The sequence below is a fragment of the Megascapheus bottae genome, chromosome 20 (assembly GCF_031878675.1).
Source record: "Megascapheus bottae isolate mThoBot1 chromosome 20, mThoBot2.hap1, whole genome shotgun sequence".
Taxonomy (NCBI): Eukaryota; Metazoa; Chordata; class Mammalia; order Rodentia; family Geomyidae; genus Megascapheus; species Megascapheus bottae.
This window is the reverse complement of record NC_143528.1, coordinates 38,154,925-38,299,103: the sequence shown is the minus strand read 5'-3', so window position 1 is coordinate 38,299,103 and position 144,179 is coordinate 38,154,925. Positions and strand designations below refer to the sequence as shown.

Sequence of the window (144,179 nt, the reverse complement as noted above, 5' to 3'; positions counted from 1 at the left end):
GCTTTTATACAAATGATCTGACATTCCCAGCAAGTGGGCCGAAGATCTGGGTTAAAGGGTTTTCTGGCCTGACCTGAGAAGATTGCTTCATGGTGACTGACTTTTGGTCCAGTGACTCTACTGAGTCTCCCTTTTGTGGCACCAGGCTGTGTAGAAGTAGAACATTATTTTGACATAGTTCGGCTCTTTATGGCCCTATTTTAAAGGGATAGCACCTTGGATAAAGGGACATGTATCTGGGGAGTAGATTGAAATCAACTCAATGTTTGCACTGAAATGCCTGAAGAGGCTGAGGTTCAAGGCTCACTCTTGCCACTTAACAGTGACAAGGTCATGGACCTGATGACCTCTCATGGCTCCCATGTTTCTTCTGGCACTGGAAGCTGAAATGAGATAAACACGTACAAAGCACTAAACACAACACGGCGGTGCTCAATACTTGCCTGCCTTGGACATTCAGAAGCTTGGGGAGGAAAAGCAGTTACTCTACCCTGGTGTCAGCCAGGACAAAACAAGCCTGTCTCTAGTTGGCATCTTTTTCTTTTAGAAGCCTAGCGTCTGAAGAGGAGGGTGTCCCTACCAAAGCTAAGGGACACCAGTAATGCAGGAATTCTCCCCAAGAATGAAAAAGCAGCATCACTGAAGTTGGAATCCTGCCTTTATTATTAATCACAGCAAAGAAAGTTATTGGGGCCACATGCCACAAATAAAAGAGAAATCTAGGACTTAGAAAACAGGAAACAAGCAGGGTCCTGCTCTTTAAATTGTTGCTTGCTGAATGCATCAATTTGCCGGAAGGGGTTGAATCTGATTTCTAATCACACTACCCAGAGTGGTTTGGAAGTTCTACAGGAATCCTTTTACTCTGTGTTCCTCTATTTTGTGGCTTCAGGGAATCTGGGACCAGTGGTCGGGACTGAATATTTTATCTAGAATGAAAGCTGCGGAGCTATGCAGTCCTAATTGGAATTCTGAGCTTGTTGCACTGCAGCGAGCAACAAGTTTAGGCTTAGGAAAAGAAACGCACAAACACAAACGGCCTGCCTCCCTTCTGAGCTGATGAGCTGGACAGGGCAGCCAGCGCCGCCAGCTCAGCTTCGGTGGCCAGCAGCACCAGGATCTGGCCTCTGTCCCTTCCGCTGCAGTGGATTTATGAGACTGGAAAACAGATGAAGTGGTGTCTGCATTGCATAAGGACAAAGACTGCTGCAATCCATCTCCCACAGACCTTCAGCAACTTCTAGAGAAGGAAAAGATTTTTTTAAAAAATAATATTAACCTGGGGCCGGGAGTTTGGCGTAGTGGTACAGTGCTTGCCTGGTATGCACCAAGACCCGGGTTCAATTCCTCGGTACCACATGCATAGAAAAAAGGCCAGAAGTGGTGCTGAGGCTCAAGTGGTAGAGCTCTAGCCTTGAGAAAGTCTAAGGACAGTGCTCAGGCCCTGAGCTCAAGCCCAGGACTGGAATAATAATAATAATAATAATAATAATAATAATAATAATAACAATAATAACCTGCTCAGAACTTTGTTGCTTGCATGTCTAAGGCTGGTGGAAGCTTCTGGTTCCCCAAACTATGGGCCTATTTTCATGCATGCAAGGAAGGGGCACATACCATCAGTGAATGCAGATAAAGGAGGAGGCCAAATGGAGGTAGTGCTGGGATCTCAGAGCCCAGCGTCTCCAGGGCCAAGCAGATAACCAGAATTCAGGCTGCAATTCCCATAGATTGTTTCTCCTGATGTTTCCAGTATTATTCTTTGACAAAAATCACATTCTGGAGGCACATAAGTGCCTGAGCTACTCTTTGCTTCCATCGATCTTTGTATGGCCTCTCATGCTGCCTGAAACTCTAGGGCTTCCCAGGCGCTTCTGATTTTGTTCAGTTGTGAGAGAGATACTATGCTTAAGTCGGCTTTCAAGTGTCTGAGACAATCATCTTACAAACAGGAAAGGTCTATAGATTTGTGGAGTTTCCACCCCATGGCCATTTGGTCTCATTGCTTCTGGGCCTTCTCTGCCCTGAATGGGAAAGTGTCCCCATCCCTAAATCTGTATGAAAGCCATGTGATTTGGAGTTGGAGGCAGGGCTCCACTAGTAGAGTGCTAGCCAGTGACAGAAAGTGTCAGGACTGAGTCCTGGTCTCAGACCTAAAGAGAAAGGAAAGTCATGAGAACATTTAGTTCCTGAGAGTGGAGCCTCCTGTCATTGTGCTCACAAGGGCACAGAGCGTGCCCTTCTGCCATGAGGATGCAGCCAACAGGAGGCCATTTGCAAACCCAGAAGAACGTCTTCACCAGGACTGAGCCAGGCTGTGCCGTGATTTGGACTCTTGCCTGAGGGCAACAGCGATGAGAAAGTGCAGTCATCTGATGGTGTTTTGTCTTGGCACATTGACTTGACTAGGACACTGAATGTATGTGACTCGGCCCTTTCTCCTAACTGCTCTGGAGGATGCAGCAATCCATAGACCTGACGGTGGTACATGGCTCACCTGGGTCTGTGCCCAGAGGAAACTCAGGACTGAAGCCCCCACCCCATCCCCAGAGAAGCTCCGGGTTCCTGAAGAGGAGACAGCACACACGCAGGCAGGGGGATAGTCATTGTCTGGGGGTGGGGGTCAGATGAGAAGCAGAGGCTGGGGTGGTGGGAAAGGCTGCCAGCGAGTCTGAGCATGTCTTGAGCAGCTCTGGGTTTCTCACAACAGAAACTCCCTACCTGTGAAGGGTCAGCTACTGGACTTAAATGTCAGCACACGTTTGCTCAGCACACACTTCCAGGAACCCCTACCTGACTGCCTGAGGACCTAGACAGTGCCCAGGGGTGACAGGAGAGTTCTGACTCCAGGCTGAGTGAAGACTGACATGTCTAACAACTTCCTTGCACACTCAGCATCCACAAACCTTAAACATGACAAGGCTTTAACAATGATCTTTGTCCTTTTTTTTTTAACAAGCAAAGGTATTTTTACATCAATCGTTCTTAATCACTGGTTGCCAACATAACAAAGTGTTTCAGGTTTGACGACTGGGGCCAAAGCTGAGTGAATCCATGTCAAGATTACTGTTTGTATCACCAGGGTTCCCTCATGTGTGGATAAAGATTACCATGCTTTAAAAATACTTTGCTCAAATTCTGCTTCTCTACAGGGTGTGATTACATGAATAATCTTGTCAGAACAAAGTGGGTGTTTTCTCCTCCACCCGCTTGTCCACCCCCTCTCTTCCTCCTCACAACTCTCCTTCCTCCCTTTCTGAACTTCATCCCAAAGATTCTCCTCTGCTTTCCAATATGGGGCCCGAAAGAGGTCTCGGGACCCCAGTGCAGGAGGTTTTGCAAGAGCAGGTTTGTAAGCCAGCAGGGCCAGTGCTGCTGGGAGAGGCGGTGAAGATGATGAGGGGAGGGTTTGGTTTCTGAGAATCCTTACTTAAGAGAAAAGACCAGGAATAGGAGGGGAATGCCAGACTTCTCTTCCCTCCTCCCCCTGCCCAATCTCTGCCTCCTCCACCCTCCCCCAAGACCCAACAATGTCAACTATTTGAGTTTAAGCCAGCCATCACCTACCTTATGCCTTACAATGTTTGTTTTCAGCAATTTCCAGAATGTTTCTAATTTACTTTGAATGATGTGAGGCTAAGTCAAAGTCATTAATAAACCATCTCCCAAGCCACCCTCACTGCTACGATGGAGTTGGCCTTTCCTAACCACCTCAGCTGCCTGTCTGCCATAATAACTTACCCTGAGGTAGAACCCAAGGGCAAGGTCAGGTCTGTAGAGTCTGAGACTTTCAGCTACAATCACTGGCATCTCTTGTGCCTGGGCTCAGGGCCTTCACGATCTGATCTATGAGCATCCAGCCCTCATAAATCATCGCATAACCCCTTGGACTTGCATTTATCTAGAAAGAGTGGCTGCTGTGCACAGTATCTCCTAAGAGTCCTCTGGGATTGTACATTTGTCTGATGGTGCTGCCCCAGGCTTGTGACCCAGAGGAGATTGTGATTCAGACAAGAGTGATACGAGCACCGAAGTTCACAGAACCGGGCCAGAGATGGCAGATAGACCAGGGGACCCCCCCCACCCCAGCACCCTCGTGAGAGCTGTGTCTCTGTGATGCACATGGGCCCTCACTGGGGCAGATCCTCACTGGAGCTGTCCATCTACAAAGCTGGTCACGGCACTCTCGGCCCATCTCCAGAGCCCAGGGCAGGAGCCTGTGGGGTCTGTTCGTATGTTACTATTCCGCTTGAGCTAGCTATGGTGAGGTCTACTCCTGTGTCTTGGAACCAACCCTGTGGGTGCCATGATCGACTCTCAAAGTGTCCGTGGCCAGCACTCAGGGAAGAGGTGGGCCACGACTCCTGAGTGGCCCTGCTGCTTCCAAGCTGAAAAAGCATCAAGACAGAAAACAACTTCCAAGTCTGCATCAGCCAAACCCTGGTCAAGAAGCCAGGGATTTTAAAAATAGTTATTTCTATGCCTGTGCTAGAAAAAAAATGCTCATTTTTATGATAAACATAGGGTTGAGGTCACAAAAAATCAAAATCAGGGTACAGGCCTGAGAGTGGCCAACATTCAGTCCACTGAAGTCAGAGCAGTGCCTGGTTTTGTCTGCAATGAGTCAGGCACAAGAGGCGCTCTTGGGCACAGGCGTGAAGACAAAACAGGAAGAGGTGGGGGAGGTGCATGCAAACCCCTATTGGCCTGAGAATCCTCCCTCCCTATCTGATGATTGCCCCTTCTTGTTTACAGGCCACTGAAAATCTTCATTCAAAACAATTAAGTCTTTACAGCCCACCTCTCCTATCTTTAGAATACACTTAGACCCAGAGCCCACTTCGTGTGCAAATCACATCATACCTAGGAAGAGATTGATGTATACAACAATTTGCCAAAAACTCTTACTTATATTAGCAGACATTTTTTTAAATTAATGTATTTCCCATACACTTATTTTCACATTTCAATAAAGAAATTGTAGGGCTGAGAGTATGGCCTAGTGGTAGAGTGATTGCCTGGCAAGAACAAAGCCCTGGGTTCAGTTCCTCAGTACCACATACACAGAGGGCTTGTCTAGCTGAGGAAGGCCTTGAGTATGATCCCAGTACCACCAAAAAAAATTAAAAAGCAATACTCTTCTTTTAATTTCTAGAAGACTAAGAATATATCACCAGCACATCTATGTTACAAATAGGGTTGAAAATAATACCAGGGCTAGAAGTATGGTTCAAGCAGTAGAATATCTACTTGCCAAGTACAAGGCCCTGAGTTCAAACACTAATTAAAGGAAATAAAAACAAATGCAGAAAAAGTCTACAAGTCATAAGGTCTTTCATATGTGATACTTTTTCTTTCTTCTTCTTTTTCTTGTTTTTCTTCTTCTTCTTCTGTTTCTTCTTCTTCTTCTTCTTCTTCTTCTTCTTCTTCTTCTTCCTATTCCTCCTCCTCCTCTTTCTCTTCTTCTTCTTCTTCTTCTTCTTCTTCTTCTTCTTCTTCTTCTTCTTCTTCTTCTTCTTCTTCTTCTTCTTCTTCTTCCTATTCCTCCTCCTCCTCTTTCTCTTCTTCTTCTTCTTCTTCTTCTTCTTCTTCTTCTTCTTCTTCTTCTTTCTTCTTTCATTCCTTCCTTCCTTTCTCTTTCTTTATTTCTATCTTCTCCTTCTCTTCCTTCTTTCTCTTCCTTTTCTCCTGTTTTGTAGAGTAACACAATATAGATCAGTGATGTTCGAAGGTTTCACAGTAATTTCGCTGCAAAGAGAATAACAGTTGAATTATACAGAATTATACCATGCTGCTTAGTGAGTCAAGGACAGGATTCTTTCCAAAGACACTAGATTTCTCCAAAGCTGCAATTATTTCAATTATAGTAGATTATTTTGTCCTCAGACCACTGAGTGTATTTTTGGCTAGGTCAATGCCTTCAAGAACAGTTCTGATGAGTAAGAAAAGAATTATAGACTAATGATTCATTTTGATGCCATCGAGATACAGGGGGAAATGTTTCAAAGGGCTTTAAGTATTTCCTGGTATTCACTGGTTCCTGTTCAATCAGTAGGTTGGAAAAGCACCTCTCCGTATTTGAAAGTTTTCAAGGATGTTTTCTGCACTTTCCATCTGCATTAACAGCATTGTCACGAACATCTACAATTTTTTTCAATTGTTTCCATCACCCTGATTTCAGAACCCTGAAAGGACTTTGTATTACTGTGGTTAAGTATATCTACCAGATCAGTTCCTACAGGGGGAAAGCCTTCCTGCAAAGTGTTGCAAGAGTATTTCCTTTTTTCTTTTCTTCTACTTTGTGTTCAGTCTAGTATGTGAAAATCTGTCCTCTTGTGGGCCAGTAAATGTTGTCACTCAAATCATGACTTTTCCCTTTGCATGTCCCCTGACTGGTTTCAACCACAGACACACCATGAGAGCCACTGGCCAACACCCAAGAGACTCCATGTCTGCTGGTGATCCAAATGTGGAGAGGATTTACTTTCTTGCTAGAGACCACTCCATTGATCTTGACCTTGTGACTTTCTCCTATTTTTATCATTAGTTGTTGAAAAATGTATTACTATATGCAGAAGAACACAGACCAAACAAGTTTAACTATCCCATGGAAATTGCTGACATGAAGTCCTTAAAATAATCTATGATTGCTGACTACTGGGTACACAGCACATCTCATACAGTATGATATCTGAGAAGCGAAGATGACTTTCCCATCTGCATTCTCTTTATAGGCCTTGTGTGGACGCTCCAGTGATTGCAAAATAATGGTGTTCATGTACAGTATCTGATACAAATGATGATTATTATGTGAAACTTCCATACATTAAGAGTATATATGTTCCAGAAAGGACATATAGCAAAACTATAAAAGGAAAAACAAAACAAGTAGAAAAATTCCCAAGCAATTCCCTATGAGATAATAGCAGAATTTCAGGAATGAAACAGAATCTGACATACTATGTAACCTGCATGTCTACTGAATTAATTGTAAAAGTTGCTGCCTCTTTCTTAGTTTTATTATATTAGTTTTCTTAATACCCTATAGCTACTTCATTAGCATAAAAATTGCCACTGTGCTCACTTAACAAGGGGGGATATGTCCTGAAAAGCACACTGTTGGGCAATTTCATTGGCATGGAAATAGTACAAAATCTCACATACACATCGATAGTGGACCAACCATTTGATGTGGACATCAGAACCACAGAGACAAAATGTATGAAGCTGCTGCTTAGCACAACTGCAGTACACCATTTGCAGTCAACTTTTTCTTGACAAGTCAGAGTCTATTTTAACATAAACAGTACAGTACAAATCGAGTACCAGTCGTTCATGCCTGTGTCCCAGGTAGGTGGGAAAGTCCGAGTTCAAGGTCCACCCTGATGGAGCCGTCCACAAGAAGATATTCCCATGGGGAGAAGCCGGGCATAGAAGCGTGAATTTGCTATTCACCACAATGATAGGAAGTCTAAAATACATACCCTGCAGTCCAGGAACAAGAAATGAGGTCTGTTTCTCAAAAAACAGCCCATATGAAATAGGACTGGAGGTATGGCTCAGTAAAAGAGCTCCTGCCTCTCCAGAGCAAGGCCATGAGTTCAAACCCTAGGACTTCCAAAAGCAGCACACACCAGGAAGAGGTCCATTTACCAACACCATCGCTATGATTCTGTCCTTACCAGCATCCCGCAAACACATGAGTAATGTATTATACCACCAAGGTAGTGCAGACAGTTTTTCAGCTCGATTATTATCTGTGCAGATTAAATCAACAAAGAGAAAACTTGAAGTTAAGAATTTCAATCGAATCAATAATCTTTCAGATTTATGTCTTACTGTTTACTTTTACAGACCCAATTTAAGTTGAAACATCAATGAAATAGAAGTAGAGAGGCTTCTAGAAACATTTTGCCCAGGGATGGTTGATATGAAACAGTAGCAGAAAGCAGGCAAAAACTTTCAGCCACTGAAGCATCAATTCAGCAAACTGCTAAACCAGTTTATATCTATCCGTGCTCAAAAATGCTTCCAAACAAGATATTTAGGATGGAGAGGCATAGAATGAGTCCATGTCAACTCTGAAAGGTGGGGCCTACCTAACCCTTGAATTTACCAGTAGACAAAAATTGCTTCTTGATACATTTTGAACAGGCATGGGTAACGTTGTGTATAATAAGGAGTGGAGCTGGTTTGTGAAAAAGACTGGAGGAAAGACTAGAAACATTTTTCCTGTCTAATGACATGTTCTGGAATAGTTGACATTGTATTTAGCACTTTGAAGTGAGTCATCAAACAGTTGACAGCCTTCTCATTTTCTTCTCTGTACGTAACTAGTTAGAAGTACAAACATCTTTCCATGTAATCATCTCCTTTTTTATATTCACTATTTACATGCTAATGCCATCAGAGAAGGCGACTTTTTTATGAAATCCTTTTGAAGTGACAGTCTGTCAATCTTTTCGAAATGGTAAAAAAAAAATGCTATTTTGCCAAACTGCATCCACGGGAGGTAAAAGCTGTGGAGCTGTGCAGAGGGTCTCTGTGAGGCCTGAAGAGCACCTGGATTTGCTACTTAGAAGACGAAAGGGATGTTGCACATATCTTTGCCAAGACTCTCCCAAGGTGTCCTAAGGAATTTTGGTTGGCAGCAGTAAAGTCATGGGTGTCCCAAACCTGACCAAGTTTCCTTGACCACAAACAACTAAAAGTAAACCAGAAACTTCGGTGAAAAGTCAATGTGTGTGAAAATACTTATGGTAGAAGTTTGGAGACCAAAGGCTAACAGGGATTGAAAACATAATGAAACAGGCTAGAAAGTTCCAACCTTTTCTAAAAGGCATTTTGTTAGGAGTTAAGCACTATCAAATAATGTTATATTATTATTCAATATGTATGTAAATACATTTGTGTTAAATATATATCTGCTACAGCCCAGGACTTTAGCCCCCTTGATTGACAGCTGTCCATTCTTAATTTCTTCCCAGCTACAGTGGACAACTGTCAGGCAAGGAGTCTTCTATGGAATGGGCCAGACCTATCTCCTGCTTGGAACACTCCAGCAGCTGGAGATACACTGTTTGCTTCAGAAGGCCTTGCACCCGTCAAGATGGCTTCAGACAACCTGAGAGTCCTTGGAAGTCACAATTCAAGATTAAAAGCCTCGAGGAATGGTAGAGGACACTGCTGCTATTCTCATCCCAGCCTGACAAAGGAGCATCTTGTCAGCAAGAAGCCAATCATGGGTGCAATGTACGTCTGATGACTGGCCTGTAGGCAAGGCTTCTGGTTAGTGAAATCAGGAGCTGTGATTGGTGCAAATTAAGTCTAATTGCAGGCCACACCCACAGCATGATGAAGCTGTGAAGCTTGAGGGTTTCCTTTTGGTTTTTGTTTTTTTTGGGGGGGGGTGGTACTGGGGATCGAACCCAGGATGTTGCACTTGCTAGGCAAGTACTTTGCCACTGAGCTACATCCCAGCCCCAAAGCTTGTGTTTTGAGTCTTAGACACATGCTCCAGTGCCGCCTCCAATGCGGCAACATGAAGCCCAAAGTCTTCCCCAGAGGGCCTTTCCTTGCTTAGTTGTGATTTTTACAGTGGGTGGAACCGATGGCACTGGATACAGGAATTGGAGACCTCAGCAAAAGCAGTGGTCAGCAGCAGTGGTAGTGAAGAGAAGGCTGCAGGTTTCCAGAATGCCACTCAGGACAGGGACAGCAGGGAGCAGAAGGGGCACAGACCAGAGGGAACTGTAGGGAAGAGTGAGAGCTGAGCACAGTGACCACAGGACCCAGACACTGAAAGAGTTCCAGGAAGCTGCAAACCCTAAGGGACTGAAGGTTCCCATACACAAGGCCCGGGAGCCTAGTTAGCTACCCCTAAGTCCATCTGTCCATCAGTCTAAAGTCCTCATCTCTTAGATAATGACTGGTCCTCTCTACTTCCTTGTTCTGCTGAGTTGTCTTCATCTCTAGGATTCTAGGTAGTCTTCCTCCTACAAACTTGTTTTTGTTTTTTTCCTTTTCTTAAGGTCCATGCAGATATGCGATATGAGGAAGACTGCATGCTTCACTGCAGAGTGGCCTGGTATGTGTTTTTACTGTGGTGTCTTCAATGTCACACTGCTCCAGTTTTACTTTGTTTAGCTTTTAGTTTGGTGACACCTGATCAGATTTCCCAGAGCAACAGCTTCCAAAATCAAAGGATCTTGATCTTCTGAGAATCAATGTAGGAAACTTAGAGGTCTCCACTTACCCAGATAACACCCCAGGCCAGATGTTGCGTTCTTTCTCCCTGGTGCTTATTGTCTCCACCCCCCAGAGAATAGATTTGAAAATTTCTTCAAGACAAATGGCCCCCAAAAAGACTTTTAAACATTCCACCTCTGTGAGAGTTCTACTCACTCTTCCCAGGACTTGGTGCCTAGAGATCTGGGGATCCAGCAGTGAACATTCCATTGCTTCCCCCACTTCCTCTCCTGACAACTTAGTATTTAGCACTGTCAGGTCTCATTAGTCAGTCATCATTTCTTCTGCTAGTCTCCAGTATGTTATTGCTAATGGTCTCCTCATTTACCCTCATTCATTGTGTAGATTTACATGTTTTCATCACAAATAAAATATTCCTTCTATCAGTTGTTATTTGGGGAAAGAACAGAAACAAAGACTGAAATTCAATTTGTATCTTTGACAAGTTATCCCTGTCAGCTTCTAAAGATATGTTGTTTTTATTTTTTTTCCTCTTTCCTTGCTTTATTCCCTTCAACAAAATTAAAACTTGAGCTTCACAAGGCTGCAGGAAAAATAGGAATTTTTGTTTGAAATTTCTTCCCAATTAACTAATAACTTTTTTTTTACTCTTCAGAATTTTTTGTTGGATCTTGTCAGCTATCTCTACAATGTTAAATCCCTTCAACCTAAATTCAAGAATGCATGCTCAAAACTTGGACAAATCAGAAGTTCCTTGAGATTTCAATGTCTTAGGCAATTAAAAACTTATAATACATTTTCTTATTTGGGAGGACTTAGCATGCCCACAACAAGAGCACCACAATACAAGCAGTCCTGAAAAGTGACCATGATATTAAAAATAAATTAACTGGTGATTGTCTCCGTTAATGGGACAATTTTCTACTCTAATTAACTGAAGAACATGGAAAGTTGTACATTTGCATTTCTTCTCTGATAACTTTATGCATTTTCCACAGTACCATTGGTATCCAATATTTAAAAGACTACAGCATGTACCACATTTGTTCTGGAACCACTAAGTCAGTACAGCTCATTATTTTAGAACTACTCACATTTTTATGGAATATCAATTACCACATAAAAATTGTATGATGGACAAATATTTCCCAAGAATCTCAATATTAATAAATTTCAAAGCGCATTTTTCTATTCTTGAAAGCCCTTTGATTCATTAGGCAGATACTTGGTCGTAGGGCTGAAAGGGCAGAACCATTCTATGATGACAGGGAAAATCTTTCAAGCTACTTTAACTATTGGAACAAGTTTCAATGTGCTAATTGAAGTATGGAACTCAGCTTTAGTTGAATTATTTGCATTCAGATTAATGGAAGTCTCACATCTCATAGCATTCACAAAGTCAAAATCTTTTATTGGAGGTACTTTTCTGGGAAAGCACTGGAAGCTCACGTTATGAGTTACCCATTCTTTTGTGAGAATAGGATATTGAAAGATACTGTTAGGAAGTAGAAAAATCGTTTTTAAAAACTGACCCAAGCACAAAATTTAATAGCTGAGAGCTCCAAAGTGAATCAGACACTCAGAGGACTCATCAGAGATGACTCAATGCACATTAGAGCCCATGAATCACGGAGAAGCCAGAACTGGCCTGGGACACCTCTCATCGAGTCAAGGTTAATGACAAACTGCTCTAGGGGCTGGAGTTCAGAACCAGCTCCTGGGGTTCCTTTATGGCATCCTGAGCTCATGAAAGGTGGGCACATAGTGGATGCCACACTGACAGGGCTCGGAGTATGACTACAGGGACGTGACATAAATGCAACTCCCAGCAAGAAATGGCAAACCTGAAAGTCAAGAAACGCTGCGCTCCCAATATTACTGTGAAGAGGGCTTTCAAACCACCTTTCACTTTAGGACTGGATTACTGAGGGACTGGAGAAAAGCCCACATGTGGAAAAGGTGATGGAGAACCAAGCAGAGAGAAGGAAAGGGAAGTAAAAAGGAGAAAGAGATAAATGGCTAAACTTTATGCAAAGTAGGTTTGCAAATTAAAAGTAATAAAGAAATGTAACAATAAGAAAAAAATGGCCAATCAAGTCAAAAAGTAAACTCTTTAAATTGTAATAATGTAGCAAACTGAAGTATGTTTTGAAATAAGGTAATGTAATTTGTTACAAAAATAGGCAAGATTAACAGCAGCATAAAAGAAAGAATGATATTAAAAAGAAGCATAAATAAAATAGAAATTAGCAAATATAAGACAGCTTGGTGCTAAACTTGTCTTTGAAGTAACACATGATGGAGCACAATGGAATACTCATATTTTTGAAGTGTTATAAGTAAATGTGAAGCTAGAAATAATTATTTGGCCAATCTTTTGTAATTTTGTTTTCCATAGGTCTCAAGGTAAGAGCATGATGTCAAGGTATGGGCATGTGATTAGAATAAAAAAAAAAATCCTAAGTGAAAGAATGACCCATTCTTAGGAACTTAGTATGTGCAAGAGGTAGAATTATAATAAGCGAGGAAAGCCCAGATTTTAATTAAAATTTGATCTTGGAATTGCCTCTTCCCATGTAGAAAGAGGTGGTACATTTCAGTTAATGACCAACAGTAAGCCCAAGCGATTTAAAGACCTACAATTTTAAAATAAAACTTTAAATTTGTTAGAAGAAAATGTCTACTATGTTTTACGATGTCAGATATAGAAAGATTGCTTCAACCACACAGCATAAAAAGCAAATTAAAATTGTAAGGATTAATAGATTTGATTACATTAAAATTAAAACATTCTGTCCAAAAACACCAGGAGCGTAATGAATAAGATTTAGCTTCCAATATTTTTCCATTACACAGCTAGAATGAATATCCATATGCATATATTTTTGTGCAAGTGTTTTATAAAACAAATTTCTTGAGTGGAATTCGCTGTATTAAAGAGTAGATTTTCCTCAGTATTTGATAGTCCTTTCCTCTTAACTGCCTTATCAATTTATTTTCACATTGACATTAATGAAAAGTGTGCCTCCATCATACTCTTTTGGGTAGTGGTTATTGTTAACTCTTCAGTTTTTGTAGCCACACATTTGTTTTATTTCTAATCTTTGCTATCTCAGGAGTTGCTTCATTAAATGTCATTGCACCCATGCCTTTGAAGTTGTAAATATTCTGTATTTATGACTATGTAAGGCTTCGTATCAAGATGAAGATTGTGGAACCAATGTGGCCTAGCTATCGTCGTATTTATGTGAAAAGAAACCGTTCCTAACTCCTGCCAATCTAACAAGCACAGAAGTCACAGTAACTTTAATGTCCTTCTTTCGTTAGGAGTGAGGTTGAACCACGTCACGTTGTCTCAGGCTTCTTGGGTTTTCTGTGTTGTGAATGTGTAGCCAAACTCTAACGGAGACCCAGGAGAAGCCATGGTGATACCAGGCAGCAGGGTCCTGGATTCAAGGGATTTATGGCTTGGCGGAGGGAAGTCTGGTGCTAAACATGGAGGGACGGGTGATGCTAAACAAAGGAGCAGCCAACGGTGAGGCAGTGAAATCAAGAAAAGGTGTTGTTATGGTTACGGGGGAGGGGGAAGAGGAAGGGATTGCTGTGGTGGGGAGGAAAGCAACGCCGGCATCCTTGTTCAAACTGTCTTCTGGTCTCCTGTTTCCCTTTCTCTTCCTTGGGATACAACTCTTTCTTTGCACAGCATGGATAACGCTGCTTGGTAATCATAACGATACCACCATTTAGCTCGAATTCTAAATCTAGGGCATTAAACTTCCATGAACGTCTTCTTTACCGCAGCCTTGATATCTCTGACTTCTTAATTCCCACTCCTTTATTGATTTGCTAGGGGGTTGTGGTGGTGGTGGTGGTTTTTGCCTTCCTGTGATTTTTTCTTGTTGTTGGTTAAGACTTAGACGTCTTTTTACTTGTGTATTGAATTCTTGCATGGCCTGTTTCCTGTGGAAGGGCTGCTTAGCTCAGTGTGAAGTGCCAGGGTGGCCTTCCGTCTTCCTGCCAACCTTGCGGCCTTTCAGGGACTTCTGCCGACTGCTGTCTTCTGTCGCTGGCTGTGAAGGCTCCCCAGCTCTGCCCAAGCATGACTGAACCCATCCATCTAGATTTTCCTAAGACCGGAGTACCATGCTCAATGGCCGGAAATACAACCAGGACACAGATCAGGAAAATGCCATTCTTCACTGCTGAAATTTTAGGAAACACTAGTCTATGCAACGTGAACTGTTGGGGATACCGGGGTTTACCCTTGGGACTTGCTAGCGTCAGGCACTCACTCTGGCATTCAAGCCATGCCCCAGCCCAGTCCTGCTTTGGAGATTTCAGAAGAGGTCTTGTGGTTTCCCCTTTGATTTGGGTCCTGCCCATGCCCAATCAGGTTGCCTTCATTCTTCCTCTCAAAGTGCACCTTTCTTTCTTTTTTTTAAAAATCAGTCCTGGGACTTGAACTCAGGGCCTGAACACTTTCTCAAGGCTAAAGCTCTACCACTTGAGTCACAGCACCACTTCCCGCTTTTTTCTACGTGTGTGGTACTGAGGAATCGAATCCTGGTCTTCATGCATGTTAGGCAAGCACTCTACCACTAGGCCAAACTCCTGGCCCTGCACCTTTCTTATATTCTGAATTTTCTTATATTTTGAAGCCAAATTTATCTTCTGCTTTGTATTCATTATTTGACTTTTAATTTTAATTCATGATGTAGTTTGTATTTATAAGACCCATCAGTCAGTCAGCCTGTCACTTTCTCTCCTCATTTCTCATCTAAATGTAGACTGCTGAAGAGAAGAGGGGTTTGCACGTTTCTGCAATGCCCATTTTCCTTCTTAAATTGTGCTGTATTTACTCTTAAACTGATATCGTGCTTATCAACCTCCATAACTGCGTGAGCACAGGGTAAATCCTTCTAATGAAGCCCATGCATGTATAAACACACACACACACACACACACACACACACACACACACACACACATTTGCATGGGGTTTCCCCATTAGGCAAGAGCAACAAAGCAAGTATATCTAATGTTTAAGGAACCACTGATGTCCAAGGACATCATTTTCAAAGTCATATTCTCCCATTACTTGACAATAGGGATGTATTCTGAGAGATAGATTGTCACCAACTTGGTTCTGGAGCAAACGTGACGGCAAGTTGTTACACAAACCAATGGGAAAGCCTGGGATATCTGTTGTTAACATTCCTATGCAAGTGTGTGACTACTGGTTGAGTTTCTCATCCCCAAACTTATCAGAGAGTAGTAGTTGAAAAGAAAACAATAATTAAAGGTCTTAAACCATGTTCTCACAGTAATAAATGTAATTAGCTGGAATACCCTTTTTGGCCACTGGTCCTTTTTGTTTTTGTTGTTCACATGTGAGAAAAATAAATCTGATTTTTTTTTTAATTTTATGGTCAGGGTAATGTAAATCTGATTTTTTAAAGGATCTCTAGGTAAACAGTAAATAATTGCACAAGCAAAACAAAGATACATTGCAATTAGCTATTTGATAAAGAAAGCCCAGTGTTTGCTGGAGCAGTTGCCCACCCTGAATAATGACACTGGGTATCCAAAACCAGACCCCTTTAGAGGCGGTAATTACAGCAATGCTACACTGCACACCATTAGTTGCTAAGATTAGCTGAAAACTGAAACAAAGCTGGTTCACAACTTAACCAGTTTATTCTACAAACTTACCCCAATTAGTAATAAAAGTTTTCAAAATACATTTAAAAACAATGAAATTGCTTTATTCTTTTCATTCTTTTCAATTCTGCTGCTCACTGTGATATTAAGGTAGAAAAAAACGGAGACTTGTTCTTTTTCTTCTCTCCTGGACTTTTATTACCAATCAAGGAAGCAGGTTGGGTTTCCTTTTGGTTCCTTTTAGCATTCCTCTGGTTATAATTAAGGAAAGATAAGCCTCAGGTTGGCTTCTTTGGTATATTTCATTCCCTTCATAAAAAATACTTGGGGTTCTGAGAGTCAGAGTGTACCTTGTCCTAAACAGCCTTTCTTTTAATTTTTCAAGTAGCCATGTAAACATTTACATTGTCAGGTTTATTAACCCTTACCACATCAAGACTTTTCACAACGTGACTTTGGATGGATGAAAATCGAGCCAAGTACTCTACATCATAAACAATGCTGGATTCCAGAATCTCGATGCAAATTCTACCAGTTGTTTTCTTTTTACGCAGCTATAAAGTTGTGACTTACCAAGTATAATTACACTAGGGACCCTGCTGGATTTTGTTTCATATGAAATGAACAGGGACACCCAACCACTGGGAATACATAGACACAAGCCTTTTCTTTTGCTGTGGTTTGGGTCCCAAGGAAATTATATGACAAAAAAACTCAAGATTCATCCTCTTGCCTTCCACATCTGCTTCTCTTTGTCAAGTTCACTTTCTCAGGGAATGGCTCCTCTATCACCCCCCCCCACCCACTGTTGTCCTCCCCCCCGCCCCACCTTGGTACACTAAAGACATATTTAGCAGTCAGCCAAGGCAAGTCACCCCACATTCCAGGAATACACCCTCTAAAACGAGTTAGAACTCACCCACGATTAGAACTTATAGTTCACTTGCATTGGCAGCACTGCCCATGAGTCAGACAAGGCCTGATTTCTTGACCTGTCCCAAAGAAGAATAAAACAAAGTCACTAATTTATTTGTTTCAGTGTCTGGGTGGCCACGCCCACTGGTGGTGTGGGAAAGAGGAAAGGTTGTGAGTTAGCCAGTGTCTTTTACTCCAGGGTAAGCTACTTCTGTGTCTATCTCCTTCTCCACAGAATAGGAGTGTTGATTCATACCTCACATTATCGAGATTTAAAAGAAATATGCTATGAGAGTGCACGTCTATAAAGCCAACTGTAGCAGGAAGAATGATAGGAGCTCATAAACATTGCCCATACGAGCACAAAGCAAGACTCTGTCTCAGAAAAAAATAAATAAACAGAGTAACAAGGGGTAGATACATGTCTCAAAGGCTACATGTTGAGTGGCTGAGCCATGGGAGAGCCAGGCAGACCATGGCAGCTTCCCTGGCATTTGGACAAAACACCTCCCATTGGTTTCTGGCTCACCAAATCCATGAACCCGGAGCCAGTTAGACTCCATGAGGGAGACTGAGTTAAAGTCCTGCCACAATGCACTATTTTGGAAGGTATTTGTATCATCACCTGAAACTGGATTTTGTGTTATGTACTTAAGTGCTATGCTGAAATTTATGTCTGTGCATTCCAAACTCTTATTATTCAATCCGGAAAATCAGCATTAGAAATCCCAAATCAAGACCCATAACAAGAATACCAGGTAGGTAGGAAAAGTGAAAGAGTTAAAGCAGTAGTTCTTTCACACTGTAAGTACAAAACACATAAAGTTGAGAAAAGCAGGTAATGGTTTTCGACTTCAGTCAAAGGGTATTCAAAAGATGGGGTGCAACGTATGTCAAAGCATATTCTATGGACTGAATCTTTCACTCAACAAAATGAGGAGGCAGAGAATAGTGTTTTCTCCTACACACTTCTTTCAGCAAATGCCAGCTCCTTCCCCTTGGGTGGGAAATGGCAGTTGGAATAGAATTGGTGGCTTTTCAGTCTTCTTAGTGAAATGGTGGGGTGCAGATCTCTGAGAAGCAGATGATGGTGAACAGTTTCCAAGGAATTGCTCTTCTTGCATCTCTCAGTGTGTGCTTCCAACATACCAGTTAGAAGTCTCAGCACAGGGGACTGGAGAAAATGGAAAACAATGAATTTCACCTCTCTTCGAACTGCTCCTATGTATGCAATGTTCCACTATATCCTATGATTTAAGGCATTTCCTTTGTTACAGTGTTGCAGATTTGAACTTTTCATTGACCCACCCTACAGTAGCAAGTTCATATACACTTCAACATAGACCAAAAAAAAGCTATTTATCCATGTGCAAGGAACCAACCTCTCTACTATAAATGACCTTAGCCGTTAGGGGGAATTGTACCGTGGTGATTTTTCAAGGTTATTATTATTTTTCTGTGAAGTATGATACCTTCTGTCTCTAATATGCTCTCTCTGTGCTTCCTGCCAACTTTTGGACAGGCATGACGTGATTTCAAGACTCCTAGCTACTAAAATGCACAAACTGAGTTCTCTCTAAAGCACTAAAGGCAAATCGGGTAAATGAACTGTCTTCATCTGGGAAGCCAGAGTGTCAGTGAATTTTCCAGTTCCACATTTTGGGCTCATTCATTCTAATCAGATTAGGGACACATGGCAGTTAGACTGCCAGGAAGGAAGGAATCAGCTTTGTGCCTGAGCATGGTACTTCTATACGGCTGGCATTCACAGGACCAAAGCTTTCATGGCTGCACTGAGACTCGGAGCTAGGTGATCGGCCCTGCTCCATTTTAGTAGTGTGAATCATAAAGTCTGTGGATGAGGCAGGAGGGAGAGAGAGAACGTTGGAGGGTGAATTATAAGGAAGCGTATGGTGGCTACATATGAAAGCTGTTGAATAAAAGATCAGGGGGACAGGGAAAGAGACAACAAGAGTGAATTCATCTAGTAAAGTGTAATGTGTGCACATGGGAAATGCCATGGTGAAAGCCATGTGTAAAATTACTGTACATGAACAAAAATGAATGACAGGAATATGTAATAGTCTCTGCTGGAAAATGAGGACCCCTGGGAGTGAGGAGGGAAATGAGCTTGGAGAAGGGTGAATATGGTCGAGGTGACTCATATCCATGCATGAGGACAGAACACTGAAATATGGCAACAGGAGATTTCTCGTTGATAGAATCCTGAACAACAAAATAGACAGAATGAATTATATCTGAGCATATAACATGTAATATGCTTATTAAATATATATCCATTACATACACATGGCTATTTATCATAGAACATTACTGTATTAGGCAGTTTACATACTGTTAGATATATGTTTATATATGTACATATATCCATGTATCAAATACTTCACCATAGAAAAAATTAGAAAAACATTTTATAAACTATAAAGTTACCCATTAGTTACATATTATGTTAATTAGTTCCAACTAAATGAAAGATGACAATGTCAAACAAAATGCTAGAATAAAATCCATGTCACTGGGCATTGCTGTTTTATGCCAGTAATCCTAACTACTCAGGAGGCTGTATGAAGATTGTGGTTCAAAGCCAGACTGGGCAGGAAAGTCCATGAGACACTTATCTCCAATAAACTACTCAGAAAAGGCAGGTAGTGGCACTGTGGCTCAACTGGTAGAGCACTAGCCTTGAGCCAAAGAAGTTTAAGGACCGTACCCAGGCCCTGAATTCAAGTCCCTTGGCTGACCAAAGAAAAACTCCATGTCATTTCCAGATGGTTATTTTGAAACTTAATTTAACACTTTATGTTCTACCCTCTGGCTCTCAAAATCCATGTCCCTTCTGAGAAGCAAAAACCTTCATCTAGATGTGAGCATATTCCACTCTAAGTCTGAAAATTCATCTAACTCCCATCCAGGCATTCGTGAGACTGCAGGAGAGATTCATCCACAGGCAAAATTCCTCTCCAGCTCTGAGGGACAATGCTGGGACACAAAGGACACTACTTCATGAAGGAGAAATTGAAAAGGCGAAAGATGCCCTGTCTTCCAAACAGCCCAAAAGTTAACAAGGAAGTGAGGGGAGGGGAGAGTCCATTCTTACTTAAGACTCAAGAACAATCCTGTTTGTTCCAGTAAGTCTAGCCACTTAAGAGGCTGACATCTTGAGGCCAGCACTGGCAGAAAGTTCCCTGGACTCTCACACAATAGCTGCACCCGTGGTACATGCCTGTCACGCTAGCTGTGTGGGATGCTGAAGTTGAGAGAATTCCAACTCCAGGCCAGCTCAGAAGGAAAAGCCTGTAAGACTCCATCTCAATGGTAGAAGCTGAGCATGGTGGTATGTACCTGTCATCCCAGCTAAGGTAAAAGAGCAAAGGAACAGGAGCAATGTGATCCTGGACAGGAAGGTGGATTCTGTCTCCAAAATAACCAATGCAATGAGGCGTAGCTCAACACTAGAAAGCCTGCCTTGCCATTCTCGAGCTGCCCTGAGTTCAATTTGCAGCACTGCTATTAATAAAGAAGAATCCTATTTGGTCAGCTGTTCTAACCTCCAGCCCATGAAGCAGGAGGGGGCAGCCTGGCATCAGAACCCATCCAGTCAGCTGCCCTGCCTCCAAGCTCTCGTCTGTGAATCTGGAGGAGCAAAATTCTACTCATCACTGGAGGTGGTCCTGGTGCTGTGGCACATTCTGCCCCAGTAATTTTCCTTACCCAGTAGAGTAGAATCAAACAGGACCATATTTCCCTGAAGTTGCAAGACAAATCTACCTGGGAGAAAGAGAAACGTGCTATAATAGAAGGTAAATCTGAGTTCAAACTTTGTTCTTATGGGAACTAAGTATGCATCATAATCACTTATTATTCCCAGTTGACTTCATTCCCCTCAATTAAAGATTGGAAAAGGCAAGAATGTGTGTGTGTGTGTGTGTGTGTGTGTGTGTGTGTGTGTGTGTAGGATCACAATTCATATGAGAAGCCAAAGAAGTGAATCTGTGGCTCAAGTAGAGACTTGAGCATAAAAAAGCTTAGAGACAGTGCCCAGACCCTGAGTTCAAAGCCCCAGGACCTGCACACACACACACACACACACACACACACACACACACACACACACACACACACAGAGGTGTCAAATGGGAACCAAAAGACTCAAGCACCGCAATTCCTTTCTAGGATCTTCCACTCACCAGATCTGAGGACTTCCTGCTAGGTCTCGCCTCTTAAAGGCTCCACTGTAAACATGACCACACTAAGGACCACTCTGCTAACTGTGACCCTTCAAGAAGAATCATGCCTGAACCACGCCAGACCCCTTTCAGCTTTCAAGTTATAGGATATGTAGTGGGGAGGATTCATCTCACATAAAAGAACATAGTCGTAGTACACAATTCAAAGGTTTGTTCAGAAGCTTAAAGATGCCATTGAGCTCCATTCATAACGCTGTATTTTTCAGGATTATGATGGCTGCAGTAATCTCATACAAGATGGTTCACAAGATGGAGGGTCGCAAAGGGACAGAGACTTCTCCATTGTTGATGAAGCAAAATTCTTACATGTCACTAAGATGAAACAATCTAATAGAAAGATGAGCCCCACCCCCAAAATAGTTCCAGGAGAAAAAAGTTAAACAGTCACATTACATATAAAAATATGCTTATCTCACCAGGACAAAGGTAAATAATAATATCCAGTGTCTTCCAGACTGTGAAAGTATAAATCAATAAAGAATAAAGAATAAAGGTTGTTTTAGCATTACCAAAACATTTTAATATAGTTTAAAACATGCAAAAATCTAGCTCAGCATTTCACCCCAGGAACCTGTCCTATAGAAATACTTGTATATGTTCTTTCAGATTTATGTGTAAGAATATCAATTGGAACAATGCTTGTACAAGGGTAAAGGTAGAAACAACCCAAGTATCAATAAATAGAGGAGTGGGTAATGAACTGTAGCATAAGAAATGCAGGTTATACAATGATTCCGTGCAGCAAGCAAAGTTCTGGAGATTCTATCTGTGAATCATATCCTGATTCAATATACTGAATCAATCATACCCTAATTCAACAAGATCAATGTGCATCACCAATAAAGCAAAGCACACAGTAGCACTTGCAGTATGCTCCCACTGATATCTCTTAAAATATAATCAGCATATACATGCATATGCATATTTGGATACATTTAGATGCACAACTGTTATTCTATACAGAAACAAACTGAACTTGGCAGAGGAATGAGCTTGTTGAAGGGAAACTCATCTCTTCTACATGTTCTACATTGTGATGAGAATGCTTCAACACTACTTTTTTAATTTTTGAAATTATTATGAGTGGGCAAGTATAACTGCATGTGTTTATGAGTTACAGGGCAATATTATTTTATGAGTGATGCCATTATTTATGAATATAGTACAGAATACTTAAAAAGCTAATGAATATATCTATCACTTCAAAAAAATGTTGTGGTGAGAATGAGAATTTACCCTCTTGCAGATTTAGTCCTTGCTTTCAATTATTGTAGTATATACCTGGATAGTATAGTTCCATTGTCAATTTCTTGATGAACTGCCAGATCATTTTTGATGGCACCTGCGCTATTTTACATTCAAATCAGCAATACATGAGAAGTCTAATTTTTTCCAGTTTCTATTGTACACAGTTGTGCTGATGTGTGTGCAGTAACACCTCAGTGGGGCTTTCTTGCACATTCCCCCAAGGAATCAGGATGCTGAGCACTTTTTGTGTGTTTGTTAGCAATTTATGTTTCTAATTCAGAGAAATGTCTATTCAACAACTTGGTCCATTTTTTAAATTAAATTGGTTTTTGTTATTGAGTACATTACTTTTTCAAATAATGCATTTCATATACTCTTATGGTAATAACCCAGAATTTGAAATCCAAGTAATTGTTCAACACCTAAAACAAGAAACTCTGGGACAAAGTGAAAATCTTGTATCATAGGAAAGGAATGAAATGTATTTTGACATTGGGGAATAAGTAGGAAAATAAGTTCAAATGAGAAGTGTTTAGGGTTATAATTAGCAAAATACAAATGAGTTTCTGTACCATGAGAAAAATACAATATAAATATATTTATATAAATGGCGGGAGCAATAGCAAATAATTTGGGACTCTCTTCCTCTACGATCACCCAACTATTTTGATCTGATTTTCAGCCACTGACACCGAATGTATTGTTTGTTTATTTTTTGTTTTCTCACACCAACAAGCACTTACAGACATCACCTCTCTAGACACTGACTGAATACCCAGTCACTCGAATCCGCCCTGACCCTAGCTGGAGCTGGCACAGGTGAAAAGCTCAGTCTCCTCCTGCCCCAGTTTTAGACGCCAATCCCCCAGAGGATGGCATTTCTGAACCCCTCCTTCTCATTTATTTGCTGAAAGGGTTCATGGGACTCAGAAGGGTCCTTTGCTTACGACGCTAATAGACTACACAAGACACAGACAGACGAGAAGCACACAGAAGCAGCACACAGAAGAGGAGCATGGGACATGGTGTGAGCTTGAGGATGCACTGGACCTCCACGACTGATCTCACGCCAAGCCTGAATCTCAGAACCCCACTGGCTGAGAGGTTTGTATGTGGCCCGCACTAAGGAGGAGGCGTCACTGGTTACATTATTGGCCATTGATCAAGGGTGGGTCCAAAAATAAACATTTTTCCATTGTTACAGGTGTTTTTTTTTTTAATTTTGCTCTACCAAAAGACCCGACTATGGGTAAGACATAAAGAAAAGATGCTAACTTGACTCTCAACTCTGGTAGCTAAAGGTCCATGGAATAAGATTCTGATACCCTGATGAAGCTTCACAGCATGGAGAGGAATCAAAAGGGGAGTCTACTAAGAGGAGAAAAAAGAAAAATAAAAAGACAAGCAAAGAAACCCTAAAGCTCATGGCCTTGAACACAACCTTCAATATCTGGCTCTCATGGTATGCTTATCAGTAAAATGAGATAGTAACATCTCTAAGGCTGGCTCTTTTTTTAATCTCTAAAATTGTTTCCTTTGAAAGGGAACACTGGCCTCTTTGCTGACAATTCCAATATCTATACCCCAAGGAGGATAGATGGTAAATGATTCTAAAATATGATAGTGCGGTAATATTTAGGGCCTATTTATCTGTCTGTGGAGATCACTAACATGATTTTTATGAAATAGTAAAGGAGAAGTGGCCGTTTTTCAATATTCTTAATTGTGCAATAAATCAATGGAACTTGAAAGTGAATTTCAAGACACGCTTAATACAATAAAATGCCGACTCCTGGGTTTTGTGCCAAGGATCTGAAGTTTGGATGCCTATTTAAAGTTATGGCAAGCACAGTACCTCCTTTGTCATTGTGGAGGACAGTCTGTGTCACCAGCCCTTTGCTGCAAATCTGGGGAAAATTCTATTTCCAAAGATGCTTGGTTCACCCTTTAACAACTAACTGCCTACTCACTGTGCAAGTTCTTGGGTTAAAATCTCACATCTTCCATCTATACGGTCCAGGAAGGAAAAGTTTCAGTGCAGAATTTAAAGAGAGAATCAGAAAATGCAAAGGAGTTAAAATAAGAGCTGATTCATGCCATTAGAACCTGTGACTCAGCAGGGGGCCAAAGTAAATCATGGGAACCCAGAGGCTAGCAACACTTCAGAATGCTGTCATCTCATGACATGGCAAGTCCTGCCAGCAGATTAGTTGGCAGCATCAGTATTTTTAAAAGCTTCAAGAAAGCCCCTTCAGCGTCTTCAACAATCCATATCCCATGAAAGGTTAGCTTCGTCTTCATTTCAAATATTCCACCACACAAGCTAATATGTATAATGGGTGAAGCTGAAACGAGGGAAGAAAATCTGTGAGTGGTGGGTTGTAAGTACTCTTTAGGTAGGTGACTGAGATTAGTAGATATTAGAGGGGAAAAAAAGAAATTGTAAAGTCAGCCAATCCAATACTTGCACTTAGAAGAAGCTCAAGGTCGGAAATGTCAAGTTCCTGACCTGAGTTACATAGAATCCCTGCAGCCTCTTCTCCTCCACATTCAGCCTTCTCTACATTAAACTGATGAAATGATGAAAGATCTTTGACTTGAGTTTTAGGGGAAAGAGTTTTCTTTGTGCTTTTTGTTTGCTGTGTTTGTTTTCCTTGTTCCCCTGCTTTCCACTAGGAAGGCATAAAAGTATTGGAGTTCTTCATCTTGATGAAAGCAGGAAAAGGGAAAGATGGTGATTTCAACTGATGAATAGTTAACCTAAGACAAATCACTTACTTTTCCATAGGAATCTGTGTAGTTCACACACACACACACACACACACACACACACACACACACACACAACTTGACTATAGGAATTTGTTCTAAGGAATTGTGCTACTTGTGCCAAATCACAGGATATAGTTACACCAACTAAGATGGCTCCAACACCATGAGACAATAGGCTCTCACAGGGCCACTGTCCTATCTGCAGATGCATGCCATCTGTCATGAACCAATGCAAGCTCAAGTGGCATATGTCTATTCATATATATATATATATATATATATATAACCATCATTTGATTTTTTGGCATGTTTTATTTAGAAAAAAAAAGATTGGCTGGTTTCCAAGCCTGGGGAAAATATAATATGTCAAAAAAAATCCCAAATATACAATGCAGGCATGGGGGGAGGGAAGAGCTGCAGGCTGAATACACAAAGTGGGCTCTGAACTTGGCTTCAGTAGTTGCACAAAGGAGTTTCAGTTCAACATGGTGGTTTTTAAGTGTCTTGATGAGAGCCACCCCTTCCGTCATTCTCCCCATCATAGTCATACAATATTCTCTGAACATCTAAGATGAGCAGGGAGTAGAATGGTGACATCCAGGACCCAAGAGTTTGGCTTTCCTTAGAGACAGGAGATATGAGCAGCTGCAAAGCCACAAGCTCCTCAAGCTCCAGCAGAGCTTGGATCCCTATAATTGCAGGAATGCAGTTTTCCATGAGTTCCCATGGTTATGGCAACCCTAGGCAATGAAGGAAGAAAGGACATGGCATGGAGAGAATGTGAGGTGGAGGGGCACAGAGAGGGACATGAAGCATGTAGAACCAGGAAAGGGAAAAACCTAGCAGTAAGAACTGAAATACCCAAGGCCCCGGGGAATAATCTGAATGTGACAGGACCAGAGTTCCCAGTGGGGGCGGCCTGCAGGAAGTGTTGCTACCAGGAAAGGAGACAGAGATGGAGGGCTCACTACCCACCAGATATAGCAATGAAGGGAGAGAGGAAATCAATGTCCTGCTGAAACAAAAGAGAACTAAAACACATGTGAATCTTTTCCTTTTCTTCTCAATTACATTCATGGAGGGACGGAATCTCCCCGGCTATCAGCACCCCAGAACAGAAGAGCTCGCAGTAACTAGATGTGAAGTTGCTGACAGAATGAAAATGCTGTCCAATGTTAATCAAGAAGCAGAGGAAAGTGCTTACACCAAACGCCAAAGTGAATTAAATGTCCTCAAACAAGCATCTGAGAGAGAGCTCTTAACTCCTTAGAACTAAAAGTTCAAAAACTAAGAGCATGCAAAACACAGAAAGAAAAGGAACAAGAGGAGATGAAGATCAGGAGAGATATGACAGGAAAGGCAGAAAACAAATCAACTCAGAAATGAAGACTAGATTACAAAGTCCTCAACTGAAAAGAGTCAAATAGAAATGTTAAAGAAATAATAAAAAAAGAAGTTTAAAAATTGAGATAAAGGAAAATAGAAAGCGATTGAAAACAAGCGTATGTAATTAGAATCCCTGAGAAGGGAAACAAAGCAATAAATAGAACAAATCCCTGGTCAGAAATAAAAGGACACAAGTCTACACATGGAAAGGCACACCACATAACTCAGAAAATTTGTTCTGAATGAATAGTTTTGGTGCATATTTCAAAAAAAAAAAAACACAAGTAGACCTCAAGTAGACCTTAAAGGCCATGAAAAAAAAAGCTTCATCTCTCCAGACTAAAAGAACAAGTAATAAGAAAAAAATTCCAGCTGGTATGAAACTTTAAAAAAGAAGCATAAGCATAGCAACAGTGGGGATGCAATTTCAAGAGCACCCCCACCATAGGAGAGAACTTGAAGATTTATATCCAGCTGCGCTATCAGCCTTCAGCTTGAAGAGTGTGTTGAAAACTTAATCCCTGATGTGATAGTGTTGGAAGCAAAAGCTCATGGGAGAAAATTTAACACCTGAGTGGCTTAATATCATTATTCTAGTGTGGATTCATTATTATGGGAGTGGGTGTCCTTATAAAAGGACAATCTCCCCTTCCTTTGTCTCTCTCAAATTCTCTCCACCTTGCACTTTCTACCACTGGATGATGCAGCAAGAAGACCCTTGTCAGCTCCTAGAACTTGGATTCCAGCCTCTGAACCATGAGCCAACACATTGGTTCAACATAAATTGCCCTGAGTCAGGTCTTCTGTTACACTAGCATAAGACACTGTTGTAGCTTGGATCTTAGATGCCTTTTAAAGCTCATGGGCTCAAGGCATGGTCCTCAGCTGAAGACACTTGGGGAGGTGTTGGAGCCTTTGGGAGGTGGGGCCAAGTGGGAAGAAGTTAGCTCATTGTGGGGGTGACCTTGAAGGGACACTGGCCCCTAGAGCCTTCTTCTCTTTCTCCTTTCACTTCCTGGCCACCAGGAAGTAAGAAGCTCTTCCATCTCACACTTCCCATCAAGCTTCTTCTTTCCAAAACAGCGGACAACTGACCATGACTGAAATTTTCACAAGCAGGAGTGGAAACTTGCTTTCTTGTAAAGCCGTTTAACTCAAGTACTTGTTACAGGGGTAGACACCGACCAACAATGGACTAAGACAGTCTTAGACTGAGGGTTGTGGTGGCTTCTGAGACAGTGCCTGACTGCTGCGTCTCCAGAAGAGACACTGAGTCCTTTCGTAGCCCAGGAGGGAAGAAAGTAGTAGGCTGCTTCCTTCACCGTTTTTTTAAAATTGTTTTGTTATTGTTGTTGTTTGTGCTAGTAACAGGTCTTGAACTAATCACCCTCTCACTTGACTTCTTTGCTTGCTTTCTTGCTGGCTTATCTGGTGCTCTACCACTTGCGCTAACCCTCCAGTCCCCTCAGCGTCTTTCATAAAAGCACTCATCTGACCATGCAGGTCCAAACCTTCATCTCTTAATCCATAAGGAGTTTAAATTCCAATGTAAGAGTTTTGAAGGCACAAGTATTCAAACCATAGCACTCACCAGCCGTCACTGTCCTCAAAAGGATCTTCAAACCTATTTTTGGCTAGAGCTATCATAATCAGAACAAGAACTTGGTAACATTGATGGGTCAACAATTTACTTAAAAATCTCAAATTTCTGGTGAAAGAAAGCATTTGGCTGGAATGTTTAAGGGGGTGAAGACGAACTGTGTCTGGAAAAGGGGTCCTCTCCCAGTCAGCAGTGCCAAGGTCCTGGTGCCACTTCCTAAAGGGTGGATTAAGGAGCAGCTGCAAGGCAGATACCAAAGCAAAGAATCATCCCACACCCTGAATGCCAGGGGTGAGAGAACAATACATGTAGGAACTGGCATTGGCTGAGCCTCTTCTAGGATTAGCCAGACACGGCTAGTTGGCAAGGCTGGGCTTGCAGGCATTATAAAACCGATAATTTGGAGACCAACCAACTCAAGAACGATTTCTAAATGAAGGAAAAGAATGCACAAAGATGGAGTGTGCCTTGTGACTTCACCAGGGGCCTCTTGATATACCATTTCTGTTTTGTCCCTTCCCGGCTGAGCTGGGTCTGGCTAAAGTACTACCAAAAGCTGCAGACTCAGAGGAAGAACTTAAACACTTAGACCTTTTCTCTTAAGTGCTTCCCAAAGTAAGAAATTTGTGTCCCAACATGCTAAGCCCTGGACCATCTCCTCCCACCCCTGAAATTCTATTTTTGGTTACCACCATTCTTCTCTGCTCACCCCACTACCCTGGAATTCAAGAAGGTGCAGAAAGGAGAAAGCTTGCCAAAGTCAAACTTGAAAGCTTCATAATTTAGCCCTTGGCTAGGCCCATGTTTTCATGGGAGAGCCAAGAATAAACCTGAATCAGAGATACACCACTACTGAGGCCAAGAAACTTCAGAATCACAACCAACTACTAGCTTTCTCTTGCTCCCACTTTTCTGTTGATGTTTTGCACTCCGTATCAACCTCGTGCATGAGTGTCTAGTACAAGGAGTCTATGTATTTAAGAGTGAGGTGGAGTATTCTAGTCCATGTCCTGTGATGCCTATCTGCCTCATTCTACCATGTTCTCTCCTCAACCATCTTGGAACAGTTCTGATTTCTTCTCTACACTTTCCCTTCTTATTCTTCATCATCAAAGAAGCCTATGGGATCTCTGTGAAATGAGCAGATTGTACTCTTCCTAAAAAGGAAAGCAATGTTTGTACTGTTTTTGCAATCCAGTATTTCATTGAACTCTAAAACTCACCAATACATGTTTGATAAGTGAAGACAGTTTCAGAAAAACTAGTTTGTCCCTCTTTCCACAGCTCAGCCACAGAAATGACATTTGGGTACACGGGTGTGGCTTCAGTTCCCATGTTCTTTCCACCGCTTCTAAAGTTAGTGCTAAAGTGTGGAATTGTTTTTGAGATGACAGAGGAACAACGTGTGCCTTACAAATAAGTCAGGAAAGACAACAGAATCAAACACAGCCTAAAAAGAATCAGAACAATTAACTTTCTCCACCATCAATTTGTTCATGCATTCTAAGTGAAAGAACAAATGGAGAATAAATAGATTTATCTTCATCTACTTTTAGAACCTGGAAAGGGGTAGAGAATTACATTATTATGTTAAATGCATATCATTCAAATATGTAATCCTTTAGATATTAACGAATTGGATCTATTTCTTTAAAATTTTTAAATACCCTTGGAATTTATCTTAGATAACGATTTTCAAACCCTTGGAACTCCTAAGATTCTCTAGCATCTGGAAAAGGCTCAGCAAGAAGGTGTTTAGAGGAGAGCATTGAAACTGAGAAGACTCCCAAAGAAAATGGGGATTACTTAGCTTTAAACAATGCAGACAGTGACTGCCAGATGTGTAGCCCGCCATTGGTCTCTTTTGTCCTCATCAGTAACAGATACCAATCTTGCTTAAGATAACCATGGACACAGCTCAGGAAGCTGGGCTTCCCAGCTTCCCTCACAGAGACTGATTTCCTGCCAGTGTGATGGGAGATTACGGGGGACTTCCCAGATGACTTCTTAAAAGGCAAAGCCACCTTCTCCCCAACACGCTGTGTCTCCATCTCTGTCTCTGCCTCTCCCCGCCTCTCCTTCAAACTTCCACTGCACCATGACATGGAATGTTCAGGAGGCCACAGAGCCAGTGCTCTACGTCAACCACGGGCAACCTGGAAGACAAATGCCACAGTGAGCACAAAGCAGCGCGAAGGAAAGGACATGACTCCATGGTGACTATGGAGCCAACGCGCCATATCACTTCTAGACCACCTGTCTCCAAACAAAGGGTGAAAATAAAATTCTCTCCTAATCCAGTGTACATTCCTGTCAGTTAAAACCAAATGTAATTCCTACCAAGAAGCCACACTTACCTCAAAGAATCAGAAGTCTTAAAAATAGCCTTTCAGGAAAGATGCCTCCAAGAGAGCAAAACATTTCCCCACTGTTCTTTCTAGAACCTCAGTTTGAGTAATTTACCAGCCGTCATGACGAATCTGGCTTATATACTAAAACACAAGCTCATTTGTCTAGTGACTTACTGTAAAGCAAAAGAGCTTTTATTTCCTTCTGTGAGATTAAGTCATGCTGTATAAACTTATTCTCAGGAGTAAGTGTAACTAATAAGATAGAGAAAACACATAAATGAAAATAATTTAAAGTTGATAGTAAAAATGACCAATGCTTTAGATCAATATATTTTTACTCTTGGCCAAAAACATTGAGCAGAATGGATGTACATAAAGTGCCCAATAAAATTAGCCATAAAGTTAAAACTCAGGAGAAAAATACAGAACGTTATACAGTTAACAGGGTAACTGCCCAAATAATGCAGTGATGTGGAAATGGACTTTTACTATGGATATTTAAAGAGGTTTTGAATTTGGCTTTGAGGTAGAAATTACAAAAGAGAGAGAGCCTAACAAGAAAGTGTACTTGACCTCATCGCATAGTGAATGCACACCAGAAAATGTTGATAACACCTCTCATTTGTGAAAATACATGAGAATTATGGGTAAAATATATGTGAGAAATAAAATCAAAGGCCTTCTCCCCCCCAAAAAAATCAATCAACCCAGCCTTAATTTGTGTGGCACTTGGTCTGAGAAAAGGTTTCAAGGAATATTTGTGTCTCTAGACCAGGGTGTCTCAAGATAGGCCCTGATGGAACATGGACTGGAAAGGGGGTGAGTCCTGTGCCTGTCTAGCAGATGAGCGGGTTCCCCTGGGAGAAGAAATATTGCCATGAACTGAACTTAAGTGAACTGTTCACTGACGATAGGGGAGCTAGTTAGAACTGAATCCAGAAAAGTTGAGAAAAGTTATCCATCCTACCCAATAAATGTGTAGACTCGGAGTTAGACTTCTGTATCCACAAGTTTCTCCTATGTAAAGTAATAAGTTAACTTAAAAAATATCCCCTCCCCCAGTGTCACATCTCTCTGATATCATTTATCTTATTTCCCTGGTTCCCAACTTCTTAGACATTTTAGTTCTTTGCTATCTCAGGTTTCCTCTTCTCAGCCACTCACACCTCAACCCACTCCCACACAGCTTCTGCTCTTGTTAGCTCATGACAGGCATCTCCTAAAAGCCAAGGGGCTTTGATACTTCTAAATGCAGGGGACACCTGGAGCATTTTCAAGTGTTTTTCTTATTTGACCTTTCAGGAGTCTTTGGCACTGTTCTGTCACCGTTTTTGAAACACTGGCTTTCTTTGTGCTGTGGTTTGATTGCGTCCTCCGGAGTTCACATGCTGGGAACTTGATCCTCAAAGCAGCAGCATTAAGAGATGGACCTTTCAGAAGTGATGGCACTGTATTCTCAGGAGTAGATTAAAGCCATTACATGAGGGAAGACTAACAGAAGTTTCAAATCAGAAGCCGAGCGTAGCCCATAGCCACCCCTGCCCCATGCACCTGCTCTTTGCCTATCTACCTTTTTGTCCTGGGATTGCACAATGTGGTCCTCACGCAGTCAGCTGCTCAGTATTGCACCTCTCAGCCTCAGGAACTGTTAGCTGAATAAACCTCTGTTATTTATAAATGACCTCATCCCCAGCACTGTGTTATAGTGGTCGCAAATAGACAAAGAGAACTTATATTCATCAAACTCTCCTAGACGTCCCTGAAGGCTTACCCTTCTTAGTCAGGAAGGTTCTCCTCTGTAGGTTCCCCTCTACTTGGCCATCAAATGCTAGTATTTTTCAGCTTTCTACTGTAGAAACTTTCCTCTGCCCACTCTACCCTTCCTCCTGTTTGCGCTCCTTCATCACATTCATGCAGCCATGCCAGTGGATTCATCGCATCTATGTAGCCATGCCCCTGAGTCACAGATTCACACCAGTTTAGACTCTAGACTCTCAGGTGCAAATACTGCTTTGACAGCTCCCTCTGAACTGCCAAGGACAAAGTCTTGGCCTTCCATCTGTCCAAACCTGCTCACCCAGGGCCCTGTGTTGTCGAAATGCACCTGCCTCTCCATCTCGCCCCTGCCACCCGGCACTTCTCCCTCTGCCTCTGGTTCTCCCTGGCCTGCACTTTGCTCTTCAGATGGACCTGCTCTTCCCTCTGCTGGGGTTGCTCCCTTCGCTGCCTTTCCCTGGTGAACTTGCACTCACCCTCTGATCTCTTCGTAAGTATTACTCTGCAGTGTTTCCTAGCGCCCGGTTAAGTGAGTCTCGTGTCCCGTCTGCTCTGACACCCACTCACACCCTCACCTCAGGTACTTGCGAGTTAGTCAATGTTGACGTCTCTGGATTATAAGATCCATGAAGGCAGAGCATTATTTCTTTGTGCTTTCAGTTTTGGAATGAATAAATGAATGAATCAGGAGAGAGAGGGGGGAAGAGAGAGAGAGAGAAGAGAAAGAGAGAGAGTTGCTTTTCTGTGCTGAGTTGGTTGTCTTTCGTTTTTATTTATAGTATTTTCCCATATTGACATTTTTATTGCTATGAAATCTAATGTATCCATCTTTCCTATTTCAGGGCCAGTTTTAGAACAGCCTTTGTCACCCTAAGATTGCATAAATATCCACCAAAATTCCCCTCCAGTACTTTTATGGTTTCATTTGTGGGATTTAATTCTTAAATCCATCTGGAACTTATTTCTGAAAGAAGTGAAATAATGCCAGCTATTTTGTCTTGGAGCCAAAGTCTCCTAAGTTGAAAACTTCAGCTCTATCCAGTAGGGTGATGTCATTAAAGATAATAAGATTTGGGATCAGATTCTGAACTTTGCTTCACTCACTGTGAAAATTTTAGCAAGTCATTTCACCTTTCTGAGAATTCTCAGCAAACCTTATGGGAAGAACTCAAAAAAGAAACAGATGGCTCAGAAATCCTCATGAACAAAATGCCCATTGAAGAGGAAAGACAGCGGAAGGTGGCCCAATGGTTAAGTATGAGTTGGGATCAGACATTATAGCAATCACCATTTCTTCTTTATTTTCTTCTCAGTAAAAATAGATCATGAATTTGGAGCCATGGCTCAGTTAGTAGCCAATGAACAAAAGCAGCAAGTACTGAGTTCAAGTCTTATCTTGGATATAACAAATATAGATAAAAGTATTATCCTTATTTGTATGGTTTATTTGTGATGGTTGGATTAATAAATGCAAAGAGCTTAGACAAGTGTCTGAACCATGGTACAAGAGGAGGATGTCCTCAAAATGGGGAGGTGTCCTTAAAATATGCCCCGAAATGACTTCATAGTACCATACCAGTAAAGAACTAGAAACACCACTTGACTGACTAAACAACCAAAGTGGCTCTCTCCCCAGATACAATTTTTGTTGAGTTCTTTGAAGTGTATTATCTGTCTTCTGTTTTAAACCCAAGAGGAGTAACTGAAACTATTTTCCAGTTGTTGTTTTGTTGTGTTTTCTATTTATAGTTCTGGGGATTGAACTCAGGGCCTCTGGCTTGCTAGGCAAGTACTCTACATTTGAACCACATCTCTAACTTTTGCTGGTTATTGGAGATAAGAGTGTCACAGATTTTTCTATCTCCGATGGCTTCGAATCAGGCTCCTCAGATTTCAGTCCCCTAAGTAGCAAGGATTTTAAGTATGAACCTCCAGTGCCTAGCTGTTTTGAATTTATATAACTAGATTTGAACATCTGCAGAGAGGGATTGATTAATATGTTAGAGTGTATAAGAAAATGGAATGGGAGAGAATGATTACCTCAGACACCCAATCATAATAAATCCTTGCATTATTTTGACTTTCTAAAACACTGGGAACTGGAAGGGGGTTAACTCTGAAGTCTCACAGAATAACAAAAATTAAATCTCATTTTCTTTTCCCTTCTTTTCCTGGCATTTCCATAATTGTGCATCATAAAAGGGCCTCATTTCTGTTTAAGCAGGGCCAGCTTGTGGTGCCAGAACTGTAGTTCCCTTTCAAATGCAGGGCTATTATGTGTACCAAATTTGACACTCACTTGTCTAGAATTGCTTATCATTTTACAGCTTGTCACAGAGCAGAGTAGCATCAGGTTCCCAACCGAAGGCTGAAATAAGTTTCATTCATTGTTTTGTTTTGTTGGGATACTGACATACTCACTTTGACATCAGAAAACACAGTTTAGTCCTTTTAAGTTTATTAAGCCATAAGATAAAGTTATCATTTTTCCCATTCGGTGTAATGAATCAGAGAAATGATGGTTACTGGAAGCTTGGAGACGAATGGGCTGCTTTTCCATCTGTACTTGGGGTAGGGAAACTTGGATAGCCCCATTCCTGTCCTCCACCCAGGGGGCAGTGAGGGGTTATAGCCTCACAGAATTACAATGTGGTATAGGTGTATATAGCTAGTCCTACAGATAAATCTAGGATAGAAATTATTTGAGGAGATATGAGGATCAAGGTTCAAAGCCAGCCCAGGCACAAAAGGGCCTGAGACTCTCATCTCCAGTTAACCTCTAGAAAATTGGAAGTGGGGCTTGGCTCAAGGGTGGGGTGGTAGCCTTGAGCTGAAGAGCTCAGGAACAATGCCCAGGCCCAGTGGTAGGGTGGTAGCCTTGAGCTGAAGAGCTCAGGGACAGCACCCAGCCAAGTTCAAGCCCCAAGACCCACCAAAAAAGAAAGAAAGAAATTATTGGGGGAAAATGTTATTGTATTGAACACATGCAGATTTTCTTTCTGGTCATCATCCCCTAAACAGTACAGTAGAATGGCTATTTACACAGAATCTGCACTGGCTTAGGTAGTCTAAGAGTAAGTTTAAATGAATGGGAGGATTGTATAGGTTGTCGGCAAACACTAAGTCAATTCATATAAAGAACCTGAGCATTTGATGACTTTCTGCTGTTCACCACAGAGTTATTGTTCATAGATATCAAAAGCTGAGGCTGGGCACAGTAGCTTACACCTGGAATCCTAGCTACTCAAGAGGCTGGGATCTGAGGATCAAGGTTCAAAGCCAGCCCGGACACAAAAGGACCTGAGACTCTGATCTCCAATTAACCTCTAGAAAACAGGAAGTGGGGCTTGGCTCAAGGGTAGAATGGTAGCCTTGAGCTGAAGAGCTCAGGGACACTGCCTAGGCTGAGTTCAAGCCCCCATGATACACACACACACACACACACACACACACACACACACACACACACACACAAAATATCAAGAGTGGACTGTATCTTTTACTACCACTAAAAAAAAAAGCCAGCTGGTTTACTGTGTCTGGGTGTAGGTACTCTGTGACCAGCCCTCTGGATCAGAGTATCAGACCTGTATACGATGTGCAAACCAGACCATCCCATTTCTTACAGCTCTGACTTCTCAGCCGGGTCTTGGATCCTTCTCTTCCTGCCTGTGTGTGGATAATTCCAGTCTGCAGTCTGCTCTGCAGGGGGACTGGTTATCTCATATTCAGAGGCAGTTAGTGAAATAATGCCGTATTTGTGCTCTTGTTCAAGCCCTGTTCTCCAATCAAGGGATGACAAGAGCACACGTGGTAACTTGACCGCCATTTGACCGCCCTTGTTGTTTCTTCTGCACATGCTGGAAGGCAAACTGAAGTGGGACCCAGCTCTCGTGGTGTATGATCGGTTTGGTCTGGGCACCATGTCATGGAGCAGTGTCCTTGTGACTAAGGTCCACACTGGCGGTGACATCCCAGTTTCCAGTTCTCACATGGGAAGAGAATGACTCTAATCTCATTAAGTTTCAGTGTCATTCGTCATTGATAACCTGAAACAGAAAAAAAAAAGTTTTCTGCTTAATCCTGTGACGGGATTTGACTTTTATGCAAGGGACAGTTAGCCAGAACAAGTAGAACAAAGGCAAAAAATTACTTGCTGATTTACTTCACCTAGAAAACAAACCCAAATCAACAAAATACATTCTTGCCTTTCATGTCTGCATACTATTGAACTTCCCTTTTCCATTTCCTGAAAGACACACTTTTCAGATGGGATAGTTCTGTGCTTACTGTCAGATAAGGAAACAAGTCACCTTTTATTTCCATTTTTTGGAAAACAGCTGTACCATCCACCATGCCCCTGCAGGATTTCAGGTCACTCTGGGGACATCCCCCAGTTGCTTGAGGGGTGCTGCTGGCTCCTGAGAATTGCTACATCGGTGTCAGGGGTATGCCCCACTAATCTAGGTAAGCACAGGGAAAGATTTATTATTTGTATTATCGTTTCAACTTTCTTGAGGATACTCTTCGTTTTATTGGGAGAGGGAATTATTTACATTTTGACAGTTATATTAGTTTTTTTTTGACTGCCATAACAAATTGCTGCAAACTTGGTGGCTTAAACTGATTGAAATCTTTTTTTTTTCTCTCACAGTTCCAGAAACCACAAGTCCAAAGCCAATGTGTCAATAGAGTCCCAAGACTCCTGGGAAGATATCTTCTTAGCCTCTTCCAATCTCTCATGGCTTCAGGCGTTTCTTTGGTTTATGACTACATAACTCTAATCTCTGCCTCCCTTTTCACATGACCCCTTCTCTGTGTTCTCTCCTCTTGTTTTATAAGGGCACTTGTCACTGAACTCAGAGGTGAGTTCATCTCCAGGTCCTTTAGTCAGGCTGTAAAGACCATTTGTCCAAGTAAGTTCATGTCTTCAGGTCCTTCCAGATGTCATAATATACCTACTCCACTGGGTATGTAAAGACAGAATGTAGAGGTCTGAGCCACCTTTGCCTGTATTCCTCATGTATTTTGTCTCTTGAGAGACCACCGTTTGAACCTTCCAAGTTGGCTCTACCCTAAAGTTAACTCATGGCTGCAGAGAGGAGAGCAGAAGCTGGGCACTGGGAAAAGAGTTTCTGTAAATAGTGTGTCAGTCAGCTATCCACTGCTGTAGCAAAATGTCCAGTAGGCTACTTACCAAGCACAATGTTTATTCTGGTTCATGATTATGAAGGTTTGAATCAGGGCTCAGGTGGTTTCAGCATATCTTGGCTGGAGCACATACCAGAGTGAGTCATTTTTACACTTAGGGAAAACAATTTCTTAAGAAAATATTGGAAAACTAAAAATGATAGATAGATAGATAGATAGATAGATAGATAGATAGATAGATAGCTATCTGATTTAACAATGCCACTTAAATGTTATTCTGTTAAAATCTACATATTGTCTAAAATCTACCATTGGTATTATAAATAATTTCAAAAATTGGCAAGGTATTTGTTTCTCTGTTAAGGTGACTAAAGCTGGCTTTTGTGCAAATTAGATGGTTCCATAACATCTTTGGAGCAAGAGCATCTGAATATGCCTCCAAGAATGTGCATTTTTGGAGACCTCATTGCACGGTTGCACATGGAATTTCCTATCCATTATTTTGTCTGATAGTCACACTATCCTGGTGGAGTATTGGTATGCATCCAGTTGTCACATCTACCCTGAACAAATCTGGTAGAGATGATAGGACCTAGCCAATCTTCCTGCTAATATTTACCTTAAATCCCTAGCTGCTGCCCCAGTGGTCTCATGTTTGGTTTTCTATTAGACTCACCAGAGGGTCTAGAAAAGCTTCAGTGTCAAGACTATGCCACCACAGAAACATCTGAGGTGAGCCCAAAACATCAACAGCAAAACAAGCCAGGCACAGGATGAAGAACACTAGATAATCTAAGCAAAGTTTTTGTCATAGAAACAACGCAAAATGGTGACTACTAGAGGATAGGGTGGGGATGACGGGAAAGAGAAGAGTTTGATCAAAGATGACCAAGGGCCCATTAGACTGCACGGTGCCTGCCGTTAATCATGAGATGTTAAAGCTGCCGAAAGAAAGGATTTTTTTTAACATTCTCAGTTCAAAAGTAAGTAGATGAAGTGGTGAGTATGTGAATGAGCCTGACTGAATCATTTAACAATGTATAGAGGAAACATCACTTTGTGCCCCCAGGGAAGGAAGGAGGAGAGAAAAGGAGGTGAGAGGAGGTACAGGGAGAGGAGCTGAGGAGAGAAGGGGGAAGGGGAGAGGAGAGGAGATGAGAGGATAAAAGAGGAGGAAGGAGAGTGAGAGGAGGGGAGGGGAGGACAGATGAGAGGCAAGGATTGGAGAGAGGAGGGGTGAGGAGGAGAGAAGGAGAGGGAGAAGGAGGAAAGGATGGGAAAGAGAACAATCCCCAGGTTATTTTAGTGTGCATTTAGAACTAGTAAATTACTTCATCCTTTTGTGGAACACTGCTGTCTTCCTTGATAAAGAGGGATCGTTACAGCAAATTACAGAGCAAGATAGACTTTGGGGATCAAGTTTCTTATAATCAGAGACAGCAGCCTTTTATAAAGGGGAATGCAAGAATAGAGGAGCAGCAATACTCCGTTTAGATGTAGAATGTTCTGGCTTCTGATGGACTTTTCCACCCGTGTATCTCGTAGAAAGTAAACGATGTCAAGAAGGGGCCGGCCGAAGTGGTTAGCCCTGTTTTCCCAGGTGGAAGTAGGAGGCTCGCAGTCCAAGATCGACCCAGACAAAAGTCAAGACTGTCCCCGAACAATAAACTGAAGCAAAAGGGGCTGACAAAATTACTTACGCGGTAGAGCACCTACATTTTTAGGCAAGTTCACAAAACCTTGAGTTCACAATTCAGTGCTAGACAAAAAAAAGTCAGAGAAGTACATAGAGTGATTCCTGGGCAATATCAAAAGGATAGAATTCTTTTATGGGTTCCTGCATGTCACATGGATATTCATACTCAAGCTCCCCTTGAAAGATCATATGGCTATCATTTGTTTCTCAGTTACAAATATGATTCTGGAAATATGGCTTATTGGGGGGGTGATTTCTTTTTTTATAGCTGAAGGCAACACTGGAAAGGTTTGAGGAGCAACCACGCTCTCTCAACACTTGTGCCGGAAATGTACCTGCTGTGTATAAGATCTGAGGGCTACAGGTTGTAGAATAGTTGTACATTTCTCTGTGGGGCTCAGAGAATAGGAGGGAAAGTGGAAATTCTTCTGTGTGATGGTGAAATGGCTCTGCTTTCAAGTCCACACTGGGAAGAAGAAGTGTGGTAAAATGTTCACTAGAAGCACATTCAAGTATTTCAGTTATTGAGGGCATTTTTCCTGCACAATTAGATGATAACTAAAAAATAAGTATGTGAAATAGTCCTTGAATAAATCCCAAGACTGGTTAAAATACTAGTAAAAGAAGAGAATTAAAAATGAATTTAAAATCATACTTCTTGTAGCCATGCTTAAGAATACCAAGTCGGCGGTGGATTCATGCCTGTAAGCCTAACTCTACAGGAAGCTGGGATCTGAGGAGTGTGGTTCAAAGTTAGCCCAGACAGGAAAATCATCTCCAATTAACCAGTAAAAGGTGGATGTGTGGCTCAAGTGGTAGAGCACCACCCTTAAGGAAAAAAATAAACTAAACAAGAGCTCATCCCTGAGCTCATCAGCAGATGCGTGCCTGGCTCAAATGTGGCTTCTCTGTGTTACTGCTTAGAATCTCAGTTCTTCACTCTACTCACCCTATCTGGCCATGTGGCTCACCTTGCTTCCCAGCATCCTCTCTGCTTTCATCAGGCCTGCCCGTCACTCCTCCCTTTCCTTCAGACCAAGGCCCAGAGCTGGATCTTTGTTCTTGTTTCTCTCTCACTTGGATCACCTTCTCTTTCCTGTCCTCAGAAGAAGACACTCTTGCACAAGACTCCCTTCTGTTCACATCACCTCCATGGCACCTCCTCCAGCTTCTCCAGGCCATGTTAGTCTTGTATTCTCTTAGACTCATTCCATTCATCACACTTCAACAGCCACGAGTACAAAAGCCTCTGCTCCATGCAGGACTCTTGCTGTGAGGGGGTCAAAAGGAGTGGATACAGGTGCCCAGAGTCAAAGCACCAAATCTACAGAATATCAAGTGAAGCAAGGTCCTTCAGGCACTAGAGGCTGAATTGTGGTGGTTAATTTTGTGGGTTCCCTTATCTGAGACATGGAGTACCCAGACATGTACTCAAATGGTCTGCATGTACCTGTGAGGGTGCTTCTGGATGGCACAAACACTCGAATCAGTGCTTGTGGGAAATGGATTGACTTCCTCCACGTGAATGGGCCTGCTTCATTCTCACATTTCTTTCCATGTGCCGTAGTATTCACATACAGAACTACTGATGTAGCGGATCTTCCACTCATGGCTTGCTATAGTGGTATATGCTCATAATCCCAGATGCTCAAGAGGCAGAACTCTAAAGGATCGTGGTTCACAGCCCAGCTGGGCAAAAATTCACAAGATCCCATCTCAAAAACCAAACCAGATGTGGTGGCCTATGTCTGTCGTTGGAGCCGGGGGTCGGGGGACTAAAAAATGCCAAAGGATTGAGATGATGACTCAAGATATGGGGCTCTGTGAGGTAACTGGCTATGATCCTGCTAGCTAGGCCCCCAGGGATCTACTGGTGACATAAACTCACACCCACATAGTAACCAGTCCAGCTGGGGCAGAGGCCAGCCTGTTGTGCCATAAGCACCCTGTTCTTGGTTAGCTGTCCCTGCTCAGAAGGTCCCACTCATCCAGTCTGATCACCTACATTCTTGGAAGCATTTTACATTTGTCAGCCACCCATTTGCTCTGCAATTGCTCTATTGCTTTGTTCCATAGACTCGTTTATGTCAGGGGATGTCCTCGCTCTGAGGAAGCTTCTTTAACTGTGTAAGTAGAAGGGACAATAAAAAAATAGTCTGGCCTGTCCAACTGTGTTAGGTACTAGGAAGAAAACCACAGGACAAAATGTATATGTGGGGGGCGGGGAGGTGTCTGTCCTGGACAGGCGCAGGGAGGAAAGGTAGACATTTGTACTGCCTTCACATGAGATTACTGAGACTCAAAATGCAACAAAGAGTTACCCTGTTGTAGAATATACCACTAGTGACTCCTCAAAGTTCAGGTATGTGGAGAAGCCCTAACTGAAAATGCCCTAATTAACACATTTTCCTATGTTAATAGGATGTGTCTTTATGAAAAGATAGTCCCCTCACTTATCTCTCCTTTCTGCCACATGATGATACACAGCAAGGAAGCGATGTCTACAAGCCAAGAAAAAAGCCACAATCTTTACCAGGCCTGAGAAAGTCCAGCCTCCAGAACTTGGAAAGGAAGGGCCAGGACGCACTGCCTGGCAGCTAATGTGACCCTCCCACCGCCAGCCTCTTGTTAACTCAGGAGTCACATGGCTGTGTGTGTGTGTGTGTGTGTGTGTGTGTGTGTGTGTGAGGGAGAGAGGGGGAGAGAGAGAAAAACACTAAGGAATAAAAGAGGTCACTAAGGAATAAAACTGAAAAAGGAGCTGTAAATAATGCCTTTCCTGTGGCAAGCCATCTTTCGTGGGCTAACATTCTCAGACATCGTCTTCACAGGTGACTAGCTCAGCTAATTCAGTGGCTTAGTCTTGACTTTCATACCAGCCATCAGGACCGCGTCCCTGTGAACATTTCGGAAGAGATTTAAACCCTGCTGTCTTGTTGCCCTGTTCTTTGGGCTGAGCATGAAGGTGGGGGTGGGGCAGCCAGGCAGAAGCCCGGCTGTTATTCTCATTTTCAGTCTATCTTCTTCCCTGGGTAATTCACACAGCATGAATGCAACGAAGCATGCATTTCACTTGTGATGCCTCAGACCCAGGCATATTAGCCCAATTATTTTATCACATGAATTGCAGAAAATTTCCCTTAGTCTTCCCTTTGTATTCTTGAAACTTCACAAAGAAAACCAGTAACTGTTTTTATTTTGTAAGAATCTTTGCTATGAAAAATATTAATATTGGTGGGGGAGAAGTGACTGCATTAGAATTCAAACCATCCATGTTGGTAGGATGTCAATGACAAGCAGACCCCCGGTGACGAGCTGGAAAACCTGAGGTTCCAGCAAGTTCTCTGCTATCTACTGAGGGACACATTGGAGATTCACAAAAGCAGGGTGAAGCCCAGAGGGGTGTGATGGTATGTACACACACTAAATTGCTTCTGCCAATTCCTACTGAAATGCCTAGAAAGACTAGGACCAGCAGAAGATGTCAATATCCAAGCTGAAACTCAAGAAAATACCATACATATATATACATATACATATGTCTGTCGTACATATATACATATATAGATGTCCATACGTGCACTCCCACAGGAATATGCATATATATTGCTGAATGTATGTTTGTACATATATGCTCTTTAGCCTACAAAAAGATTAATTCCCAGTGAATTCCCTGTTAAGTTGAAAATACTATAAAGTTGGAAATGTACCATTCGCCTAACTTATTGATCACCATAACCGAGTCTACCCTTGAACATGCTCAAATCTGGAAGTAAAAATAGCTTAAAATCTGCAAGGTTAAAACTAAAGATAACATTGCAACTTAAAAACAAAACGCTTAAGAGTCAATGAATGGCTGGGCAGGAGTCAAAGCTCAAGCAGTAGAAATGGAAGGGCCCTAAGTTAAAAACAAATATGAGTAATCACAAAAAATGTAGATGACTAAACTTTCTACTACCAAGTGACATTGAATATTAAATATTTATAAGTATCAAAGCCAATTCTAGGCTATTTAATAAAAACAGATACAAAAAAGGGAAGTTAAGGCTAGGACTGTGGCCTAGTGATAGAGTGTTTGCCTAGCACGCATGAAGCCTTCGATTTAATTCCTCGGTACCACATACACAAGAAAAAGCTGAGGTGCTCAAGTGGCGGAGAGCTAGCCTTGAGAAAGCCCAAGGACAGTGCCTAGGCCTTGAGTTCATGCCCCAGGACTGGCAAAAATAAAAGATACAAACACAAAGGAAAAGCACAAATCGTGGGAATGTCAACAAAACAGGCCAAAAACTCAAGTCAAGATATCTCATACAAGAAAAATCATTTTATATTGATATGTAATCTAAAATTAAAATGTGACAACCAAAAACTTGGCCCCTGCCACATGACATTGTATTAGAATGCATAGAGAAAATGCTGCTAGAAATACAAATAGGAATCAACAGAAATGAAAAAGTAACAGAATGTGTCAAACATATGCCCCCGATCTATGACAGATGAATATGCAAAATATCGATGGTCTGAAACAGTATCTGTAATAATACTCATGAGATAGATATTACTGTTTAGATATAAAAATTTCTTCCATTTCAAGCATGTAAAAATTATTAGCCTAATTTCTGAAACCTTTTCATTAGCCCATAACAAAAACAAAAATATTGTGCAGCAGAAACTGGACAGACCACAATCTCCTGACCACAACACAATAAAATTAAATTTAATAGCAAAAATAAAAACAGAACACAAACAAATATTCTCATATTTCTGGAAAATGTTCTAGGCAATAATTCTGGGATCAAAGAAGAGATCAATATCACCATTACAGACCTGTTAAATTACAACAATGACAAACACTGCATGTATCAACATTTAGGCTATGCTCTTAAAGTTATACTCAAATACATTTTTTCTAAAATTTCAAAGAACAAATTATTCCTCTGTGGTAAACTGCTCAGCAGGAAAGCCCTCTTTTCCACAAAAGATTTAGAAGACGATCATACCAGAAATAAAATCTTACTGTTTTCATTTTGAAAAGTATCTAAATATTATTGATAGGGATGAGACAGAAAATAACAGGAGCTTCTAGAAGCCCAGCCCTGCCATTCTGCCAGTGGCAGCAGCGGGCAGGTTGAATTGCTGAAATAACAAGCCACGTTGGAGCCTTCAGCCCTCTGCAATCTGCTTTATTCCATCACCTCCAGCCCCATTTGTAAGTAAGTCAGTGCCCTCTAGACAGTCTGCACTTGTCAGGGATAAATATTAGTGATTCTACATCCAGTTCCCTGGGCTGAGTCAGGCCAGAGGTGGTCCACACTGTTAGTAAGGCATGGAATACATCTGCACAGCATAGAAGACTGCCAGTGGCAAGGAGCCAGCCCAGGGTGAAGAAGCAGAGCGAGCCGTGAGGTGAAAGGAAAAAAGAAGGCCAAGCAACCAAAAAATGGCTTCCATACGACCTGGCGAATGAACTATAACCCCTCTATACATTACCCTGACAATACAAAAATGGATTCTCGAATCTACACAACGTATGTGCTGTTCTGTAAAGGCTGCACGATGGAAGCAGTGACCAAAGTGTGGTTGGGGGTACTGGGGGCAGGGAGGGGTGTACGTGAGGGCATACTCCATCTACACAAGCCTGACCAGCCTCAGGGGTGACCTGTGAACTCTGACTTGAGGTGATAACACTGTGTGTGCCTCAGTTCCCCCGTTAGGACAACTCAAGGCAAGCTGTTACTAATAGGGTAGGAATAAGGCGACCCTGTACCTCCTGTTCCATTTCTATAAACCAAAAGCTGCTCCAAGATGAAGAGCAAAAGAAAGCATTCGCTAAGTGTCTTGTTGCTCTTCCTGGGTCTCCACCGGTATGCCATTCGACATGCTTCTAACTCTTTATGGCTGTAGGGTTTCAATTTTGATTTGGGTTGTTTTAATATACATTTTAAATGAATTGGTGGGCATAATAATGGATTTTATCAGAGGAATAAGGTAAAAGATGTTTAAGACCATATATATAGATATATATGTATATATATACCCATATATATTATATATACACACACATACAAATACATATATATGTGTATATATACACATAAATATTATATATTTACACAACAAGAACTATCAGCTAGCTAGAATCTAAATTTTGTTTGGGGTGACCTCAGAGAAAAAAGAACCCTCACCTTATTGTAAAGATGCTATACAGAGAGGTTACAGCTACACCAGTATGATAATGAGTACATCTCTTTTGAACAGCGTTACCCCCTCCTTCATTTCCGCCCATTTTCCTCCACCACAGCTATACGTATTAATATAGCCCTTGGTTAGGAACACATAAATCCCAGTCCATTAAGTGTAATGAGTGTACCATTGAGAAGTTCTCAGATAGGGAGACTAAGGAGAAGTAAGTGTAGGATACATGGCAATCCTTCATTCTAACTTGGAAAGTATGCTGCACACATAAAACTCTTTTTTAAAAAAGCTTAATAGAAAATATTCTTCCTCTTTCTTTTCTTTCTCCCTCTTTTTATTTTCTGTGGGTTCTTGGGATTGAACCCAGAACTTTACATATTCTAAGCACAGACTCTCACCTTAGCCATACCCCCAATCCTAGATTTTTCTTCTTGATTATAACAACCTTAAGGAACTTTCTCAAGGTATTTGGTTCTTCATTTTCATCGGTAGATGAAGACTGTGTAAGGATAAATGAGTTGTTTGTGATTGATTCTCAACAGAGAGCCCAGCACACAGCAAGTGCTAAATAAATGGTGATAGCTGCTTTTATGTGAGCTTCCTCCTTATGTACCCCAGTACCTGAGGGTGCACAGCCAGAGTGCACCATCTCTCCTCCCCCCTGCCTGGGGTCTGCCTTTCCCTCTGCCTTGTTCTTCTGCACCGATGCTTCACTGAGTATCCCATCTGGCCCTTGCTTTAAAAGCTTTCGGTCACCTGCAGCCATGGCCAATGGCTTATGTCCCACTATCCATATTTTCAAGCCTGCTCCTAACCTGCCACCTCCCAAGGAGGGGTCCAAGAAAATGATTTTGGGCCAATTACATTTCTTTCATAGGTAGAAATTAGAAATACTAAAATATCCAGCCATTGTGGAATGCACCAACAGCTCACAGAGCATTTATTTGTGAGGTAATTGTGCAACCTATATATTTAGAGAAAGCTGCATAAAATAGAGGGAATGCCTTGTTTTAGTTAAGGAGTCCCTGACCTACAGTCTTTCGGGCCTCACCACCTGTTCACATTGTGACACATGGCAGGTTGATCAACCTCTCTGGGCCTCAGTTTCCACATCTGTTAAAAGAAGATGACAATGTTTACCCTATGTTAGGGCTACTCTGATGATTAAATATTAGATATTAGATGTGAAAACTTTGGCAACTAAGAATTCCAACAGGAAGGAATCCAGCCTTCCAGTGGCTTGGACAGACAAGGTAGATTTCATGCTCATTGTGAAGGCCCACTGGGGTTAGCTGAAGGCTGTGCCATCCTCACTCTGGGGTCCCAGATGACAATGTCTGCAGCCTGGAACCTCACCAGCCGCCAAAGCGAAGGAGGAAGAACTCCCATCTTGAGGTCTCCTCTGAAACGTCTCATGGCTATGTCTAACTTCAAGGGACAAAGAAGTGCAACCAGACTGCATATACATGAAAGAAAGAAAAGAAATCAGAAATATAGGTAAGAGGCGCGAAATCACAAACATTGATCACCATACCCAGCTCCTAGACGTCCCATGAATAAACCTGTGACATTTTCATATGTGCACATCAAACATGCATAGAAATGAGAAGAGGGACTGGGAGTTTGGCTTAGTGGTAGAGTGCTTGCCTAGCATGCACGAAGACCCGGGTTCGATTCCTCAGTACCACATACATAGAAAAAAGCCCGAAGTGGTGCTGAGGCTCAAGTGGTAGAGCTCTAGCCTTGAGAAAGTCCAAGGACAGTGCTCAGGCCCTGAGCTCAAGCCCAGGACTGGCAAAAAAAAAGAAATGAGAAGAAAAATGTCATCATTTTGATAGTAATGACTTTAGGAAGTAAGATCATTCTTTTGGGCTATTGTGTTTTCTTTATAGAGTGCATATATTGCTTTTTTTTTTTTTGCCAGTCCTGGGCCTTGAATTTAGGGCCTGAGCACAGAAGTTGGGCTTTCTTAAGGTTAGAGCTCTACCATTTGAGCCACAGCACCATTTCTGGCTTTTTCTATGTATATGCAGTACTGAGGAATCGAACCCGGGTCTTCGTGCATGCTAGGCAAGCACTCTACCATGAAGCCAAACTTCCCAGCCCAATTGTTTTTAATGAAGGTAAATAAAATATTGATTACTACATGCATTGCTATTTTCAAAAAGTTGTTTAACATATAATTGAATTCAATACCACTTTCCTCTCTTTGTTAACCACAACGCTAGATGCTCAGCTCTTAAAATAAAAAAGTACAAGATACCACATATTCAGCCCACAGAGACAAAGGTTGCATGTCTTCCCTGCATGTAGAAGTTAGATTTCATTAAAAAACCTATATGTTGGATGGTTTGCAACTATACATAAAGGTATTAGCTGAAATATGGTAGATTCAGGGAGAATGCAAATAGTATAATTCTTAGAAAGGCAAAGTCAAAGCTCAGCAAAATATAATACTAGGAAGGGATGGGATAGGGTCAAGGTGGGAGGGTTAGACTAATGAAGAGGACAAGATGGGGAGAACGAAGTCAAGAATCCAGTGTATATACCACAAAATTAAGAAGTGCAAGGAAAGGAGAGAAGAGGGGAGGGATGGGTGAGAATATTGAAAGGGATGACATTGACAAAGATATACTGTGTTCAGAAACTGCTTTGTTAAATGACAACTCCTTGGTACAACTAAAGATAACTTTCAAAGAAGCTTTAAAAACAAGATAAGAGATTCCCAGATCAAACACTAAAGCAGCCGATGCAGATAACATTAAAGATGCAGGCGCTAAAAGGCAGCAAAGGCTGGGGGCGAGCTCCACGGAGTCCTGCAAATGGCACTGTCAATGCTGTAATGAAAATCCTCGAGAATAGCCAGCCCTGTTCCAAACTGTTTGATCAAAGTCTAGATAAGTTGTCTTCAAAATGTCACCTTACATGAGTTCAATAAAAAATCATAATCTTTGGCAAAAATATCCTCAAGTAGTGTATTAAAAATTATAGTTTTTGTAATGGAAAAAAAAGTAGCTGGCTGTTTTTTAAGAATTCCCCTAGGGCCAAAGAAAGGCTAAGCTTATATTTAATAAAACAGAAACTTCTTTAAATGGTATTGCAGATTTAATGTCCTCTATTAAATTTCTCCCCATTTCAGCAAGGAAAACATTTTCTGTCTGTCTCCATGTGTAGTTATCAACTATGACCCAACATCCTACTCTGCTCTCTCTCGGGACAAACTGTGACCCCAGAGTCTGGGGACAGGAGCTTGTTGCTTTGAGTCACAGTTGTCTGAGCCAAAGATGTCAGTTTTGTTCTGTTTTGTTTCTTATTGAGAACAATGTTACTGAGAAAAGGACTTGGAATTAAATGGTGCTTATAAACCAATCCAGGACTGCATAATATTGAGCCTCTATTAAAGAAGTGTAGGTGCAGGCTAATAGCTTGTCATCACAGTGCTATATTCTTTGGTAACTTAATGTCACAACTTAAGACTGAGGAGACTGGTTTTTAATAAAGGATAATTTCAAATCATACAATCAAATGAAAGACATGACCCTTAGTTGATCCAAACAAACCAACAACAAAAATATTAGTACACAATTAGGGAAATTTGTCAGTAAGAGCAAACATCAAGTTATATATAATCTTCAAAAATGAAGTAAAAAGCAGGTAAAACAAGTGTTAAAAAAATATTACTATGCTGGGAGTTCAGCCTAGTGGTAGAGTGCTTGCCTAGCATGCACAAAGACCTGGGTTCAATTCCTTGGTACCACATATATAGAAAAAAGCCAGATGTGGAGCTGAGGCTCAAGTGGTAGAGCTCTGACCTTGAGAAAGTCCAAGGACAGTGCTCAGGCCCTGAGCTCAAGCCCAGGATTGGCAAAAAAAAAAGTATTACTGATTATTGAGTGTAGAAGATGAGTATTCATATTACTATCATGGAATTAAAACATTTGGTCTAATTTTTTCTGTGTTGCTTCTCAGAAGTAGCACCTGTCCTGCCTCATTCCAGCACTTGCTCCAGCCCAGGCCTTCGCTGACCCCAGAACACTGTCCAGCTGCACTCAGAGGACAGCCCCAGGCAATTCTAGGTCCAGAGGACATGTGTGGGCAAACCCGACAAAGAACGGCTTACAGAGGAAGATGAAAGAGTGGCAGAAGACAGCTTCCAATGTGCAGAGTCCAGCCAGCATAGCATATATCCACCGCAACAAGGCTGAAGCACTGGCATCTATTTTCTCCATTTCTCTTTTATAGTTTTTTTCCTATTGGTAATTACTATTAAAGAAGTAGGCTGATAGCTTATTTGTCATCACAATGGTATATTCTTCAATAAGTTAATGTTACAACTAAAAACTAAGACTGGTTTTTCAAAGCATACAATCAAATGAAAAGTATGACCCTTAGTTGTTCCAAACAAACCAACAAAAGAATATTAGGACATGCTTGGTGATACAGATGATGTTGCCAAAGTTATTACTCCATGTAAATATTTGGTTTTGAATGGTTAAGTGGGTTATTGCTGAGTTCTATTCCCAGGCCAGTGCTGAGAAATAGAATACTACCCAGTCTGCCAGAAAATTGGGGTTAACTCAACTAAGAGAGAATAACTCAATTTAGCTGACAACAACTTCAACCCAGTGACTTGATTTCAGATAAGCAAATCTCAATGCAGAAAACACAAAACACTAAAGACATCATAACACTTCAGAAAGTCAACAACCACACAATAAAGTGTCTGAATGACTGCAAAATACTCAAATTCTCCAATATTGAACTTAATAATAATAATAATAATAATAATAATAATAATAATATATGGCTGGCACCAGTGGTTGACACCCGAAATCCTAGCTTTCCAGGAGGCTGAGATCTGAGGATCTGGATTTGAGGCCATCTCAGGTTATGTCTGAAAGCCTCTGACTCCAATTAACTAGTAAAAAGCTGAATTGGAGGCATGGTTCAAATAGAGTGCCAGCCATGAGAAAGTGCCAGCCTTGAGTTCAAGCCTGGTACCACCACATATAAGCATGCAAGTGCACACACACACACACACACACACACACACACACACACACACACACACACACAAAATGATGAGAATAATCAACAAATGAAGAAAGGACATGTGCAAATACCTGAATAAGTCCATAGAAAATAAAAATAAATTCCTAGATGAACTCACAGAGGGTATACATAAATAACTAAATGAAAGAAAGAAAATGATGCAAGACTGAGCAAGAGAATTCAACAAAGATGTAGAAATCCTGATGAATCAAGTGAAATTTTTGGAAATAAGTTTTATAAGTAAAATAAAAGGCTTCGTTGAACATCTTTAAAGGAAGTTGGATCAAATAGAAGATATATCAGGGCTTGAAGATGAAATAGGAAAATGAAATAGATGAACTAGAGAAATCTGATGAAGATAAAGAAAAAAGTATGGAGCAGTAAGAACTGTATGATGCAAGGAAAAGGACCAAACTTAAGAATCATGAGCATAAGAGAAGGGTAGAATTAAAAATAATCGCAATAAAACATAACAATTTCTGAGCAATAAATTCCAGCTCATATACAGATCTTTAGAATTCTTAATAGAAAAGACCAGACTTGAACCTCCATATGTCATATTACAGTTAAAACATCAAACATAGAGAGCAAGAAACGAATGTTCGTAACGATAAGGGAGCCAAGTTATCTATAATAGCAAACCCATTAAAATAACAAGAGATTGTCCTCAACAGATGCCTTAAAAGCAGCAAGGAGGTGAAGCATGACCATTGGCTCATGCCTACAATCCTAGCTACTCAGGAGGCTGAGATCTATGGGTTGTGGTTTGAAGTTAACCCATATGAGAAAGGCCATGAAATTCTTATCTCAACAAGAAAAGAAAAAAAAGCACCTACCAAAAAGCTGGAACTAGAGTTCTGGCTCATGTAGTAGAGTGCTAGCTGTGAGCAAAAGAAGCTCAGGAACAGGGCCCACGCTCAGAACCCACACGAATAAAAATAAAACTTAAAAAGTGAAGGGAGAACAGAATGTGTGTTCAAGCTCTGAAAGCAAACAACTGCCAACCTAGATTATTCCACCCAATAAAGATAGCATCTGTGCTGGGTGCTGGTAGCTCAGGCCTACAATCCTAGCTACTCAGGAGGCTGAGATCTGAGGCTCCCAGTTCAAAGCCAGCCCAGGCACTAAAGTCCTTGAAACTCTTATCTCCAATTAACCACCAGCAAACCAGAAGTGGTGCTGTGGCTCAATGAGTAGAGCACTAGTCTTGAGCTGAAGAGTTCAGAGACAGAGCCCAGACCCAGAGTTCAAGCCCACGACTGACAAAAAAACAGATATACCATTTGTTATTGAACAAGAAAGACAACCCATCCGTGATGAACAAAACATAAAGGAACTCACAACTATCTGGCCACTGAAGAAGATATTTAAAGGAATTCTATCCATGGAAGAGGGAGATAATACATGATTATGCTGTAGCCTTGAACAACATCACGACTGTTGTCCTTGCCCGCGTTTTACAATGATAGGAGCTTCCATAAAACCATCCCTGCATCCAGTCCCACTTCAGGTGTGTTCCCATAAGCAGTTGGGAAATGAGAACACTCCTCTTCCCCCCAATCTCCTTTCATCTGAGTTTCACTCAGATAAAAAGAGTTAATTCTCATTTCTCTAATAAATAATATCCTGCTTTTTAATACACATCTTTGAAATGTGTTAACAATGACCACGAAAAAGAAATTACATGGCTGAAATAAGTGTTGTTTCCTCAGCAGGAAGGCCCTCCACGGACTTAGATGAGCGACAGAATTGCAAAGAAGCCTAAAGAACTGAAATTGGTCACATGGGTTAAATGAATGAAGAGAATGTAAAGTTGAAAATTCAATTCTTGCATCTCATTTTAGATTTAATGTATTTAAATCTAAATTGACCATCCTCCTTTTCTTTTTCATGGTTAATATAAACTCAGAGAAATTTTCATTTCACTTACTTATGTATTATACATATATATATATATATGTTAGGTGTAGAATAACAGGTTTTGATACTCATTCATGAAGTGAAATGATTACCACAATTAATCAAATTAACCTATTCATCATTTTACATGGTTACTTCTTTTGGTGTATGGTTACTGAAAATTTCTGGTATGCAATGCAATATTATGAATTATGGTCCTCCTATTGTCCTTAAAGATATGTATCCTTCTGTCTCCCCATTACAGTGGTATAGAGGTTAGTTTAACTGAGGACAATTAACAATTGGAAGAATATACAAAACATTGTGCTGAGAAGCATTTGTAAATCATGGCTTGGTTAGGAATGTTGGACCACGAAATGTTCATTATCCCATCTTGTCTTTGGAGGGAAAAAGAGCTAGTTTTAGTTTCTGCTGGAGAGGTAAGGGGGGAATTTCCGCTATTTTCTGGTTATATTTCATGCCTGTCCCCAGGCCAGGGCCAGCCCACAGGAAATGAGGTAACAATCCAGTCTGTTCAAGCCAGTCTACGCCTGGGGGCGGTGCACAGAAGGAAGGCCTGGTTTCAACACTGTGCACCATCTAAGCTGCACAGGCCTAAAAGGAGAATGACTATTTCCATCTGACCTTGGCCTGGCATCAACACTTCCTTCATCTCTGCTCTGGATACCACTGCTCCCACTGCCAGTTTCTCATAACTCATCTGGAAGCCTGGGACAGCTCAGATGCCCTAATAGCCAGAGTAACCCCAGAGCGTGAGAGAGAAATCCTAGGGGCACTGCTGGCAGCAGTCGGGAACTTGAGACCCATCCAGATTCTTCTTGGAATCTGAGTACAAGGGGAAATAAACCACAAGGGGCAGGGATGCGATTGGTGGGGAAAGATGACTGTGTCCCCGTGTAAAGTAAAACCTGTGACATCTGAAAGTAGGTGAACAAAAGTGGCAAAAGGTCATATTTGAATCTGATTCAGAACAAAGAGGGGAGCCTTCCCCCGCCACATACACACACACACACACACACACACACACACACACACACACACACGAGGAACTGTAATGTGGACATGTGTGTCTCAGCCAGTGCCCCGGGATAGTTCCCCTGCCCAGCCCATCTGCATTCCTCCATGTACCTATCTTGATTGCTGTGTCTGACTATCCCTAAGCTCCTTGGAAATCCTGGAGCAGACATAGCCAAGAGATCTAATGGCTGGCGGTGTGTGTCTGAGCTGCCTTTACTCAGTAGTAAAGTTCAACAGTGACTTCAACACTCAGTTAGAGGCCAAAGTGAACTTTAGTGTTGACACCACTTGACATATTACTTGAAAACTTTTTCACAAACGGAAGAGGAGGCGCCTGCCTAGTGATAGCTGGTCCCTAGTAAGTGTAGAATTTCCTGTCCTCCCACTGATCTGTCTTTAATAAAGACTTCCAAATCTCCCCTTCTAAATAAAAACCTCTAACTCTCATTTTAGCAAACTAAAAGAGCTATCGATTTTGTCAGGATCCAGCCATACTTGATGCCAGAAAAATGCACTCATAACTTTGCACTCATTATCTTTAGTACTTACTATAATGCATCCACTTTGTCATTTAACTACCTTTGAAGTCTTTTTGCATCTTACTCATCTTCATACATACAGGATTTGGGGCAACATTTTTCAGTAGATTTTTAACAAAAGTCTGGTGAAAGGCTGTCCTTCACACTTCTTGTCCTGTGTGAAACCTTTAAGTGATAGAAACAATCCGATCAGGAAAAGATGTCTTCCCATTTGACATTCTTGTGCACAAAGATGAGAAAATGGTCATGGGAGAGAGGAGGTTGTTTTGTGCTCATGGTTAGAAAACACCCATTATAGTCCTCTGATTCCAGGCCTCTCCTCCTGACACCACTTTGTGGAACTGCACTGGAGAAGCCTGAAATAGAGAGGGTCTCTACCATTGCCTTGTGCACACAAGACCAAAGATGCCTGACACAGACGCATGCTCAGCCTCGGAACAGGAATCCAGAGAAAGCCAGGCCTGTAATGAGCGATTCCTGAAAACTCTGTGGACCTGTTCCATGAGGTACCCACTTTCAAAGGTGCACAGGAAACAGCTCAGACAGCCAACTATTACCATGACCACCTTCACCCAGGAAGCCCAGCAACACAGGAGCCCCACCTGTGTTTGGTACCCACAATGCCATAAACCAGGGCTTGAAAAACTAGTTGGTAAAGAACTCCATTGTAATTAGCTCCGACTTTTCCAGTCACCTGAGTCTCCACTGCATATTTATTTGTGTTAAACATATTTTTAAAACATTTTAGTTGGAGAGCTCTACCAAAAGAAAAATTAGACCATGGGACCATATTTGGCCCATAGACAGTTTACAGATTCTTGAAAAATATCATACTGGCTGGTAGACAACAACAGTTCTATTTCTACTTTATGATACTTATAACTCAACAAGAATTTCACTTTATTTTGGACATCTTCTTGGTCAAAGACTTAATTATTTAGGTTCAGAAAACACAGATATTCAAGCTTGAAATTGTTGTGATTTGGTTCCACTCATGTAATATCTTTAGTCTTTAGTTACCTTCTTTTCAAAATGTAGGGTATATTATCTTATAGAGTTGTTCAAAGAATCCAGTGAGTTTATATTGTGAAAGTTATTAATAAACTATTTTAAAGTTTGCTACTATCACTGTCAATGTTATTGAACTCTAAGGAACATAATTACTCTAGTGCACCGTGGGTTAGTTTGTATGTATACTGTTCCAGTGATAGTGTGGGAAAAATCCCAAAGACATATAGGTTTGAATCGTAAATTGTTAGAAAGCTTGACACTTTCCTTGGAAGTTATTTTGTTTGTGTGGGAAAACTACTTGTAAGGAAAAGACCTATGGTTCTTCTAGCTTTCCACTTAAAAAAAATTATAACCACAGGAAAAGGAAAAGCATATTTTTGTATATAAAAAAAGATTTAGGGGTCTCTTTAAAATGCCAAAGATCTTTTGACTTTCTTCCATTAAAATGAGTGAAGATCTGTTTCTTTGGGGAAAAATATTAATTTTCTTGAAAATGAATCCAATAACAATTTGGTAAGGAGAAAAGGATGGGCTGTGCTGCCTTGTGTCCTTATCTGGCATGTTTAGGCATAACACAACTATTAGATGTCACCAAGTTTTGTTGATAGCTTTCCTATGTGATTCTAAAAGTATTTCTCAAAAACTTAAGAATTACAGTACACTGTGGTGTTAGTAACAAAGTGAGCATGGAGTGTGCATTTCAAGCTGTCTCTAATTCACTGGTCTTTCCTTTTTGATTTTCAGCATTCAACATGAGATGATAGCTTTATATTTTAAAACTTTTTACTTCCAGATCCTTGTATCTGTTCTCTAGATTCTTCTACTCAGAAAGAATGAAGATCTCCAAACATCTTGTGATTGTCCCCAAAACTTTCCCCTGGGTTCCTTCTCAGACAATTAACGAATCCATTCTTATAAACAATTGTCTCATGAGCCTCTTCTCACTCAATTGTAGATCCCAGAAGATCAAGAACTAAACTTCAGTGTCTGTACCATGGATCCTTGAACACAGAGTAACCTTGAACACAGAGTATCTCTGGATACCTTTTATTCTTTGTGGAACTCCGTCCTGCAACAGTTACCTCAACAGAGGTAAACCCTTTGGCTTGTTACACTTAGCCAACTCACAGATTACCTCCTGGTTCTCCAAATTAATGGCAGTCCCTTAGGAAGGTCTGCTTTTCTCTCACAAAATATCAATTTTATGACTGAGCTATCATTATTTCCAATCTATCTCCCTGTGTGTGTGTGTGTCTCTCTGTCTCTGCCTGTATGTCTCTCTTCCTCTCCCTCCTCCCACCTCTCCGAAAGTTTGAAATATGCTGACCTAGTAAAAGTCACTATCTGAAGGAATCTGATTCTGGAGATGATAAGCAGAGCAGAACACCTATGGCCTAATCAACTCGCCAAGGTCTCAGTGCCTGCCTTGGAGAGGTGGCTTCAACGTAAGCGAAAACCCAGCTCATAGTACACATGTAGAATTGAATTGCTGTGCAGCTGGAGGATGCCATAATTGGTCATAAATTCATATGAAGATGAGTTCACCAAATATCTAAGTGGAAAATTAAGACATATAACTACAGATATGGTTTGGTTACCATGTTGCATGTAATGTATTATATACATATAGGTGTATGTATTGTATTTTACTAATATGTCAGCATCCATTATACGTACACACATAATAAATGCATACATGCATGTCAGATTTGTTTTTCTATGCATATAATTATTCAACAATTGACAATGAGAACAAATGTAAGAACAAATATTTAACAGTAGCTATTGCTACAATGGTAGGATTACAGATAATTTTTATTTTTAGCCATTGTGAGCTTTTAAGAATGTGCTAAATTGAGCATGTACTTCATAATCAAACGCAGGTTGATGGACATATTACTTATGGCTTGACAGCCCCTCAAGAGGAGAAGGGAGGCTGAATATCCCCACTTGGTACAGATGTTGATTTAAGTCTTTTGCTTCTTTTGTCAGATAACATTTGACAAAGGGATTGGGAGAATTTAATTAACATGACCCCTCTCCCATTTGTTATGCAAATGTGAACAGTTACTTCACTCCATATTCCTGTGCTGACATCCTTATCATTCAGTAATAAGGTGATGTAATTCATAAGACTTGGGACAAATTGTGTTTTCAGGAGTTTAAATTGCGTTTTCAAGAGTTTAAGCAAATAATGCAAAAGGATGCACCCCTTGCCTAGGCTTTCTTCCAGTCATGTCTGTGCACTGTCCACTTTGCCCAGTTCAATAAAGGATTAGTAAGTACACAGTGCTCATTCCGAGAGTTGTGATTTGATACTGTATCAATATCCCTTCTAAGCAATGGTTTTCATTTTCCTTCCACTGTAACTGTTTAAGCCTTATGAGAATTAGTTGAAAAGCCCAGTCTTTCAGGTAGACTCACATTAAGCCCTTGGAACCATAAATCCCAGAGAACAGCCCTGATTCCACCACAAATTGTTTTCTGAGAGAATGACTGGCAGATATAAAACAAAACTCCAGAAATAATGCACCTACTAACTGGCAAATATAACTAACCCCTCTATATATTACAATAAAAAATAACAAAAAAATCTCCAAATCTCCCATAATTATCTTTCTCACTGATCACTAACAGAACCCAGCCAATGGAAGGCATCAGATAATGTATGGATTATACACACCTTCTATGGACAGAGAGAAACCCACACACACCCCCTTTCATGATGCAGGTGCTCCAGTTTTTGTCTCCTACCCCAACTTTCACTTATCAAGCATTATACCTTGTACCTTCTCAGGCCCCTCCCTTAATTAAATTTCTCAGCCTCTATCCTAGGTGAGGTCTTCACAATAACACCCTCTGGCTCAGACTAAAGGGATCCCTCCCTGGGCATCAGTCTCTGCACAGCCCAACTTTGACTCCTTTCTCAAGTCAAAGAGTCTGTGGGGAGTGCAGTGGTATGACTAGCAGATGCACTCGTGTTCTGCTTCCCAGGACTCCCTCCCCTTAAATGACCAGGGGGTCCTGGCCTTCCGACTTGCTCCATCTTTTTCTGGACAGACAATAACATGGGCACAACCAAGGCCTGAGAGCACAAGGCAGCTGTGTGGCTGTGTGAGCTCAAGCCCTCCCCACATTCGAGGGGCCTCTCTTCTTGAGGTGCAGGGCTGGTGGGGAGTATGAAGAATCAGCCACCAGTTCCGGGGACAACTTTCCCCACTCTGCCACGGCCAGTCAGTCTGGTTTCATGGCTGGATTCAAGTGCTATGCTGAGTTCATCCAATCCATTCTCCAGGTGAGTTTACCAGGGTCTACACCCTCCAGGAATCACCACTGTGCTCCTGGTTAAAATAACGCACAAAATGAGCAGAAAGAAGGGCTCCTGAGATTTATTATGAAAGCATCAATCTACCTTGCCAACCGCATTCTAGAAGGAGGTAATGTCACTCAAACTCCCCTTAACAGCTGGGGTGGGGTAGGGGGAGCCCAACCCTGTAGGGACCCCAGGGGTTGCTCTCCTGGATGAGTCTCTCCCTCCTGGTCCCTCCATGGGTGCACAGACAGTTGATGGTTAGCGGGTGAAAATCGAGTTGTGACAAATGGTTTTTGAAGGTTAGAGCTCCCCAGCAAAGGAGCAAACCTCAAGCAGCTTCCTGTATCCAAGCGACATCACTAGGAATTGGAATAGAGACTTTTCTTGAGGCTGGAGGATTGGAGATTCCAAAGACCTTTGTGAATTTTGACCGCCCAGTGGTGAGGGATTTTCTCATTGGTTTTCTTACAGATAATATGATTTCCCAATCTACCAGGGAGAAGATATTAATTTTTTAAAAAGTTTCATAGCACAAAGTGAGTGTCTGGATCTAAACAGCGCGCCTCCCTCTGGGCTGGGGGGGGGGGGATGAGAGTTGTGAAGACCTATTTCATGACAGGAGGAAAACGTGGCCAGTGACTCTCACGGTTGGTCACCTAGGGGACTGAATCCCAGAAGGCATGGGTCAGGAGTCCACAAGCCGGCCAAGACCAGAGGAGCGGAGCTTTCTGTCCACTCTTCCACTTTGCTCCTTCCAGAGACGAGAATTCAGTTTGTGGGAGAGTGAAACTATGATCATTTAAAACTATCATGAGTCCCACGACCGACCAAAAAAAAAGCCTAAAAAATAGAAAAATAGTACTGGCAGTGAAAATATGATGGGTAAAATTATTATTCATGCATCATCTGTCTGGACAGACGGAGAGACCCGTGTTGGCTGCATCTCAACGTTCCTTCATCTAAAGTCTTCCAAGCCTTTCACCTGGAAAATGTAACCATATGGATGACACGACGTGCAAGGGAGAGAGTGTAAGGGCGTACCACACTCAGTGTTATCTACCAAGTTTGGGGGAGCCTAATAAACACCTCAAGAAACGATGGTCTGGATCAGTGAGGAGGAGAGCAGATAACTTTAGGTTAAGATCTGAGGATCAGGAGTCAAAGCCAGGCTGGGCTTTGACCACACACAGGGGTGGGCATTCACACAGGCGCGCACACACACACACGCAGGCACACACACGCAGGCACACACACACAGGCACACAAAGGCGCATACACACAGGTGCTCGCGCACACACAGACACAGGCACACAGGCACACATAGGCGTGTGCACACACACACAGGTGTGTGCATTCACACAGGCGCACACACACGCACAGGCGCACGCACACACACACACAGGCGCACACACACACAGGCGCACACACACGCACAGGCACGCACACACACAGGCGCACGCACACATACACAAGCACACACACATAGGCACGCACACACACACACAGGCGTGTGCATTCACACAGGTGCGCACACACACACACACACACACACACACACACACACACACACACACCGCACTTCCCGCCCGGGCGCAGGCTGGCGGCCCGGCCCGAGGCCCCGGAGAAATACGGTAGCTGCGGGCGGGCGGCGGGCGGCCGGCCCCGTGACGTCAGCGGGCCGCTAAGTTGGCTCGGGCCGCTCGGCGGGCGCGGAGGCGCGGCGTGGACGTGGCGGTGCCTCTGTCTCCTCTCCTGTTCTCCCAGTGTGGACGCTCCAGGCAGAGCCGGCGAGCCGGGAGCTGGCGGCCCCCGGCGGTGGAGGAGCAGGCGGGCCACCCCTCCGCCAGACCCGGCCGGGCGCCGCGCGCCGCGCCACCTCCCTCCGGGCGCCGCAGGTGAGTGCGCGGGGCCAGCGCCCCGCGGGCCTGCGGGTGAGGGGCCCCCGGCTTCCCCGAGCGCCTTTCACCGGGCTCTGAACCCGCGCCCGGCGCCCCGCCAAGTCCCCTCCGGGTAACAAGTGTCCTGCCCGCCTCCACCGCCCCGCCGCGGGGACCCCAGGGGCCTCGAAGCCGGGTTCCCGCCTCGGGGCCTCGACACCGCGCGGCCCCCGGCCCCGCATTCCATCCAATCCGCGGCCGGGGACGGCCGGGACCCCGCGCCCCGCGCCTCCGCCCACGGCACCGCAGCGGCTGCGGCTCCCGAGGCGGCCCCGCCCCCGACTCCCGCAACCTCCCGGCGGTTCCAACCCGTAGACCGTGGGCCGGGCCGCGGCCAGCCCCGGGGACCCCTGGGCTCCGCCGGGGACCCGGACCCCAGGCCGGCTGGGCTGGTGGACGGACGCGCGCGGCGGGCCCCGCGGTCGGGTCCCCGCGGCCCTGCCCGCCGCCGCCCCGGGGGCTGCGCGCGCCACCTGCTCCCCCGCCACGCCGGGACCCCCGGGCTCTGCGCGCGGGCCGGGACGCGCCTGCGCCGCGGGAGCTGCTGACCGACCGCCGCGCCTCGGTCTTGGTGTTGCCGGTTCTTTTGTTTTTTATTATTATTATTACTATTATTATTATTATTTTGCTTTGGCTCCTGGACTTGGCCAGAGGCGGCAAAGCCAAGCACGCGAGGGCAGATCCCGGCCGGGACGGGGCGCGCGCCCCTCCGGCACCCGGTGTCGCCTCCGACGGGGCCCGAGCAGTGCCCCGGCGCGCCGCGGAAGGGCGGCGCAGCTCCCCGCCGCCGTCCCGCCGCCGTCCCGGCGCCCGGGCTCACCTCCGCCTCTTCTCTGCGCTCTTCCCTCAGGACTGTGGCCACCGCAGCTCGCGCGCCCCGGGTCGCGGCACCGCTTTCCCCCGCGTCACCGCAGCCCGGCCCTCCGCAGCCGCCGCGCCACCAGCACCAACCACCGCGCAGATGCCCAGCGACCCGGCCCGGGCGCCGCCGCCGCTCCGCTCCTCCCCGCGCGGCGGGGACGCACGGGCACTCCGACTCTGAATTCCGGACCGAACCCAGCATGCGCGGCCCCCAGTCCTCGAGGGCCGATCCGACGGTGCCGGGAGGCGGACTCCGGTGATCCAGGACTGCACGGGCGCCCCCGCCCCGCCCAGGGGAGGGAGGGCGTCGGGGTCCCCGGGGCCTGTGGAGAGGTCCGGGAGCCCCGCGCGGCCCCGGCCATGTCGCCTTCACCCCCGCGCTCTCCGCCCCGGCTGTCCGCGCGCTCCCTGGGCCGGCCCGGGCCGCTCCCCACCCGCCCCCTGTCTCTCGCCCCGGGCGCAACCCAGCCGGCCGGCCTCTGCCCCGCGCAGACTTTCTGAGTCGCCCTGGGCCTCGCTCCGCCTCCGTCCCCGCCCGACGGTGGCCCTCGGGAGCCGGGCGTCGCCGGGGCCCCGGCCGGGACCATGGTGTTTCTCTCCGGAAATGCTTCGGAAGGCTCCAACTGCACCCAGCCCGCCGCGCCGGTGAACGTCTCCAAGGCCGTTCTGCTGGGGGTGATCCTGGGGGGTCTGATCGTGTTCGGGGTGCTGGGCAATATTCTGGTGATCCTGTCGGTGGCCTGTCACCGCCACCTGCACTCCGTCACGCACTACTACATCGTCAACCTGGCGGTGGCCGACCTGCTGCTCACCTCCACCGTGCTGCCCTTCTCCGCCATCTTCGAGATCCTGGGCTACTGGGCCTTCGGCAGGGTCTTCTGCAACGTCTGGGCGGCGGTGGACGTGCTGTGCTGCACCGCGTCCATCCTGGGCCTGTGTATCATCTCCATCGACCGCTACATCGGGGTCAGCTACCCACTGCGCTACCCCGCCATCGTGACGCCGCGGCGGGGCGTGCGCGCGCTGCTGGGCGTCTGGGCGCTGTCCCTGGTCATCTCCGTCGGGCCCCTGTTCGGCTGGAGGCAGCCGGCCCCCGAGGACGAGACCATCTGCCAGATCAACGAGGAGCCGGGCTACGTGCTCTTCTCCGCCCTGGGCTCCTTCTACGTGCCACTGGCCATCATCCTGGTCATGTACTGCCGCGTCTACGTGGTGGCCAAGCGCGAGAGCCGGGGTCTCCAGGCCGGCCTCAAGACCGACAAGTCGGACTCGGAGCAGGTGACGCTGCGCATCCACCGCAAGCACGCGCCGGGCGAGCGCGCCCCGGGCGGCCCGGCGGGCGGCGGTGGAGGCGGCGCGGGGGCCCCGGGGAGCAGTGCCAAGAGCAAGACGCACTTCTCCGTCAGGCTGCTCAAGTTCTCCCGGGAGAAGAAGGCCGCCAAGACGCTGGGCATCGTGGTGGGCTGCTTCGTGCTCTGCTGGCTGCCCTTCTTCTTGGTGATGCCCATCGGTGAGTGTTGGGGGGGGGGTGGCGGGCAGGGCCCCCCTGCGCTCGCAGTCGATGTGGAAGGAGGGGAGGGGGCGCCTCGGAGAGGCTCCCCGGGGCAGAGGGGGTTTCCCTGCTTATTCAGTGACTGGGGGGTTCTAGGGCAGTGGTGGTTGTTTTGTTATGGTTTCAATTCCTGCCGATTAATTGGCCTCTTTAATGAGAATGTCAACTTTTCTGAATGCCTGCGAGCAGGCTTTCAGTTTAACTACATCTTGCCCTTTGTGAGCCCTCGTTTTTTGCACTTCAGTACTCAAGCAGACTGTGGAAGGCCACTTTCCTTGGCCACCAATGGGGAATATAAATTCCCATGAGCACCCTGCTTGTTCTGGGCAAATGTGTGGGTTCTCTTACTGCCTGGAGTTGTTCATTAGGGTGATTTATGAGGCTCCGTGTTCTCTATCGGTATGAATTTTATTTTCAGCATTCACTGTGGAAGGGAAAAAAATCACAAGTCATTAATAACAACAACAACAACAAAAAAAATATTTCATGTCCAAACCAATTTAAACCTTAAAAAATTCATCATATTTACAATAAGTTAACTATGTAGTTTTAATAGTAAATGTTAAAAACAGACACAAGTGGTATCCAAACTCACATCAGAGGTTGCAGACGACACTGTTTGAAAATAACACAGTAAGGCTACAAATCTGATTCCTGCAGATGCTAAGTGAGCTGTTATCAGAGCTAATTAGCTCCTGATGAGTGTCAGCAAGCCGGTCCTGATAGACTCCGCATTTGTCTCTGGTAGACTTGGCATTTGTCTCTGGTAGACTCGGCATTTGTCTCTGGTAGGCCTTCAGTGAGATCTCAAAATGGTTGGTAACTATTTTTAGTTTGTGAGCGCAAAGACAGACTCACACATTGGCTATCCAGTAACTCTTCCCATACAAAGTCAAGATAAAAATTCAGAAAAATCCATGTCATAATTATACCTCCTATTTCTTTGGAGTGCCAACTGTGTTTTAGACATTTTACCAGTCTTCCTCTATCTTGTTGGGCCTTTGACATCTCATGTAGGGGCCAAAGGGATTCTTCCACTTCTAATACAGAAGCTTCCAGCCTTTTCAAATGTGAATTTTGAAATGTAGCTATTTATGTGTGAATTGAATCAATACCAAAATTCAGTTACTCCATTCTGTTCCCTTAGCCACTAGCCCACACGTGACCATTGGCTACTGCATTGGACAGTAAAGATTGTTATTCCTCCTCCTCCTCCTCCTCCTCCTCCTCCTCTTCTTCCTCATCCTTCATCTTCTGCTAGGTAACAGTGGTTTCCGTGGAGTGATGAAAGAGAATACTAGGTGACGTGGGAGCAGAGAAAAAGACAACTCTAGAAAAGTTCTGTGAGAGTGGAGAGCTGGGAAGGGGGTTGATATTGCTGGGGACAGAGCATTGTCAAAGGTGGGGCAGAAGCCAGCGTCCTTGTTTTCTGCTAGAACAGTAGAATAGAGAGGATGCTGGTGGCATGGACAAGAGAAGAGGTTCTGTGTCCAAGAGGAAGAGAGGACAGGGACGTAGTGACAGGGTATAAGCAAGAAGCTGTTCATCTCTCCAGCAATGCAGAAGGCACGAGAAGTGGGGACATGGCAGTTCAAGGAGCAGAGAAGAGGTGAAATGTTCACCTTTGAGAGTGAAATAAGAAGCATATTATAGAAATGTAGCGCTCGCCACGAAGTCCTGGGGGCCTTACAGGTCTATGGTTCCTGCGTTTAAGGTCCTACAGTCCACACATCTGTATGATTCTCTCCTACAGATAAGCAGCTGAGAGAGGGCCCTGGCCAAAGATGGACGTGTGTTCTAGGAAATAAGGGGAAGCCACCTGCGTCCTCTAAATCCTAAGGAAAGGGGTGGCTAAGGGAAGTTGAAAACTCACAGCTAACAATCTGACCATGCTGTTCAGGAAGGCAAAGGACCCCAAAACCTCCCAATCCTCAGACCACTTCCCAACAGCAAATGCATGCGAGACCATTTCTTCCAAAATATTCCAACAGTATATAAACTCCAGGTAGTAAGTTAGACAGAGGGAACCTTCCAGGGCTTCACCATCTAGGCAAGCAAACACACTGTGAATGATTAACACCTATGTGTGAAGGCTAGTCTCCAGTGGTGTTGCTGTCAGGTTCCGAGGAAAACAACAGTTTAAAAACAAAAAGAAAACCTGGAACTCACCACAGAAGCTTCTAGAAGTAGCAAGACCCGAACAAGGTCTTGAAAAAATGACAGCACTACTGCTGGGCCATCAGCAATAGTTTATTTGTTTTTCATAACAACCATCAGTCCATTTCCCTGGTCCATATGACCAGGGAAATAACGATGCTATCGTAAATAAAGCATTATCATACCCACGAGACCGAGGCTTTTAAGTCTGGCAAGTGCTCTCTTGGGAGGAAGAGGTTATCAGCCTGAGCTAGGCTACTGAGAGAACAGAGGGATTTGAAGTGCCAGCAGGGCAGGGACGAATGTGGAGTACAACAACACTCTGAGGTGAAGCTCTCACCGCGAGAGGAACCGGCCACCTTGGTCAGGTTGAGTGGATCCTGGGTTCTTGTTCTAGACTCTGAGAGGATGTCCTCTGCCTGTCACCATCACTCATCCCTTTTCCTCGAACTTCTCTCATCCTTCTGCCACGGTGGGGCTGCTCTGTGGATGGACAGGTGGGAATCTGACTTGCAAGTCTCCTGAATTCAAGTCTTCCTCATTGGGTTTTGCTTTGGCATCTTATATGCGTGGTTGGAACTCAGAGCCCCCTGGGCAGAAAGAGGCAGTGTGGTGGAAGCTCACCCGGTCACTGTGACTGGATCTCGGGATGCGTGTAGAGGCTAGGCAGGCGTTATCCTCCAATAATGGAAGAGAAGGAAGGACAAGGATGGTGGCCTGCAGGGCCTCTCTATCCATCACGTCTCCTTATCGAGGGCTGCCTGCTTCCAGTGGGCTCCTTCCAAGCAAGTGAGCCTGACACTGAAGCCCAGGTTGTTCTTTTCATGAACCAGGCCTGCTGCCTCATAGCATGTCTCACACAGTGGCAAGGGTGATAAGGCCTAATCTTGGCAGGATTCGTGTGCCTCCTGGACCATTACCCACAGTCCACATACGGATGCTGCCACAGAGGACGTAGGTGTCCCTGTCCTCAGAGCTGTGAGGTGACAGCCTCAGAGTGAAAGGGGTGACTCGGCACAGGGTTCATCCCAGATACTTAGGAGGAACTAGGAGGGCCTCGGGTGGATGCACAGGAGTTATCAATACTCTAGCTCAAAGAACAATCTGGATGCCTGGAATCCCAGTTCTGTAGAAGGCAAGGATGGGAGGATGGCTGCAAGGAGAGGGGACAGGAGGGGAGTGGAAGGGAGAAGGAAGGCAGAAGAGGAGAAAAGAAGGGAGGGGAAGGGAGAAAGGGAATCTAATGAGGCAATACTGGTTGCCATACAACATGTAGCGACAGCCAGTGTTTGAGAAGGATGTGTATAGAAGACCTGACACAGCAGCCTGGAGGGAGGGAGCCAGGGAGGGAGGGAGGGAGGGCAGAAGCAAGGGAGCAAGGGCATCTTCTAAGAGGGCCTGCTTGGGGAAAGTAGGGCTGCTGCAGTGTGCATTAGGAGGAAGTAATACAGCAGAGATGGAAGAACTATTCACTCAGTAAATTTCCCCAGCACCTTACCACATGCCTGTCAGCTAGAGAATCACTGGAGATGAGACAGTGGCACCAGTCCCTACCCTGACAGAGCAAAAACCTAAATGTTTAGCAATATTGACACAGGAAGCTTGACAAAGAAAGCACTTGCGCACAGGGTGGTGAGGTGCTAAAACGTGAGGTGATGTGGAAATTTCACATATTGAGTGTGGTTCCTTCGTGAGTACCTGAGACAGCTGCACTGCAGGGACAGCGAGGTCAGGCCCTGGTTCTCCCCTGTCTCCCTCCCTTCCTCTCTCCCTCCTCTCCCTCTCTTTCTTACTTTTTTTTCTTTCTTGTGTTACAGGAGTTTGCTAGGCAGGTACTCTACCACTTGAGTCATTCCCCCAGCCCTCTTTGCTTTAACTATTTCTAAAGTAAGATCTCATGTTCTCATTCAAGACTGGCCTTGATCAAGATGCTCCTATCTAGGGTCTCCTGTGTAGCTGAGATGACAGATATACACCACCAGTACTGGACTGATTAAGATGGGTGGGGCCAAGGCCTGGGGAGGTCGCTAACTTTTTTCCTGAGCTGGCCTTGGACCACAGAATATCCCCAATCTTTGCAGCCTAATTAACTGGAATTACAAGCATGAGTGCAGCATAAGATCCCCGATTCTCACAGAAAAATGCTCACTTTTTAGCATTAACAATGCAAAGATTTTTTAAAGACTTTTAAGATTTAATATGAAACACTTATTTTTTCCCATTACACTTCCATCATGAACTGTCTCAAAATGACAGTCTTGAGTGTGAGAACCAGAAATAAGTCAACACTAGCTTGGCTGTAGCTGGCCGTCATTCCTGACGGGCCTCTCATCCTCCAGTGGCCTCAACCAGATTTCTTATAGCATGAAAGTTCCCTCACAACAGCCATGGCCGAAGAACTAGGCTGGATGAATGCCCAGTCTAGGAAAAAAACATCCCTCCCTTTATGCAGAATCACAGGTACATATAGGTGTTGGGAGTGTTTGACAGCCTCTTGCAAAATGTGTCAAATAACCTTTTCCTTTCCCCCCCTGGTTACACTGAGAATGTCCTGTGTGCTGAGTTTATCACAATTGCAGTCGGTAGAAATAGCGAGGGTCTTTGCCTGTATGCTCTTATCTTCTCAGAGAGACAGACAGTAATCAGGTGACCACACAAGAGAGTCCCAAATCTCTGCTTAGTGTTATAACATTACCTTCCCTGTACCAGTGTGGTAGCTGTGGTCCTGAGCAGGGAGGGCTGAAAAATTTGACCCTGCAGTGAAGGACTGTAAACTGGGGAGGTGCTTAATGGTTACAAGAGGAAGGGAGGGCACAGGGAGTGCAGAGACTGACGGACAGGGCCAGCTTGCTGGCCAGGAAGATTTGGTAGAAGGCCACTTTTGTCCAGAAATGAGTGTCAAATGGAACTGGGAAAAAAAAGAGTAGACTAAACCAGATTTCATAACCATTCTTCAAGTTGTCTTGTTCTGAAGATACCCGGGTTACAGAGACAGCATGATCAAGTTGATATTCTAAAATATGAAAAGCTTATGAAAAGAAGATTGTTGGGAGGCCTTCCAACAGAGCAGAGCGGGGTGCTGGCTGCCAGTATGCTCTTAACCTGCTGACTTGAATGCTTATTCCACACAGCCCTGGCATGTCTCCCTTTGTCCTACCCTCAGAGCTTAGATTTATGAGAAAACAATGCTCCTGATCACAAGGACTCCAAGCAGACTGGGCTTTAAATTCATTTTGGCTCACTCCACCAGCGAGCTCTGTTAACAACGTGCAGTGCTGCAGGCTCTGAGGATGGAGTTTTGAATGACAGCTGGCTTTCTCCAGGCGGATGATAGCGAGGCAAGTTCTTACTTGAAAGAAGAGGTAACTCCTTATCACTAGACAAAGTCATGGCTGTGTTCTCTACCTCATAGTGCCATGCGGGGCAGGAAGAGACTCCCTAAAAAGCTTCCTTTGCCTCATAAACTCCTGTATTTTAGCCTCACTGTGGTGTTTGCAGATTTGACACTTGCGTGGAGACTGTTCACTTTTAATATTTCTTTGATAGCTCAACATTTCTCTTCACATTTTATTCATTCTCGCTTCTTTTATGAAATGGTTCAGGGCCACATTTTTTTTTCTTCTTTTTTTTTTTTTTTTTTTTTTTTGGCAGTCTTACAATTTGAACGCAGAGAGCCATGGTCTCTCCAGCTCTTCTGGGCTTTATTGTACGTAAAGGGCCTTGCCTTTGCCTGGGACTAGCCTTGGATCTTAGTCCTCTTACATCTGCCTACCAACAACTGAGATTCCAGGCACAAACTACCACCTCTAACTTGTTTCTTGAAAGAGAGTCTCCTTAATATTTTGCCTCCCCCGCCCTGAACTGCAGTCTTCCCATTTCTGCTACCCAACATCTGGGGCTATAGATATATGTCATCATTCTTGCCATGCACTACCTTCTTTTATCTGCAACCTCATTGTATCTAATGAAGATATTAATTGTTTATTATAAAATCTGAGTTGCCTGTCTTCTCATGCTGCATCTAGAAGTGCTGAGAAAATGTGAGTTCTTTATTTTCCACAAAATTTCCACAGAAATGCCCACAAACACAGACTCACCTTTAGTTCAGTCCAGTCTAGTCTGATAATTTGTGCACCATGTTATATCTCAGTCTCCTTTAGTGATAGACTTGGTATCTCATTCCACTTGGACTGCCGTAAAACAGTACTATTAACTGGATCATTTATGACAATAACTCAACTATATCCATATACATACATACATACACACACAGAGAAATCAGTTTTAAGGAAGTCCAAGGCACCAGCAGATTAGATTTCTCATGAGGGCTTGGCTTTCTGGTTTATAGACCCACTTTGCAACTACGTCTCCACGTGGTAGAAACAACACAGCTCTAATCCCTGCCCTCAGACCAAGGTCTTATATAAACTCAGGGTGGTGAGGAAAATTAAGACCTGTGTTAGGCAGCTTTCCATTGCTAGAACGAAATACCCAAGGCAAATCATTTGTTTCTTTTTGGCTCATGGTCCAAAGTCAGATGAATTCACCCCTTGAGCCTCCAGCAAGCACCTGATGGCAGGACCTTGTGGTGGATGCGAGCACTCATCAGTAGCCAGAAAATAGCAGAAAGGCTGAGGGCAGAGCAGAGAGAACACAGTCCACTTCCAGGGTGTTGCCCTAGTGACCTTCTGGTTGACAGCATCTCCCCAGAGTGCCCTAGGGAGAGCAGGCCGCTCCCATCCATACCCAAACCACCACAGGGCCCCCGGCCTAGGGATGTCTTGTTAACTGCTGGGGCTTTTGTGTCCTGCAGTAGGGACATTGGTGAGACCCAGGGCCTGGTCCTGAGCTGCCAGCTGCAGCCCTCAGCTCTGTCCCTGAGGAATCTGAGGCTGCTGGCCTGGGAGCTTGTCCTGCCTTCCACCCCAGCCCTACTAACGCTTTGCTGTAACTTCTGACCCTCGAGGTTTTCTTGTGGCTCCTGGGGAGGTTGACATTGGCTTTATTGCTGCTATCAAGGGAGTTGCTCTGCCCAGCAGCCCCTAGGAACTTCTTTAGCAACTGCCTGACCCAGATTCCCAGCGATGCTCCCAGTCTCCTCCTGGTCTAGGCAGGGAGAGCTGTGCAGAATCCCTCCACCCCACCAGGGTAGACTGGCCCAGGCTCCATCTCTCCTACCCTGCCCTGCCCTGCCCGCTGTTGCTCATTCCTCTGTCGTCCTTGCAGAGCCTGGCCTCCGCCACAGGGCTCTCCACAGTCACTGAGGCCATTTCTCTCCTCTCCTTTCCTAACCTGCACCTGGCCTCCTCTTCATCTTCTGTGGAAACTTGATGACCTGTGGGACTGCTGGGAAAGAAAGACAGGTTTAAGAGGGGAACACATAATGTCCTATTTGTATGTTGTGGTGTCTATGTTTTTTTTTACAACGAAATGGGTCAAGCAACTTGGTCCGTTTCCTTGTGGACGTTTCTTTGTTGGAGCTCTTGGAAGACTTGTGCAGGGTGGGTCAGGCAGCTGTCTTCTCCTCCCAGGAAGGCTTTGTTTATTCACAGTTGATGGCTAACCGTATTAATTTTGAAATGTTTTTTTGTCAGAGTCTCAAAAGATTTATCAAATAATGGATCATTTCCTGTCTTCTTTGGGAAACCATTGTATTAAAAAGAGCCTCAGACTCCTTTTCTTAGCTTCCATTTTCCTGACTCCTCTCATATGGATGCCACATTGTTTTATTATATGTAGTTTTATAAGATATGTCCATGTTTCCATTCTCTCAGCAATTCCTCACACTCCTTATTTCTCTCGTTTACTGCCCAACCTGCTTTTGAGCCATTGTTTTTACTTTATTTTTAACCAAATAACGAATCTGTCCTGAAAAAAAAAAGTGATTATAGCAATAGCATTAACAGATGCTGCTTTGGTACTGCAATATGGCATATATTGCTGGCTATGGTTTTATGTCAGTGTCCTCACTGAAATCAGTATCTTCTTATAGCTTTCAAAACTCTATAGCACTATATTTTAAGTACATGTTAATTTACTTGCATCTTAGAATGCATTATCTTTAAAATAAAATTTTAATTCATTGATGAGATCAAATAATGCTTTTGGTCCCATCAATATGATCATTTTATTATAATAACTTATTTATGCATTTATTTATTTATTTATTTGAAATACAGTCTTTTTATATAGTTTAGCTGACTTGAAGTCATTAGTAACCCATGCTGGCCTTGAACTTGCAGCCACCTCTGCGTTAGCCTACCAAGTACTGGGATTAAAGGAATTCATAACTATACTCAAATAACACATTTTCTCATTGGCATTGTTTGATGGATTTATTTCCGCTGATGCTCTGTGTGTTCTTGAATAGGGTGCTATTTGAGCAAGTGGCATTATTATTTTTTATGTTGCTGCTCTGTAATAACTTTTTTACTTTCAGTCTGAATTTCTAGGTGTTTGTGAAGTCAGTCTAATGTTTTGTTTTATTGTTCTGTTTTTGTCACATTCTAGTACCAGGTTTATGTGAACTTCATAAAGCAAATTCTGACACTTTTCATTTTTCCCCTGCAATCTGTAGCAGTTTAAATAGTGTAAGAATTATGTGTTCCATGAAGGTTTGAAAAACGCCCATAAAACATTTGGGCTCAGTTCCTTTTATGGATATGATCCCCAGGCTGGCTCTGTTCCTTCCATGGATAGTGACCTATTGCATTTGTCAGATTTGGTAACTTTTATTTCTTCCTTGTCCATTCTCCTTCTCCTGAGCTTTGCCCTGGCAGCTCAGATCTCTGTAATGCTGTGACTTCCCACATTGCGTGTCTGTTCTATTGTTGATGTTCTCTCAGACTTCCTTGATGACTGTATATTTTATTTGGTTTTTCAGTGAACCACCTCTGGACTTATTAATTATTGTAATCCATTTCCCAATGCATTTATTTAATACCTCTGAATTCTCTGTTTAATTTTTCTAGTTATATTTTTGTTTTTCAAGATAAAAACGGCTTGCACAGAATGCTTAGTTTAAGTTGGCAATCTTTTCTTCCAGCTGGGCTAAATTGTTACTTTTAATATTTCCTTTCATTCTGTGTATCTGTGTAGACAAAGGAAGCTGTTGTTTGTAGTGGTTTATTAATTCAAAACTAGTTAGAACTTTTGTTTCCTGCTTTTCTTAAAATTAATTTCTAATTTACAACAATGTGATCACAGAGTAAAGCCTAAACAATTTCTAACTGTGGAAATAACTGAGATTTCCCCTAGGACTTCATATATAATCAATAACTTACATATTTTGTAGGCTTAATGTTTAATAGATATATTAAAAGTTTTTAATAGTGGCATTTTGAGATCTTTATTTTTATTCTTTTTACCTTTATCCATCAACGGCTTTATTTTTCTCATATTGAAAGAGGTCTAAGTAGCTATCCCAGGGCTACAACTTCTTCCAGTGCTTTCTGTATCTGCAGCCTATTTTCCTTTGTGTGTGCTCATGTTGTTTGGTAGATAAAGACTGAATCAATAATAATACCTTTACCCTCCCACCGATGGCTGGGTATGGTGGCACTTGTCTGTGACCCCAACAACCTGAAAGCTCATGGATAGGAAGATCTCAGTCTAGGCTGGGCACAAATGTAAGACTTTACCTGAAAACTATCTAAAGCATTCACAGGGGAGGAGAAAAGTGTCGTGGAAGTGTCGTAACACCTGCCTAGCAAGCACAGGCTTTGATTAAAACCCAAGTATCAGAACCACAACAACAGCTAGGAAGGAATTTGGAAGCTTGATTGACTCGGAAGCCACTGCCTCAGCGCAGACTCCTTTCACACCACCAAGAAGAGTCTGAAGTGATTCAAGGCCAGGATTACTTTTGCCATCCAGCCTTTGCCTCCCAATGCAGGTAGAAGACAATACCATGTGGTAGGATCACAGCCAGTCCAGCTGTGACCATGGTCAATCCTGATCACAGGAGGGCGGGAGACAGCATGTGAGGGTTGAACAAGTCTCTGCCTAGGGGTTAAGTGCCTGAATCCACCTTTCTAGGTGTGATGAGGTAGGAAGCTGTCTTTGTGAACTGATATTGCTGTAGCAGCATGCCATGGGGCAGCTTAAATAACACACATGGATGCCTCACAGTCTGAAAGCCTGAGCTCTGATGCTGGGGTGATGACTTACTGGGTCCACAGACAATAACCTTCTTGCTGCATCCTCACTTGGCAAAGAGAGTGTGCGTGAGCATCTCTGTCTCCTTAGAAGGACACTAATCTTAAGTTGTGGGCTCCACTCTCGGGACCTTGTAGAAGGCAAATTACTTTCCAAGACTCCTCCCCTTCTCCCCCCATCACCGTGGAGATGAGGGCTTCACCCTCCAGGTCTGAGGAGACACAAGCACTCCATCCATCCACATCCCCAGTGCTTGACTTACGCCACTGAAGGTATCATTTCATTCCCAGGACTTGCACTGCTGGTCTGATGAGAGAGGGAGACAGTGATTAAGTGACTTCTCACTGGAGCTGGCCGCCTTCTCAGGAATGAGGAAAGGGGTCTGGATATCGGGCCAAAGCCCTATTTCTGCCCCTCCCTCTGCACTTGCAAACCCTCGCCTATGGGAAGAGAGGCTTATTATGTTCGTTGGGCTGTAGCTTTCTGACCTATTTTGAGAACTCTCTGGGCAAAGGAAATGGCACTCAGAAACCCATATATAACTGTGTAACTGTAGCAGAGCCCTGAGTCCTGAACCCTAGGCCTCCCTTGCTGCTTGCTGGCAGCCCCAGGGAGGGACCCAGAGCACAGCTCGCTCTCTGTGCGATGGTGTCTGACTCCAGGAGTTCTGTGGGAAGTGCGGTTTGCATTTTTGAAGAAGGAGGGAAGTGGACCGGGGACGCAGGGGCTGTCATTATTCTGGAATGCCTACAGAGCAGTAGGCTTTGCCCTTAAAGGGTTTGAGAAGGGAACATTTTGCACACTCAGGTTTTTTTTTTTCCTCCCTCTTTTAATGTGCTATCTGCATTTAGCTCACTGCCAGGGCATTTCAGTAAGAAATGCCTGTAAGAAACATGCTGCGTACAAGGTAATGATATGGTTTGGCCCGTAAGATGAGAAATACATTTTGGTTTTGTTGTTATTGTTTGTTTTGCTTTGTTGAGCCTGTACTGGGGCTTAACTCAGGGCTGGGTGCTGTCTCAGATTTTTCACTCAAGGGTGGCCCTTTACCACTTAAACCACAGCTCCACTTTTTTGTGTGTGTGGGCACAGGAGGTGGTTAATTGGAGATAGGAGTCTCATGGACTTTCCTGCCCAGGCTGGCTTCAAACCATGGTCCTCAGATCTCAGCTTGTTGAATAGCTAGGATTACAGTTATGAGCCCCTGGCACCTGACTGAGAAATGTCTTTGGGGGGGTCGCTGGTAATGTGTGGTGCTGTGGGTCTCTTTTCTTTTCCCCAGCTTCACTGTTACTGAGACATTACAAATGGACAATCTGAGAAATGGGCCTTTTTAAAGAAACTCTAGACGAGGATGGAATTCCAATATAGCAAACCATTCCTGAAATCACAGGAGGAATTCTCAGCCAGACTGGTCTCACCCAGAGGAGGGTTAGGTAACCCTTTCAAGAGGCACTCGATTTATCATCAGGCTAGTACTGGGGCCAGGATTTCCTGCCACACAGTGGGTTAGACCAGCACTCCACAGTGCCCAGGCCAGCTCCACCAAGGGAAAGAACTTGCCCCACAGGGAGACAGCACCACTGATACACTCTCACGTCTGTGGAATTACTTTAGAAATCACCCCCATTGAACACTCATTCGTATTGTCATTTAGAATTTCTTACTGTATTTCCATCATATTGACCTGTGATTAAAACATCCCTCAGTCTCGAGATAACTGCAGCTCCTTAAAGGGACTCCGCTATTTGTTGTTTTTTAATTGTGATAAATGTCTTTATTGTAATGCATTTAAATTGTGTGGTTGGGTAGCATTTAGTACACTGACCATGGTTTTTTGCCAGATGTTGGGATTCTGAGCAAAGGCTTCTAAGCCCAGCTTTGTAATATTTTATCTATATTGTCCTTTGATGTACCATTATCTTTAACTTTTTTTGTCGGTTGTGGGACTTGAACTCTGGGCCTAGGTGCTGTCCCTGAGCTCATAAGCTCAAGGCTATCACCCTACCCCTTGAGCCTCAGCCCCACTTCCAGTTTTCTAGTGGTCAATTGGGGATAAGAGTCTCAAGGACTTTGAGTTTAGTTCCTGGGCTGGCTTTGAACTGTGATCCTCAGATCTCAGCCTCCTGATTAGCTAGTGTTACCATGCCCAGCTTAACTTTTCTTTTTCTTTTCTTTCTTTTTTTCCCTTTGGTCTGAGACAAAAAACTCAAACTTAGTACCCCATGCTTGCATTCACTGACTTAGCAATTTATCAACTGAACCACATCTCCAACCTGTCTTTAACTTTTGAGACTCCATTTATCTACTTTTTCTTCAGTGGCTTGTGGTTTTTGGTGTCATAAGAAGTGGATGTCAAACTCCAGGTGAGAAAGATTTATTCCTGAGCTTTCTTCTATAAGCTTTTTAGTCTTAGCTTTTCTGAATCCATCTTAATCTGTGGCATTTGTTTCTATAGATGGTGTGAGGTAAGTTTCTAACCTCCTTCCTTAGCCTACAAATGAATGGTCTTGGCACCCGTTTCAGAATTCAATTTTCCATATTTATGGCTTCCTTTCTGAACTCTAGGTTCTATTAGATGAGGTCCCACTACCTGTTTCCCTAGATTCTCTTCTACTGCATATTCTTCTTATGCCAGTACTTCCAAGTTTTGTCTATTGTAGGTTAGTGGTAACCTTCAGAATTACTGCTTGCTGAGATTTTTCAGCATTTCTAAAAATGTAAGTGGAAGGTTTGAAATACTACCTCTTCCTGTGGAAAATGATGTAGAATAGTACAGAAACACAACTTATTTGGAATGTCTAATCAACAGCCTCTAGATAAGAGGACTTAATACTAATCATTTGTTATGTACTTATTAAAAATATTAATGGAAAGCATATTTTGAGTTGTACATTGTGTTGTTGCAATGAACTTCATAGATATAACTATTACAATAATAAAAAATAATCATCATAGTTTTAGGGTCAAAATCTGACCTGTTAGTGAACTCAGTCCAAATCCATAAATCCCTCTATAGATTTTAAATCTGTATATCATGCTGTAGAACTATTGGTATTTTTGTTTGTGCGGTCTGCTCCACCGGTGATGTAATAAGAGTCATAGGCTGTAGTGTAACCTTTGTACAATCTGAAAAATCCTGAATTTTAGAACACATTTGACCCCAAAGTCTTTAGAGAAAGAATCAGACATTGTTATTTTCATGACGTGCAAAGATTCTGGTGATTTTATTTTCCATCTTTTATTAACTAAACGCAAAAGGTAAGAAATAGTCACAATTTGTTTTCTGCACCCCATGCCAACAACACAGCTGACCTGTGTTGTGCCTGTCCCCTGCTCTGCCTCAGCAACTGAGAGCCAGAGATCTGGCTATACAGACTGGAATTTGCACCTTTGGGTTAAGCATTGGTCATGTAGATTATCCTCTGAAAATGCCTGTGCCATCTCTGTGGTGTGTGCATCCAATCCAATATCATAATGCAATATTCAAGGGTTATTTTATTCAACTTGCAGTTCCCCTGCACAATTTTATATTTTAGTTGTTCATCGGTTGTGTTAGTGTTTATAGATGGTGTGAGGTAAGAGTCTAGTCCTATGGAAATGAAGTGGCTCAAGCATTATTACTGAAGTACCTTTAATCATTTGATCTATCCCCATGAATAGGTCTCAGGTCAGGTACATAATTTACCTAGTACCATCAAGCTGTTACAAACAGAAGTTCTGTGACTATTGTTCTTTTCTGTCCTGTTAACTTGTTTTGAGAAGGCTTTAGCCCTAGCTTCCATGTCTGTCCAGCAGAAAAACAGAAAACAAGAAGAATTCAGGATGCCAAAAGCCAGGATGAGCAAAAAGTAGGGAAATCTAGGAATAAATGATTAACTATGTGAGTGTAATGTTGGTGTTTTCCAGTGTTTTCATGTCCAGGGCTTACCCTGAACTTGCTGACTCAGCATCTGTTGGGCACACAGCGTAGAGCTGAGTCTTATAGAAGCTACTGGAGGAGAAGACCCAGTGCTTTCAGGTCTAACCTGAGAGGAAAGGTTATATGCACAAAAGGATAGTCAGCAGGACAAAGTTTTGTCTGTTGTAAACACCCAAAGAATTCAGAAATGAGAGATGGGTCAGTCATGCGACTCTGGGACTCTCTATGGAGGGAGAGTGTCTTCAACCAGGTCTAGACCGGTAGAACTAGAAAGACAGCAGAAAGAATAGCATAGCATGTTTATGTGAGATAATCCCTGAGAATACGTGTGTGTGTGTGTGTGTGTAGAGAGAGAGAGAGAAACAGAGAGAGACAGAGACAGAGACAGAGAGACAGAGACAGATACAGAAACAGGCAAAAAGAAACATGGAAGGAAATATTGACCAAATTTGGTGGGACTACATTATCTTCAACAACTTTTTGAAAACCACGAAGGTTCTAGCCTTGAAGTAACAGGAAGTTGGGAGTCTCTGAGGCTAGGAGCAGATAAATGGCAGAGCAAAGCGTTGTCAGGGTGAGCATGCAGACATGAGGGTTCATAGGAAGGCTTTGTTTGGATGAGGTCCTGAATGGGGGTGTGGCTAGGAAGTGCAGAAGGCCAGACACATTTCAAGGCAGACCAGTGGGAGTTGGGGGGACTTATGGGGGGATGAGGATGGAAGTGGCAACACATATTTAAGCATGCATAAAGAGGGTGGGACGGAAGTGGCTGCAGAAGCCTTCAGTTTTGATCGTCTTCATTGTGAGAGTGTAGTGTAGAAGCAAATAATTCTTCAACCATGCTGTCCAGTATTGAGATGAGTTTAATTAAGCTTACCTCAGGTAAGAACTTAGTTCCCCATTCAGGCTAGCCACATGTCAATTACTCCATAGCCACCTATGAGTAGTGACTGCCGTATTGGATGGCCTGGGTGTAATATCTTTCTTCATCTTATCATCTTCTGTTGGACAAGACTGATCTAGAAATCAGTAGCCAATATCAGCACATTGATGAGGGGCAAGTTCAGGAGTCCCTGTTGTCATTTGTCCTACCCACCCACTCCTCCTCTCAGTGCCTGAGTTTGACCTCAGAGTCTCACACTTGCTTGGTCAACTGGAACTCACCACTCACTCAGTGCTTCCAGCCAAGTTTTTTGCCGATTACCTTAGAGATGGAATCTTGAAGACTTTCCTGCTTGAGCTTGCTTTGAACTATGATTCTTCAGCTCAGAGCCTTCTGAGTAGCTAGGATTACAGGCATGAGCCATTGGCATCTGGCCATTTCCAAGTTCTTGATAGAAATAGAAAAATGTTGAAACGAACTCACTGGATCATGAGATTTGGAAAAATACAGAGAATACCCAGAATTCGTCTGAGGTTTAGAAGTAGAAGATTAATGTAAAATCTAGGCAGCAGAAAGAGAAGAACTGAAGAGGGAGCAGTGTTGTTGCAGAAGCAGTCAGAGTAAGAGAGGACTAGAAGAGTCTGATCAGCCACCTCGGGTCATTTGTTGCCAGCCTTTCACCCATGATGCAGAGTGGAGAAGAGAAGACTAGCAGAATGTCCCAAGCTTTCTCAGACTGTGCAGAGTTAAAGACCTGGAAGGAGTTTCATTGAAATATTAAATTTCAGGAACTCCTTAAGGAAGGAAGTCCAGGGAGGGGATGGAGGAGGGGTAACAAAGCCAGCCACTGGAAGAATAGGGAGAGGGAAGGGGACAAGAAAGGAAGACAAGGGAGGAAGACAAGAAAGAATGGGAAAAATAAGTGGAGGAAAGAAAAAGAGAGGGGAAAGAAGCGGAAAGAAGGAAGGGAGGGAGGGAGGGAGGGAGGGAAGGAGGGAAGGAAGGAGGGAAGGAGGGAGGGAAGGAGGGATAGAGATGGTCAAATTTTGATCCCATGGTTCAATCTGGGTATTTTTTAAGATGGATACAGGAGCAGAGCATCTCCTGGCATTGCTAACGATGAGTGTAACACGTGAGCCACCTTTATATCTGGATGGATGGATGGATGGATGGATGGATAAGAAAGGTGCAGGAGGAGGGTGAGGCTTTGGGAGCTGGTGGTCAGTGGAAAGAGCACTTGAAGCCAATCCCAGCTTGATCCATTTGATTCTACTCCCCTGTGCTCTCCATATCTTCCTTGCTCCTTCTGCCTTTTCATTGATGAGTTTATTACAGCAGATATTTAATACTTCATATGTATTATTATTTCACTTAATTCTCTAGAGCAATAGATATCTCGGTTCTCATTTCAAAAAAGAAATTGTGGCAGAGGGTATTGAAGTAACTTGTCCCAGAGGCATGCAATGAAGCACGTGTCTGAGATAGAAATCAGGACCTGGTTCTATCAAATGCCAAATCTCGTGCCCTTTACATCCTCTGTGTCAAACAGTGTCTAAAGTCACCAAGTCTGCCCCGCTGGGCAGAGTCGCTCAGACACAGCTGCCATCATGCCCACATAAGGGTGTGTTTGCTCTCTGCAGCCACAATTTTCCTCTCGTCCTCTCGTTACCCAAAGGTGGAAAAACGGCTATGGTGAAACAGCACAAAATAACACCTCCCAGTGTCAAGCCAGCCTCCATGGGGGCAGAATGCTTAGCAACTCTTTCAAAGTAACCAAGACAAAACTTGACCTTTAAGCCATTCCTTCATTTAGAGTTAAATTTGTCTTCAGCAAAATATGGTTCGAATAAATCAAGATCTCCTGTTTTAGCTATTTCACTGAGAAGGTAAAATTCCCAATCTGATTTAAATTTTTCCTTTTGCCAAATTCCACAGGGTGAAATTAAAAAAAAAAGAATGCTAAAGTTCAGGATAAAAAAGAAACTTCCCCGGGGCTGGGAAGTTGGCCTAATGGTAGCGTGTTTGCCTAGCATGCGTGAAGACCCTGTGCAGGTTCCATTCCTTGGTTCCACATACATAGAAAAAAGCCGAAAGCGGTGCTGAGGCTCAAGTGGTAGAGCTCTGGCCTTGAGAAAGTCCAAGGACAGTGCTCAGGCCCTGAGCTCAAACCAGGACTGGCAAAAACAAAAAGAAGAAGAAGAGGAAGAGGAAGAAGAAGAGGAAGAAGAAGCAGCTTCCCAAGGATATCTTCTTATAGATATTCACTGTGGCCATCCTAAATATCATTCATACTTTCCTAACCAAAGTCAGGCCTTCAATGGCAACTGCTTTTACTGCATCATGCTATTTGTGTTGAAGCCATTGGCAAGACTCTGCTCTGTCACAAAGTTCAGGTGTCCGTATCAAACGGATCTTCTGTGACAAATACCAGAAAGAAAAGTAATGCATGTGAGACTGTGTCACCCATCCACTGCCTTTCCAAACTCCAGCACTTTCCTGTTGGATGTCCCAGAGCTTCCCAGAATCCATCACACTCACTGTCAACATCTCCATACAACTATAGCTCTCTCTGAGCTGCAGGCTTTTGCTTTTACAAATGTTGCATTCCCCGAGGGTTCTTGGGTCACTGTGTTTCATAAGTCGGGATGGAGATCTGACAGCCTGAGCCAAATACAAACTTGAGAAATTGCATATTGCCTTCCTGTGATTCACTCAGAAGGAAAGGATGGCTAAGGTCAGCTTGGAACGATGGTGTTGGGTGCCTAGAACATAATGCTGTGAGGTTGGGCCTTTTCCCTACATGTTGGCCAAGTGAATCTGCCTGCCCAAGTGTGCCTTCCATCATGGGGAAGTCACAGGAACAGTTTGTGCCTTTCCTCCCCAGGCCCTTTCCACCACCCCTGCTCCAACCCTGCTTCTATTTTCTAGCCTCCAGGAAGGCATGACTGGAGAAATGTCCCTGCCACCAAGTCAGCTCCGTTTTGTAGATGACTCCAGTTCTCCTCTTCTGGGAACCCACCTAGAGTAGACTGCGATCTCAAAAGGTCTTCATGGAACCACTGAGAGCCTATTGGGTGCCACACCCCAAGAGCCCTGACTTCCAAGTGTAGACCTTGCTCACGCCTGGGCCAGAGTTGTCATAGTGATAGATCATATAAGGGGTTTTCCATGTTGGGGCTCAGAGTTACAATCTAGTCATTAAAAAGTGACTTAACGAGCTGGGCACTGGTAACGCATCCCTGCAATCCCAGCTTCTCAGGAGGCTGAGATCTGAGGATCACCGTTTGAAGCCAGCCAGGCAGGAAAGTCCTGGGAGATTCATCTCCAGTTACCCACCAGAGAACCAGAAGTGGGGCTGAAGCTCAAGGTGGTAGAGGGCACCCAGGCCATGAGTTCAAACCCCATCCGTGCCTGACCAAAAAAATAAATAAAAAGTGATTTAACCATCACAACAAATCACCTAACGAGCAGGCTTTGTTGACCATTGAGTTCTATTATGTGGGTGATAACAGCTGTTGGGGATGCATAGCTACATTCAAGTCTCAGAGGCTGTCTCCTTTAATAGCAAAGATATTGTGTCTTCACTGCAGCGGGCTCCACCTTGAGTTTGTCCAGAATAGATGGAGCTTAAAACGTAATAAGAATCCTAAGTGGTCTTGCCTCTGCCTCCAGAGCCGAGGAGCCAAATAGAGGCACACAGACTGCTCACGTGAGGAGCTAGCTGCCCTGTGCAGATGGAGGTGCTTTCCTATGTGTGCAGGTGAGGGATGGATTGGTACCCAGGCCTCTCGGTGACAGGAAAGGACGCTTATACTAGTATTTTCATCTGCCATGGATCCAGGATAGCTTCCCTTTGGCCACGACTTCAAATATTTGCATTGAGTGGCACTCCTCGCCCTGTGCCCTTGGAAAGCTTCCACTGTCAGACCATAGTTCTTCATCAGCAGAAGTGCAAGGGAGGCTTAAGTGATCAACAGTTAAGCTCCCGACTCCATTCCTCAGGCCTACCCTGAGCCAGTCTTAATCAGCCTTGAATCCTCAGGGCCTAAGCACAGTAGTAAGTGCTAAATAAATATTTGTTGAATTAACTTAAAGAGAACCAAAGCTTACTTCTCGCCTCAGTGTGCATCATCAGAAAGAGATCCTAGTTGGCTATGCTTTCTTTACTATAAGAAGCGGACCATGGGCTGAGACTTTCTACCTGTCACTAAAACTTGCCAGATAGATTTGGTGCCTTGATTTTTAAGCTGGTCCAAGTTGGTTTTGCCAGATATAGATTCAGATACATCCTGGAGCTGAGCCTCATGTTATTAAATATCTGAATGTACATAGCCAAAATAAGTCAATTATAAAGTACTTAAATAAATATGGCTGTAGAGACTAACGAAAAAGTCCAAAATCTTTTGTGGTGCCTGTGGATGTGGAGAGTGGGGGGAGAAACATGGTGTGAAACATCTGTATGATTAACCATCTGTCCTGGTTTTGTACTCAATTACTTGGCTTACGTTTACACAACTCCAAGAAACAAGAGTCTTGTGATCAGCGTAGACAGCCAACTGAAACAACTCAAGCCAGAAGGAAAATAATTCTGAATTTTCCCAATTATGTGTTGCTCTGCTTGCGATAAGTTAAAGAAAATTCTGTTCCTGTACATTCTGAGGGACTTTAGGAGAGAGTAATGACTGTACGAAAGCAAGAATCAAAGCCACAAAAGGTAGGATCTTCTGAGCTACACACCGTGTCATTCTCTCTTCTCCATATATGTTACCTGCCTGGTGCTTCTGAAAATCCTCTGCAGAATCACCTCTTAACACAGAGCTGATCTTGCCCCACAAATCTGCCTACTCCCGTGGCTCCTAGAAATACGGAGGCAACTTTTCCTGTGTTTCCTTCCATTTGTAATTCTTCATGTAAAGTCTGTACTGCACGTAAAGATGTATAAAATCATATGGGCAAGAATAAATTTGCCATGGTGTGAACGGAGTGGTGTAAAGTGAACCTGTTTCTCACCATTTATATGCCAGCCATTTGTTTTTGTTTGAATCATGAGAATTCTTCCAGGCAGAGTGGAGTGGAAGACCATTCCTCAGTTAAGAAGTGGCTTGGCTTAGATTCAAACCAGGACACTTGGGTCTTGGAGCTGCAGTCTTTCTCAGTGCAGTGCTGCCTTCCTGTGCTGCTCATTTCTTCCCATTGCTTTTGTGGAACTACATTGACTGCACACAGCCCAGGGTGACCTCTGCACACATCTTTACTCACCCAAGCACCACTGAGGGGCCCTCACCCTAGACACCGGGAACAGGGCCTCCCCTGAACAACCCAACTGAGGCTTTGCTTGAAATCTCCAAGATCTGCTTGCAGTTTACGTTGACAAACTTGGCATTTAAGAAGCTGCTGGCTTGCTGGTCTGCTTGGTGACCAGAAGTTTGTTGAAAACAGATATGTAGCCCAATGAGTAGTATATCTGTGCTCTCTTGGCTCTCTGTCTCTCCTTCCCTCCCTCTTCCTTGGTTTCTTCATCTTCTTTTTTTCTCTTCTCCCATATCTTCCTTCCCTTCTTTCCTTCCTCTCTTCCTCCTCCTCCTCCTCCTCCTCCTCCTCCTCCTCCTCCTCCTCCTCCTCTCTCTTTTGAGTTCTCTGTGTAACTCAGATTGGCCTCAAACTCTGTCCTCCTCGCTCAGCCATTTGAGCACCAAAATCACAGATGTGCACCACCACCACATCCAACTTCAGCTCTCTTCTTTTTTTTGCCAGTCCTGGGCCTTGAACTCAGGGCCTGAGCACTGTCTTTGGGCTTTCCCAAGGCTAGAGCTCTACCACTTGAGCCACAGCACCCTCTCTGTTCTTGAAGAGCGTAATGCTGTCTCCTTTAGTGACGTTGCTGCAGTGATATTTGCTTTCTGAGTGATGAGTCATTTGAAATTTTCCTCCTGACACTGATGCAATGTGAGAACCACATCATTAGTGCAAGAGCTCCGTATAACTTGGTGAGTTTCCTCTTCAAAGGATACAGGATAGCAGGAAGTTATCAACAAGGCTTTGGTGTGTCTGTACTTACAGTGTTTGATCCAGCACAGCCATGGGTTCCATGCACTGAGTCATAGGTTAGGAGCTCCAGTTTATCACCGCACATATAGACCCATTCCAGAGGGGAGAGAACTTGGGGTTGTGAGTCAGGTCATTACAGGCCTCTTCCAGATCTATCTCTCCCTTCTTCAGATGTATCACAGGTGATTCTTCTAGAAGCTGCATGACTTATCTGAAAAGTGGAGTTTGCAATAGGCCACCCCAGTACCTCACAGTGGGGTTGTTGGAGAGACAGGGAAAAGACATGGTTTGAGCACCATAAAAATGTAAGTCTTCATACACAGACCAAAGGGTGTGAAGAATCCTCAGCTAAAGTAGAAACTGTTCTTTCTGCCAGGGGTTATGTAACAGTGCCGGTGGTCACAGAGACAATTACAGCAGCATCTTTCAACAATAAAAGCTTTAGAGCTCTTGTCTGCTTGGAAGTTGTTGATCTTTCTTTTTCTCAGCCCACTTTTCACTATTTATTTTTCTTATTTAAACAAGTGCCTGGTAGGCTGGAACACATTGGCTCTTCACACAAGTGATGTGAGAGCCTCTAGAATGTGACCAAAAGACAGGTGAAAATATTAAATTGGAGTCTGTATGTCTTACCCGCCTAGCCAACTGGAAAAGAGAGACATCCCAGAAAGATGGGCCCCTTCTTTGCCAGGTGTTCAGTTCCTGGACACACAGCCAGACCTTAGGGACTCACCTGGTTTCCTCCAAGGGAATGCACATCCAAAGCCTGGTGCCACTCTGCTTTTCCTAAAAAGACACCCAAGGAACACAGGATGGTGGCTCTGTGGGGTTGGTGAGCTGAGATGAAGACATCCCCAGGACAAAATAAGGGCTACTCTTACAATTGGGTAGAGGGAGAAAGAACACTAATTTCCATGTCCACAAATAGCAAGCATGGCTGGCCATGCAATAGAAAGCAATATTTATCCCTCTTGATGAAACTAAGAGTGATTTTTATCTAGTTCAAACAATTCAAAACTATTAAGCTAGATGCCGTGGATTCAGAATGCTGAGATCTGACAATCATGATTCAAAGCCAGCCCAGGCAGAAAATTTCATGAGATTCTTGTCTCCAGTTAGACAGCAAAAAGTTGAAGTTTTATTATGGCTCAAGTGGTAGAGCACCAGTTTTGAATGCAGAAACCAAGTCAGTGCAAAGCCCTAAATCAAACTCTGGTACTTGTGATAAATACATAGGCAGACAGACAGACAGAAACACAGAAATGGCTAGCATTGTGTTAATTTACATATTAAAATAGGTTAAATTGATACCTTCACGATAGAAAGGATAGATCTAAGAATGCCTCATTGATGAAATCAGTCAGTTTGTGTAGCTTTGTTATTTATTCTGCAAAGGTGAATTTTTAGGTATTTTGTATTTTCACAGCTATTGTAATTGAAATATTCACATCCTAATTCAGGCTACTATTTTTTTCATATATTTTATTGTAATTAATAGAAGGGTTACCAGATAGAAGGTGCATTGCTTCACAAACATTGATACCCTTTCTCATGTCTTGGTCCCCATTTCCCTCCCCCCACCCCTGCCCCTCATCTTGTTTTCCCCCCTTCCCTATCCTATTTCAAATAACCAAATAAGCATATATACAATATATCAGATAACAAGGTGAAATACTGTAACAATATGAGATAACCAAGGGACAGCAAAAGAGATGAGAGATAACATAGTACATTAAGGACAACAATCACTCATTATATGGCTTTTGTTTCTATGTCCTATAGGTCCTTTCATTTAGCGTCATGCTATATGGCCTTATGTATCTAGGTTTTGCTCTATTAAAAATCTCTAGGAGAGCCCAAGGTTTCTACTGATTATGACAAATGAGGGGAACTATTGAGCCTATGTTCCTTTCAGTCTGGCTTACTTCATTTATATAATTTTAATATAATTTTTCTAAGTCTTTCCATTTCCTAACAAATGGGGCAATGTCATTCTTTCTGACAGCAGCATAGAATTCCATTGTGTATTTCACATCTTGTTGATCCACTCATCAACTGAGGGGCACCTGGGTTGGTTCCATATCTTTGCTATGGTAAATAGTGCTTCAATGTACATGGTTGTGCTAATGGATTTAGTATGTCCTCGTTTCTGGACAATTGGGTAAATGCCAAGTAGTGACATTGCTGGGTCATAGGGGAGCTCTATGTTTAGTCTTTTGAGGAACCGCCATACTGCTTTCCATAATGGTTGAACGAGTTTGCACTCCCACCAACAGTGTAGTAGTGATCCCTCCTGGCCACATCCCCACCAGCATCTGTTGTTATTAGATTTCTTGATCCTGGCCATTCTAACTGGATTGAGGTGGAATCTTAGAGTGGTTTTGATTTGCATTTCTCTTATGGCCAGAGATATCAAGCATTTCTTCATGTGTCTATAGGCCATTTTTGTTTCTTCTTCAGAGAAGACTCTCTTTAAGTCGTTGGCCCATCTTTTAATGGGATGGTTGTTTCTTTGGAGATTAGTTTTGGAGTGATTCAATTTTTTGAGCTGTTGATATATTTTAGATATGAGGCCTTTGTTGTATGGTTAGTGAAGATCTCCCACTCTGTAGGTTTTCTAGTTTGCTAGCTATGTCCTTTGCCTTACAGAAGCTCTGCAGTTTAATGCAATCCCACTTGTCCAGACTTTCTTTGATTTGCTGTATTTCTAGGTCCTTATTAAGAAAGTTTTGACCTGTGCCAAGGAGACCTAGTGTATCTCCTATTTCTTCTTGTAAAGTTTTCAGTGTATCTGCTTTTACTTCCAGGTCTTTTTTCCATTTGGAGTTAATCCTGGTGCAGGGTGACAAAGAAGGATCCAACTTTAGTTTTCTGCAGGTGCTTAACCTGTTCTGCCAGCACCACTTGTTGAAGAGGCTGTCTTTCTTCCATTCTATTTTTTTGGCTCCCTTATCAAAGATTAGGTGGCCATAGGTCTGTGGGTTAATATCTGGATCCTCAGGTCTATTCCATTAGTCCTCAGGCTTGTTCTTGTGCCAGTACCAAGCTTTCTTGGTTACTGTACCTCTGTAGTAGAGTCTAAAGTTTGGTATTGAATTCCTCCTCGCTGTTCTTTCTGCTGAGAATTGTTTTTGCTATACAGGGTCTTTTATTATTCCATATGAAATTTTGATTTTAATTTACTGGCATGTTTATTCAGATAATGGTTTCCAACTAAAATCAGTTTGTGTTAACCAAGGTTAACACTGCTCATCTTCATTCATTCCCAAACTCTTCCTGGTAGCAGAAGCTCACGCCATGGACAATACCGTGGCAGCGCCGGGAAGGCAGATGTATGTTCCTTCCGTGCCTTCATAATGTGGTGTGGGAAGGTGGGATTTAGAAACTGGCTTTGTGTCTAATTATGAGGTCTCAATATTTTGTAACATTTTAATTAGTCTCAAGATGAGTGCCTTAGTCATACTGTGCTGTCTGGTAGGGCTGGGACAGAGAAATTACATAATTTTACAGCTTTCCGTGTGTCTCTCCGCCTCTCAGGGTGACAGTGGGTGTCACTCTGGGGTCTTTACTTGGTATTTTACTTTTGCTTCCAATTTTAACCCCTATTCAAGGTATCCACTCCTGACAAGCTAGAGGGAGACAAAATTTATCCCTTGTTTCTATTTCTAACCCATTCAAAAATAGAAGCAGTGGAGTTCTCAGGGACTGACAGTGGTTCAGCTGGGAGTCAGCTCTGTTTGCACTGTGCCCAAGTCCCAGAAGCCACCAGGCCCATGTTACTGTCCAGCTTGGGGGTCCTGATGGTCTCTTGTTGAATTGAACTCGTCAGGCTTCAGAACTGTGTCAGGAGTGAATTATATGCTTTGAGAATCCAAATGGCCCCTGTCATCATCATCTTCTTCCTCCTCCTCCTCCTCCTTCTGCTCCTCCTCCTTTTCCTCCTCCTCCTCTTCCTCCTCCTTCCCCCCTCCTCTTCCTCCCTGGAGTCAGTCTCCCCCCCCCTCTCTCTCTCCTTTTCTCTCTCTTATACACACACAGATTCATCTATATGTCATAGCAATGAGCACACTCTACTGTGGCCCATGATGTGCCAACTGCCCCAACCCCATCCCTGCCTGCTGGGAATGCCTACAGGCTGAGTGCAGGATGAGTGTCTCCTCCAGGTGGCTGTCCTCCATTGATGAGTGCCACCTCTCTCCTGATGGCAGGAAATCCAATGACTGGTACACAACCTAGTTTGGGGCCATTATCCACACTGGAACTCATTCCAACATGAATGAGTTTCCCGCTTCTCCACACTCGGGAAGTTCTGTCACTAAGCCTCCTGCAGGCACACCTCTATGACAAAGCCCCATCCCAGGACCTGTGTCTCACCTGGCTTCCCGGATTTATAACACTTTCCTTCTGGAGCTTTTTTGTTGTTGTTGTTAACTCCTTTCCATCTCTTGTCCTAAACACAGGCTAATCTGCATCCACCTGTAATTCCCTTCAATGAGTTTTCATTGATTCTCTTCAGAAACCATCCGTAGTCTGTTGTAGTCATCCTTTCCAATCCAGGCTTTACTTCTACACATTTTGTTTTGTTTTGTTCGAGGCACAGTCTTACTATATAGCCTGGGCAAGAACTTTCTCCTCCATTTTAATTTCTTCTTGCTATTGTTAAGTGATTGCATAAACAAGTTCCAATTCAGCATGGACTGGAACTTTCCGCTTAGCCTAGGCTGGGCTTAAACTCATGATTCTCCTGCCTCAGCTCTCAGGATGGATTATAAGCACATACAACTATGCACACACCAAATTATTTTCATACATAAGTGGTTTTACTTCTTTGAGATAAACTCCTAAGATAGAGGTTGCTGGGTGAGAAAGTATGGGTGTTTTCATTACAAAAATCCCCTTTCGGGAAAGAGAAAGAATGAAAACAAGAATTTGCTGTATATACCACAAAGAAAAAGTTTTTAAGAGAAGAGGGGGGTCGAAGGGGGATGAAAATGTTGAAGGGATAAAACAGATCAAGATGCATTGTATATATAAACTGCTTTGTTAAGTGACCAAAAAAAGTCAATACATAGCCTAAAAACATCAAGAAAAGTAGGGAAGGGGTGAATTAGGAGGAGTGGATGAGAATGCTGAAAGGTTGACATTAATCAAGATGCACTTATTCATAAACTCTTTGTTGGATGGCAACTCCTTTGTACAACTACTTAAAGATAATAAAAATATTCAAAATAAATTTTAAAAGGGGCCAGGAGTTTGGCCTACTGGTAGAGTGCTTGCCTAGCATGCACAAAGATCCGGGTTCGATTCCTCAGTACCACATACATAGAAAAAAGCCAGAAGTGGAGCTGAGGTTCAAGTGGTAGAGCTCTAGCCTTGAGAAAGTCCAAGGACAGTGCTCCGGCCCTGAGCTCAAGCCCAGGACTGGCAAAAAAAAAATTTAAGAATTGAACATAATTAAATGAAAGGCACTTTAAGGAGGAAAAAAATATCCCCTTTCCAGACCCCTCTCTCATGAGACTCTTACACCATTGCTGTAGCGGTAAACAAGAGGTGCCTAACATGCATTCCATCTATCTGCAGACCTGTTGCATCCTACTTGCAAATCAAAGGACAATCCAGGCCCAAGACTCACTCATAACTGCACCATTCCCAAGTGGGAAGAAGCCTCATAGACTTGAGGAATTTTCCCAATTTCCTGGTAGCATTAATCTCCGAGAGAATGAAAGATGTGGTGGGGAGAGCAGCAGAGGATTTTCTCCTGCTCTGATGTACAAACTGGAGTGTATCTAGCATAAGCTGGCCTCCACCATGCAACTGCCAGAGCCAGGCATTCACAGTGCAGAAGCAGCCACTGTGCCCCGGAGACCACAAAGAGAGCCCCAGGGATGGAGGCAAGACCCTGTTTTCAGTTTCCTGAGGCTGAAGATATGCTCTCCTTGTCCCTGAAAAAAAGAATGAGAGCAAAAAAGAAAAAGGAAGGGGAGGGGGGAGAGAGAGAGAAGGAGAGGGGGAGATAGGGAGAGAAAGGGTAAGAGGAAGGGAGGGAGGGAGAGAAAGAGGGAGGGAGGGAGGGAGGAAGGAAGGAGACAACAAGACAACTAGCATTTCATTGGCTGGCCAGGTTGGAAAGGAGGACATTAGAATGAGAATTCCATGTTTGAGTGTAAATAATGTCTTGTGTCATGGTCACCTGCTCCCCAGTGTCCTTTCCATCCTGGTGGTCAACACCAATGGCATCTGTCAGGGGCTGTCCCGCGATGAGACTCCAGAGGCCCGCTGCCAGCCCGTCTGCTTGGCCAGCGGGCACCGTGGGGTGTCTGCCAGACATCTCCTCTCCCCTCGCTAGCATCTGAGATGAAGCTGACCTTGCAGACACCAAAGCATTACCCATAACAAGCATTTCATAACTCAATCCAGTCCTGCCAATTGTTTTAAATCTTTCTTATTAGCAGTGTCAGGCACACTATTATCTTAATCTTCTTAACGTCCATGTGAGAGTTTGACAGATCAGCCGGGGCGCTCGCCTGCCTGTGCTGCCAAGGAGACACAATTAGGTTACAGCTCCAGAGACTTGGGCTCTGGAGGTCCCCTCACCCCCACACGTATCTCCACAGCATACTGCTTTAACTACCAAAGAACTCAGTCTCCTGAAACCTGGCCATAACCACATCAGTGTGAACAAAGACACGTACCCAGACCAGCACCTTGTGAGTTCACCACCTTGCTTAAGCGGTGTAAAGCAACACAGTAAAAAAAAAAAAAAAAGTGAGGCAGCGACCACTAACTGACCCGGGCCTTGTGGGAGACAATGAAAGTCCGTGACCACACAGTTCCCACAGGCTGCGGAAGCAATTCTTATATCCCAAAGAAGTTCACAGGAAATCAGAGGAGACAGTGGATGCTACAGTAGAACTGGCATCTTCTCAGGGCATAAAATACCCTGGGCACTCAGCTGAGAGGACTGTGGCAGCAGCCACTTATTCTTGGTTAATTCCTAAGTAAACCATTGTACCTTCAACTCTCTACAGTACCACAGCTGATGAGAAGATCCAACTACTCTGTCTTGGCTTTTACCTCCTGTTCACTTGTTGCTGTGTTGAAAGACTGTAGCCTGGCTTCTGGGTAGACTCTTTCCATGGTTATTTTTTGGTGGTCCAGCCATGTAGTCCCCATCCCAGCCCCAGCCAAAGCCCTCATGACAAAATTAAGAGTTCTGAAAATAGCAGAAAAGAAACAAGACTTCCGAGCCGAGTTTTAGAGTTGCTCTAAAATAACAGAGTTGTTTACATAGTTGCTCCAACTACATAATAGAGGATCGTGATCTGAGGACAGCAAAAACACAATGCCCTACCTGAAAAAACTCAAATGGAAGTGGCTAGAGGTGTGGGCCAAATAGTAGAGTGCAAACCCTAGTGCCAACAACAACAGCAGCGAGGTTAGGAAACACCACGCTGTCATGCTCCCTTCCTCCCCCTTCTTGGGAACAAGTGCACCCAAGACAGGTGCAGGCGGAACAAGCCAGGAAGTATCTTACACTCACGTTAATCTGTGTGCTCACCCACCTTTGTACTTTCCCATACAGAGAACCTGCCAAAAGTAAGAGGCTAGGGACAAGGAGCGTTCTGGGTGGGAAGGACTAAAGGGGCAGCTCCAAGTATTTGATGAGGGTAAGAGTCACCTAGGATACTGAGTGTGTAGGTTCCCAACCCCTCCCTCACAAATTCTCAGTCCAGGGCTGGAGGATCTTCAGGGGTTTTGACACAGGTCAAAGGCCTGAGTCCATCAGGGCCTAGAGCTAGCCACCCCATTTGCTGGGTGCTGTGTTCAAGCATTGAGCATCTCTTTTCCCAGAATCACTCTATACACCCCAACACACACACACACACACACACACACACACACACACACACACACACACACAATCAGCCTTTAACTATGTAGAAGCACTGTTGCCAGCTCCTTCTTGGCTTGCCTCCATCATAGTTCAGGATTTCCTTTGGAAAAAAAAAAAACTTACTAGCAACCTGTGAGGTTGTCAGCAAGAGGCGTGCTATGGAACTGTTGCTCATTCTTCAGGTCTTGTTGTTCTGTGAGCCTCCTCTTCTGAAAGCCATCACTGCCTCTTTGCTCATCTCTGGGGACAGTCTCAAATGCAGTGATAATTCTGTTTCCAGAAATAAGATGGAGGACAACAGTATATACTTGACTGTTGGCTGCATTTCTCCAATATGCACTGAGCACTTTATCATTTATTCAGTCACCTTTTTCCTACTTTTTTCTCATGGATAAAAATCCATAACAAGGAGCCAGGAGTTTGGCCTAGTGGTTAAAGTGCTTGCCTAGCATGCATGAAGACCCGGGTTCGATTCCTCGGTACCACATACATAGAAAAAAGCTGGAAGTGGTGCTGAGGCTCAAGTGGTAGAGCTCTAGCCTTGAGAAAACCCAAGGACAGTGCTCAGGCCCTGAGCTCAAGCCCAGGACTGGCAAAAAAAAATCCATAACAACTTTAAGTACTAAGGGAAATTTCACAAGTATGACAAACTTATTTAAAAGATGGGATGAATTAGAATATCTGCGATATCCTTTAAGTAACAGATGTCCTTGTTTTCTAATTTTTTAGGAGGAATCTCTGAGATTATCTTATTTGCTGATTGTTCCTTTTCTATCACAGCTCTCTGTGATAGGCACAGGTGACAGACACTTGACTTTGCCTCGGGGTTGTGCTGTTGTCAGTGGGCCCTATGACCCTTGTCTCTACACCAGACTTTCCAAACTGGCTTTTCTAGTGGGCATGTCAGGCAGGCAGCCTGTGTTGTACCAGCCATTGAGAGTGATGTTTCAGTTCTCACCTGGTTCTTGTGACTGATGGATGGTTCAATCTCCATCTGTGTGACAGCTAGCTGTCCCCAGTGGTGCTGTGGCTCAAGTGGTAGAGCTCTAGCCCTGAGAAAACCTAAGGACAGTGCTCAGGTCCTGAGTTCAAGCCCAGGACTGACAAAAAAACTCAAAAGAATTGAGATACTGGCCCTACAACTTCACTAGCAGAGAGGAGTTGTACGGGGAGCAGGATTTACTACTAACCCAGAGGGCTTCATTGTGAGACAGCAAGGCCAGTGTTAGGAAATTGGAGGGGGGCGGAAATAATGGAAACAAAGTCCATTGTCCTTTGAGTTAAAGTATGCATTCCTGATACAGAACTCACTGGTAACTCCTTCCAGACATGGTGTTTTAGCTAAGTGGAACGGGAACAAGGAAGGGAGCTGGCATCCTTGAAGGTAGCATCAGGTTGGTTTGATGAGGACCTGGGTCTCTAGTGACCACAGGTGTGGGGGAGGTATGGCCTTAGACACTAATCTTTGTTCTCAGCATCACAACAAAAGGAACATCTTGGTGATAGCGATGCATGGGGCAGATTTTCAATACTTGTGAAATAAGGACTGATGTTATGTGGTTTTTACAGATGAGAAGACAACAGTGCTGAGGTCTGAAGGTTGCTGTCCTCCCCGCCCCACCCAAGTTCATATGTTAAAACCTTATCACCAGTGAGAGATGCTGGGACTGAGGCCTTTGGGACATGATTAGGTGATGAGGGCAGAGAGACCTGGCATGTCTTTCTGAAAGAGGCTCCACAGAGCAGCTCCATCCTCTACCTCTTGTGGACGCAGCCAGGAGGTGTCATCTGTGAACAGGGAAGTCAATGCTTACAGACCCCGCGTCTGCCCGCATCTTGACCCTGGACTTGCTGCTTCTAGAACTGTGAGAAATAAGTTCCTGCTGTTTGTAAATGACCCAGTCTATGGTGCTCTGCTGTAGCAGTCTGAATGAACTCAAACATGCACGTTCGATATGTGTTACTTCACCCGGCTGGAAAGCAACAGAGCTGGGATTTAAATTCACGTCTGTCTTCCAAACCATTGCTGTCAAATGTCAGAGCTTTCCACAAACAAGTTTTGTCTGCAACAAAACATGTTTGCCTGGTGTCATCCTGTAGCAGTTCTTAGAAAATCCAAGCGTTCCATAAATATGAGTCATTGTTGTGATAAATGACAATAATTTTTTAAAGATTAAATTTATTTAGTGCTTACCCCAGACCAGATGCTGTGTTGAGTAGCCTAGAACCAACCAGTATTATCTTTATGCAGTATGGCGTGGATAGCAGGAGGAGCATAAGGCAGATTTGTTGTGGCACAACAGTCTACAGATGAATTATGAGTGTACCCAGGCAAGTACACAGCCAATTTATCAATATACGTAGTGCTCTGGCTCTAGAAAATAAACAGTACAATAAGCTCAAGAGCCAGCGGAAGATCCAAGGTCTTCCCTCTGTCTGGGGAGCCCAGTGTGCGTGGACAAAAATGGCACAGCAAGCAAACGTGAGCTGACGCCAAGGTCATGGGGCTTCCTCTGACCAGGAAGAAAGTAACTTAGATGAACATATGCCTGCAGGCCTCATTACTGGGACCATCTACTCACAGTGCTCTTACTTCTTTAAAATCAGAAACAAAACAAGCTTTTAGGCCAAAGAAGATATAGCAATGCACAACAGAGCCATCTTTACACCTATAATTTATATACTTTATATCTATAATTGTAAATATAATCTGTGAGAATTCCACATGGCAGAAGGGGCTCTGAAGGAAAAAAATAACTGTTGCTATGGAAGTCATCCGTTAACTCTGTCTGGCCTCCAAGGTCCTATCCCAGGCCTTGGGAATGGCGGAACCATGGATGGAGACATCTGGGTCTCTGACATGGCTTCTGGAGAGCTTTCTGCCCATAAGAAGCACACAACTACCAACTAGAAATAGGCTCAAGGACTCCCACACTCCCAGAGCCCTCAGTCGACTATCCTAGCATTCCTCACATAGTTTTTTTGGAGGAAAAGTAGAGTTCACATTACATATTCTGAGGAAAGCCCCCGGAAGGAATCTGACTTGCACTAAGCCCTGATGGGCAGAAAGCACGATCAGCGGAAGCACAGCCCACGGTCATCATCTCCACAAGGAGAACCAGGATGGCTTGGAGAGGGTTTGGCCTCTCCACAGAAAGGGGAGGGGAGGTCTCTGTGGACAGACTGTGCTTCTGGCACAGCCAGTGCCCAGCTCAGGATGGAGAGCAGGGGGACACGAACACACAGTGTTTACCCTGATATTGACACCACTGAACAGCCCTCAGACTGGGCTTTGTTTTAAGCAGGTAGCAAGTAGTCAACCAACTTCACCAGGCCCTGTACTAAACACCCATGCAGAATACTAGAAAGACATAAGATCTGATCCCGCCCCTACAAGATCACCGAATCAAAATGAGGAACCTGGAGAGTCAAAGGAGAGCTTTGAGGAAAGTGGCCTTTGTTCTGAGATTTAGGGAATAGGTCGGAATGATTAGGATATTTGGCAGAAATAGTTCACAGGTAGGGTGACCAGTGAAGAGGGCCCAAGGTCACTTTCTGGGACGTAAAGAGTCCAGTCTTCCTCCTACCCTGCTATCCAACTTCCTCTTTGGTCTTTGATGGGATCATGGTTAAAGGCAGTGGGTGAGTCAGAAAAGTCTGATACTCACACGAGAGAGCCCGCCCATTGTTGCAATGGTAGTTGAGTTCCTGGCTATAGATCGACAAACCATTAAAATCCTAAGTTCAATGAGAAATGGAAGCCACCTTCATTTCCTGCAGTAATTAAGAAGCAAGCACGCTCATAGGTCAGAGAACCTTGCTGTCCTTTCTTCCAAGAATAAAGATGGGCTCATTTAACATGATTTCTACCTGTTCGCCTGTGATTAGTGTTTAAGTGACTGTCTCGGGTATTAGTCACTCCAAGGAAATGAAATGAATCTGTGATAATTGGCCATGTGGTTTGCTTCGCTTCCCTGGGGATTTCACTTGGCTCAGAAATCATCGTTCCCCATAGGCCCTGTCTGCACTCTTTATTTAGCTCATTAGAGGGATTAAGGGAATGGCTGGCATGGGGTGGGGTGATGAGAGGCAATAGAAGAGATGGCTTATTATAATGTGGGGAATGTTGAATTGAAAGGAGATATCTGGGTTCTAATCTAAAGTAATGAGTTTTCTTTTCTTTCAGATTCTTACCTTGTACATCTGTTATTCCATACCTTAGCCCATTCAATCCTCACAGAACTGTAAGGTGCTGGCATCCTAACTTTCTTTTCTTGTCTTGGCCTTGGCCAAGGATTCCTGGCTGAGAAGCCACAGGGCTGGGACTGGAGTTCCATGTGGCCTTGGTAGCTGGACTCCGCCATGCGTGTTTATTTTTGACCCGTGAAGTAAACCTGGCTTCCCCAGTGTGCGGCACGGTCCCTCTCGCTTGCTTCTTTTGTTTGGAAGTCTTTCCTTTGCTCCCAATTCTGTGTGGATGCTGGATCTGCCAAGACTCTTATGTGCCTTTCTTACAGAGCAGATGAAGACTATGAAGACCATACTTTCCACCTTTCCCTTTCCTCAAACCCCGCCTTTTCTGTTTGCTTTTCCTTTTACTTCCCACATCCAAGTCAGGGCTGGCATGACAAGTGTTGGTATAGAGCTAGGAGAGCAATGTCTTCAATAGAGGTTTCTGTGTGTGTGTGTGTGTGTGTGTGTGTGTGTGTGTGTGTGTGTGTGTGTGTGTCTTTGTGTGTGTGTGTCTGTGTGTCTGTGTGTGTCTGTGTGTCTGTGTATGTGTGTTATACTTTGCATCAACCCCATCAGGCTTACTGAATTTCTAACAATGTAGAGCTTTCAGTCCAATAGAACATGTGGCACAGCACGTGTGTGTATAACCTCGCTTTACCCACACATCGAAGCAAGACAATCTTTGAAGCATGCCCAGCTTCGCAGATGAAGAAACTCAGTGTCAGAGCCAAGACCCATCACAGCAGATCCCAAGCCTCCTTTCTGAACTCTGAGGCTACACTGTATTCTTCATAGAGAAAGGGTCACCAAGAATGCTTATGCAGCATGCTGTTAAAATTCTGTTCCTGGAATGCAGGATGAAATAGAAATTTACTTTTACCTGTTTTCCCTCTGGTACAATGACACCCAAACATTAAATATGCCTCAACTCGGCTGCCAGTGCTGTGAGAGAAACTTGTAAAAATCTCACTGCAAGAAACCAGAAAACAAAGAACAAAGTAAACCCATACCAAGAAGGTAGAAAACTGAAAAACAAGAACAAGTACCCCTGAAGCTGAAAAGAGAAAATCAGTGAAAGTATTGATTCTTTGAAAGGATCAATGACATTGATAAATGCCTCAGAAAGTCTGAGAAAGAAGAAAGAAAAGACATGGATTTCAAATGTCAGGAATGAAATAGGGTATTCTAACCGACTCTGCAAATATCAAAAGGATAAAGAACACAATGGGCAACCCTGCACACATCAGTTTGACAATTTAGATGAAGTGGACTTATTTATTACAAAGTATAAACTACCACAGCTCACTCTGACAGATCATTTGAACCCCTACCTTGAATATATCACTTAAAAACTGCCCAAAAAAGACATGCCCAAAGCAGATTGTTTCACCAAATAATTCAGTCAAAAGAAGAATTAACAGCTGGGAGTTTGCCCTAGTGGTAGAGTGATTGCCTGGCACACACAAAAACCAGGGTTTGATTCCTCAGTACTACATCCAAAGAAAAAACTGGAAGTGGTGTGATTGCTCGAGTGGTAGAGCTCTAGCCTTGAAAAAGCCTGAGGACAGTGCTCAGGCATTGAGTTCAAGCCCCAGGCCTGGCAAAAAAAAAAGAGAGGGAGGACAAGGAGAAGAAGAAGAGGAGGAAGAGAAAGAAGAGAAAGAAGAGGAAGAAAGATTAACAATAATTCTATACAATTTCTCCCATAAATTAGAATACATGCCAGTTCATGATATAGCTTGCATTATCCAAATACTAAACCCTTAGACAGTTAACAAAAATGAAAATTTGATCTTTCTTTGTTAATATAGTATAACAAACTAATAGCAAATAGAATTCAGCTGTCTAATATAAAATGTGTATATCTTAGCCTGGTACCAGTAGCTCATGCCTGTAATCTTAGCTAATCACAAAGATAAGATCTGAAAATCACAGTTCAAAAGCTGGCCTGGACAGGAAAATCCATGAGACTCTTATCTCCAATAAACTACTCAGGAAAAAAAAGTGGCACTGTGGCTCAAATAGAGTGCTAGCCTTGGGCATGTAGAGGCTCAGGGAAAGTGTCCAGGCCCTGAGTTCAAGCCCCAGGTTGGCACAAAAGAGTGTGTATCATTGATATATACATATATATGTACATATATACATGAATATGTATATATCCAACAGTATACAATGATACATAGATATTTGCAGCTTTTACAAAAAGACTGTTACAAGGATGAAAAGTAACTACTAACAGGAGAAAATACTTTCCAGCTGTATATCCAGCGAAGTCCTATAATCTAGAGTGTATATATAATTCAAAAATGTTTTTAAATCAAGCAAGCCAACTAGAACTTGAGCAGACATTTCACTGAAGAGGAAAAACAGATGGCAAACAAGCTCCCAAAAAGATGCCCACGTCATTAATTATTAGAAAAATGCAAATATAAACTATTATTAGGTTTTAAAGATTAAAATTAAAAAGTAATGACAATCTAGATATTGACATAAAAATGGAATCATTTATGCCTGTTAGTGTTGGCATTAAATTTGGTAAAGTTCAACAATGTCTTTTAAAATGTATACATGTAGCTCCCGTACAGCGTAGAAGTTAACGCTCGTGGGCTTGGGTCTCAAAGAACTGAAATTGTATGCTCACACAGACACATGCACAGGAATCTTTATGTCAGCTTTACTTCTAATAGCATCAAACCAGATAACTGTCCATGAGTTAATTGTTCAGAAAATTAAAACACACTCCTGCTCAGCCATTAAAAAAGATGATTATTGACATATGCAATGCTCTCTGAATGGGTTTCCAGAAAATGCCTGTTTGTCTGGGTAAATATTAGTTTGGGGCTGGGGAGTTTGGTCTAGTGGTAGAGTGCTTGTCTAGCATGCACGAAGACCCAAGTTCAATTGCTCGGTACCACATACATAGAAAAAAGCCAGAAGTGGTGCTGAGGCTCAAGTGGTAGAGCTCTAGCCTTGAAAAAGTCCAAGGACAGTGCTCAGGCCCTGAGCTCAATCCCAGGACTGGCAACAACAACAACAACAATATATATATATATATATATATATATACATATTAGTTTGGCTATCCCTGATGATATCATTTGGCTAACATATGGAATAGCTATTTTTACCACTCCATTTTCAACGCATGAAGCATCCTTAATCTACAGCAAATGTCTTAAAAATATTGAATTCATTCAGCCACTATGAATCTATTGAATTTAATAATTCGTGCTTAAAGTAATTACTGACTGTTAAAGATTTGCTAGTACTACTTTGTTCAATGTCTACTGAATCCTGTGTAGTTTCTTCATTCCTTTATTCCTGACTTTCTTTGAGTTGATATTCTGTAGTGTTAATTTCTTATTCCGTTCTCTCTTGCTTGTGCATCTACTACAGGTTTTTACTTGTTGGTAAGTATGAGGCTTACCTGAAGCATCTTGTGGTCTACTTTTAGTGGACTGCAATTTAACTTAAACCTATCTTTTTCCCTTCTGCCCGCTGACACACATTTTGCGTTGCTGATGATTTCAGTTTGTGCCTTCTAAATGTGTATATCCTTCACAAATTATTGTTACTCTAGTTATCATAGTATTTCTGTCTTTAATTCCTATGGCAGAGTACATGTGATTTTACACACTGCTACTATAATATTAAAGTCTCTTCCTTTGACTGTGTACTTACCATTAGTAGAGACCCTTACACTTTTGTGTTTCCCTGTTAGTGATTAATGTCCCTTCCTTTTAACTTGTTGAACTCCTTTTGCATTTTTTATCAGATAGATCTAGCAGTGATGATTTCCTACAACTTTTGTTTGTCTGGGAAAGACTCTTTAGTTTTGAAGGTTGGTTTTGCCAGGTACAATATTATTGCTTGGCAAGTCTTTGTTTTTATGGGTATTAATTTTTGTGTGTTTGTTTTTTTAATTCTACCACCTGGAATCCATTATCCTGCTCTCTCCTAGCTTGAAAAATGCCTGCTAAGAAATATGCTGCTAGCCTTGTGATACTTCCCTAGTATGCAATGAGCCACTTCCAAAATTCTTGTCTTTGACTTTTGATCATTTGATTTTTGTGTGCCCCTGTGTACTCATCTTTACGGTCTCCTTTGTGCAGCGGCCTATAAACTTCAAAATGGTTTCTAAGGGCCTTCTGTTTGTTCCTCAGGGAAGTACCCTGAGATGTTTAAGGCCAAGTGCCTCCTGTCCTGGATAATGTCATTCATGGGTCTCAGGAACAGTCTCCAGAGGCTCACCTGAGCTTGCTGTGTGTGGCTTCCCGCTAGGGGTGGGGGTACTAGGGGTGGGGGTGTTCTGAATGCCAGGATTCCACGGAGACCGTCTTCTGGGGGATGGAACGCAACAGGTAATAGGTCGCTTGAGATTTGTAGATAAGTCTAGGATGAAGCAGCCCTTTGTTGAGTTCTGTATTCTAGTTGCCATGAATCCTGAGTCCCCGCCCTTTTCCTGTTCCTATTTGATACCACACCAGTAAATGGTGCTGGGTGCTCAGGGTGGAGTGAGAACGTCAAGCTGAGGGACTCTGGGCTGTGGTTGCCTTGATGGGGGGCCACTCTGGGGAAAGCCAGCTCCCTTGCCTCGGTGTTTGCTGGTGGGAAGGAGCGATGGCTGCAGAGGTGCTGGATTTCCAGGACCCCACAGCATTAGGGTTCCCCAAGTTGGCAGAGGTGGGTGAGGAGCTAAAAACATTCCACTGGCTGGTATCATTTCCTGTTGCACTTACTTCTTTTTGGCATTTTGCAGAATAAAAGCCAGATGCATACATTGGTTCCATCCTTTTTAACCATTTTCACATAAATAAAAAACAATACCTATTTCTTAAGATAATTGTGAAAAATTGAAGGATGGACACAGCAATTCTAACCTCTGTCCTTATAGCAAGTTCCCGTCAAACATTTTATTGAGGGACTTTTGAAATGTGATTATTAAGTAGCTGTAGAAAAAGGTGACAATTCGGGAAGTCAGGGATGAGTACCGTGTTCTTGACCCCCTCACCCCATCCCTCCTCCCCATTACTTCCCTTCCCTGGAGGAGTGAACTGAACTTTCCTGTTATTCAGTTCTCTGTATTTTATAAACACCACAGCCAACTAACAGAAGGCTTCCATAATCACCCAGGCTTTCTCCACACACCTCTCCAGCCCCACAGCTTAACCCTCTGGGCCTTACCACTACCAGCCCATTTCAGCAACACAGTCTGGGCACTGCAAGAATGGAAAGCAAGTGGAATTACCCATTTTGTAGTCTTTGAATTGTGGCCTTTCTCATTTAGCATAATGCATTTGAAATGCTTTCATTACATAAACATAACACAAGGTATTCTATCCACCTGGAATTTATTTTGTGTATAATAATGCAATTGGAATCCAATTTACATAACAGCATCTATTGAACCATCTTTTTCCTGTCATCTGTATGCAGCCTCAGTCATACACTAATACTCCATACATATGGAATTTGGTGTACATGCTCCATCCTTTTCTCTTAGACTATTTTCCATTCCCAAGCCAATAGAACACTAGATTCTTTTATATAATTTTTAAACAGGCTTTGTTTTTAGATCCATTTCAGGCCCACAGAAAGCACATTCATGGCCCTGTCCCCACCCATTATCAGCCTCTCCTGTGGAATTGGTTCGTTTGTTTCAGATGCACATTAATACATGGCTAGCAGAGTCAGGCATGGTGGCCCACACTAGATGGGCATTTGTGCCTACTGCAGGCTCTGCCAGCCTGGTCAAAGACCAGGATTCCCCTGGAGTTCCATCTTGAGGCAATGTTCCTTTCTTTAGCCTTCCTGGAGACTGAAGAGGAGCCAGATGGCTGCATCCACAGAGGGACCAGCTGATCTAATCACCGCTTGCCATGCAGCAACAGTGAGCTGGACCTAGTGTGTGTGGCCTCTGGTGGCTCATCAGCCATCCTTGTCTCATTACTTGCCTTGAGAATGGACTTCCCACACAAGGCTTTCACATGTACTGCTTGCCACTGTCTCTGTTTTATAAAGAACATAAATAGATACCTTGCTCATTAATTTTCTGCTTTCCTCTTATAGAAGTATTTATGGCTGCAAATTTCCAAGAACTGCTCTGACTGCACTCTGGAAATTTTTATGTGTTTTATTTTTATTTGGGTTCAGTTCCTGTCTTTCAAAGCAGTGTCTAGGAAGAGGTGGATGAGGCCCCGAGTGATATGGCTTCTCGTTGGAGATCCCAGCCCTTGTGCGGTGGTCTTAGTTAACGTGGCTCATTGTTACGTAAGACTTAGTCCAACGCTATTGGCCCACTGTTGTTCAGAAAACTCAAGTCTCTTTTTTATCAATATCAATAAATGCCCCCAATCAATGCTAGGTAAATACTACTTTGCTTGTTATTCCTCTTGGTGTTGGAGAATTGTGCTCCTGCATTCCAAGTGTAACTAACCACACAGTTAGAAGGGAGTTTGTTAAAAGTTCACTCATTATACCTAGATATTCTGTTGCAGAAGATTATTCCGTATTGTAGACTACCCTGTTTTCAAGAATGGAAATCTTCCTGTGATGTGATCTGTGAGTATTTATGTAAGGCTATAACTTTACTATCTTTCACTACATCATTTAATTTAGTAATTCATATTATTCATTTTTTCTTTCAGTAATAATTGGATAGTGCAAGTATTTGACATATTGCTTTATGTATCTCGATGATTTTGATCAATAAAAGGAATAAACTATCTAAATTAAATACTCATATTCAGAGAAGAGGTTGTCCAATAAGGAAGTTCGGCTTTTAAAACTTTTCTTATAATCTGAATGAGATTCAGTATTGAAATTTCAATTAACCACATTCATTAAGAGTAGTCAAGAGATGGAAGACATACTTTAATTTTGAAAGTTTCTTTTAAACATTGGGAACTATTGTTATATAAAAATGCTATGTGTGGAATGCTAACCTTTCAAACAACTCAAAACAATATGAAAATGTTAAAGCTGGTCTGAAAATCCCACCAATACCAAGTACAGCTATTTCTCTAAATGGAGGGATACCTAGAGGCCTGAATAGATGGAAAGAATAAAAATATTAAATTTATATCGTTTAACAGAGAAATACTAAAGCTAAGTGAAAGGAATCATTTGATTATGAAGTGTTAGTCTTCTTTCATCTTAGGAGACAGTGATCACTAACAGCATTCTTTTAAAGTGGAGGGGAAGAAATCGTGAAAATCATTTAGCAAATCATTTTCTATTCTTGTGATGATCAGCCAGATACAAATGTTACATGAAATACTCTTACTTTACCTTTTTTTCAACTACTTTATTGTCTTAAAAATATTGCCTGAGCCAAACAAAACACACCATGAGCTTTATTCTGAAGGTCACTGGAAGCTATGTCATTTGTAGAGAAATCTTTCTCCTGCTACGAGTTAGAGAGGGAAAAATGTCAGTTCTCAACATTATCCTCACATGGTCCAGGGTAAAAAGACTTTTTCTGATGAAAGTGTTTTTCTCAATATCCTGCCTTACTAATAATAGATAAAAATGTGTCACCAGCTGAGAATACAATCATGAAAAGAATGCCAGTTTATTTTTTTTAATCTTTTGGTTACTTTCTGATAGGTAACTTTGTTACCTTGTGAAAGTAAGCTGGCTGAAGGGCTGAAGTAAATTCCCTACCACTGGAAAAACGCAACCATGGAATGGATGCTCCCAAGCCAAGATCCAATGAATGACTGGATGGATGGATGGATGGATGGATGGATGGATGGATGGATGGATGGATACATAGATATATTTCCTTTTGACCCCAAGTTTCTGTTCGTTTAATTTTTATGAACTTCTTTCTTTGCAAGGAATACACTCCATGAAGCAGAAAGTTGAAGAGTGGGTTGGAGGTGGGAAAAAGACAAGACAGTACCAAACTTCTTTTGCCTTTGTCCTAATCTCATCTTAAAGCCTCGCCCTATGATGCTCATGCACATGATTGCCCTGCGCTGTGTGACTTAGCTCAGCTTGCCTACTAGAAGGAAGCAGATATGTATCGGGATTTGCTTTTTCAGGGCAGCTGACAAGCTTTTCACTTCTCTGAAGCTTAACTGAAAAACGGGTCTCCAGTGCATTCTGCCATACAAGTAAATGCAGTCTTTCCTCTTGTCCTTTGGCCGGCAGTTGTCAAAAGGCTATGGTTGCAATTAATGCTAAAAAGAAAAAATAGCAGACAAACTACAGCAGAACTGGGGGATTGTTGATAGAACTAATGAGGTTGGCATTTTTTAAAATTAGATGAACTATAAAAAGGCTACCCGATGCTGGATGCCTTAAGAGCTGGCTTAATGAGAAAGACACTGTGTGGTTTTTCTGGTACCTCAAAGGTTACTTACTGATTTGGAAATTGTCTTCACACTTTACTGACTTTTAAAATCTCTTGATCAAAAACAGACACCTATTTGCTATAAATATGCATGTTTTACCACTAAAGCAATGTCTTTTTTCATATATTTTTATTATAATTAATAGAAGGGTTACATTATATTCACAAACATTGATACCCTTTCTCATGACTTGGTCCCCATTTCCCTCTTCCCACCCCCGCCCCTCATCTACATAGCAATACATTTATAACCAGAAACTGTACTAAGCTCTGCCTGAAACATGCCATTTTAAACAGAACCCTAAAATCTTAACTTAAAGCAATGTCTTACGTATAAGTATTAGTTACTTGATTGTCAGTTATTCTGGGTGGATAGCAGTTGGAGGAATGTGGGGAGACAGAGAGAGAAGAAAACGGAGTGAGTGAGCATTGCCACTGCCAGGAGTGGAGACAGATGACAAAGAGGAAGAAACAGTTGGAGGACTTGGAAGTCTGAAAGGAACAATTTTGCAGAGGTCACTTTGGGATCCGCCTAATTACAATCTGATTTTTTGCTCATTTCGAGTAGATCACACTGACTTCTTTGAAACAAAGCAATTTGTAAAATACATACATATGTGGTCTAGCAACGGTAGTATTCTAGATTTCTTTCTTTAAAAGGGACATATGTCTGCCAAACGAAAGAAGGATGCTCCTAGTTGTATTATTTGTAATGGCTCAGCCACAGGAAACAACAGAATTATCCATCACCAGCTCACCAACACCAATTCACTCTGTGCAAGCAGAATCGCAGGGCGAGCTGACTCGGGGACCAGCAGAGCCGCTCCGTGAGGCATCGCAGCAGTGGGCAGATGTCCTGAGCCTGCCTTCCTCCTTTACTTGTTTCAGATCTTGACATAAGTACTCAGTTACCTATAACTTCTGAAAAAAATAATCCCCAAGTATTTCATTGCTTGACACTCTTCTAGAAGATTCCAGCAGATGGAATCATTCCGTGCACACGTGCAACCCCTCTCCCCAGTGAGGCAGAGCAGCTGTTTTGGGCTTGTGGCCTGTCACCAAGTCTTTGGATGGAACAAGGCAGGAAAAACAACCTACAATCGTGAAATCATGACTGCGTTCAGTAGAAACTGCAAGGATTCAGAAATGTAACACAAAATTAATCCACAGTAGAATTTGCGGGAATTCACCCAAATTTTATGTGACAACTCCTTTGACAAAAATGACGTTGGTACATGTTCACGCTGATCCTGTCAATACTGACTTCACCACTAAGCCAATTTAAGTATAAATACTTTCCAAAAGTAAAGGCTTGCACAAACTCTGTGGAGGAGAAGGCGGGAAGTAATGGGGCAGGCAGTTTTCTTGGGTCATCTATCTCCCTGGAATTGCCAGAATTCCACTGTTGGGGTAAAAGTCACAAAAACAGGATGTGACCATCCAAGAAGGAAGTTCCACCAACTGTCAAGGGCTGAGGGGCCACATTGGTCATGAATCTTGCCAGAAATTACACAGAAAACCATTTGGAGAGGAAAGCAAAGCCCAGGACTGAGTTGTCACCGTTATTTTTCTGTAAGTAACCTTTTTCTGCATCTGTTGAGATTAAGTCAATTCATATGCCCCCTCTCTCACCCTCTCTCCTCTCTCCTCTCTCCTCTCTGAAACAGATTATTTCATTTGTAGAGCATATTGCCCAGTGTAGAACAGAATGGGAGGTTAATGAACTTCAATCTCATGTTTGTACTCTATAAAATCAGGTGCTTTCATCAGTGGTCACCATCCCCACTATTCATGGGATCCTCTTGATTCTCCACTCAAATTGTAAAGCAATTATTGTCCCAGCTTCCTGTGGCAGGGTAAGTGCTTGCTGGGAAAAGAACATGTCATTCCCTGTCTTAGAATCTCTACTGTCTGTATGTTCATGGAAGCTGAATCTGCTGAATTCTGCTTCTTTTTCCCACCTCTGAAGATCTTTCTTTGGAATCACGATGTTTTTAAGATAATCAGCTACCATTTCTCAGATGTTCTATACCTTTGAGGCTACTGGGCTTTCAGTGTGTGATAGACAGAAATGGCATGAAGCAAAAGGCATAGCTGAACAATAGTTCAAATTGGCATTGGTGCAGAATTCACTGGAGGAAGTGGTAGGAGGCAGAACTGAAAAGGTCCACTAGAGGAATGGTATAGACACAAACCTAACACACAGTGTTACAGGCACACACAGTGTCTCCTGCAGCCTAGCCGTGGTAAGAAGATCACAGCAAGCATCATTGCAGAATGCAGTGCAAACTTTCCTCGTGACCAGTGGGACTGTCTTGATTGCAGAATAAGGTTTTCCAAAGTCTGCAAACTTTTGGTTACTTGCCCAAACATTTCCTGCTCACAAGAATCTCCACTTGCTGAAACACCTGCACAGCGTAGGCTCTTTGAGAGATCCTGGACCCGAGCAAACCACAGCCCTTTCTTTGAAGGATCCTCTGTCTGTTAAGAGAGGCAGACACTGAGACTGATAATTCATCATGCTCTTTCAGAGCAACTTCTCTGACAGATGACATATACTCTAATTAGTAAAAATTCACCAAGGGGGCAGAAGTCTGTGCCAGTCAAATCAGAAAGAAAGAGAATGACACACCACCCTTTCCCACGTCGAGGTGGTATTGCATTGCCTTACTCTGATTTCTTTCGTTTGCATTTTTGCCATCTCTGTGCTTGGTCACAACCTTCTTGTGTCTACACAGTTACTTAATTCATAGGCAAGCTGTGGACATGGGTAAGGCCAGCCTTCTCTGGATAAAGGAGAGACTGTGGAGAGAGAAGGAGAGATTCTGTGGATAAAGGAGAGGGCCGAGGGTATGCTGGATGTCAGAAAGTTGCTTTTCTTGGGAGAGTGGGCTGTGTGGGAGCAGGCCAGCTTGCCACTCTTCTGAGGGGAGATAATTATCTGCTGTGGAATTAGCCCGTGGCTCTCTCATGTTGGGTTGACTCTGCCCGATAATAGAACCTTGAGGAGACAAAGGTGTCTGCAATGTTAGGAAGCCCATCCATTGAACACATTTGTTGTGGTGGTGTGTTCCTCTACCTAACTTGGATAGGAGTCCCAAAGCCAAAGTCCAGCTGTGCAGGCCCTCAGTCCAGAAGTGCTTGATTTATTCCTCACACAGCCCTGGTCTTCCCCTTCTCGCTCGTCTTCCCCCCGTGGCTTGCAGATACTAAGTCCCTCCCTGTTTCTTAGTTTACTTTTCTCAAGCAGCATCTGGAATGCCACTGTCCTCTCAGAAGATTGGTGGCTTAGTCTCCTTTAAGACTTTCCCTCAGCCCTCTTCTAACCAGGGCCACTGCACCAACTCCCTCCCTCCTCCTTCAGGGCAAGAGACAGCCTTCAGTCAAAGACAAGAGATGGGGAGCAGCTTGGAGAGATCCTTCTCCAAACCACAGCAGCTTCATTTACCAACCTGAGGTGACCCGTCACCTTCCCACGAATGGACGGCAGTCCCTCCCGTAGTGAATGATAGCCTGGACGGCCTGGGCCTGGGAGAGGATCCTGGGCTGCCTCCATTTCCTCTACTTGTGCCAGGCTCTGGCATTGCACTTACATTCCACTCAAACAGAGCCAGAGTCACAGAAGACACGAGCTGAGGTCTTGGGCCTGCCTGTGCAAGGTTCTCTGTTACACTACAAGGAAGGAAGAGCAGCTCTCAGTGTGAAAACTAGATAAATAAAACTCTTTGGAATCAGTGCCTAGAGAAACATCCGTGCTTTCTGGGACCAGTTTGAAAGTGGAAGCAGAAATGACTTCGATGCACACAGCAAGCAGAGTTGTAGCCCAGTTAGAAACAGAATAGTAATAATCTCCACAAGGCATCTTTCTTGGAGTGAGGGGTGGAGCAGAAGTGGGATGGGGAGGGAGAACCATAGGCGTCTCCTTTACTTCAGAGAAGCAAAACCACGAGACAGACTCGCTGTCTCTGAGCAGAGAAGACATGAGGCTCATGGTTCAAATTCACTGTCACTTCCTGTGCCCCCTTCCTACTCCAAAAGAACAGAAAGTCAACACTTTTGGAAAGTTAAATGGGATCATAGATGAACGACATCTTTAAAGTAACACCTACATTGTCCCGTAATTCATGCTGGGTTCTGTTTTGCTTGGGATCTTGGTCTCCCATTTCTACAGCAATGAGATCACCCAATCCACAGACAAGTGATCTCATCTTCAGTGGGAAATAACCCCCGTTTGTGGATTCTAATAGTAAACATTCATTGTTAATTTTTTAGCCTTCAATAATACTCAAATAATGGAGGAAAGCATTGTTAGTGATAATGGAGAAATAATTAGCCATAAGCTGGGACTGCCCAGGACAAACTAGAAAGGTGGCTCTAGCTGAAAATTAGTTGGGCACAGTTGGGAACCCATTTTCAGTTAGCACAAAGAAGCACCATCTGACTGATTTTTAGGGCTCTATTTCAGGGCTCTATTCCTAGCCAACGAATGACCAATGGAATTAATAAGAAAGTTCAAAGTTCTTCTCCAGATGCTGCAATTGACATCATGAAGACTCTGAATGGGCAGTGTGTATGTGTGTGTGTGTGTGTGTGTGTGTGTGTGTGGTGTGACTTCAAAGTTGATTTTGTCACAATGACATGGTTGTTCTTGCTGATGAGCTGTGAAATTCCGATTTCATGGCTTCCCGCTCATTGTTAATATCAAACAAGAAGAAAGTAAGCTTTGGTCAGACCTTATCATTGCGATTATTTTTGACACCTCATATTTTTGGTCTAAGGCACAGCCAGCCTCAACAGCCTCAGATGCTGTGGCGCTATGACACACGGAGACTAAGCCGTGTCGTTCTAGAACTACACCTCGAATGTCTGCTCTCCAAGCAGTCCACACCCTGTCATCACCAGATCATGAAATGAGCATTGATTGTGTGTTAGAAAGACCTGGAACTCAAGCGTGAGGCTGTGGAATCCAGGGAGACGTGGACCCCAGGGAGTTGTGGCTCTGTGCAGGAAACACTGACCTGTTTCCTCTCACTGTGCGCAAGCTCACATGGCTGGGACCTTAACAGTATGTGCTGCTTTTCGTTCACCACAATCATTTTCAGATGCATGTTGTGATAGGTAATCATGGGTGGTTTTACTATTCTGGAGAAAAAACTGTTATGATTCTTATGCTTTTACCTATGAACAAACATTTGGATCATTTCCTTTCCAGTTCAGGACTCTTACAAATAATCCTTCTTAAGCTTCATACACAAGCCTTTGTGTGGCTGGATAGTTTCACTTCTCTTGAGTAAGAACCAAGGTGATAGCTAGATCATATGATAGACTTTTCTTTTTTGGTAGCCATGGGCTTGAACTTGAGGCCTGGGTGCTGTCCCTCAGGTCTTTTGCTCAAGGCTAGCACTCTCCCGCTTTGAGCCACAGCTCCACTTATGGTTTTCTGGTGGATAATTGGAGATAAGAATCTAATGGACCTTGCTTCCGAGGCTGGCTCAGAATGACAATCCTCAGATCTCAACCTCCTGAGTAGCTAGGGTTACAGGACCAGTATGTGGTAGACTTTTATTTAGCTCTTTCCATTTAGAGACTTACTGGGATTTGAACGCCTCAGGGTTCTGTGCTTGCGAGGCAGTACTTGAGTCATGTCTGCAGGCCATTTTGGTTTTCATTATTTTTCAAATAGGGTTTCATGTATTGGCCTAACTAAATGGGCCACAATTCTTGTAATTATGCTTCCCACCCAAGTTGGGTAAATAAACATGTGCCACCACGCTGAACTTCTTATTAGTTGAAATGGAGTCGGGAATTTTGGTCCAGGCTGACGTTGAGCCACAATCCTCACAATAGTCACCTCCTAAATAGCTAACAATGACTGGTGTGAACCACCACACCCAGCTTTGTTCAGCCTTTCAAGAACCCTCAGACGTATTCTTTTGGAACTTGATTATGCATGGATGCGGTGATTTTATACTTTGGTTTTAGTTTTCCTGTCCCTGGTGACTTAATGATGCTGATCTTGTGTGGGTGTTAAGTGTTTCCCAAAGTTCTGGTCCAGCTGTTGGAAGCTGACGGAAGCCTTTCAGGGGTGGGGCTTCGTGGGAGGTTTGAGGTCACTGGGGTCATGGCTTTGAAGGAGATTATGGGACAGCAGTCTGCGCTCTTCCCTCTCCCCACCTGGGCTTGGAGGTGAGTGGGCTTCATTCAACAAACTTCCTCTAAAATTTCCAAACCCAGATACTAAAATAAATCTGTGTGCCTTCTAAGTTGAGCGTACCTTTTCTCCAGTATCTTATTGCAGTAACAGGAAGCAGAGTAATGAAAGAGCTTGAGCATCTTTTCCTGTACCTAGCAGCTACTCATTTTTCTTACCAGCTACTTCTGTTTCTTCCTTTTCTGAGTGTGTATTGAGGTCTTTTACATATTTTTTATTTGAACTTTTTTATTATTGAATTGTAGCATCTTACATATCTTCTGGACACAACACTTGTATGCAGAACACTTGTATGCCTGTCTTGTCTCACTGATTGAATTTTGTCTATTCATTTTCTAGTGCTACCTTTTGATGAGCAGGGGCTTGATCAAGCTTATCCGTCTACTTCTATGTTTCTTGCTTTCTAAAGTCTATGAAATAAATCCCCAATCTAAGATCATGGTTAGGGTCTTCTAAAAGCATTAAAGAGTTTGCCTTCAAAATCCAGTCACTCTAACACCATTTGTTAAAGAGACTAACCCTCCCACCATGGTTTTTGTGCCTCTGCTGAAAAACCAACTGAGCTCATGAGCGTTCTGAAGTACGTTATGCTCTTCTATTCATCGTTAGTGTCTCTACTCCTACAACACTGCCTCAGAGTGTAACTCCTCCACCTTTGTCTTCTCCGAGGTACATTAGCAATAATAGATTGTATTTCTACATAGATTGAAGTGTCGTGTTTATTTTTAAGCCAGTTTTGCCAAGCATTTGCCTCTTTCATCTGCATTACTGAGTTTATTGAAAACTAGAGTGAGACAATTCCTTGCTGACGATTCCTCAAGAGGGGTTCAAGAGATGCTACTTGTTTCACATCAAATGGAAGATGGGGTGAAGAGCTTTCCCCATGACCTGGACTCAGCTGAGACCCCAGAATAAGACCCCATGGAGTGGGGTTCCCCTAGCTCAGGAACAGTGGCAAAGCTAAGGCCCCGCCCTGCAGACCAAATGTACTCACCCACCCTAAGAAGAGATAACCAGGAGAAGAGTTTAGCTGATGATTGCACAGCTGAGTGCCAGATTCCAGGAGCTGCCAGCAGGTTGCTGGCACAGCCTTCTCTCTGGTACCTCTCTTTCATCCATCTCAGTATTGCTGGGTGACAGTTCCACTTCCTCCACCCACAGTGAGGACAGTGTCTTTTACAGCTGGTGGACAGAGCTCTGCAGGACAAAGCTGAGCTAGCACTAAGCTTATCTCAGTGCTTTCTCCTCAGGAGAGCATAACCCTAAGTGCTGAAGAACTGCAATTCAGTACAACACTCAATTCTGTCACTTTTTCTGTCAAGAAAGCATATCAGCATCCATCACTGTGGCAAGGCTGAGTTCCAACAGTGAATTTTTGAACAACTACATTCATTAAATAAACATGTATAATATTGACAACTCACAACTTTAGTTTCATTTCTATTATTGAAATTTGCTCCATAAAAGGGTTTGTGTGAGGGATAACTGGGACACAGCAAAATATCTCCCTAGACTGAGAGGTAAAATAGAAATATGACAGTTTTTCCATATGCCATAAGCCAGTCAGTTGATGCCATAAGAGGAAAACACGGGGTGGGGAAGGGGTGGTCTGCTTTTCCCCTTTGGGTTTTAGTCAGGCATGTTGGAGGCACAGGCAGTATGGGGGCTTATGAATCCTGGTTTTCTACTTTCTCATCCATTGGTGTTTGCTTTCTTTGTTTGAGTTTTGTGGTCCTTTTTCAGTTTACCTAGCATATGATTAGCCCTACTTTCAAATCAAAGTTCAATTTTGGTTTCTCACATGAAGATATTTTCAGAATTTCCAAGTCATTGCAATTTTGGTTTATTCTTCAACTGAATAAATATGTATAGATAATTTGTTTTGTATATACCTTAGTCATTCACTTCAATATAGACTAACCAGATTTTCTAAGAATCTTTGTTTATGGCTCCTGTAATTTGGTACATAGGTTTGTTACTGCAGCTCTTATTGGCAAGTGTGTCACTGATCAACATAGAACAATCAGTCACTATATAACAATCTAGAATTCTGGTACCTAGTGAGTCTCCCTGTCAGGCACTTTCACTGTCACAACATAAGTGTCATTGTGTTTCATTGCAGGCAAAAATGTAAATAAATGTCTCCTCATCAAAGAGAAAGTTAGAATAAGAATTCAAACATTTGTTAAAAATGTTTCATATGACCTAGAATTCATTCTCCCAAGAATTTATCCTGAAAAAAAAACATATTCCAAAATGCATCTCCAAATCCACCCACACAAGTGTTTACTTCTTAGTTATTTATAACAGGAAATTTTTGGAAAGACTTAAGATGTTCAGATTAGCAAAGGAAGATAAATTTTGCTGTACTCAGATGATGAAATACTAAGATGGCATGAAAAAATTATGTTCTGAAATGAAAATGAAATAGTAGAATATTAGTGATTTATAAATGAAAAAAAAAGTTGACCAAAAAAAGCATGTGATGCTGGGCATGTTGGCTCACGCCTGGAATCCTAGCTACTCAGCAGCCTGAGATCTGAGGTTTGAGGTTCAAAGCCAGCCTGGGCACTAAATTCTGTGAGACTCTTATCTCTAATTAACCAACCAGAAAACCAGAAGTGGTGCTGTGGCTCAATGGGGTAGAGTAGTAGCCTTGAGCTGAAGAGCTCAGGGACAGTCCAGAGTTCAAGCCCCACAACCGACAAAACAAAATAAAACGGAATGCATGTGATATAAGTGCAATACCAGTTGTTTCAAGTAAGATATATGTGTTAAGATATGTGTGTTGCTCTGATACTACCACTCAAAAGGCAAGATTTAGTAGGAAGTAATCAAGCATGCAGATAGATAGATAGATAGATAGATAGATAGATAGATAGATAGATAGATAGAGATATTGCCATTAACATAGCAATTTGAGAGGAAGGAAATGTATATATATATACATGGCCCAAATCTTGAGAAGGTAGACTCCTGGACAGAAAGAACTGTTAGGTGTATTAGCAGAGCTGTCACCAAATTGGACTTGCAATCCATCTTGCAGATGGATTGCAGAAGGGTGATCTAGATCTGCAAGAGACCCTGTGAGAAACTCTTTCTGGAGACAGGTATGGTGAGGCAGTGGGTTATGGCACTGGAGATGGGGAGACATGGTGAGACACTTGGGAAATACAGCAGGCTGAATCTTTAAGTGTCAAGAAGAAGACACTAAGACTGATCTCTGCGGTAGACATCTCTTTCAATGCTGTCCAAATGCCTGAGAGAAATAATTGTGAGGAAGGATTATTTGGGATCACAGTTACAAATCCCAGCCCAGCAGGGGAGGGAAGGGTATAAAGCAAAGCATTCACCTGATGGCAGCCAGGAAGTTGAAACAGACAGTGGTAGATTGTAAGCCATTTGTTTTATCTTAGGTAGAGTTAGGCTTCAGAGTAATCATTTAAATGTTTTCAAACATCTGATTCTCAATTCTGTTTTCCAAATAGAAATTTCTGTCCATGTGTAACATTGTTTATGAGCAAATATGATGTTATATTCAAATATAGAATATAGAATTCCTTGCTACACAAAAGAATAAACATAAATGAATTTTTCAAATTGGAAAAAAAACAGAACTCTACTGCTTTTTAAAATGAAAGGGTAAATTTCCCCGATCACTTTCAGTATTTTAAAACTGGTGTGATCCCACCTGTATTAAGAAACCACCGTGTAGATTCCAAAATGACATCTTTTATTTGTAAAGTGAGCTGTTAAAATTCCTGGATAGGAAGCCAGGAGCATGGCCTAGTGGTGGAGTGCTTGCCTAGCCTGCACAAAGCCCTGGGATCCATTTCTCGGTACCACATACTCAGAAAAAGCCAGAAGTGGTGCTGTTGCTCAAGTGGTGGAGCACTGTCCTTGAGGATAGCCAGGGACAGTGCTCAGGCCTGAGTCCAAGCCCCCAGGACTGACAAAAAAAATTTCTGGATAAATCTGCTGTTTCTGTTAGAACATCATCCACATTTGCCAGAGGTCTAGTTTAAGGCTGGGACAGGTCACCTACAGGGCTAGAGAGAAATGTTGCAGACTCACCCAAGTTCTAGCGCTTATCTTACCCCAAGCTTCTAGGGGAGGCTTGTGTACACACCGGAGCTTCGAGTTGTTGCTCTGCAGATTCCTGTCCTCAACCCAGACAGCCATGACTGCTGGAAGTGAATACTCTGTCAGGAGACATTGTCTGTGGATGACCGAGTGGCCATTGAAAGGACCTGGTATGTCATTTCCAAGTAGGGAAATTGTCATGAATTAGGTATGGATTAGGCATCTTGCACAGCAGGGAAGAACTAAAAGTCCCTTTGCCTGTGCCTCTTTCACTCTTCTTCTACATAAACATCAGCCAGCTCACCCGTGACCTGACTGGCAAGAATCCGGACTTGGACTTGCCACGGCCATTCAGCTGAATGCAAAGGGCTTGATCCCCGCAGAAGTCTTGCAGTCCTGCACTTCCTTCTTGGAAGACCGGTTTTGGTCCTTTATGTCACTGCTTTGGATTGATGGTGTTTGGCCAAGGGCTTAGGTCCCACAAATAGGAGACGAGATGAGAGCTATCATGTCTTAATTACAGGCTTCAGTCCTTCCCCGGGGACTCTGTAAAATGCCTTTATAAGTACTGGAAGTAATAATTTTATGAAGTGCCTGCAACTTAACCATATAAAATTCTGTGGCAAATGGTCTTATTTTCATGGAAATATGAGTATTGTGAAGCGGGGGAAGATAAACTTTAGGAATGTGAGCTGGACGGACGCTCCTCTAAGACTATATTTACAGCTGTGAGTTGTTGAAGCAACACAACAAATGTCATCCAGTGACTCCACAAACATTCTCTGGGAATTGTGTGCAACACCATGAAGGGGTATAAAGAATCATAAGCAGGGCGTATCTTTAAAAAAGACTGAAATCATAGAGGTTTGATGGCGTTTGTACAATTTGAGTGCCAGGAGCCAACTACAGGCTATGCAGTGTCATAGGTGTAGAGGAGATGGCAGTGAAATGAAAAGACAAAAAATTCTGCCTCCGAGTTTAAGGACAAAAAAGTAAATAAGCAAAGAAGGCAGCAGTAAGTGCTCTTGGGAAAAGTAGCCATTTCTCAGTACCTAGCGAAAGGGGAAGAGAACCGAGCCATAGAAGGCAGTGGGCTGAGGACTGCACTTCCGTAGGCTGTGTGGTCCAGGAACCCTTCATGTGGAGATGAGAAGATATTGAGACAGGAGACTCACGAGGCCATGGTGGCCCGAATAAGGACAACAATGTTTGAAAAATTAGCTAGGTCAGGCCGGGAGCGTGGCCTAGTGGTAGCGTGCTTGCCTAGCATGCACTAAACCCTGGGTTCAGTTCCCCAGAACCACATACGCAAAAAAAGCCAGAAGCAGTGCTGTGGCTCAAGTGGCAGAGGGCTAGCCTTGAGCACAAAGTGTCCAAGGACAGTGCCCATGCCCTGGGTTCAAGCCCCGGGACTGGCACAAAAGGAAAAGAAAAGAAAGAAAGAAAAGCTAGGTGATGAAAGAGACTCTTTCTAAGGAAATAGGACATAAGAGAACATGACGACTTCAATTGCTAGCTTTGTCCTGAGCTTCCTAAGGGGAAATGATTCTATTTTGAGTGTGTTGAATTATTTCTTCAACACAAGGAAGTGTCTCTAAGGAGGCATGTTCTCAAAGGGTCCATGCAGCAGGATCCTGTCTTTGCCAAATTACTACGGGGTTTTGGCTTAATACATGTATTATGGCAAATAGCCCCCTCTTTTCCAAAGAGGCCAGTGAGACAAGCCTTGTTGTTGTTGTTGTTGTTGTTGTTATGGTGGTACTGGGGCTGTACTCCAGTCTTCACACTTGCTAAACACTTATGAACATTCTCTCACTTGATCCCACCAGCTACCCTTTAAAAAAAAAACTTTAGTTGTTTTTTAAATAGGATCTTGAAGTTTTTCCCAGGGCCAGCCTCAAGCCTTGATCCTCCTGTCTATGGTCTCTCATGAAGCTGGAAGGCAAGCTCATATTACCACATTTGGCTTATTGAGATAGAATCTCACTAACTCTTTATATGGGATGGCTTTGAAGTGCAATCTTGCTGATCTTCCAGTGGCTAGAATTACAGGCCAGCCCCTGCAGCCAGACCAGGAAGACCTTTACAAAGAGCTCTAGTGTGCATCTTTGATACCCTGGGATAGAATTACTGCCATGCTGAGTTTCCTAAGCCAGCCAGAAGATCCTGAAGAATACTGTGCCTCTTGCAGAAGTGTGAGGGATAATTTAACATCTCCCAACATGGGCTCTTGCCTTGACTGTGATGGCAGGAACACTGATATCACAACAGTGGCCACCCATCCACCCCAGAAGAGTAGGGAGCCCTCTACCTCATACTGGGCAGGCCCCATGGGCCAGGTCTTGTTCCCTTTAATGCTATATGTCCACACAGCACACATTGTGCACCCGTCCTTGCCCCCTGTGCCCTCCCTCACCTCTGCTGTGTCTCACCTTGTTTAGTATTTACATTTATGATCAGAATGTTCAGAAAAAACTCAACATATTGATTCTCAGGGGAGCAGCTCCCTTACTCAGAACCTGGGATAAGCACTGTATAGCTTCAGCCCCAGTTAAAGGAAGGAGAGAGCAAGGGAGACCTTTCCAGAGAGGCACTGCAATCATGTCCACTGGTCTGTGGTACTCTCATGGGGACACAGAGGCTGAGCAAAGCGAGCAACTAGAGATGCTGCTTGTCTTCACCAGCTGAGATCCAAACCTAGCCATATTTGCTGTCACCACAGACCACAGTGAGAAGCCCATTGGAGCTCTCCCCAGGAAATACCCTCACATGCAAAGACGTATACTCAACCCAGGGCTCTTGTGTTGTGAGACCAGGGCTTCCATTCATGGTAGACAGCACTCTTAGAGAAAATTCCAGGTAGATGCCACAGAGATGTTTGGCTGACTAAGAATGCCCACAGGTGGCTCTTTTGGGTCATTACAGTATAGCTAAGTCATCTGGTCGACCCCAGGAGGATAAGAAACTGGGTCTGCTCTTTCTCTGTGATACCTACAGCTTTTCTCTGGGGCTTCATTGGATGCAGAGCATGTTCTTCCCAGGGGAAAGGGGCTGACTGGTATAGCCTGAACTTTGCTTGGCATTAAAGCTCCTTGGTGTAAAGCGTGGCACTTATTTGTGTAAGAGCTGTTTTCTCTTCTATGTTCACTAGCTGGAGAGACCACTGGCCGGACATTGAGAAACAATTAAGAGTGATTTTTCTCCCCTTAGGAGTGATTTGCATCCTCTTTGGAGCTCATGTGCTCTAAAGCCATTTATACACTAATTTTCAGAATGTGATGTGCTGTGGACAAGCCTGAACAGTACATTCTGACTTTTAAAATAAAGCAGTTAATGATGCTACCTTCCTTCTCCTTAGCTAGTGTGCAAAGCTTATTGTCATCCCATGATAGCCGGATATAGCTTGCCATGAATGCTTTCCATGCCAGTGCAGGGTCACTCAAAGCCCACAAAGGCTGAGTGTGGAAGTAAGTGAAATGACCAAGTCTATGTCTAGTCCTGACTTAGTCATGAAAGAGCTATGTGAGTTGGGAAAGCCACTTCCCTGCTCAGCTTTTCTGTCTTTGTAAAGAAGGACTGCTGATCTATCCATTCTCACCAGACTTCACTGGTGTTTAACCACAATCCGGTATCTCCCAGAGTTGTCATTAAAGAGATTTGTTAAGATTTCACATAGGTAAAATGAAGCACCAACCCCATGAGGTTAGAAGATTGACTGCACTTTCTGCTTCCATTCTGGGAGTCACCTTGATTCCGAAAGAAATTGTTGAACTTAAAAGAGGCTCCCTAATGACTAGCACAGAGCTGGAATTAGAAAACTCCATTTCTAGTCTTGTGGGTAAAGCAAACTCACATAGGAGACCAACACTCACAATAAATAAATAAATAAATAAATAAATAAATAAATAAATAAATAAATAAATGTTTCTTAGCAGCATCATGGAGGCAAAGCCTTGTTGTGACTTCATAACTAAAATAGGGCTGTCATGACTCAGGCTTTTCTAAAATAAATCCTATCGTCCCCTCCATATGTCCACTAGAAAAAACCCAGGTCAAAAATGAGAAATCAAATGTTTCCCTCCCACTTCCCCCCCCCCCGCCCCCGATTGGTCTCCATGTGGAGATATCATTTGAAATCATCACTTTCCATTTCTCCTTGGAATTTAGAAGCCTCCACAGTAGAAGAGAAGAATCTGAATTTCCAAAGGTTAGGAAATTACTGGTAGTGTTCAACCATGGACACCTATTCTATCAATGTCCATCTGGCCAGTTTGGGAAAATTAAGAAAGACTCAGAAATTCTACAGCAACTGAAGAGCAGAAGGAAAATCTCAGTGAAGGAAATTATCTCCAGGGACATGGGGATTTTTCCAAAGCCCAAGAATTAAATTAGGCAAATTCACATGCAAAGGATGACCTGACCTACAAGCATGTTCAGGAAATTAAAGTTGGAGCTATTAAATCCTTTTCAGGCAGAGATTGTTGAGGAGTAAAACCGGCTTGGTGATAAGAAAAACAGGAGACCCTGTTCTCATGTAGGTAGCTCGGAAGTCTGCCTCTTTTTACGAAGTTAATGAGAAAAAAAACCTGGAGGACTGAGTATCAAACAACAAATCAAGGAGGAAAAGCAGTAATACTCACAAAGAGAAAACAAGAGGACTGAGCAGAACTGATGCACAAAGGAACAAAACTGCAGAAGGAAAACAGAGTGTGGGAAAGAAGCAAGAAGCAGTAGTTTCAAGGCAGAGAAGCAAAGTCATAGAATATAGGGTAAGGCAGAAACAGGGGACAAGGAGACCCAGCCACTCATTTAACCAGTAGTGATAGCCAAGAAATCAGGGGCACAACAGAAACCAGGGCAGGTCTTTGAAGTCCCATTGTGCTGGGTTCAGGAATTCCAGAGTGAGAAAAACCCACCCGGAACTCCTCAAGTGGAATTTATTTCCTAGTGATTGATCCTTAACTTTGCTGCTTTTGCTTTGGTTTCTCCATGCTCCGATGAAGAGAGGAATGGTAGTAATATGTTTCTGCTGTCTTCCCACTCTAAAAAGTATCACCAGTCATCAAGATGAGAAGGATTGGCTCCTTCCTGTAATCCTAACTACTCTGAAGGTAGAGATCAGGAGAATCACAGTTCAAAAACAGCCCAGACAAAAAGTCCAAGAGATCCCCATCTCTACCAGTAAAAATCTGGATGTGGTAATTTCCATTTGTCATCCCAGCTCCATAAGAAATTAATAGGAGGATCATTCTCCAGGCTGGCCTGGACATACATACAAGACCTTTTTTAAAAAAAATAATGAAAGCAAAAATAAGACTTGAGTATGTGGCTCAAGTGATAGAGCACCTGCTTGACAAAAACAAAGTCCATTAAAATCCCATCATCATCACTGACCCAGAGAGGGAGAGGGAGAGGGAGAGGGAGAGAGAGAGAGAGAGAGAGAGAGAGAGAGAGAGAGAGAGAGAGAGAGAGAGAGAGAGAGAGAGAGAGAGAGAGAGAGGAGAGAAGAGAGAGCAAACCAATCTAAGAAGCAACTGGGGCAGAAGTTGTAGGGAGTTGACTTCTCTCAACTGAGACCGAGTTAGGAATGTCTGAAGAGTGAGGGTGACAGCAGGATGAAGGACTCCAATGGGAATCTCTGCTGAGCCTGCCTCCAGCTCCAGCTGCCCTTCCAAACAGAAGAAAACACATGAAAAAGATGAGCTGAGGGGCCGGGAATTTGGCGTAGTGGTAGAGTGCTTGCCTAGCATGCACGAAGACCCAGGTTCGATTTCTCGGTACCACATACATAGAAAAAAGCCAGAAGTGGTGCTGAGGCTCAAGTGGTAGAGCTCTGGCCTTGAGAAAGTCCAAGGACAGTGCTCAGGCCCTGAGCTCAAGCCCAGGACTGGCAAAAAAAAAAAGACGAGCTGAGAATGGGAGTAATATCCATAAAAGGAACCAGCCCTCTGCTCTCTTTTCTCGCCCTTTGGAAAGTATCTAAAGGAAGTATCATTCTGAATCCCCCTCCTAGCCAAAGCCATTTGACTTTTCAGGGGAGTAAGAAATTCCCAAGTAAAAGTAAATCCCATCCGACACCTGCCCCTGGTTGGGTTGTCAGACTGGGAGTAGGCGAATCTGTACTAGGTTTAGACATGTCTGGATGTTGTCCCACCCTTGGTGGAATAAACCAAATGGTTCTGTTTATGGAAAAGTCTTTGGCCTGGAAGTATCTCCCACTCAACATCTGAAAAGCCACTGTCCAAACATACTCTTGTATTAGCAAGCAAATATCCCTGAAAGATTGAGGCTGGAGACCAGTTTTACACCCAAATCTTAACGTTAGTTCTCCCCCAGCATATACTTCAGGGTGTTCTTGCAAATTAGCCCAGAGTGCTCTAGAGTTTGTTAAAAGCATAAACTCTTTTTTTTCTTTTGCCAGTCCTGGGCTTGAACTCAGGGCCTGAGCACTGTCCTTGGACTTTCTCAAGGCTAGAGCTCTACCACTTGAGCCTCAGCACCACTTCTGTCTTTTTTCTATGTATGTGGTACCAAGGAATCGAACCCGGGTCTTCGTGCAGGCTAGGCAAGCACTCTACCACTAAGCCACGCTCCTGGCCTTAAAAACATAAACTCTTTTACTCTTTCTCACTCTGTACCTCAGTTCCATGGAAGATCAACGGATGTTTCTAGTGGGGCAAGGGAAGAACTTGCTTTACTTCTTGCCATGTGCGTGTAACATGTGGGTCACAGGAAAGAAAGAGCCCAGGAACTTGACTCTGGGGAGTGAGGGAAGGAAAGAGGGAATGAGAAGCAGATGGCCAAATGAAATGGTGAGATTTATGAGCACAGAGCTGGGCTCCATAAGCAGAGAGTGTGTCCTTGAAGGAATCCTGGGAGATTCCGGGGCTCTCAGATCACTATAATAGCATTCACATTCATAGTTCATGCATTTTTTTTCTTTTTTGCTGTTCAGTAAAATTCTTCAAATAAGGAAAATATTCTCCCCCAACTAGATGATTTATTTAGAAATGAAATGGCCAGACAAGCTGATTTTCACTATACCTGCCTCATCCATGCCTGCTGTCACTCAACATGGGGAAAGGTGAGCGTTGTGAAATATGCTCATAATCACAAGGCTGGCCCTGGTACAAAGACGTGCTGCATGATAAGTAGTCATTGTAATGGAAGGTGAATTTTCCCTGGAATTGGCCATGTTCATCTGATACCCACAGTCATGTAAAGACTGCTAAAAATCACCAGAACAGATTCAGGAAGCATTTCTATATATTATTATTATTATTATTATTATTATTATTATTATTATTATTCAATATATTTTAAGATCTCATGAAGAGCGTAGGCCCTGAAATCAGACTGCCTAATATTAATCCCAGCCCTGCCAGAGACCACCTGAATAACTTTATCTGGACTATTTGGCCTCATGAGTTGATATTTCTCTGTGTGTAAAATACAAGCCATGTAACTCAATATCATTGATGGTGATTGAAATACATGGCAAATGCTCATCACAGAGCAGAGGGACAAAGGCCGCCATGAAATTCATGCAGAGCCCATAAAATTAAGAACCTTGAAGCAAAGGCTAAGGTTGGAGGATGGGGATAAGGGATAAAAGGGGTGACATCGTCAAGATATATCGCATTCAAAACTTGCCAGCCTTGGCAGGAGAATCATGAGACTCTAATTATCTACCAGAAAAGCTGAGGTGGAGCTATTGCTCAAAATCATAGAATACTAGCCGTAGGTAAAAATGCTCTGGGACAATAGCCCAGGACCCAAGTTCAAACTCTAAGTCTGGCAACAAAATACACACACAAAAAAAATAAAAATACAAAATACAAAACTTTAAAAAGGGAACAAATTCAAATATATTGGCTACATGTGCATAGCACTGAACCAGAGGCTGAAAGGGTATTTTCAAGTCACCAAATTTGAATGTAAATTATTTGAATGTATTCCAACTTGTGTTAAAATTCAGGCAGGACAATGTATATCATCTACTCGGTCAAGAGGTCATCTTTCAATCTTTGAGACTTCAAAGGAGACATCAAGTGATACTGTATTGCTGATCATGAGCTGTCCTAAGACCGTCACTGATGGCTTGACAAACCAAGTAAGGATGGTCAGACCAGCAAATGTTAGAGGTACAAATGCGTCTGCAATCATTTGGGAGTTTCTAACGTATAAAGATGTTTTCCTCACCAGTGGACCTATTGGCTTGCAGATAACATGCATAATTCTGTGTGTTTTCTTTCAGGGTCTTTCTTCCCTGAGTTCAAGCCCTCAGAAACAGTCTTCAAAATTGTATTTTGGCTCGGATACCTAAACAGTTGTATCAACCCCATCATCTACCCATGCTCCAGCCAAGAATTCAAAAAGGCCTTCCAGAACGTCCTAAGAGTCCAGTGTCTACGCCGAAGACAGTCTTCCAAGCACGCGCTGGGATACACCCTGCATGCTCCCAGCCACACCCCAGAAGGCCAGCGCAGGGACATGGTTCGAATCCCCGTAGGATCCGGAGAGACCTTCTATAAGATCTCCAAGACCGAAGGGGTCTGCGAATGGAAGTTTTTCTCTTCCATGCCTCATGGATCTGCTAGGATTACAGTGCCCAAGGACCAATCTGCCTGCACCACAGCCCGGGTGAGAAGTAAAAGCTTTTTGCAGGTCTGCTGCTGTGTGAGGCCTTCGACCCCCAGCCTTGGCGAAAACCACCAAATTCCCACCATTAAGATCCACACCATCTCACTCAGTGAAAATGGGGAGGAAGTCTAGAGAATGGGCCAGGTCAGAGGGAAGAAGGATGCCAGGTTATCTCTCTCTCTCTCTCTCTCTCTCTCTCTCTCTCTCTCTCTCTCTCTCTCTCTCTCTCTCTCTCTCACAAACACACACACACACACACACACACACACACACACTTCCTACTTGGAACACCAGGTCACCCTTCCTGGAGGAGCATCACTGAGTGAACAACCTGGGCATGGAGATGGAGAGGGGCTGAAAAGTATCAGGCAGAAGAGAGAAGGGGCAGGAAGTTCCCCAACCATCATAGTGACCATAGGCAGCAGGTCCCTGCAGCTGAAACCCCCACCCCACCCCAGCTATCCTTCCAAGCCTGTATTCCATGACTGACCCTTTCCAGGGAAAACACCACAGGAAACAGAGTTCCATACACAATCCAGAAGACTGTAAATGTAGGATTGTAATTTCCTCTTGACTATGTTGAGCACACAGTCTAAGTCTGGAGCTCTTTCTTGGTGGAAGAGGAGAATTTTATTTTCAGGCTAACCCTACCGACAGCTGCATTTGACATGTAAGAAGAGAGGACGTAGACAGAAGAGCTGTAAGATGGTGACCGATATCCTGGAACACTACTGTAAGAATGAGCTTTTACACTCCACCAAGTCCAGGGCTCCACATTGGTGTCACTGGTCTGTGAGATTTACCGCTGGTTGCCTGGGTTGATTATTGTTCCATGTGCCCTAAAGATAAGACACTAGTCTCAGAGACCATGCAGCATTCTGGAGTTTGTGGGTCTGGACATCATGAACAAGACTTTAAAAAAAAATGATGACAGAGTAGGGTTTGCTTTTACAAAGTAATGACCTTGAGCAGCTCCAAAGTCAGCAGGAAAACGTCTACCATGTATTTTATGATCACGAGGTTGGGGCGGATGCTAAGACACAGTTTGTTTGTTTGTTTGTTTGTTTTTTACTTCCTAGCCTTTTGGGGATGTGGCCTAGAAAGGCCTTTCTTAAACTAGAATTCCATTATGAAATCCAGAGAGCTTATAATACTTGGAAATGCAAAATACTGGCTGTCACTTCTTTCCACCTGCATTGCTATTGCAAAATGGATGTGGTTCACCTGTATGGCCTGGACTGAGTCGTGGGGTTCCAGTACAGCCTGGCCTGTGAGACATGCTGGTGCTCAGCTTTGCACACACACTGATGGATCACCAAAGAACTGCCGAAAGTAGGAGTTCACAACATTTTTGACAGAGCCCCCATTTTTTTCTGATGGGACATCCCATCCCACTTCTGCTAGTCCCACTTTCTCCAGAACTTGAGGAATGTGTTACTTTTTGCTTCATATATACCAAATTTTGACAGACCTTATTAACTAGGATTGTTACTGAAGATGAGGAAGGAACTCTAAAAAAGTCAAGTATACCTGTCACTTCATAATTAAGAATTTAAAATAGGCTAAGTTTTCTCTGTCATTTCCAACAAAAATCACTGGTCCAAAACTGATCATTTCTAAGTCCCCTTCCTCAATTTACATAATCTTCTCTCAGGATTTCAAAGCAGGTGACCTTCGAAGTGAAGGTCCTGACTCAGAAGGTTGCCCTCTTTTCCTGCCACAACTATTCCTTCTCTTACATTTTTTCTAAAAGACAGATACTTTCCACACTGCAGTGGAATGTGAGTTTACGTGTGTATTTGGGTTCTGTGGTTAAGGTTATGTTTGATTGGGAATATGGCTGCTTTCTTAGCTGCTTTTCTGGACAGTGTCTTACTGGTCAGATGAATAGGTCCTCAGGTTTATGTGCAGAACTTGGACTTTGGCACTGAGAAGCTGGCTGAACGTTAGACACTATTGAACTCTCTGCAGGGCCCATAACAGCTCCACCAGGTGTGGGTGGAAACAGGCATCTAGAGAAGTGAAAATGGCCAAGGTGGTGGATGTGACTGGAACCTTGGCTACTGAGGACGGCAGGGGAGGAGAATTGCAGGCCAAATTCAAAAACTGGGGGAAAAAATAGGCCAAAGGAGCAAAAGGACTGGGAGTGTGCTCAAGCAGTAGAGTGCTTACCTGGCCCTGAGTAGAGGAGAGGTACAGGGAGGGGAGGGGAGGGGAGAGAAGGGGAGGGGAGAGGAGAGGAGAAGGGAGGGGTGGGGAGGGGAAGAGAGGGGAGGGGAGCAGAGGAGAGGGGAGGAGAGGGGAGGGGGGAGAGGAGGGGAGGGGAGGGGGGAGAGGAGAGGAGAGGAAAGGAGAGGGAATGAGTACGCACACCTGACTTGCCTTGGTAGGAAATATAAACTTCATGGTTAAGATCAGCTTCTTCCAGGAATTGAATTTTAAAATATGACCCTTGATGTAGGCTTCCCTCAAAGGAAAGAATGGTCATTCTGTGCCTTCAGCAAAGAAGCCCAGTGAGATTCCATATTAGTGATGATCTTTAAACACCCTCATAGACAAAATTTAACCTTTACCAGTGGAAAACTTTATGAGGATCAGAAAACTAGTGTTAATGCCACCTTCAATCAAAATAAACAACTAGACAATCTTTTGATCCTTAGACAAAAACAGGGCAATTCTTTCCATATAAAGTTATCAACAAATAATGGTCCAATACACTCTGCTCCAGAACCATGCCTCAAGAATGACAAACCTGTAATCTTGTCTTCCCCACCACTAGCATGCTTTTGGGTAGAAACATGCCAATTTTATAAGAAATGGATAATGTCACTCTAAACTTAGTGACAAACTGTGATGAACAGTATAAAAGTTGAGCTTCTTTTACTCATCCACAAAAACTTCTACCTTTAAGTCTGCCAAAAACTAAAACTGTTATAGCTAAACAAGTGATTGTCATATTTATACTCACATGTTTACAGCTTCTATTTGGAATTTGAGGAATTTGCCTTGAGGGACCATGGTTAAAATGTCTCCTCTAACATCTTATAAAAAGCAGTTGCTTTGGGATTGTCTAAACGTCACACAAACCCATGTGACAGTATAGGATAGACAAATATTGAAATTATTCTAGGATTCTAATTGTATGTTTTAAAGGTCTTAAATCTTAACAAACAAAACAAAACTTACCCCCAGACTATTGCAAGGGGGATCAGGGAAGCCTTTTACCCATCCATTTTCTTCCACTTCTCTCCTGCCTCCTCCCAACCTACCATGTATCATCGCTCCAAGTGTTGACACCTCAAAATGCTGAGGCCTTTGACCCCTCAACACTCGCTTCCATGGTCTGTCCATGGTAGATTGTAGCACTGGAGTACATAAATATTCTCTTAACTTTTCTGTTAGGTAGGTCCTAGTGTATGTCAGGGCTGGTTGGTGCTAAACCTCTAACAACAATTCTATTTCTGCTTCCAAAATAAAAAACCTGATCACTGAGACAAGCTAAGAGCTTTCCCAAGGCCAGGGAGGAACCATGACTGCAACTTTGGGTTGCAGTTTCCTAACTTCTCAAGTGCATGTTTCCCGCGGCACTCCTGCTTTCTTCTCACTGTGCATTCTAAGGACAGCAACTCACACCCAAATTGAAAAATGGCTTGTTACCTGGAGATTTACTTACAATCAACTTTGGCATATATGCTGCCAAATTTCCAACTCAGCCAGACCCCAAACCAGAATAATCACTAGAAAGACTGGTGTCTATAATTCTAGCTATCACACTACACAGCTATTTCAGAGGCCAATGGTTCAGATGGTGACTAAGGCCTTACAAGGAGGGTGGATTGTATGAAATTGGGTGAGAGCAGAAAAGGCTGCATTGACCATGAACAGCAAACATGAAAGCGGATAGAACACTCACTCCCTGGGTGATGCGCTTAAGTTATTGACTGCTGTTGGTCATTGTTAATATGAATCCTTAGAAAAAAGCATCCATTCAAAACTAAACACAAATGGATACAGCATCACTCACTCATTCATCTGTATTGCAACAGGCTTGTTTGGGACAGAAGGCAAGAGACATAGGTATTTCCCCAGCAGTTGCAGCAAAGGTATCAAGCTTACAATTTTCCTGGATGCCTTTGAGAGAAGAGTGCCAGAGACCTGGGAAATCTTTGCAAATGGTAAATTGCTACTTGTAGCAACTTGTGCCACATCCACTTGCTTCTGGATTTCCTTTTCAAGTCAAAGCTGCATGCTCCATTCAGCTCAGCTGCCATGCCTTGGCAGTGTGAACCATCAGGCAGTCCTCTTGGTCTCGCAGTCTTCAGGGTTACAGTCTGGAAGCGAGAACATTCTAGAGACTGGTGAATGTTCATTCCTTAATCACAGCTGACAGACACCCTCCGTTGCTTCTGGGAGTAATGCTGCTTAGGTCCTCTTGCCAAAAAGAAAGAAGGAAAATGTTGCTGCCTCTTGTATGTTTTTGTTGACTTGATCAAAGAGATAGAGTTTGGCTCATCTGCAAAGGGAAAGGGACACTTGCTAAGCAAATTCGGGGTGACACAAAAGAAGGCTGAGGAGACTATACTCACTGGTCACTGATCTCTTTTGCACTGCTAGGACTTTTAACCACGAAACCACCTGGGTGCAGCCCCAGCCCAGCACGCTGGGAAACATTACCTCTGCTCCGTGTCCACAACTCCACAGGGCTGCATCCGCCACCTTCCAAAAGCAATGGCAGCAAAGGGCTCCAGCCCTCCAAGCTCCCTGACAGAGGAGTGACTGGAGATGATGGTGATGGAGGAGCAAGTTAGAATGTCAGCGGAGGACAAAGAACGCCCGTCAACGTGACCATAAGCCTGCTCCTTCAAGTCCCCAGACCCAAATGCTACACGGGTAGGCCAAGGACGGACCTGTCCTCTCTGTGGAGGAAAGGGTTCTCACTTCTTGACCACCGTGATGTGGATCACGGCTGCTCCACACCCATCAAGAAGGCTGTGGAAGGGGCCTGAAGAGAGAAAACTTAGGGTTGGGGGGGGGGTGGCATGGCTCAGGTGGTAGAACACCAGCCAATGAGAGAAAGAATCGGATACTGAGTTCAAGTTCCAGACCAAAAAAAAGAGAAAATTTACCAAAAATGTGGCTCAAAGCAAGGTCGTGTAGCAATGCTTCGCTTCAAATGATAAACAAGCCAGAAAAGCACAATGATTACTTTGCTTTTCAAGTGGCTTGGAGATTAAGACATTGCCCTGTCCCTCTGTCACTCTTACTCTCAGTCTCTCTCTCCATATCCTGCTCAGTGTAGCCACATTGTAAGGTAGAAGTGATTATTGCTAAATTATGGAAAAGACTTAATTAGGTTTAAAAACTCTTCAAGCGAATTTACACTGCATTTGGAAAAATATGCTAATGGCCCTGGCCTATTAACTACACTGAAAACAAGAGATGCATTCAAATGGGAGCTGAGGCTCAGTCAGCAACCCTACCTGAGTTTACTAATTTTGCCCATCTCCATCCTTCCCTGCCTAGTGTAGGGATCATTACCGGTTCTTGGTGTGTGGAGAAACAGGTAGAGGGGGCCCTGAGGATTTCTTCGTATATCCAGTCTTTGTTTCTGATTCCTTTTTTCTGTGACACCTTGATATCCCTGCAGTCCACTATGTTTCTTACCTCCTTGATTTCTAGAGCTTGCTTTGTTGTCTTTGGTCAGGAACCTCAGCTCATTTTCACCTTCTCTCCTGTTCTCTTGGCCAGCAATTGTGTAACACAGGACTGTTCTTGAGGTCAAGTGCACATTTGTCCATGCTTCTCTCCTTAGCTAGCAGACAGGTCCTTGTCATTCTGGTTCTTTCTTCCTTGATAAGCTATCACAGAGCCAGGAAAACAGACAAGGCAGAAGGCTATCAATCTACCCCAAAGGGCGACATGTGAAGCAAAAACCAGCTGTGACTGTCACTTCAAAATCCTCAGAAACACAAAGGCCCCAAAGGGAGTTGCGAGAATATTCCTTCAGGAATGTTCAGGCCTATGAGTTGTTGTACACACTGTCCAGCAGCAAGCTACCTCCCTGCACTGGCCTTGCACTTGGCACAAAACCCCAGGGAGGCACAGACAGTCCCCAGCTTATGAGTCGGATGGGTTCCAAGTCCATCTCTTCTGAAGTCAAGAATGTGCTTTTCCAGGAGGCATTCTTATACATGGAGAGGGGAAAAGGTTCCTGGATGGACTGAGGAACATCTACTTAATTTACACAAGGACTTTGCAAACATGTTCTGTAAGCGGCGAGATAGAAAATACCTTAGGTGTTGTGGGCAACATAATCTCTGTCACATGTACTTCTTTGCTTTGTCCTTTTTGAGGGAAGAAAGGACGATCTTGAACATACAAATGCATTCTTGGCCCAGAAAAGAAAGTTGGAACCAGGCACCAATGGCTGATGTTTGCAATCCTTAGCTACACAGGAGGCTGAGGTCTGAGGATCGTAGTTTGAAGCCAGCCCAGGCTTATCTCCAATTAACCAGCAGAAAGCTGGAAGTGGCCCAAGTGGTAAAGTACCAGCCTTAAGCAAGAAAACTAAGGAACAGTGCCCAGGCCCTGAGTTCAAGTCCCATGCGCAGTATGAAAATAAAGTTGGAATTAGATCTAGTCAATGGACCACAACTTGCCATTCGTGCTTTGACCCGTCCGCGCTTCACAAAACAGTACAAATAATGCTAACCAGTGGTATTCCGGCTTTCCACATGCAGACATCATTTGTTAACATGACATTGGCTCATCTCTGGACTGACGTTCCTATTAGAAAATGCAGGAGTATCTGGGCAGCTGTCAGTAGTTAGAGGCGAACCAGGCCTCCCCACCTGCATTCTGTGTATGGCACAGGTGGCTCAGCAGAAGCCCAGGAAAATCCTGAGTCTGAACACTCTTCACCCCATGGTCAATGTGCCCAACTCAGAGAAGTCAGACGCCACTGACCAAGACTAACCAAAGACTGCTGGAAGGTGCTGACGTGGTCTCCTAGCTCCACGCGTGGCTTTGGAGACACCTTGGTTGTTTGGAGATTCACTGCGCAGGGCATCTGAGAAGCTGCAGAGAGCTCGCTAAGATCCATCACACCTGTAATTCTAGCCACTCGGGGGCTCAGATCTGAGGACCATTGCTCGAAGCCAGCCCACCCAGGAAAGTGTGGGATTCTTACGGCCACTAAACTACAACTATAAGAAGTCTGGAAGTGGAACCGTGGCGTAAGTGGTAAAGCTCGAGCCTCAAGCAAAAGAAGCTCGGGGACAGTGCTCAGGCCCCAGGACCAGCACCAAAAAGAAAAATCTGTCACAAGGTATGGAGAGACGGCATCCTCAGAAAGGATTGCCTCGCCTCTCCCTTCCCCTTCTCTGTTTCTTCCGCTTTTCCTGCTTTTTATTTTCCTGCTGTCTGGATTCAGCTCACTAGAGCAGCCGTGGGGTGACCACGAGGAGAACACACTCATTCCTCCTCTGGGTCCCACTGAGAAGCCATGAGCATTTGTTCTCATCAGGACAACTCCAACATCTGCGCCCCACTCTCTGCTCCCAGGACAGTGCTGCTGTGGTTTCCCACCTCCCTGTCCCCTTCCTGAAACCTCTCGGGTTGCCGGTGTTTCTGGCCACACTTGCATTGAATAGCATGACCCTCAGCATCGTGACCTGCTGGGAACTCAGGGAGAGACAACTGCGAGCGCCGGGGTCAAGTCCAAGGGCATCCGAAGCCGGCGTAGAATGTGCGGCCGCTGTATTCGGTTTACCCACTGAAACTATGTCTTTTTCCTTACTCTAGTCTGCAGTCTTTTACCAAGTCTTGCCTTATCTCTCATTATGAAACAGCTCAGCTCACAGAAGCCTCAGGCTGGCAAGGCCTGAGGCCTGATAGTCAAAAGCTGAGCTTCCGAGTGGGGGCTTCTTGCCACCTGCCGTCCCCCTCTCCAGTCCCTGCATCGCCCCAGAAGGGACAGCAGCTGTCAAAAACAGAGAATGAGGGAGCACTGACACCAAACGTGGGGGGGGGTGAGCACTCAAGGATGCACTATTTAAAAGATAAAGAAAAGAAGGAACCCAGGCTGTGGCGCACCCTTAAGAGCCCAGTGGACACGCAGGACTATTCAACCGTTTTGTGCTGCTTTTTAACAGACTTTCTTTTTGAAGATGAAACACTTCTTGCAGAGGAGGCGAGCGAGGCCCTGGCGCCCCTCCATGGCAGTCACTTCCATTTCCCAACCCCATCCCGCCATCCTGTACCCCCACTGTACCCCCACTACACCCCACGCGTGAGCTGTCCTTCAGTAACAAATCTTGCTGCAGCCTTAAAAGCCAGCCACAAAGCACATGCCGAGTTGTCTCAGGTAGAGCAAGCAGTGTCTTCCCGCCAGAGCACGGAGAGGGAGTCCGGGGAAATAAGAAGACAGGAAAGCTGAGCACCGGAATTGTCCTGCACAGCCCTGAACCCCGTCAGCTTGCCGACAGCTCCCCAGAGCCCATCCAAGTTCAGGACTTGGAAGGGTGTTGGGAGGGTGTCATGAGGCCTGCAGTTGGGGTCCCGGAGACCATCGCGAGCTCGTGGACGAGCCTGCTGCACTCAGCTCAGCTTCCTGGCCTGCTGGCTCCTCCCAGCTGCTCTGGACAGCACGTTGAAGGTGTCCTCAAGCACTGAAGAAAACAAAGACCAGTCCTTTTTCTTCCTTTGCTCTTTATTCTCTTCAGCTTTACCTGTTCAGCCCTTGTTTCTTCTGTTTATTTAGAAAGTCACAAAGCACGAGTTCTGCCATTCTGGGGCTGGGAGGGGGGGGGTCATTCCTAAACTCAGTATGTCACAGCCACACTCAGAGCAGAGGCTCGGTTATTAGCCCCTCCTATGCTGCTTTCTTTACATTGGCAATACTCACATCTGGAAATTTTGTTTCAATTTTTTAAAACTCAGAACTACGTTGAAGACCCCGTGAAGCTCAAGGTGGTAGACAGCCAGGAGGGTGAACGGTGCCAACGTTAGTTAGCTTGCTTACAATGGCTGCTACCACGATTGTCCTGTGAAAAGTCCTACCCAAAAGAAAACCTCACTCATTATAGAAAAGGTTATGAGAAAAAGAAGTCGCTTTTGACCGCTGGAAGAAGAGACAGGATTTGACACAAAGTCTGGGTTTAAAAAACCCTCCCAGGAAACAGGACTGCACACTGCTTGGCAACTCTCAGAAGTAAATATTTACAAGACACAACAACAAATCCCAGCCAGGAACCCAAGGCACTTGTGATTTCAGTGGGAATTCAGTCCCCATGGGTGGGGGGGGGGAAGATCCAGTTCTACTAAGTTCAGATCCTACTACTCAGACCTGACATTTTGGTAGGCCCTGGAGAGGAGAGGAAGGCCTGGAGGTCCCTGCCAGGTGTCTGGTGGGGAAGAAGGCCTGTTCCCTATGCTGTCTCTGAGGACCTCCTCAGCCCCACGCTGCTTGGGTGAGGCCTTGGCACCAGTTCCCTGGCCCATGCTCTTTCCTGACTCCAAAACTCAAACTTACTTTACACAGGGGAAAAAAGTCACTTTCAGAGCTGAAGATCCTGGCCCCACTGTGCTTTGGGTAAACAGCCCACAGCTATTTTGATCTTCTGGGGTTTTCAGAAGCAGCTGCTAAGTCTTGGGGAGAAAGGAAGGGACTGGTGTTGGCTTGAATTAAGGTGAAATGTTTCCAGTTTTCTCAGATGGAGAAAGCCAGCAAGAGGTGGTCCACCTGGGAAGTAGGGCCCGAGGGGCCTGCCTCGGCTAAGAGAAGCCTTGTGTTGGGTCTGAAGCAAGAATTCTTACTCTAGGAAAGGGGAAAAATCTTGATCACATTGACACATGGTAGCTAATGTATTAAAAGTTTGCTTTCATTCATTAAAGGTCAATCTACGGCATTTTCTAAGGGGTCATACACTAGTTACAGGATGGTAATTCTCTCTTTATAACTGCTGTCCTTACCTCTGTCCTTTTGAACACACCTCAAGGCATCAATACGCCTTGCCTGGCATGCGGTTTGGCTTTTTTTCCAGCATTTCTGAATATGGCTCAACTATGTCCTGTTGTCAGCACTGAAACAACAGCTCAGAAGTTGTAACCCCAGCTTAGTATACCTCCTCCTGTTTTGCTCTTAAGAGTTAAACATGCACCTCATGCTTGTATACTTGGATCCTCAGAAAACTAAGATCCAGAGGATAGAGATTCAAAGCCAACATAGGCAGAAAAGTCCCTGAGACTCCATTTCCAAAATAGCTAGCCAAATGCTAGGCCAGAGGCATGGTTCAGCAGTACAGTGCCTACCCAGCAAGATGCCAGGACTAACCCCTCCACAGCCTGCTAGGCACAGGAAAATCAGCCTGATTGGTCACAGGAACCAATTGGCTCTGCAGACCTGATTCCCCAGAACCCATAGGCATGCTGCACCTGCTTTACTTTTCACTCATGCAAGCCAAGGAAGAGTTCAGGGCCCAGACATGGAAGGCACAGGGAGTTTCCTGCTACCAAGACAGATGTGGCTGAAAACTCGAAAGGATGTGGTTTTGCAGTGATCTTTGTTCCCAAGGCTTACCATGGCCTTGCCGTGAGATGGCTAAACAGGAGGGAAGAAATAAAAGACTTTCTCCAACACAAAGTGGCTCATCCGTAAGCCTAACTAAATGTTTTGGGTGTCTTCACAGAAAAACTGTACACAGGACAGTCCAGTGTTCCGTAAAGATGAGGACTTATTCGTAGTGAGAGATAGCATGGCATAATATGATTTAAAAGAACATGTTTTATTCAGCATAAGAAAAACAGTAAAAATGATCGCACCACTCTGAGCCCCAGCGAGCACTCTCCACATTGCCTTGAAAGGGCAGCAGCGGAAGCTGTGTCAGGCGCGTGGTCACAAAGGGAGCCTCAGAGTTTATTACAAACCAGACATGGCAGAGGAGGTGGAAGGAAACGTCCCCCAAAGTGCATGGCCTGGAGTCCCACTTCTATAATCACCTGGGAAGACAGAAGGACTCGACTTGCTGGAGCTGAGAAAAGCAAACTTGAAGCTTTACCTCCCCTGTGAAATTGCAAAGGGTACTTCAGTAAATCAGACTGATGATCCTGAATCGGGTGCCGCTGCCTGGCTTACCATGGCTTTTCTGTTTGTACCCCCCTTAGATCTGTTCAGACTAGAAACACGGTATTTCCACGTTGCCAGAGAAGCAAGTATGGACTGATGACTGGTTCTGGCTGCTGTGGCTTTCTTACAAGCTTGCAGGTGTTGTACACCATAAGAACCCCGTGAGGGGTAACTCCCAGCTGCACGGTATCTGAACCATCCCCACTCACTCCAGTTTTGGCATCTGGCCACTCGACTGGACAATCTCATGGCCTATCAGAATCCTGCTGAGAGTTTGGCCTGTGCTCTATGCTACACAGAGGAGAATTCTCTCCTGCATCCGATTAATATGTTCATGTGTGTGAATTGTTATACTTGAATTACCTGCACCATTGTGTTTTAATGCATAAAAATGGCACCCAGGCTGTCTACAATGGCTTTGAAGCATTTAACTCCTTTGAAATGAACTCAATATCCTTCAAATGTGCTGTGTGTCCCTGAATTTTCTACACACTATTTTTACAGGTCCATTTGTTTATGATGTGATGTGGTGAACCATCATGTTAGTTTTATGTGCTTTTTTTGTTTTGAAGAAAATGAATGTACATATTACTAAGCAAATGAATAAATTATTGAGACGAGATACTTTATGAATCATGCCCACTGATAAAAAATAATTTACTTGTTTAATAAAGTGTTCAAATGACAAGAACTTATATGGTCATTATACATGTGGATGCCATATATTAAAGTGTTCGATACTGATGTATGTTCTCCAATAAAACATTTTAAGTCTCTCTCTTTAAACATATTATGCTCTGTTCTTCATCATGCTGTCTGTGGAGCAGTGGGGTGGGATAATGAGAGGAGAAGTGTGTCCAGCCAACTAAACATTCAATATTATAAAAATATAATATAAAGGCTGCCTCTTTATCTCAGTTTTAACTAAACTATTACATGATGGAATCAGTTGTTCCAGGCAAAAGAGCCTCTCTCTGAATGCCAAATCATCCTACCAGCCACTTACTTGTTTCGTAGCTGTTGCACACGCAAGCATGGCAGAATCCACGCTGTGTGGCAGAAGCAAGCTTATCTTCCCACTGGCTGTCACATCCTAACCCACGCTCTTGCCTCAAACATGCCCCAGAACTTGGTGAACCTGGTGATTACATACCAGGGGCTCGAGAAAGGTTCTGGATATGCACTCTGGTCTCCTGACTTCCAGAGACCAGCAGATCAAATGGGGTCCCTGGCTGCTGCAGAAACTCATAATACTGTCCCACTGATCCGTGCCACCTGAGACACATGCCAAGGCCCTCCCCACAATTACACACCTCAAGACCGACGAAAAGTCCTGACACATGTCTTTCAGGCCACATCCCAGAAACAGGAATGCTTACTCAGCAAAATAACATTCCCCTATATTTCACTTGACTCTAGGAAACTTTGGGGGAACAATTCCTAACAAAGGACTTGGGTTTATTCCCTGCATGTCATTAACATCATTGTAACAGATGGCATTGTGGGAAGGAGCACATGAAGTTGGAAAATGGTTCGATAACCACCAGCAGCCGCTCAAAACTGCCCATCACGAAGGGTCACTCAGGCCTGCTCTTACCCTGTCGGAGGAGTGGATTCTGCTGTGCTTGTGGCCCAGGCAGCTTCAATCCCTCTCCTCCCCTGAAGACATCTCACCCAGTTCTTCCTGCAAGAGGCCAAGAGCCTGGGGGACACCTCATGGAGACCATGGTGCCATCTGGAACGCTACTGAGTAGCACTCTGCAGCCACATCTGCACGATGCAGAGGCAGGGGTTAGGGAGAGACAGGTGAAATGGGCTCCTTTTACCAACCTCCATGGAAGCAGTGCTCACAAGCCCTGAGTGTCTCTGCTAAGCCTTTGGTCTCTCCCCCAGGATTCTTGTACCTGACCTCCTAGGATCTGAAATGTCTAGATGTGAGAAGTGCTAGGGACCGAAAGCATGCTCCCTTTACAACTCGTATGTTGACCCTTAGTACCCCATCGGAAGGTATTTAGGGGTAGGCCCTGTGGGAAGGCTCTGCTCATACGATGAGCTGTGCCCTTATGAGATGAGATCCCAGCTGTCAAGGAGGAAAAAGGGGAGGGCAAAAGAAGAAAGAGAGAACGGGGCGGGGGGAAAGAGGGCAGAAAGAAGGGTGAGTAAAAAGCGAGTACGATGAACTGATGTATGCAAGTGGCTCTCGCTGCCAATCCCGGCCATTTGGGAGCTGGAGGCGGGAGGAGTGCCAGCCTGGACAAAAGGTGAGCAGGACCTCATCTCAGACAAGAAGCCTGTGCGTGGTAAGCACCTGTGATTCCAGCTGTGGGTGGCGCCCTAAGTAGGGGCACTGCTTGAAGCCAGCCTCCGGCAAAAATTAACAATCTACCTGGAAAACGCCTGAAGCAAAAAAAGGCTGAAGCTGTTGTTCAAGTAGTAGAGCACCAGCTCACCCTGCTTCTCCAGAGTATCTCAGGCAGGGGCTCGCCTCCTGAGCTGTGAAAGGACTTGTCCCCACACTCTCCCCCAGCTTGCATTCTCCTCTAGATATCTTCCAGAAGCATTCTTCGCACATAAACACGTGGCTCTTCTAAGTCTCTTCATGGAGATGGACCAAGACTGATGTCTGATGGGCTATCATAGGTGTGTTCTTATAAGCTAGTGATTGAATGGTGGGTCCCTTGGGTACTTGGATTTCTGCCTTAAACACACACACACACACACACACACACACACACACACACACACACACACACACACACAAAGTTAAAGCCAAATACAGCCTTCTCCCCTTAGGAAAGGTACAGCTTGATAGTGTATATCCTACAAAATGACCTTGAGAGCTTAGCATTTCAAGCAGTTCTAAGGATTAAAAACCTACTTGGACAGGGTTGTTGCCATCTAAAATATTTCTGGAACTTCTCTGGGATTACCATTCAAGTCAACTTACATGTGGTACTTTCTCCCAAAAGTCTCTTGACTTCTCATTACTACAAATAATCTTGGCTTTGACCATGAAAGTTCTTTCTTGAATGTAGAAGGTGAGCTGAGTGGTGGCTCCAGCAGTCCCTGTGCTGGATTTCATGGGTTCCCATTGCTATGGCATCAGCCGCATCATTCTGTCCCCTCATTGGCCCAATGCAAGCCAGGAGGTCAAACCACTATAAAAAGCCACTCCTCGTAAATTCAGTGGAAAAAATGAGGTCAATCCTTTCTAAACGGTTTTTAAAAAAAAAAAAAACAGGAGTTCTTTTACTGAAAAAACTCTTACTCAGAAGGGGAGACATGGAACTGAGGGAACAAAGAGCGAGCAACGCATCTTGTGGGTTTCACAAGACACTATGTTGAAAATGAACTGTACAACGTCGGGGCAGGGGAGATGGGAGGGGAAAACCAGCAGAGAGCAGGGGAAGGTGCAACATTGTCCAAGAAGAAATGCGCTCTTCACTTACATAACTGTAACCCCTTTATAGTGACAATAATCTGTGTATAAGGAGTAAGAACAATGTTTTAAGTCTTACTCAGAAACCCACTATGCAAAACAAACAGTTTTCTGATGGTCATGGGATTGAACTGAGGCCCTCCCTTAAGTTTAGATAGGCAGGCACTCTATTACTTGAGCCATGCCATCTGCCCTGTTTTGTTCTGGTTAGTTAACATATGTATTAAGCAAATATTCATGAAAATCACAACCAAAATAGACAGGGTAAGGCAGCCATGAAAGTGGGGCAGGAAAAAAAGCAGAACCCAGAAATGGACTGAGGGGCCCAAGATCCACCTTCCCTCAGCACATTCTGAATAAGTTAATAAGCAGAGTTAGGTACCACCTACTTAGAGCTTCCTGGGACAGGAATTCCCCTCCACACTTCAGGGATGCTAAGTCACCTGAGGCTCCCATGGAAGCAGGAGGCAGAGTCCACCTCCTCCACCCTGTTATGGAGGAGAAGCTTCACAGCAGGCAGCTGTGACGGCTTGCATCCTGGGCGAATGAGCTTCGTGAGCGGCTTTGCTCTAAGCAGTGCAGTTCCAGGGTGCGGGAAAGAAGAGACCAGGGCTTCCACCAAGAACATCTTCAAGCCTGGACAGCGAAGGGAGGACCCCATAGGGAAGCGCTGCACCCTGGGAGCTGCTCACGCTCAGAAGGATGACAGGAGTCTGAGAGCCAAGTCTGCCACATTCCACAGTCAGATTACGCTGGATCCCTGCAAATGGTCTAAACCCGAAAGAGATCCTGGCATGATGCCGCCATCTGCTGAAGCCAGGGCTGAGTGTGAGCAGCCAGGACACAGGCCCTTAGCATATGGGCCTTTGAAAGACCCTTCCCCTCCAACTGCACCCTATCGAATTTTCTCTTCACAGCCAGCTTTGCAAGGCCACCGTGCATCCCTTTTACAGAAGAGGAAACGCAGACATCTTGTCATTAAGTATGCTGCCAGTTTCTAAGCTATGGGCTGCCAGCATCGTTCTCTTCTTAGTTCTAGTACATGGTGAAGAAGAAAGAGAAACATACTGTGTGGTAAAATATTCGAATGTTGTCCTGAGAGCATTAGACTCCTTTAAAGAAGTAAAACTCGTATATAGCATATGGTAAAACTCATAGTAAAATATCTAATGTGATTTCTTTCCCAAAGCATACTCACTATCCAGAATCGACAACATACTCAGATCCTGACATCGGGAAAGATGGCTTTAATACATGACAAGATATTTAGACTTAGAGCAGCTCTGACATGTGGTTTTAGTCAGCACACTGGCCTCCAGATCCCCAGGCAGGAACTGTCAGTTTTGCACTCTCCTGTTCTCAGCTAAATCATGCAGCCATGAAACTAATTCCAGGCCACAGGAGTGAGCTGATAGCATCTGACTTTCAGGCTTCCTATGTGGAAGCTGACACAAGACCAATGCATCCAGGCCTGAAAGTGTCTTCTCCCTCTGCACCACATCTCAGTTCTCTTGGGACTCCAAGATGGAAATCCCCAGATAGTATAGACAGCTTCCAGAACAATCTCTTCCCAGAGCCCATGTCCACAACACTCTTTGTAAAATGAGCCCAAGTTAATACTTGTGCTCTACACGAGCTAGTGACTGGAGAGTTTGTGATTCAGTCTCTGCTGGCTGTTCACAAGAAGACCGTGAGGGACCGTGTCCCACCATGACAAATATTTAATATGAGAAGGAAGGGACAGTCTTCCCAGGGCCAGGGTTCTATGCCCGGTCAGAACTATGGAGTCAGGAGAAAATGCACATTGTGACAGCTCATCTGTGAGGCTGAGGAGAAGACACTTGAACAAAGCAAGACAGACAAGGGGCCTCACATCTCGGAGTGCAGTCACTGTGGATTTCTTTGGACTGAAATTATTCGATGTACACAGTGGGAAATGAAAGAAAGAATTGCCTCGATGAGCAAGGATTGGTTTCCAAGTTACTTGGCACTGAAATCTGTCCAGACAGAATTCTCAGCTGGGACAAGAGGAGAGATTGGCCACCACCCTGATCCTGCTCCAGAGACCCCCCCAATCTCAGCACCCTAGTGGCCCTGGGATTGACTTTAGAGCTTGGTTCTCTACCCCTTCATGGAAGCCCAGCCAGTGGCAAGAAGACCCTAAAGCTCAGGGAGTCCGATTGCAGCTATGCACTGAGCTAGAGGCAGAGGAGGCAAGGATGCTGCTTGCCAGGAGCCACCTGCCCAGCACAGACTGGGCTTAATCCCACCTGGCAGGGCATCCAGAAGCTTTATCTGTCCAGGTAGGAAGAAAAACATACGGTTAGTTGATTCTCATTACTCACAATGCTAGTGTTCTCTGAAGTTACTGCACATACTAATACTCAGCCACTGTTCCAGGGAAAATACAGGGCTAGGTACTTGCCAGAGATCCTGATAATTGGTGAATTTGGGGGTGCTTTTTTTTAACTTATTATAAAGGTGATGTACAGAGTTGTGATAGTTTCTCTCTTTTTATTTCTAGTTGCGGGGCTTGATTCAGGGCCTGAGCACTGTCCTTGGGCTTTTCTCAAGAATAGAGTTCTACCACTTGAGCCACACACAGCACCACTTCCAGCTTTTGCTATGTATGTGGTACCAAAGAATAAACCTGGTCTTCGTGCATGCTAGGCCAGCCCTCTACCACTAGGCCAAACTCCCGGCCCCGATTGTGGTCGATTTTGAAGTCAGTTAATGAGTACACATTTCTTTTGGACAATGTCCCCTTGCTTTAAAACAACAACAAAAAAAACCCACAATACCTCCGACTAGGTAATTTATACTGAAAAATGTATGGTCCTGGAGGCTGAGAAACCAGCATTGAAATGCCAGCATTTGATGAGGGCCTCCCGGGTACCCTGCCCCACAGCACCAGGAGAGAGGGAGAGAGACAGACAGGAGGAGCATCCGCTGTAAACACACCGCCCCAGCAAGTGGGACCCACTCGTGAGGGAGGAGTCAGACCTTGTGCCCTGGCCTCCTCTTACGGGACCTCCCTCCCACCATGTGCTGGGGTTGCACGGGGCAGGGGCAGCCAGAATGTCTTGTGCATTTCTGCTCCAAGAAAGCTTACTTGCAATGCATTTCTGGGCATTCACATCCATCATGAAACCAGCTCTGAGTGCCGCGCCTCCAAGAGGACTTGTGGTCTCAGTGAGGGCCAGGACTGCCCCTGCCCCACACGCCAAAACTATCCACAGCATATCGGCTCCGCCAGTGAGAGCCCTCGTGAGCAGCAAAATCTCCACCGAATGTACGAACTAAGGCAATCAGTGGAGAGACCACGCAGCTGGGGAAGGCATGAGTGCATGGCGCCATGCTCCAGCTTCTACCTTCATTTTTTCTCATTTTTTTAAAAATATCCAGGGATTACAGTTAATGCTTTCCTTCCATCTGGAATTTGCTTTAATGCATGATGTGAGAATAAACCTCTAGGTTTCTCTATTTTTATTTTTTATACATACCTAATTGTTTCAGCCAAATCAGAGAGTTGGCTTTCAGTCCTTGTCATTCCCCATGGAATAAACTTTTATAGATGGATTTTCCAGAGATCTTTGAATTAAATCTACAGAGATCTTGGGATTAAATTTATCCCAGTGTCATAATAAATACCAAGTCGAGAAGTCACTTCATTTATTTTCTGCTTCCAATCATACTCCATTCTCTCCTCCATCTCAACAGAGAAATTAATTTAATTTGCTTCAGATAGGCAATAGCTCATCATCATTTCTCATTTTTGATCTCCTATCAATTCAATGGCCTCTTTTCCTGGAGCCCTACTGATGAAATCGACCAGCACCCTTTCTAATATGGGCCATACCCATGGCTCTGAAGAGCTCCCAGGCTCGGCTCAACCAGGGCTCAATCCTGTAGAGACTGTGCAAGTTCTGGGTCTGCAGGCTCCTGCCCTGTGGCATGCTGTGGGTCTGTACCCCCAAAGTAGACTTGGCCAGCCCTAGACACCCATAATCACACTTTCTAAACTCTGGTTCTAGGGCTCCCCACTCTGCGAACATCAAACTTCTGTATTCCAGAAGCAGATACAACCACAGTGGCAACCTCTGAAACAAGCCTGCACCCCCGCCCTGTGTGACAAGAGACCCCCCCCCCCCCCCGCGCACCGAGCTCATGTTGGAGGATCCAATGGGAAGATTCACAGCAGGGTTTAGACACGCAGCAGCCTGACGCCACTGTCATTCTAATCCTGTCTCTAAATAGATGACAAATCCCAAGCTCTGTAAGCCATGGCTATGTCGTCTCAGGGGCCACCCAGCCCCTGCCTCAGTATATCACCTGTGTCTTTCCTCCTCAGATCACTAGGCCCTCTGACACCAAGTCCATCTAATTGTCTTGCCACACGAGTACTGGCTGGATCCATTTCTCTCCTTCTTGACACTGGGATTTGACCTCACTCTTGCTAATCCACACATCCTGAGTTCCCCTACCCTTTGCTTCTTCAGCTATTTTTCAGATACTGTCTCAAGTGTTTGCTTGTGGAAGACCTGTACCTATCGCTTCCTAATAGCTGGAATTACAGGTATGAGCCGCCATGCCCAGCCTAAATCTTTCTTTTGGAGTACTACTGGTCAAATGAATTAAGAAGCATAATAAAAGGAATAAAGTATATGGAAACAAGAGCTTTATCTTGTGTAATTGCTGTTCTTAATATACTATGTTGTTTCTCTTCTCTCTTTTTTTTTTGGCCCTTTGGTTAATCTCATATTGTTACTGCATCTGACTTTGTTACCTTGTATATTGTATATACCTTTATTTGTTTATTTGAAATAGGAAAGGAAAGGAGAAAAACTAGATGATTGGGAGGGGTTTGGGGAAGGAAAATGGGGACAAAAACCATGAGAAGGGATATCAATGTGTGAGAAGTAATGTGCCTACTACCTGACGAATGTAACCGTAACTCCTCTGCACATTACCCCAACAATTTTTTTTTAAAAAAGGAATAAAGAGACCAGAGTAATAAATGTTAAGCCATCTCTGATCTGAAAAAGAAAACCTGAAGAGTTGTCTACTTGAGCTGAATCCACTCTGGCCTTTGAATTGGATTCTTGTTCAATTCAGAAGCAGCTCTGTCCTGCGGGGCTGGGAGAAGTGTCTACAGATGAGCCATTTACCCAGACAGCTCTGCTCTTGCCCTAGAATTGACTGCTCACTCCAGCAATAGCAGAGCCAGCTCTGAGAACAGCTCTTGCCACAGTGCCTGCCTTCTTCCAGTGGGAGCCCAGCAGATGAGAGCGCCTGTTCACTGCTGGCAGGCACTGGAGGTCCTCTCACCCCCCTCAGAGTTCCTGGGCAGGGAGACACCCCTATACCCAGAAACGGAGGGATGACAGTGGTTCCGATGACTCTGTGGGTCCAAATCAGAAAACCTCGTGGTCTTTTGTTGTTCACAGTTGCTCCTGCTGTGTCTCTTGACCAGTTAAGCAAAAAGGACAAATCCAAGCGAGTGACAGATAATCATCACTAACAAGAAATTGGCCCAGATACCTCCTTGAGCTCCTGCCAAGTCAATCATCCCCTCTCTGCTTAAAACCCTCCAGTGACTCCTCATCACTTCCAAGATAAAATCCAGATTATTTACAAGCCCTGGTTGAATGGCCTCCTTCCTTTCCCCTTGTGCTGCCAGCGCTCTGCACGTCCACTCCCTCAACCACTCTTCCCACCCCTGTCTGGAAAACTCCTCTGTGCTTCACACCTGCCTAAGTCTTTCTACTTTTGGTTTTGCCAGCCCCTTTCATCGGATCCAGGCCCCAAGGCCAGATCAGATACTCTTTGAACACTTCCTGTAGCATTTTCTATTTCTTTGCAGCACTTACTAAGTTATGCTTAAATAAGGGGTGATTAAAGTTCCAGTTCTGGGACGCCCTACTCTCCAGACAGCCAACTCCATGGATGCTCAGACCTCTTATATGCATGATCTAGTATTTAGATAAAGCATAGCCATGTGCTCTTACGTACGTGGATGTGTATAACACCTGCTGTGAACGTAAGCTAGATCGTTGCTAGATGTATTGTTCAGGGCACAATAACAAGAAAAGATAGCTGACACAATTTTCCCCCAAATACTTTTGACTCACAGTTGGTAGAATGTTCAAGGGCAGAGCCCACAGATATTAAACATTAGCTGCATGTGGTCACCTTCGTTCCCTGTCCAGTGTGGTCCATGCTGACTGTGTCTGTGGGAATTCCTGATGCGACACAAAGCCAGCAGCAGCTTGAAAGTATGTGCTGATGGAGTAAATAACTTAAGTGGGGTTTCGGTCTTCATGCTAACCAAAGAACCTCTATTTCTCTGCCCACTATGGTCTCACATTTGTCTGTTTCTCTTGTGTATGCCAATCTCAGCCCTCCTAAGTGATTAATCGCTGTCTTAAGCACTCCCTGGCCAGGGCTCACCCACACCAGCATGGCAGAGTCAGCCAAGCCATATCCCTTCAGCTCTCTCATTGTCATTCTGGTACTGTGTTTTGTCCTGCAGGCCCATAAATCAATCTCTTGCCCTCTTTCCACAAGTCACCAGCTTTGACCTTTGAAATGCCGCTGC

The 144,179-nt window shown here is 43.8% G+C and overlaps 1 protein-coding gene across 3 annotated transcripts; it reads left to right on the top strand.

Annotated features, from left to right (window-relative positions):
- The first annotated feature begins 59,843 nt into the window (after positions 1-59,843).
- Positions 59,844-127,937, top strand: Adra1a (adrenoceptor alpha 1A). Of its 3 annotated transcripts, none has more exons than XM_090353633.1 (4): positions 59,844-59,972; positions 60,865-62,385; positions 122,632-123,017; positions 127,632-127,937. In XM_090353633.1, the coding sequence occupies exons 2-4, from the start codon at positions 61,461-61,463 to the stop codon at positions 127,638-127,640; spliced, it is 1,320 nt and encodes a 439-aa protein (XP_090209759.1). In that variant the 5' UTR covers positions 59,844-59,972; positions 60,865-61,460; the 3' UTR covers positions 127,641-127,937. The 3 variants fall into 3 exon arrangements, with proteins under 3 accessions (XP_090209759.1, XP_090209758.1, XP_090209757.1); XM_090353632.1 differs by lacking the exon at positions 127,632-127,937 and adding an exon at positions 124,097-125,205; XM_090353631.1 differs by lacking the exon at positions 127,632-127,937 and having other exon boundaries at positions 122,632-123,261.
- Positions 127,938-144,179: the final 16,242 nt, after the last annotated feature.

What these genes read in the sequence shown, in the direction of transcription:
- Adra1a (XM_090353631.1), top strand. Translation starts at nt 61,461, where the DNA reads ATGGTGTTTCTCTCCGGAAATGCTTCGGAAGGCTCCAACTGCACCCAG. An exon ending in CTTCTTGGTGATGCCCATCG is followed by an intron (nt 62,386 to 122,631) that starts GTGAGTGTTGGG and finishes GTTTTCTTTCAG; the next exon opens with GGTCTTTCTTCCCTGAGTTC.